This window comes from Xenopus laevis, chromosome 5L (assembly GCF_017654675.1).
Source record: "Xenopus laevis strain J_2021 chromosome 5L, Xenopus_laevis_v10.1, whole genome shotgun sequence".
Taxonomy (NCBI): domain Eukaryota; kingdom Metazoa; phylum Chordata; class Amphibia; order Anura; family Pipidae; genus Xenopus; species Xenopus laevis.
In genome coordinates, this window is record NC_054379.1 from 31,073,687 (window position 1) to 31,217,865 (window position 144,179).

The following is a 144,179-nucleotide window of genomic DNA, read 5'->3' on the forward strand; positions in this document are numbered from 1 at the left end:
GGTGTCTTTGGAAGAGATCATGTTAATGGTAGAACTACACGAGCGTCTTCAACGGGGTTCTGGTGGATCCGACGCGGTGCACCAAAACGCAGGCGTCAAGTCGGATGCAACGAAAAATAAGGTAAAAAATACAAATGACAGATGTTGCCGCAGTGTTCATAAAACACGACATGCAGTGTCTGCATCCAACAGTCGTGTTGTGTCGGATGAATACTGCGACACTATACAACATTGCTATTGTTTACCTTATTTACCATCGCATCCAACAGAATCGCGTTGAAGACGCTCATGTGGTTCTACCCTGATAAGCCATTGGTTTTTTTTCTCCAGTTCACGAGAGACAGAAAAGGGTCGTTTCCATCTTCCTTGGCTTTTTAAAGAGTCTGTAAACTGCGCTCTTCTAATCCATTGGACTGTGGATGATGTGGAATTGTTGTTGATACTTTAGCAAAAAATGTTGAATTCCTTGGAAGTAAACTGTGGAGCATTGTCTGACATGACAATTTCTGGAATCCCTTTCCTTGCAAATTGTGCTTTGAGGAGGTTAATGACTTTCACACTTCTACTGTCTTTATTTAACTACTCAACTTCAGTGTATTTTGAATAATAATCCACAATTAATAGGTATTCCTGTTGATTAAACAAGTCCACTCCTATGATACAGTATGTCCTGAGTGTCCCTGGTGCTTTAGAACTAATGTGGATGCGACTGGGCAGTAAGTCACCCCCTAAAATCCCGTCGCACTAGACCTGGGCCTTTCTGTAAATCCAGGCCTGGGGCCCGTAATGGGGGTTAGTTATCTCTATAGTAGCACTACAGCAAATATGCTGCATCTGTTTGCAGCAGGCAGGAGCACATGTGTGCACTGGTCCCGTCCTAATGTTTTTTTGCAGAGGGGGCAGGCACACTGCAGTTACACCCCTGGGTGCAGGTTGAGTTTATTTCATGATGTGTCATTGTGCCACAAATATTTAGGGGCAAATTTAGCGGCAAAAATTTGCCAGCGACGGCTTCACGGGCAGCTCAATAGTTCGCCAGGCGAGAATTCGCTCAGACAATGCTAATTCACTAACATCGAAGTTGCGTCCAGGGTGCCAAACATTGGCGAAGTTACGCTAGCATTAATTCGGCAAGCAGAGCGAAGTTGCGCTAGCATTGGCTAATTTGTATACGGCGTGCAGTTAACGTACAATTGACATATATGTTGCAGCAAATACATTACACTACACAAGCCCAGGAAACCTTAATAAAATAAAATAAAGTTATATTGCCCTACACATGAGCCCAGTGTATAGTTTATGTGCCATATGTTAGGAAATGTAGGGGGGAAGCCGGTTACCCCCAAAAAAATGTATGCTCTTTTGCAGCCTATCACCCTGAAAAAAGTTTTTTGAGACTTAGAAAAATTTCAAAATTTTGAGGAACTCCTCTCTACTCTATTGCACTTCGCCTGGTCTGAGGTGGCGCCAGCGTCAGTCTCTTTCGCTAGTGAAGTTACGCCTGCGCCGTTAGTAAATCGGCAAAGTACCAAAATGATGTCACGCTGGCGAAATTCACTTCGCCCTTTAGTAAATTTGCCCCTTGGTGTACAAAGGGTTTAATAAATCTACTGTACTTTTTTAACTACCCTTGGCATCCAAGACTTTTTGTGAGAGTGAATGCGTTGTGAGTTATAGTTGTACCTAGAGACCCCTCCTCTTATACTTCTGCAAGGGCCCAGCTAAGGTGAGGAGTCACATGTAGCAGTGCTTTGCCTTTCAGAGCAGATGGTACCACCAAGTTTCTGTAGCATGACAGCATGTTGCCATTCTCTGGGCTGTTACCAAATAGATTTCATTGATTCATATGCCTTTGTGTCGACTGACCCGAGGAGCTTGCAGCTTTTCTCTACTGTGAATTCAGAACAGAAAGGGAGAAGTGGTGCCTAATGCTCAGGGCACGTGTGTGAGAGACAGAGAGAGTCAGGCCCCTTACATTACTGGCCTGTTCATATGACAGTTCTATTTATAGCCATTCCTTGGGCTCGTTCTGTTGCTTTCACTTGCCGCAGCCAAGGACCGTTTTCTTTTTTTCCTTTTCGTTTCTATAAATAAGCACAACTGTTAGGAACAGGGCAGCTCAGAAATCATTTTGTGATGAAATTATCACGTGCACGGTACAATTTAACCGTCATTAACGAGCTATTTGTCCCTTATAGAAGGAACAGTGAGGCTGATTTAATAAATAAGGTGCTAAATTGCACCAGTGCCGTTACCCGCAGCAGCCAATCAGAAACTAGACCTTTGCTTAGACTACAAGTTAAAACCTAAAGACAGAAAGAAAAGAAAATTAAAAAATCTGACGTTGCTATGGGTAACCACACCAGTGCAATTTAGCAGCTCTCTTGCTCAGTGTTCCGTATCATTTCCACTGGGCCGTGCACACAGATATTATCTTTCATGAACACAATGTGGGTTTCATCACCTGGATGTTTTCCTACTCGGCAGGTGGGCGATAAAACTCGAGGCATTGCGACCATTGATTTCTATGGTAATTGCCTGTACCCTCCTGTGCACTCATGGGGCATGTGATTATGGGTAGAACGCCACAAGCGTTATTCGCCAGATGGAGACGCAGGCGTCAAGATTCTTAATGGACTGAATGAAAAGTCGCAGGTAAAAACTATATTACATCCAACGCGACTCGACTGTCGGATGTGGACGCAGAAAGCAGCGTCTTCATCTGACAGTCGGACTGTGTAGTTGTTACCTCCGACTTTTCATTCAGTCCAATTATATCTTTACGCGTGCGACTCCTTTTGACTTTGTTGCATGCGTTTTGTCGCCGGGTGTCGATCGGATGAAAAACGCTTGTGGAGTTCTACCCTATAGCTCAAAATGCAGGCGATTACCATAGGAAGGAATGGGAGTGTTTTGTTGCCCACCAAACACCAAGCACCAATAAGACCAGGGTCAAAACTAGGGGTAGACAGAAGGGGTAAAACCATAGGATGTTTAAAATCTAGTGCAGGGGTCAGCAACCTTTACTATCAAAAGAGCCATATTGCCCCCTCTTCCACTGGAGCCGCAAAACATAACACCACTTATAAACTTTTAAAAGTTTTAACCTTTTTTTAACTGTAACTGTTACAACAACAGAATACAACAAACAGAAGTGCAGTGTGTATGTGTAGGCCTTCTTTAAAATAAATGAAACACTGAATAGCCCTATTAAATGCCAGTGTTCTCATCTGTTTAATGTGACTTCTGTTTCTGAAGCTCCATGCTGGTCTTCCCTCTCTTGTCTTGAGTGTGTGACCACGGTAAGGACCATGATGAATCATCTTGCTGCGGCTCAGTCTTGCCTGTCACTCCTGGGATGTCTATACAGCCCTCGCACATGCTGGCTGCTTCCTCAGTGAGCGACCACAGTAAGCTAACCGTCGCACACTCAAGAAGCCGCCAGCAAGTGCGAGGGCTGTATAGAAGACTGTGCCGCAGCAATTAGGATGAAGAGCCCCATGAGGCTCCGGAGCCGCGGGTTTCCTACCCCTAATCTAGTGTGTGCATCCATAATTGCATAGTTAAAGGGGTTGTTCACCTTTGAGTTAACTTTTAGTATGATGTACAGAGTGCAATTCTGAGGCAATTTGCAATTGGTCTTGGAGTTTCTCCAGCTGTCTGGTTGATAGTGTCTGAACAGGACAGGGTCTGAATAGAAAAATAAGTTATAACCATTAACAATAATTGTGGCCTCGAAGTTTTTTGACCGCTGGGCAGGGCCATATTTATATTAAGGCACCCGAGGGTCTGTGCCTAGGGTGGCAGGTTTTGGGGGGGTGCTTATAAATAACTTTTTTGAAATTATTCGTGGTAAAGTACGAATCTGAAAGTCCGGCATCTCAGACCTGTCGAGGTTGTATATAAGTCAACGGGAGAAGTCCAAATTATTTTTTTGATGTGCGATGGGTTTCATGCAATACGGGTGAAAATTCCAAAAAAAATTGTGAAAATCTGATGAGAACTCCGAAAAAATCGTGAAAATCTGTTTTTTTCCTGCAAAGCAAATTTTCGGGTAAAATTTACTAATAAATAAGCGTTAAAAACCTGAGCGGATTTGATCGGCGTTTGTATCAGAAAATATTGAGATGAATTAGGACTTTGATAAATAACCCCCTACGGGTACACAAGTCCTTTGACTTGTCTAAAAAAAAAACTCATTGTATTATGAGTAAGCATTTGGAAAGCCAACAGGCAAACTGCAGGAATGAGTTGTTTGCCGCACAATTTGCCAGAAAATACTGATTGCCAGCCCATACACTGTCTTACAGATACAGTCCCCTGATACCATCTTGTCTTTCTTTATACAGTATCCCACAAGGCATTAGATGGAATGATGTACCAATTTGGGGATAATACTGTGAAGCCCAGCCACTGGTATGTTCACACAACATGTATCCCCTCCCGTCCCCCGTCCCTACCTTTACCGACAAAGCTCTTGATCTTGATGGGTTTCAGGTGCAAATATCAAATAAATGATCCTGCCACCTACATGGGATCCCTGTTGCCTTTGTTTTATGCCCACCCCCCAAACACACTTGTATGCAGGGGGTAAGTGACTCCCATTTAAATACTGGAAAAAGGCAAATAATTCAAAAACTATTAGGGATGCACAGAATCCAGAATTCGGTTCGGGATTCGACCAGGATTCGGATTCGGCTGAATCCTTCTGCCCGGCCGAACCGAATCCGAATCCTAATTTGCATATGCAAATTAGGGGTGTGGAGGGAAATTGCGTGACTTTTTGTCAGAAAACACGGAAGTTAAAAATGTTTTCCCCTTCCCACCCATAATTTGCATATGCAAATGATTCAGTTCTGTATTCGGCCAAATCTTTCGTGAAGGATTTGGGGGTTCGGCCGAATCCAAAAAAGTGGATTCGGTGCATCCCTAAAAACTATACCAAATAAAAAAAGACCTAATGAAAATTTGCTAAGAATCAGCCATTCTATAACATACTAAAATTAATGTGAAGGTGAAATACCCCATTAAAAGATCCATGGGGGCAGATTCACTAAAGGACGAAGTGGCTAACGCTAGCGACAATTAGCCAGCATGCCACCCACAGGGACACCGCTAATTCACCTACAGGCGCAGGCGCCAATTCGCTAGCGAAAGAGACCTACACTAGCCTTCATTCTCACTCTATCGCTAGACGACTTTTCACTCTGGTGAACGGTTGTTACTCTGCAAATTCAGTAAAGTGCAGATTTTACTGAACATTACCTCTTTTGATAGAGTTGACTTCACCACCTCAGACCAAGAGAAGTGCTAAATAGCAGCTAGATCTTCCTCAATCTTCTGTCGCTTACATCATATCCTGTGAGCCGCAAATGCATTAAAGTTACAAAAACGCTGGCGACTTTTTCTTTTCTGAAGCGGGATTGGCTGCAAAAGTCCAACAAACTTTTTTTGGGGAACCGGTTTTCTGTAGGGCATTATATTAACTCTCTTGTCTTTATTAAGGTTCCCTGGACATTTGTAATAAAAAGTGGTAACTTCAAGCATTTGCACCAACATTTATAATAAAGACGTCCATACAACTTTAAATTACCCGCCGTATGCAAATTGACCTAATCGCAAGATCACTTGTGAATTTTCACTAGGCAAAGACAAACGCTATATCGCATCTTCGCTATGAAATGCTCGCACTGCCGAAGTAACATTAGCATTCGGTGCCCAGGGTGCTTCGCATATTAGTGAAGTGGTGCAATGTATGCGAAGCGGTTGATGGCGACAATTTGCCCTTTAGTGAATCTGCCCCAGGGAATCCAGAGAAATCTCTGTACACAAGGGACAAGGCCAAACGCCAATACTGAATGGCAATGATCTTCAGGCCATAGATGGTACCACAAATGCAAGGTACCTCCATGCAAAGAAGAACATATATATATAAAGATGATCCAGAGGGTTTCAGGGATTCGGGATAATAGGACAATACAGACTGCATTGCACATATTCTTGCAATAGTGACGTGGAAGAACGTTATTTACTAAAATTTTAATTAATCTAATTTTTTTTAGTAAAACAAAATTGACCAAACTCCCATCCACGAATTTAACTCATTTATCAATAATTCTTATCGAAAAAACGACGCAACAAAATCATGCGTCAATTTGAATCGTCCAATTGACTCTCCGAAAACTCAACTTTAATGAATTGTCCACAACTCGAAATTATCGGATTATCGGACTAAAACCGGCCTAGATCACGTTGACAAGAAACAACTTCAGGAACATCTGCCATTGACTTCCACGTGACCTCAACAGGTTTGAGATGGGGTATTTTCGCATTCTGATTTTTAGAAGCTTTGAGTTGAATGTTCCAGCTCTGCATTTCCCTTCTGCAATCTGTTAATTTCTTTACATTTTTTGTATTATAATTTATTCCTCCCCTCGCAATTTCTTTATAATGACTCATTACGAACTTCTATAAATCCTTTGAGTTTCTCTGTACATGTTGAACATAAACCTTTTTAACAACCCCTTTTTCAGAACTTTCTTCTGAAAAGAGAAAACCTGCTTCCCACCTGTAGTTTCTTCACTTCTTCCCCAGCTGATTTCTACTCGTATTTCCAGAATAGGGGCTAGTAATTCATGAGCAATGATAATAATATCAATACGGGCAGATAGTAATGACACTGTGTGCTTGGGGTCTGATACAGTTAGGGGCCCATTCATTAAGTTCGAGTGAAGGAATAGAAGAAAAAATACTTCGAATTTCGAAGTGTTTTTTTGGCTACTTCGACCATCGAATGGGCTACTTCGACCTTCGACTTCGAATCGAAGGATTCGAACTAAAAATCGTTCGACTATTCGACCATTCGATAGTCGAAGTACTGTCTCTTTAAGAAAAAACTTCGACCCCATAGTTCGCCACCTAAAAGCTACCGAAGTCAATGTTAGCCCATGGGGAAGGTCCCCATAGGCTTGGCTATCTTTCTTTGGTCGAAGGATAATCCTTCGATCGTTGGATTAAAATCCTTCGAAGCGTTAGATTCGAAGGATTTAATTGTTCGATCGAACGATTATTCCTTCGATCGCTCGATCGAACTATTTGCGCAAAATCCTTTGACTTCGATATTCAAAGTCGAAGGATTTTCATTCCCCAGTCAAATATCGAGGGTTAATTAACCCTCGATATTCGACCCTTGATACATTTGCCCCTAGGTCTCTGCCGGCACATGCACTGCAATTTGATTGAATAATATTGATATTAGATAGGAAATAGGGCAAATGATTAAAAAAATTTTTATAGTACCCCAGTGAGCCAATCAGCCCATCCCAACAGAACACAAATTAGCATTACCCGAAGCAACAAAATAGCCATATTTAACACATGGAGCCACTACCCATTGAAGGGCCAAGTCAGCCAGTATGCCCCCATGGAGAACAAAGAAAGCCACAAGGAGCAGCTATTGATCTTCCTCTCTGGCCTAAAAGTGGCCATAGATGTTACAATTATGATCTTCCCTGGAAAGATCATTCATTTCAATAAAAACGTGCAGGGCTGGAACTAGGGGTAGGCAGAAGAGGCATGTGCTTAGGGCGCAAAGCTTGGCGTGCGCCAGGCACGTACCTCACAAGCAGCCTACTAGTCCAGCAAGTATTACCTCAGTGAAAAGTGGGTGCGCTCTCTGAAGTCAAAGTGCTTTGCGTACAACTGCACTCGGTGGCCGGCTGGCCTGGCCCGGAGCTGCAGACGTGTTCTGAATCTGAGCTGAATCGTCAGTGCTGAATCATCAGATGTACAGAAAAAAAACAATAGAATTCTACCTGTATCTGATAATTCAGCACTAACAAAGGCCGATGTTCAGATGCCTCCAAAGGCGCCCGATCAAAATTTTCTGATAGACAAGCTCCCACCATACACGCACCGTATATCACAGGGGCGTAACTACAGAGGAAGCAGACCCTGCAGTAGCAGGGGGGCCCAGGAGGTACAGGGGGCCCCATGAGGCTCTCATTGATGAGCAATTTCAACATATATTGTTAAAACAGGACAAACACTGGATATGTTGGGTGCCCTACAATTAATTTGCTGTGGGGCCCAGCAACATCTAGTTACGCCACTGGTATATCATATGAAAATTTGTTTCATACAATATTATCGCTGAGTCTATGGCCAAGACTGTGTGAGCACAACTTTCCCTTTTTTGTTTTAATCCGAGTTTTTTTTGCCAGAAGACCAGCTAATGTTATGGAGGTCAATGAGCAGTCTATCAGTGGATGAAACCAAGGCTGTGTATGAAAAGTCCAGAAAGAATCTTGCTTCCCATATACATATATTCTGATTAAACTTCTCTAACTCTATCTAATGTGTTTTTTTCTATCTACTGTTGCTTATCTATATTTCTCTTTTTTAATCAGTACAATTAAACAGCTTACTTGCATATGTATGTACTATACGTGGCCTCAGTGATAGTTATCCATAGTAAGTTATTGGATGGAACTTTCCAAGTGCCAAGATGGTGTTTTCCCTGGAGTGGGAGTCTTAGGACAGTGGAAGGATATAGTCATGAGTGTGTGGTAGTAGGCCTCAGAAAAAGCTTACATTGGACCACCAGAACCCTGTGAACTAGGACTAGATAGAATGAGGGATTATGTTCATGTCATCAATAAATACAAGGTGGTTAGGGCAAGTTTGTGAGCATCCTGTGGCTCCTACAAAAAATATGAATGGAGTTAGTAACCTGTTGGGTAGGAGTGATTCCTGGGAGTGGAGATGCTCTGTAAAGGCTGTTGTTGGAGCTTGAATGTGCCTACAGGAACTGTAATGTGAAATGTGTTCCTGCTAAACTTTGATTATTGACTCTACCTCAGTTTGCCGTGTTCCTATTCAATAAATCATTATCAGCTGTAAGGATTAATTATATCTTAGTTGGGATCAAGTACAAGCTACTGTTTTATTATTACAGAGAAAAAGGAAATCATTTTCGATTATTTGGATAATATTGAGTCTATGGAAGACTGTCTTTCCATAATTCAGAGCTTTCTGGATAACGGGTCCCATACCTGTATATCCCCTTACATCAACCCTCCCCCTTTCTACTCTGAACCCTTCTATTTCATGTAATTACACATTACCATTACCAGTTACTATCCTCGTCCTTATTTCTGTCTCCTGCCCTTTGTTCCCTCTGCGTTTCGTTCCTCTCATTTCAACATCAATGTAAAACATCAACATTTTAAATGTTAGAGGAAAGAATAAGGACATTAATTACAAGAGTCCCCGTAGTACATAGATATATTTTTAGAATAGGTCTATAACAGCACATCATATGGCTGCTGGTACAGTCACGTAGGTAAATCTATATTTTGCACACATGTAAGACCTGGCATAACACATGAAAGTCAGTGAGACTAAATAAGGAGTCAAAGAAAAAGTAGTGTAAAAAGTAAACACTTTTGTTCTTGTCATAATGTTATACATAGTGCAAAGTACCATAGTACATGTATGGGACCTAGAATGCTCGGGACCTGGGGTTTTCTTGATAATGGATTTTTCTGTAATTTGTATCTTCATACCTTAAGTCTACTAGAAAATCATGTAAACATTAAATAAACCCAATAGGCTGCTTTTGCTTCCAATAAGGATTAATTATATCTTAGTTTGGATCAAGTACAAGCTACTGTTTTATTATTACAGAGAAAAAGGAAATCATTTTTAAAAATTTGGATTATTTGGATAAAATAAGGGCTATGGGAGACAACCTTTGTGTAATTTGGAGCTTTCTGGATAACAGGTTTCCGGTTAATGGATCCTTTACCTGTAATTTAGGTTAAAAATACACAAGACACAAGAGACACAGCTTTAGAAAATGTCTTTTTTTTATGCCCAAGTTTTGGTATTTTGCTAAAAAAATGTGTGAATTTAGCAATACATTTGTAATAGAAAAAAAGAAATTCTGTTCCTGCCTTAATGGGCTTTTTACGCATTTACCTCTCCTCTTTTATTTCTGCCGAATACATTAATTCTAACAGTATTCTATTTCTAATGAGTTGAAAGCTGATTTAGAACATAGTTGGAACGACTTGGGATTCTCTTATGCCTCCCGCCCCTCCTTATAAAGTGGAAAAAGCGTAAAAGCCGCTCTTTTGTTGGAGATAACTGATACTGGATAAAGGCATTTGGAATCAGTGTAATCATTTAATAAGGAGGTTGGGGGTTAGGGTTAAGGATGCACTAGATGCATGATTTGGTTCAGGGTTAGTCTGAATCTCGTCACTCACTTCTCATCACAAAAATCCGGGAAGGCCTATTTATTAGAATTTGAATTTGTGTAATGTTAGAGGTTTTTTTTCTTTGGATACTCTTATTTATTAAAAAGTTGATGTAACTTCCATTTGCAAATTTACCTAATTTATGAAGAAATCAGTTAGAAAAAGTCGTTGCAGGAAAAATTTGCAACAAAATCATGTGACAATTCGACAATTCAACTCTAAAACTTTTTCAAATGATCCAGCCCAGATTACGATGTCAAGAAACATCTTAAAGTGGTGTAGTTTTCATTCAACCAAAATTTCATTCCTGAACCAGCAAATGTATTTTTTTTATTTGTATTATTGGTGTGTAGGTACATCTCAGCAGGGCCGCTTCTGCCATGAAGCAAGGTGAAACCCTTGCCTCAGGCGGCAGCGAGCAGCCAGTTACAAGGGGCGTCAAAAAGCCGCCTCTTGTAACTTTAAGAGCCGAACTTCCAGGTTTTAACCCGGAAATTTGGCTCCGCTAGTGCAAAGAGTGATATTGCGCTCAATGCACTAGCGATACTGCCCCCTGAAACCCGCTCCGGCGCTAATTTTTAAGTGCGGAGCGGGAGAGGAGGGGGGCAGTAGCCCCAGAATCGGCGCTGCATCTAAGGTCATTTTGCCTGGTCATGTGCTTTCAGAAAGAGTCAGCACTTTAGGTTGGAACTTCTTTCTGGCAGGCTGTTGTTTCTCCTACTTAATGTAACTGAATGTGTCACAGTGGGACCTGGATTTTACTAGTGAGTACCAGGCAGCTGTTATCTTGTGTTAGGGAGCTGCTATCTGGTTACCTTCCCATTGTTCTGTTGTTGGGGTGATATCCAGGCATGGATTTGTGAAAAGGCCACCAAGGCCTGGGCCTAGGGCGGCAGGATTATAAGGGGCGGCATGTTGCCCAACCACACCCACATTGGTTCAGAAACACTGGGGATGTGTAGGAGATAAAACTGTTTTTAAATTTCCTGTGCGTCAATCCCCATTGCTCCCATCCAGTTGCTGAGTAACTGATGCCTTTCAAAAAAAAACATTTTTTCCCATGACAGTATCCCTTTAAGGGACATCTACCATTGACTTCTACATGACCTCAACAGGTTTTAGCTGGAGTATTTTCAGATTTTTAGGGTATCATAAATCTCTAAAAATTCAAGTTTTTTTATCTCTAAAAATTCAAGTTTTCGAGTTGAAAAACTTAACCAGAAAAAATCGAGGCTTCATAAATAGGCCCCTTAATATTTATCATAGACAGCACCAACAGACTCTAACATGAACTCGGCAGCTTTTAGATGACAAAGTTTTACATTCTTTTCTTTGTGCTTAAAGGGGTGTTCACCTTTAAAGGGGACCCGTCACCCAAAAAAATGATTACAAATCCTATTTTATCACATTAGTTAAGCAAAATTAACTTTAATTATACTATATAAATTATTTGAATCTTACTTTCTTCAGTCTGGGATTTCAAAATTATAGCAAGCAGGCAGCAGCCATTTTGTGGACACTGTTATTAAGGCAAACCTTGTATCATCTCAGAATCTTGTTTTGTGCACCAGAATGGGGGACCTGATGTCCATCCCCATGTCCTGGCTACACAATTAAATGTTGAAGAGAAAGGGGGAATGTGGGGAGAGCAGAGACATCTAGGAAGTGCTGAATGGAAAGTGAAAGTAATTGTCTGTCCCGCCTCCCAGGTCATAGAGGAGGGGCAGACAATATTTGATTGACAGCTGAGATTTTTAAATGAGTTTACAACAGCTATGAATGCTTTAATAAAAAATAGAAATTGTATTTAATGTTTAATTTGAAAAGGACTTTTATTATACAGATTTTTGTGTCTGGGTGACAGGTCCACTTTAAGTTAACTTTTAATATGTTATAGGATGGCAAATTCTAATCATCTTTTCAATTAATCTTCATTATTTATTTTTTTTATAGTTTTTGAATTATTGGCCGTCTTCTTCTGACTCTCTCCAGCTTTTAAATGGGGGTCACTAACCCCTTGTAAAGACAAATGCTCTGTTAGGCTACACAATTATTGTAAGTGCTACTTTTTATTACTCATCTTTCCATTCAAACACTCTCCTATTCATATTTCAGTCGCTTATTCAAATCAACGCATGGTTGCTAGGGTAAATTGGATCCTAGCAACCAGATTGCTGAAATTGCAAAGTGGAGAGCTGCTGAATAATAAGCTATATAACAAAAACTACAAATAAAAAAAGAAAACCAATTGCAAATTGTCTCAGAATATCACTCTCTAAATCATACTAAAGTTATTTCAAAGGTGAACAATGCCTTTAATATACAACGTACATTCTAGATTCAACTACTACCGCATCAATGGCTTAACTAGATATTACTGGGCCCCACAGCAAATTATTTTTCAGGCTCCTAAAATGTCTACAGGTTGACTTGTTTTACCAATATTTATTGAAACTGTATATGAATTAGGGCCTCATGGGCCCCTATACCATCTGCTGTAGTTACACCCTTGACCCCATGAATAGAGTTTCACTTGGTTCAGCAGAGGTGTTTAGAGCTTCTGCTCTTGTTTAGGCCTCTGAAGATTAGATTGCAATCATTGCAGTCAATTACTACCCAGGTCTAAGGTCTCTGTAGGCCATAAAGGAACCCATTCTGTGAACCTACATGCAGGAACATTTCCTCTCTGCAGCAGCAGCAACAACATCCTCCAAGGAGCTTCTGGACACCCTGTAGTTCAAAGTGCAGCATATTCAGGGGTCCTATGAATAACTGGGAACATGATGTTGTTACATTACAATGGCTTAAAAGACATTAATTTGGAAGGCAGGTATATTCTATATGTATGTACAAGTGACCAATCATTTTCTATACGGATATAGAACAAGGCTTAAAATTCTCTTTGCAAACTGTAACATTTTTCTTAACTATCTGGATGATTCCTTTTCCACATTGTATATGTGGAAAAAAAAAAAAGTACATCATTCCTTGCGAACGTATTTTGCCTGCCTATGTGGCATTGGTTTAAACAACAGAAACCATGTATATATTACAGATCCTTCCGTGAGTGTTGTTGTAATATTTATATCTCGGATTCCACTCGTGGCACATACCAGATCTGCTGTTGTCTGACAAGAAGTAGGTCAAGGCAGTACCTTTCCCTTCCCAGGCAGGAACAGAGAGAAAATACTACTTTATTACAACAGAAGTAAATGAAAAGGGAAAATATGAAAGGATAGTGGTTAAGGCACTGGACTCCTCTATCAGCTCCATAAAGCCATGGGCAAGTCATTTAAAGGAAAACTATACACCAGAATGAATACTTAACTAACCGTTTATATCATATTAAAGGGCATGTAAAGGCAAAAAAATAAAATCCCATATGTACTTTCTTTAATGAAAAAGAAACCTATCTCCAATATACTTTAATTAAAAAATGTGTACCGTTTTTATAAGAAACCTGACTGTATGCAGTGAAATTCTCCCTTCATTTTCTGCTGTGGATAGGAATTGTCAGACGGTCCCTAACTGCTGAGCAGGGAAACAATCATACTTATGAACAGCAGGGGGAGCCCCGCCTTATTTCCCAGCCATGCAGAACTCAAGCAGCTTTGTTTATGACGATCCCTAAGCAGCCCAGACCACACTGAGCATGTGCACAGTCTTAGTCTTGCAAAGATGTTTTACAAAGTTACAATATGGTGACCCCCTGTAGCCAACTTTGAAAGCATAAATTATTTGTTTGATTAGGCTTGTGGTGCAGTAAGTTCATGTTTATGTTTAGTATACAAAATACAGCATTTCTAGCCTTATTCTATTTTAGACTTTACATGCCCTTTAAGTGGCCTATTAAAGAATCTTTGCAAACTGGAATATAGATATCAATAAATATTGCCCTTTTACATATTTTTCCTTGAACCGCCATTTTATTATAATCTCTGTGTTCCCTCAGAGATCACCTGACCAGAAATACTGCAGCTCTAACTGTAACAGGAAGAAGTGTGGGAGCAAAAGACAGAACTCTGTCCATTAATTGGCTCATGTGACCTTACATGCACGTGTGCCCTTGGTTTGTTTGTGTGCACCGTGAATTGTAAGATCCCAGGGGCGACCTTTTGAGTTTAAAATCTTTTTAGGATTACCCATTGGCACATACTACTATATTTTTATGAAAATGGTTGATTTAGATGAAGCGGAGTTTTACAGTATATATATGTTTGATGCAATATATTTTTAAAGAAACCTACATTGTTCCCGGGTATGAAGAAACCACACCCATCTATGACGGGTAATAGTCTGTATAAAGGGACTAATGATATAATATAAATGGCACCCCCAAATTCCTTAATACGGAAAGACTGACCTAAGCCAGATGGGTGTCGTAGGGAACGTTTAATTGTGGATCATGTCATATAAAACTGCTTACATAATGCCAAGGCCCTGATACCAGAGGATCAAAGGGTTAACTTGAGTAAGGCACAAGGTAGGACTGTAGCTACAGAATTGCACGTACACCCTTTCTACAGTTGGTAGCATTAGACCACAAGGCTTGCAACAGGGCACAGGAAACCGCTATCTTGAGCCACATGTTTTCCACAAATGCTCCAATGAAAAGAGGGTTTCGACCATGTATGGCAATTCCATGTACCCCTCCTCCTTACGATAAATTCCCTGTAAAAGGTATAAAAACTTGTAACAATAGGTGTGTCTTTGGAAGCCCTTGTGTCAGTGCTACACTGCTGTGTTATTGCGATGATAATACTGCACTGAAAAGGCTCATTTACTCATTGCAGAGTGCTACTTCATAATTCCAGTGGCATAAACTCCCGGTGGGCCCAGGTGTCAGTGGGCGTCTTGCTTCTAACCATTTAGCCTATTTCATGGTCATTCCCTATTTCTTTATGGGAACAAAGAATCTTAATAATGGAACAATAGAGTATGGTATTTAGAAAAAAGAGACTAGGAGAATAAAGAGGTTGAGTGAGGAGAGGAGGAATAACAGATTGGAAAGTGGGCCCTCAGTCTAAGGTTTTCTGGTGGGCCCTGGCATCCCAGTCCGACACTGCTGATTAGCACATTAGGTTAAAACGGTGAAAAGATATGTGAATTTCTCTCCAATTTGTCTAACAAATGTTACAAATGTTTCTAATTTTAAAACGGATCCCAAACCTGGACAGGTATGGGATCCGTTATCCAGAAACCCATTACCCAGAAAGCTCAAAATTACGAAAAGGCCATCTCCCATAGACTGCACTTTAATCCAATAATTTAATTTTTTTTTAAATGATTTCCTTTTTCTCTATAATAATAAAACAGTAGCTTGTTCTAGATCCAAACTAAGATATAATTAATCCTTATTGAAGGCATAACAATCCTATTGAGTTTAATTAATGTTTTAATGACTTGTTAGTAGACTTAAGGTATGCAGATGCAAATTATGGAAAGATCCCTTATCTGGAAAACCCCAGGTCCCGAGTATTCCGATAACAGGTCCCACACCTGTACAAATATTAGTACCAGTCTCCTTATACACTCCCACTTTTTGGAAACTATGCATTGTTTCTGCCAGTTAGGGTTGCCAGTGCCACCTTTTATTTCTGGCTTTGCTGGCTGATCACTGTCGTCGGGGATAGAGAAGAGGGGTGCAGAGCTGTGCCCTACACCCTACATAGACTCCCCTCCCTCCTCCCCCCAGCCTAAGTGTTACCCCGGGCAAATGCCCTAACCTTTTACTTACTCCTCGGTGCAGATTCAGGCATTGGAGTTCACGGGCGCCATCTTCAGCCGCTTTGGTAAACTTCGGAATGAGACCGGCGCTTCAGCAATTTTCGTGAGTTTTGGCGCATGCGCAGTTGTTGCGAAGCAGAAAATTGCTCCAACTGCGCATGCGCCGCCACGCTGGTCTCATTGAGAAGAAGATGGTGCTTGTGAACTCCAATACCTGAATCTGCACGGAGGGGTAAGTAAAACATTAGGGGCATTTGCCCGGGGTAACACTTAGGCTGGGGGGAGGGGGTCTATGTAGGGTAGGGTTTTTTTTTAACTTTAGGGTTGAATTCTCCTGTAAGCACTTGTGGAGAATTCTGCATTCTGGTACCATTATTGGTTCCTGCCTTTTGACTGGGCCAAATGCCCCCAAAACAAGTGTTTACAGGGGATTATTGCTTGGAAATTGAGCAATGGAAAAAGAAGAATTACCCTCGCACACCCTGGCCGTCCTATAATTGAAAATCCCCGGTGCCCGAAACGTTGCATCCGCAGTAAACGAGCAAGGGTTCTCCCTGCTAGTATTACCCACGTTGTGCCAGTGATTTTCTTGGAAATTGAGCAGCCAGTGCTTCAAATAAACAATCACCTGCACAAGGGCTTTCAGCCTTTTGCCATAGAGAAGAAATGGGGGGACAATTTTGGATGTTTTAGCCCCACATTAGCCTTTATATCACTATTAGTAACAGGTGCAGAAACACCTGAAACGTCTCAATGCCTTTAGCTTGGTGTATATTATTGCCTTTATATTTGTACGAGCATGTGTTATAATTACATGGTTATGTTGGGTTGAAAAAAAGTCCATCAGGTTCAGCCTCTCCGAATGAAACCCGACATCCATACATACACTCACATAAACTATACACACCAATACTAATGGGCAGATTTATCGAAGGTTGAATTTTGAATTGATGTGAATTTTTGTTTTTTTTTACTCTAATAGATTCAAATTCGAATGGGAGGTTATTTGTGAAAAAACAAATAGTCCCGACCTGAAAAATTAGAATCGTGGGAATCGAGTTGAATGTCAGGAAGGCAATTAACATATTCAAATGGTTCAACTGACCTCTGCCATTGACTTGTAAATTAACAGGAAAAAGATTGCACACTCAATTTGCAAAAAAAAATTATAATATATTTATTACATAAAGAAAGAAAAACTCACAAAAAAATACAAAAATCAAAAGTAAGCCCGACGCGTTTCGACCATATTGGTCTTCCTCAGGGGCATAAATCACAAAAAAAATTTTTTTGGATTTATGCCCCTGACGAAGACCAATATGGTCAAAACGCATTGGGCTTACTTTTGATTTTTGTATTTTTGGTGAGTTTTTCTTTCTTTATGTAATAAATATATTAGGTTTTTTTTTGCAAATTGAGTTTGCAACCCGTTTCCTGTTTATTTACATGTTAGATTTGGAGACCCACATGGGGAGCCTCCCTATGGATTAGCACCTCGCATTATAATTGTAAGGGTGTGTGCCCTCTTCTCTGATTTTTAATTGACTTGTGAATTAAAGGGCATGTAAAGTCTAAAATAGAATAAGGCTAGAAATGCTGTATTTTGTATACTAAATATAAACATGCACTTACTGTTCCACAAGCCTAATCAAACAAATGATTTATGCTTTCAAAGTTGGCTACAGGGGGTCACCATCTTGTAACTTTGTTAAACATCTTTGCAAGACTAAGACTGTGCACATGCTCAGTGTGGTCTGGGCTGCTTAGGGATCGTCATAAACAAAGCTGCTTGAGTTCTGCATGGCTGGGAAGTAAGGCGGGGGCTCCCCTGTTCAAGTATGATTGTTTCCCTGCTCAGCAGTTAGGGACCGTCTGACAATTCCTATCCACAGCAGTAAATGAAGGGAGAATTTCACTGCATACAGTCAGGTTTCTTATAAAACGATACACATTTTTTAATTAAAGTATATTGGAGATAGGTTTCTTTTTCATTAAAGAAAGTAAAAATGGGATTTTATTTTTTTGCCTTTACATGCCCTTTAACTCAGCAGGTTTTAGGTGGCGAATATTCGAATCAGAACTGTTTGCATGGTCGAGGTGTGATAAATCTTATTCAAATTTGATTTGGCGTTGTTAAATTTGAATTGGTGAGTTTTCACACAAAAAACTATTCGAAAATTCGAATTAGAATTTACAATTCGACCCTTAATAAATCTGCCCCTAATTGTAAATTGTATTACGTTCCAACTTAGCAGTATATATTCAGGCTGTAACAAAAAGTGAAACAGTGGTATAAAGTATAATACTTGTGCTTGATCCCCATTACTGGTGCAGCTACTATTAAGGGAACTACATACAAATCTACCCTTCTTGATGATATTTCAGCAGTCATGAGAAGTCCCTGGTGGCGAATCTATGCAATAACTTGTCATTGGCACAGATTCATCCATATCCTGAGATGTATTAGCATATAACCCAGTGCATGCCAGTGTGACACAATGTCGTGGGCAGAGTAAGACAAAACACACAGAGCCCTGAGAAACAAAAGGCTGGTAATTGTGCTGCACAATCAGAGTGGGTAGCTGCTATGAAATGAAACAAGCTGTGAGCCTATTGCTAATTAGAGGTGTGATGTGATTTATGGTCGTCTCAACCACCTTCCCTACAGCATAATTCATTGTATCTTATACTAGAAAAAGTCATAAATACGTTTATGAATCAAGTCCGAGTCCTTCTTATGTTGGCTGAACGCTGCCGATGCTCAGTGTTTTACACGTCTTTTATATAGAACTATAAAATGTTGTTTATATAGTCTCCCACTTATAGATTATAGTAGTGGCACAATCATTTCAGCAAATTAAGGAGAAGTGCCACTGGTTTCAGTCAGGGCTGCCAAACTCCCAGCAAGCCTTGCCTGAGAGCTGGAGTCTTCAGTCCCGTAGGGCCGCAAGTTGACAGCTAATGAATCCTGCCATTGCAGCTCTTGCAGCAGTGAAATTCAGTGTGCTGACACCATGCAGAAATATTATTCATTATGGAGAAACAGTGGTGGAAATTCCATTATCTGCATTGTCAGGTGATAACGGGTTAAATTAGCTGGATATTTGCTGACATGAATAAATAATGTACACACACAACTCTCTGTTTCTCTCTCATTCCTACCCATTCCTCACCAGCATTTTATCAACTGCAAAATCAGATGTAAGGATATTCTGTAACTAAAAAATATGTAAAGGGGTTCTAAAGTCAAAAAATGATTTTCAGGTTCTCAAAAAGAAATCTGAAGTCTCTCTATACTTTCCATTGTGCTCAGATTCTCTGGAAAGCAGAGGGACTTCAAGTGCCAGAATTCATCGCTTTACAGAGGAGCAAGGTGAGGTTGGGGTTGAATCACTCTGTGGTTCTTGTGAGTGTTCAGAAACAGATTATCTCGACTTCCTTTCGATCTGTGTAAAAAAATAAAATCCATAAGCCCAACTAAATGAACTCATGTCAAAAAAGGGGGGTGGGTATATTTTCCATTTAGGTTGATCCCTGTGTGCAGGTCAGGAAAAACTCAACCCACACCCGACCATAACCTGCAAAATGTTGCCATTGTAGAACCCGCACCCGCGTTTCCTCGTTCTCTATGCTACTTCTATCCGCACCTCTTGTTCCAAGACATGGAATCTTCGAGAGCAGTGGAGGAGTGTACTCAGTGTCAGACTGGGCCGACGGGTCATGAAGAAAATCTTATGGCGCAACGGCGTTCGCACATCTGCGCGACGGAAGTTCAGAAGTCGGGAGGGGGCAGAGTTGCAGCCCCAGTAGACCCCCAATGCTCCAGTCCGACCCCGAGTGTACTTCCCTAGTCTGACACACACCCAATCCTAACCAGCAATGGTTGGTCAAATTTCAACCCAAAGCTACAAGTCACCGTGGGTTTCGGGTCAACCCACACATCACTACAATCTGCGCCACTCACCCCCCCAGCCCTACAGACCTGGAAGCTCTGACGTAGATCAGTTACAATTCTTATAACAATGACAAGTAAAGAATCCAATGGAATAAAACCACAGTGCAGCTCCTGCACGTGAGCCAATCATACAAGTAGGGGCCCCTGTCTTGTGCAAATAATTTCTCGCATGTAGAACATCTGTCCAATTACCAGACTCCCATTAAATGTTATGAGAGGTATAAAACGCCCACTCTGATCAAATCAGGTTCCTTTCTGGCAGAGGAACAAGCTGGGCTTCAGCTCTGTGACACTTTGTACCGCTGTTATCAGCTGAAATTGTGCAGTCCATGTGCTTTAGGGGGCATCTAGCAGGTCTGGACTGAGAATTAAAATAGGCCCTGGTATTTCAGGTACACAGAGGCACAAACAGCCCCCCAGCAGACTACTAAATATTGACTTTCTATGGCACCTTATAGCAGCCCCTCTGGCATTTGCCAGAACCCAGTGCAGGCCTGGCATCTACCACGTCTGTCTGGCTACTGAACATGGAGGAGCAGATTCTGTAGCATCCCATAAAGTCAATGTGCACTTTATTAATATTCAAAGGAAGGAAGGCAAATCAGTGGCTCTTCAGAAGCTGCAAATCTCCCAACATCTGAGAGCTGCAGTTCAACAACTTCTGGGAGAGACTCAATCCTGCTTTAAATAATACTAAATTATATCAGTCATATTATTATTTTGCTTTCTGCTGTGTTTCAATGATCTTCTCTTCATTATGAGTGGCAGTGATTTTGCCTTCTTAAGGGGTTTAAATGTAGCCACAAGGGAACAAGAGTTCATGGATAGGAAAGCCAAGATTTAAACATGAGCAAAGGAAGGGGTTCTGTGCTAAACATATACAAGTCCTTGCCTGTGTAGTGGGTAATGTGTGATTCAGCAGACACAATAAAGGAGAACATGGGTTGTAGCTGCACAGGGAGTCCAGGGATAAGATCTAAATATGGTTATTGATCCAGGGAGAAATTTGATATCTACCATATGGAAGGAGGAAGGAATATTCTCTTCCTCATTGTGGTTTCGCTGGTTAATACTTCATCCGGAGTCTTCTGATTGGAGGTGATTGATACTTGTAAGACAGGAGTACAGGAAAGCTGAAGGCAATTAGATTATCAGATGTTTCAGGTCACAAACCTCAGGCTGATATTAGAATTCCTCAATTGGGTTTCTGTGCATCAGCGACTCCAAGGTCGCAAGAAGTGATAAATGACAGGGTAGTGCAGCTCTCTGATATTCAGGTAGGTTTATATGCAGAACATGTGCGAGTGGACACACTGTCGTTAGTAGCGTCATGTTTGTAAAACTGACCAACTGCACAGACGTTTATCTGCACAAATACAACTGAAAATAATCTAGTAACAGTGTATCACGTGTTGGGTCACCTTAGGGCAAGTGTAGTAGCATGTGCTTAGCAGTGCCCTGTGATGTCACTCATATGTGTCATTCATGAAGTTGCTCACACATCTTTGAGAGAACAGGTTCCTTGAGTTGCATCTTAGTTCAAACTAGAGGTCGTATCACCACCTAGTGGCCAAACTCAGTAAAATCTACCGTTTTCCAGGTCTCGGCTCTAAAATGTCTGTGCCTGACAGCAGTGACACGGATATGCTCATAGGTTTAAAAAAGTGCTTGAACAATAATCTCACTACAAATCCTAATAGCATAGAAATCCAGATTTCATCACAATTGGGATAGACTGTCCCTTAGGGGTTGCCCATTCCCTCAAGAATAACAGAGAGCATAACATACTGTATATCTGATGGATACGATATACCCTGCCTAAAGAAGGTATTCAATATTTGGAAGATATTGGAAGATATACAATTTCCCCTAATGGTGGAGAATTCACTTTTTTCTAAATAAATAATTTACATATCTTTTTGATAATCACAAGCGTATGGCTATGAGCATTAGCTCTTGCTGCTGATCTGATAGGACTTTTTTCAAATTTCTGTTTAGTTTGGCTTTATGATTTCTTTTATGTCGTTTTGTTTTTTATTCGTTGATTTCATAAATCTCAGGCTTATCATATTTTATGTCATTTCCTTCTGATAAAGGAAGCACGAGATTATGTTGAATCCATAATGTTTAACCAGTTAATAATTATTGCAAATTGTGGAACTTTTTGTATGCATCATACATTGTTTTTTGAAAAAAAAATTCAAAACCAAATAAACACAAAGTTACGAAAAAAAAAAAGAAATCCAGATTTCATCAAGCATCAGTGCAAAAAAAAAAACAATGTCTTTGCCAAATAATTTCTTTAAGGATTCAGATCTGATACTTGATTTTAAAACAGAGTTGTGTGTGTATCATGGGGCACAGAGAGTTTTCAGAAAGCTTTTACTGTACTTAATACACAGTGGATAGATTTTTGGCTCCTTTAAGGGCCCACCTCAACTTAATCTTCCTGCTTCTTTGGGATACTTAATTAAATAATAAAGAAATATATAACTTTGCTTCTAATGAAATCCAAGAAAATTCAGATTAACATTTCTTGATAAAATTCTTGTGTAATATTAGCTGAAATTTTTTTTCTGGTCTACATGGTGGAGGGACGATAATGGAAGCCAGTGTTATCCACTTCCTATTCTTTTAGACCACACCCACTTTAAACCACACCCATGTCCACATTAATAGCACACCAAAAAACCAAATGGTTGGTGCTCACTGCAGGGATATCATTCATATGTGAAAAAAGTTGTCATATTAAGACATACCCTTAAATACATATACCTCCTCCTCCCCTATGGATAACACAGCAACCCCCCAGCACATGATTAAACACCTATGGGGCCCCTAACAATAATTTTTAAATCCTAACAAATCCCCAGAACAAATACAGGCAGAGCAGGGCACACACAGGGAGCACAAGGAAGGCAGAGTATTGCAGATACTGGCAGAGTATGGCGCAGAAAGGAGTATGGAACACACAGGGAGCATAGGGCAGGCAGAGTATGGCACAAACAGGGAGCATAGGGCAGGCAGAGTATGGCACACACAGGGAGCATAGGGCAGGCAGAGTATGGCACACACAGGGAGCAAACAGCAGGCAGAGTATGGCACACACAGGGAGCATATGGCAGGCAGAGTATGGAACACAGGGAGCATAGGGAAGGCAGAACAGAGCAAGAGACAGGGAAACCCATCAGAATCACTCACAGATGTACTACTGCCAGTGACCTCCCTTCAACATAGAGTAATCTTTGGGCTGATTGTGGCAATGCTCGTGGGGGCCCCAGCACAACATTTCCTATTCTGTTGAACAATACAAGATGGTAGGTGGGGATGGGAGGGGTTGACTGATAAGGTTCAGAGTACAAGGCGATTCCCATGCTGACTTTTTTTTAGGGGTAAGCATATATTTAGGGGTCTTTAGCCTTTGTTAAACAGGATTTTTTCAACTGGTCATATCTAACAGCAGGACTTAACATATTACATCTGCTGAGTGTGCATGGTCTTGTCCTGTCCCTGCATTATGCTGTCCTGTCTTGCAGGAGTTGCATATTTTTGCACTTGCACTTTTTGTCTGTTATCCGGTACTTCTATGTTGTGTGTAGCACCATGGTCCTAGAGGAATGTTGTTTTGTTTCACTGTGTACTGTACAAACGTATATGGATTAAATGACAAACTCACTCTTGACTCTTGGACTTCTCTTCCAGACAGCTGAGCCAAGTTTCCAGTACAAGAGGTCTGGGAGAAGTCTGAAAGACAATAGAAACCGAAACCGCAAAAGAAAACTGGAAAAAAAAAAATGAAATGTGAATGTAAAAATGACAGCGAGCAGAAGAATCCTGTGTGCAAATGAAGGACAGATGCCGTTTGTCATCCCAAGAAGCCACACAAAGTTCTGATGGTTTTAAAATAATTTTATTTGAGTGTAAGCTAAAAGAAAATGTACACGCTTACATTTGAAAAGAACCTGGGCATGTGCTTAGACCTTGTTCTTACAGATCCAAATATTTTTTTCCATAGGAATATTCCCCTGACATACACATCCCAAATTCTTCCGTACGTATATGTACAGTCTAAAACCATAGCGACCTATGATTATGCTTCTTTACATTGTGCAAATCAGAAAGATAGTGGTACAACAGACACAAAACAGGAGTATTCCTCGCAAAGACATTCATGTTATTTTGGTCCCTCTTCACCCAAAATCAAGCTGGCTATATACCCAGAATCAGTTGAGAACCCCCAATCGATCTTTATAAGGATCTTAACTAATTGTAACATAGAAACAAAACAAGACAGAGACACAGGGGTGCGGGGGGGATAAGATATGCTCAGAATCATAAAATACAGCAGCGAAAGAAACAAAACATATGCAAATGTCATACCCACAATGCCCTCTGCTGCTCCCATAATGCACTAGTATTCAATGCAAGGCATTTCCCTTTTGCAGTGGGAGGGTCTCACATGTCAGACCCCTCTGCTCCATTCCTGTTCCACTGACACACAAAACACATTGCAAATGTAGCACAACATTCACATCAATAGGGTCGGGGACATACGGCACAGGCAGTGAATGTATGGGTGTCTAGCTTCACATTTTATCTGTTTTTCATTTTATAAGAAAGAATCAATCAGTGTATTTACCTAACATCAAAAAAAAAAAAAAAAAGTTCACCCGTTGCCATTATATACAAATTCTCTCTTTTTTGTGGTTTGATTTCGTATAGAAACGTAGAATTCAGTGTTTACTTATACATGAAAATGTATATACCCTTTAGTGCTGCTCGCCCACATTTCCTCGGAATTATTTCACTTTTAGGAAAAAAAAAAAGCAACAACACTTTTTTATTTATTCATTTTAAATCTTTTAAAAAGCTTGGATATAAAACATCCAAATGATTCTGGAAAATTTCTCTCCCACCGACGTTCTCCTTATCTCACTCAGCCTTGTCCGGAGCACTTGTGGAAGGTGTTAGTGTGGCTGGGAACATTAACACCTTGGCATGCATGAATGATAAATCAGGGAGGCTGGCGATGACCTTAGTGGCCTCTTCACTTAGGTTCTCATCCCGCCTGGGCTTCCTGCAGGGGGAACAAGAGAAACCAATATGGCGTCACTCCTCAGAAACAGGACACAACCATGGTAAAGAGGAAAACAAGCTCAAGAGCAATGGTGTAAATTGATTTCCTAGGATTATTAGTATACAGGGTCGGACTGGGGGGGGGGGGGTCATGGTCGGACCCGAGGGCTGGGGCCCACCGGATTTTTTCCTGGTGTCCAGTCCGATGCTGATGGTACATGGGGGGCCAAGCCAATCCAATCTCAATGTTATATGGATATCGATTGGCTTGGGAACCTGATAGGTTAGACGCAAAAAGTTTCCATACACTACAGATTCAATCCTGTTTGATGTTTTACTTGTAGTAAAGGGTGAATTTATTTGGCAGGCATGGATTCGTTATGAATTTCCGGATTGCACCGACGACAGATGTTTTCGCGAAACTGCAGCGAAAATTCGCTGCAACAAAAAAATTGTTGCTCGTCAAAATTGTTGCACATCAAAATTATTCGGACGCCCACTGACTTTAATGCATTTAGACAAAAGAGTCACGCATTTAAAAATTGGCGCTCCGTTAAAATTGACACGTGTCAAAATAATTTTGCGCCCATTGATTTCAATGCGTTTCGCTAAATTTTGCGCAGTTTCACAAATTTTTCCAGAGTTTCGCTTATTTTTATGGAATTTCTCTGCGAAGCGAAACAGGACTGATTTGCCCATCACTAGTTACTTGTCAGTGGATATGTTTATTATAATACAGGAAAACGATTCTGATTCTACATGAAAAGCACGAGCTTCCTCCTTTATGTACCACTGGAGTAATGGGAGCATTTAACAGAAGTCAATTTGGGGGTAGGAGAGTTCCGAATGGCTGCTGAAAGCAAAGGTACAGCTTAATGTAGGAACTTTATAACCCAAACAACAGAATTGTATAACATTAAAATCTGGGCAAGACTTTAAATGAAGTTTACAAATTGGATGAGCTTTAATTCAGCTGTAAACTGCAGTGTTGTCTGTAAGAATGGAAATTATTATTGCTTGCCAATAGAGAGAACGGTAATAACACTAGATGCGGTGGGATAGTGTTCCGGCAATCTAACAGCTCTGCAAAAAAATGTAACTTTACTCATATACAGACAGTGGTTTCAATAGGGGCTCAATCTGAAGATTTCCATTGCCTACAGTACAAAGGGATCCCAGATAATGCCGTTCCAGAGGAAATCTATAGAGTAAAACAAAGGGCAATTCCTTGGTGTGAGATTTAAAGGTGGCCATACACGGAGAGATCCGCTCGTTTGTCGATGTCACCAAACCAGCGGATCTCTCCCCGATATGCCGACCTTGAGGTGGGCAATATCGGGCTGATCCGATCGTGGGCCCTAGGGCCCAACGATCGGATCCTAACGAATAGTAATGGGCGGTCGGATCGCAGGACCGCATCAACGAATAGATGCGGCCGCGATCCGACGGGATGTTTAGTCCCATCCGATCGATATCTGGCCGACTTTCGGCCAGATCTCGATCGGGGAAGCCCGCAGAGGGCCCCATACACGGGCCAATAAGCTGCCGACTCGGTCTGTCGGCAGCTTTTATCGGCCCATGTATGGCCACCATTAGGCAGGGGATGCCCACATTTATCCCTGTGAGACATGGATGTCAGGATGGTATACAGCATAAGGGCAACGTTTCATAATTGATTTTATAGGCTCGGATAGATTGATAAGGAGGGGGGATACAGCATTTGAAAATGTTCTAGTTCCATAAGCAGGTGTATGAAGCACCACAAAGCCAAGCAGGTGTATGAATAAGGGTCAGTAGGGTGAAATGAATCAGGTAGGTACAGTATAATAAGTGCATTGAGATGCGAGGCCTGAGTATTGCTGATACTGTTACAAAACATTTACCTTGCCGATGTGCTTGTGGTCTCTGCAGTGGACATGAGCCGTGCAAATGCATCTGTCACTTTGTTACTAGCGCCAACACTTTCCAGCTTTGATGTTGTCAATTCATACAACTCTGGATCCACACCTTATGGCATAAATTGACATATCAGTAACAGGCCAGCGCCAAGTTGTTATTATTACACACATCACAGGTAAGCACAACACACACTTCTTTAAACATCCGAGACATTTAGGTGGGCTGCCAACTTGGCCAGCACATTGAGATTGGTGATTCATTCTTTAAAGGGACACTGATCACATCTGGTTCTTTCATGGATTATAATTGAACTTAACGCATTTAAACGCTTTTCACTATCCACTAATATTAGTATTTGTTGTGTCACAAAGAAAGGATGGGGGTGGGTGGAAAAGAGGTTCCTACTAAATATTGGGAAGGGGGTTGTTAGTGAGAGCTGTGAAGATGTGGAATTCTTTCCCTGAATCAGTGGTACTGGCTGATACATTAGATAGCTTTAAGAAGGGGTTGGGTGGCTTTTTAGCAAGTGAGGGAATACAGGGTTATGGGAGATAGCTCATAGTACAAGTTGATCCAGGGACTAGACCGATTGCCATTTTGGAGTCAAGAAGGAATTTTCCCCCCTTTGAGGCAAATTGGAGAGGCTTCAGATGGATTTTTTGCCTTCCTATTGATCAACTGGCAGTTAGGCAGGTTAAAAAAAAGTTAAAAGGTTGAACTTGATGGATGTGTGTCTTTTTTCAACCTAACTTACTATGTTAAATGTTTAAGTGGTGCTCCCATGTGTTGTAGTAATAGGGATGGGGCCTAATTTCACCCACTATACATACGTCACAACACGTGTGAGCTGCAGAAAGACAGCAGAGGGTGCCCCCTTGCAACTCAACTTACCATTAACAGACTTTTGATTCAGAGACCCATTTTAATGAAATTTATTCTGGCCTCACTTAGCTTATTACAAGAGATTTCATTCATGGTGGGACCCTTTAGTGGGGCTAGTCTCACAGGAGCTACAAATCTTGGTTGGATCAGTAGGTGGAAGTGTGGCCCATAAAATTGAGGATTGGAAAGTGATCCCCAAATATGTACTGAATTGAGTCATCTGTCTTTGTGGTTTAATTTAAGTGCCTGTGAGATTTATATCAGACTAACCTCCATGTATCAAAGTGAGCCTGAATAATGGACTCTCCCAGTCTGCTTTAGCTCTATGATCCAAGCTAGAAAGTTTCCTGCAACTTCATGGCAGAAGGAGCAGCAATAAAAAGCTGGAAACTGCCGGCAGCCTGTGATATTCATTCTAACATGGAGCAAAGCATTTTCTGACAATAGACCTATTCCATCAGTTACTGTAAAGGTGGCTATACACGAAGAGATTCGCTCGTTTAGCGATGTCGCCAAACTTGCGGATCTCTCCCCGATATGCCCACCTTGAGGTGGACAATATCGGGCTGATCCGCATCAACGAATAGATGCGGCCGCGATCCGACGGGATTTTTCGTCCCATCCAATCGAGATCTGCCCGACTTTCGGCCAGATCTCGATCGGTGAAGCCCCCCATACACGAGCCAATAAGATGCCGACACGGTCTGTAGGTAGCTTTTATCGGCCCGTGTATGGCCACCTTAAGAGCACAGTACCATAGTCAATGGAAACGGAACAATAGTGATTGATTCCCAGTCTTCTTATAAGAAATACTACAGCAGAAGAAGGAGCTTAATGATAACGGTCGACCAAATAAAAACAAAAAAACTATTTCCTGCCCACATTTTATGTTCTTAACAAAAAGAGCCAGTAGGCTTGAGACACGTTATGTGGAGAATAAACACTTTTTGAGCAGATTTTCTGCCTCACAGCCCAATTCTTGTTACTCTATTATGGACTCTACACAGATGCCCATGGCTCAAACTGTAACCAGTACATGTCTAATACATCAAAAAGTGCAAGCGCCATCTGCATACCAACTGCCATCTTTGAAACTCTTTCTGTTTGAATAATCTACCGCTGTCTGGTGTAACACAAGACTAATAAAAAAAAAAAAAGAAGTCATTTGATTACAGGGTCCCTTTAAGGAATATCTACGTGAAATTAATTTGCATTTGTTTTAAAACTCATGGTTAAGAGAGACTTTAGAAGTGTACTCAAATAAATGGTGTAGGATTTGCTATAGACATAGATAGCAGAAAAAGTCAGTAGAAAAAACTTTTAAGAGGATTAATCTTATTTACTGATGTACTATGACTCTGATAATTAAAGAAATATCAAACTCTCCGCAAAGTCCCGCACACACATACGCACATCACTTTCAATTAACACTTACACAATTAACCATGCACATCATGCTAACACAGCCAACACATGACAAACACATCCCCATCACTTCCTTAGCATTATCTTACCGTTATCTGGAAAGAATCGTGTTATCATTGTTATCTTAAAAAGCAGTACTATAATGTATTTTAACTGAATCATGTGGAGATGTGCAACTGCACCACAGCGAGGGGAAAGGAGGCTCAGCTTGTATTCATTATTGTGCTGATGGACCAAGCTTCATTTCTTACAATTGTCTTACCTTGCATTTTGCTAAAGGGGACATAAATGATCTAGAGAGAACCACACAACATTGCAGTATCCATTAAGGAATAAAAATAAAACATTTTAAAGAGTTTTTCCCTTAATAACAGCAATTTGGAGGCCTGTGCAGCTTATTTCCCAAAGAAAATGGGCAGGGAGCATAATCAATATTGCCCCAATCTACTCTCCAGCTAACTTATGTTCCTAAATTTCTGCTCTGCCGTTTGCAGCCCCATAATGGATCACTCCCTTTGACTTACTATCACATTCCAGAAATCTCGTTGGAGCATCTGTTCTGTACATGCACATCTGACTGCTCATTACACAGAATCATGTGGCCTTCAGCAAACGTTTAGCCAAAGCGATTCTGTGTAAGAAGTGATCAAGGCAGGCGGCTTGTAAGCAGCACAGAAAGATGTTGATCTCAGCCGGTCAGTAAACCAACAACAACGAGCATGTGATAAACAGCAAGAGATATGGCAACCTGGAAGGTGATATGTAAAAAATAAACCCCAAGTATTAGGGGAAGCAAATTATAAGAAAAGTACTTAGTTAAATAAATCATTTTTAAAAAAATTATTTTTATGGAAGCTGAAGTGGGTTTTATGTCTAGTGCCATTATGTCCCCTTTATGATGCGCGACACCAGTTAACAAAAAGATAATGCACATCTTGCTGAGTAAAATAATGCTTTGATTAAAAGTTCTTCATTTATGAAATACAAGCATTCAATAAATTATTTCTGAAAACCTGGTCAACAGGGGTCGTGGTTGAGGTTAATATCTCATAAAAACAATCATGTCTGATCCTACAAATATGAATGAGGAGCTCACTGTTTAAATTATATTCTTCCAATCTCGATAGTTTGTAGAATGATTTATTGGGAGTAATGTAATAAAAGTAGCAAAGTTCTAGGTACCTAAATCAATCAGTCAGCAAGCAGCATTCATTGGTCACAAGGCCAATCATCTGGTTGCTATGGATTAATAAACCTGGCGCAAGCTTCACTACATAACCCCAGTTGGATGCAAAGCCTACTATAGACCATATTTCCTATAAACTGAATATGTTATGTTTCCTATAGGTCACCACTTCCTATGTTGGTATCCCTGCTCTGCTTATATGTCTATACGTTTATATAGTGAATAAAGTACCCCCTCTTGTAAATTATAAGGATATTATAAGTTACCGAGGCGTTCCATGACCATATGAAAACACGAGGCCGAACAACTACAAGATGACTTCGAACATCTTCATATTTTGCAACAGGGGAACTTTATTTATTATAATACACACGTTTGTCATGTGACAGAAATAACATCACAGAGCTTCAATATAATAATAATAACCGATGCCATCACTAAGCACCGTTTATAACGATATAATTTAAAGCATATTCATGGCTCTTCTGTATTTTATAATTTCCCAGCAATAATGACCTTTTCAGATACAAATAGTAATAATGCAATTATTAGAAGTCTTTCGAAGAAGTCCCATCACCAAAGATGTCAAAGGTTTATTAATTTATTATTAAGTTAAAGGGATACTGTCATCATAATGAAACTGTTTTTTAAGCATAAAAGTAATGCTTAACATTGAATGAATGTAGTCTTGACAAGAGTGCATTTATATTGATAGTTAATTCCCTTTCCCTCAGCAGGCAGCATAGACATTAGAGAGGCTTGTCCCCTTAGGTAGGATTAGCAAAGCCTAGTTCAAGAGTGTTTTACTATATAAAAGCCCTACTCTCTTCCAAACATCAGTATAGTAGCAAGCAATAAAGAGACCAACACACCGATTCCAAAACATTTAATATCGAGCAAGAAAGATTAAGGGTGGGAATTAATTGGGCCTCAGGCAGCACAGGTAAGAGCATTTAGAAAACAATATAACTAGGGTGGGTTTAAACTAAAGCAGACATTAGAGCCACCTTCATGAAAGCCAGATGTCCAATTTCTAGTCTGCAGTGTTTAGCAAAATTATTGGCCACGTAGCCATTGTCAGCCCAGGAGGTCAAATCTGGTTAAATGAGCTTGGAATCCTTTGGTATATTTTCCCTGCCACTTGATATGCCGTTAAATCCACCTGCCTAGTATCTTCCAGATGGCTTTCCATTTATTATTACTGCAAACAGTGTTTGGGGGGGGGGGGGTTAGTTTTGTCCTGAAGAAGTGCTGTGTAGGTACATATCCCTCCATATAGTAAATTTAGCTACAAATTAGTATTTTTATGTATTGTGTTGTGTAGGCCATTAATAGGCACTCAGCCTGACACTGCATGAAAAACAATTAAATTGTATGGCTCAGTACACTACAAGCAGAAAATGTACAACAGGGAAAGAATACTCCTAAACTGCCTTGCAAAGGGCTGCATATTAAGATCTTACAGTTACAATAAGCATATGTGTACCCAAAGTGTGGGATTCTATGAAGTAAAGGTAGCCATACACGGGCAGATTAAAGCTGCCGATAACGGTCCTTTGGAGCGATTCGGCAGCTTATCTGCCCATGTGTGGGGGCTCCCAACGGCTCCTCCTGATCAATATCAGGCCAAAAATCGGCCAGATATCGATCGGTCAAGTTAAATTTTTTTGTACGATCCAGGACCGCATCGGCTAGTTGATGCGGCCCTGTGACCCGTTGGAGCCCATTCGTAGTATTGTAATCCGAACGTTCGGCCCAGCCGTTAGTGGGCATATCAGGTTAAGATCCGCTCGCAAACGAGCAGATCTTATAGAATATGGCCACCTTTACCCATGTGTCAATCTAGAAAAAATGCTTAGCATTCCCCATACAGGTCTGACATCAGATGGAGATTTAGATTGCTTTCCACCATCAGCTATGAGAGATACCTTCCTTTAGAAAATTCTGAGCATTACCATAGAGATTTATATCTCTTCATCTTCTAAAATCACGAAGATGAAAATGTTTCGTTTTTGTTTTATGTTTTGCGGATGACTCCCATCCATTTCAACAGACTTCTTAATCATGGGCCAATAAGCTTTTTTTTTTTTTGTAATGAAGAAGACTTAGCTAGTCCATCATAGGCTAGAGATGCCTCTGTGAGAAAATCTGTTGCAAGGTTAAGGTTCAGCAAAAAAGTTTCTAGATATCAATGCACCTTGCCAGTCCAACACAGCTACAGCTGGTTTAAAGTCTATTGTGGCTGCTATGTAGGGCTTTTCCTTAGGCTAGTCCATCTTTCTATAAATTGGATCCTTTCATCCTAAGTCGATTTTAAGTGGCAGCGTATGCATCACAGGAGGAACGAATTCTGGATCTTTAGATTCAAATAGAAACAGGATTCCAAACATTTTTCGGTGTTTGCTTGATTCATTCAAGAGAAGGACAGCCTTTTTGTTTACAATACACAAGAAAGTTTACTGGTCTTCTTAAATGGTTCACAGTCATGATTCCTTGTGGGTTCTCTTACAGCCTGAAGAAATTATGGTGGATTCTCTGTCCATGCCTGAGGAAATTCTAAGCCTGGAAGATATCTTGCCACCAACACCCGCATTTTCTCAAATGGTTTCTACCCTATAACAGCAGACTGTATGGGGCATAATTTGCCTGCTTTAAGTACTCAAAGACCTGTAATAAAACCCCTTCAATCAGGTAAACAAATTTTAAGGCGGCTATAGACACACCAATAATATCGTTAAAAATTAATTTTCCTCCGATATTCGGTGTATATATGGCGGAAGACAAGCCGACAAGTATCAGCAGAAGACTTGGATATCGGTCGGCTTGCTGAAAAATTTTGTTTGGGTACCTTTGAAGGCACCTAAAAATTGCCCACTGAAGGTTAACAAATGGCAACCTAGTGTATCCTCCTTTGTATAGGCATATTTATGCACAAAACAAGGTAGCCATACATGCACCAATACTGTTCGTACAAAACTTTTTGTCCAATATTTGGTACGTGTATGGTGGGAGACAAGTCTACCCATATTGGCAGAAGGCTAGGATATTAGTCGGCTCATTGATCGGGCTGGTTGTAAAATTTTTATGCACCTGAACACTGCCCATGGTTAGTGCTGAATCGTCAGATACAGGTAAAATTATATTGTTTCTACCCAGGGGCGTAACTATAGAGGAAGCAGACCCTGCGACAGCAGGGGGGCCCAGGAGGTATAGGGGCCCCGTGAGGCCCTAATTCATATACAATTTCAATAAATATTGGAGAAACAAGTCAACCTCTAAACATTTTGGGGGCCTGAAAAATAATTTGCTGTGGGGCCCAGAAATATCTAGTTACGCCACTGTTTCTACCTGTATATTTGATGATTCAGCTCTACATTTGCGTATTGAAACAAAAATCTTTCAGGAAAGATCGTAATTGTAACGTCTATGGCCACGTTTATAGTCCTTGAAACAGGAAGACAGTTTAGGCAGTTTTAGTCAAAATACTACTCTATTCTGGGGTTAAGATTACAGTGTCATTTTATCCTTGGAGTTAAGAGCTCAGTGGGTCACAGTGTCATTTAATGCTGGGAGTTGCGCTAATCATCATGTCCACCAAACACTCCTGAAGCATGTGGAAAAACACTGCAGCAAAAAAATTAACTACCCAGTGCAACCTCAAGGGGTATAGTCACTTATATGGTGCCCTTCAGTCAAAGCTTTCCCATGGGCAAGCAAAGTGAAACAGATAAACATGGTGCTGCATTCCACAGCAGGTCAGAAACACACAGCTACATGGAAGGAGTATGAGGGTTCTATAGGGTACGGTTCTCTTTATGGCTATGATATACAGTGCTACTTGTAGCTAGCTACTTGCCTTGACGACAAAACGCCAGAAAATACCCTGTCATAGACAATACTGAGAATTTTCTCTGCTTAAACACACGGTGTCTTAGCAGAGACATTTATCAGTATTGTCTATTTTGTAGCCGCAACAACTATCTGGCTACAAGCAGCTCTGTGTGCAATTGTCCTTAGCTGGAATTGGATAATTTAACTACAGGGTGGAAGCATATGTTGTCTGTGCTGTCCATAGGCATGTAAGGCAAAAAGATCTATTTCAATTTGAAAAAAGGTCTAAAGATGTGCTTCTAAGGATAAGGAAACCTCCATCAGTCTATTTCTTTCCAAATCCTCTTTCCCTTTAAAAAAAGAAGTATAGAAAATGTAGAAGTATAGAAAATGTATAAAGTATAGTATAGAAAATGAATAAATGATTAAAAACCAAATGTCGTTTATAATACTAAAGAAACAGCGTAAACTCTGGTGACAGTATCCCTTTAAGGTAATATGTTAGCTACCAATCATTTTTACACAAGTAATCAAACCCACAACCACATGATCAGCGAACTGACAAATAGATGACTTTCCTAAAAACAAGTACCTTGTTTAAAAAATGAGTAAACCTGTGAATGTGAGTTACTTTGTGCCTTTTAATCCTGACAAGACATAGTGACATGGCAACACACAATCCACACAGTGGATTCATTCAGCATGGGGGATGTCATTTTGGTTACTTTCAATCTTTAAAGGGAAGGATTAAGAAAATAAATCAGTTAACTATTTTTATGTGTCTATAGGACGTTTTGAAGGGAAAAAAACAAAGTCTTTTTGCCTACGCTATACTTTGTGTATGTTGAATGAACATTACTTTAAACTGTCTTGACTTCAGTAACAAATAAATGGGTGGGAAATGCAGCTTTATTTAAATATTTGTTTACTGGATAATATTTTGACATTGCTTCCATTACCACTCCCTGTGATGTTGCTACATCGTACTTGTATCGCAATTGTAGACAACTGAATAATTAGTGTCACACCAGTAAAAATTACAGTATAGCATTGATGGTGCACTTCTTAGCATGGTTTATTGTTCAATAAAAATATATTATTTGGAACAGATGGAATGCATTTGGCAAAACATTTCTGTAAACAATTATTGCTCGCCATTGCATACATTTTACAGCAAAAGCATCTACTTTTAACAAAGTAGAAAAAACAAACAACATTGGGCAAGACAATAAAGAGCTAAGGATATAGCATTTCATGCAGCTCTGGTATTCTGAGTTTTTTTTTTTTTTTTGGAGATGTCTAAAAGTCCTTAAAACATTATTGATTTACATTAGTATTACAAACAAAGAGACAGTCTTACTTAAAAGTGCCTCACAGCAAAGTTGCTTGTTTATAGGAAAGCCATAAATGAAGTGTCCGTGCCTTCTAAGCAAACCATTACACACTCAGCTACCTGGGATTGTGGTGGTGGCATTAGAACCACTGTCATCCACGGGCCCAAAGAAATCGAGGTTTAGCACAGCAGAACCTCCACTAGCTTGAAATTCAGTGACCATGTTGGAAATCAGTCGAAAGAAGGTTAGCCAAAAGGAGGAGTTTGTGTGCAAAAAGGGAGTAAGACACACGCTTAAACATGCATGTTTTTCAAGTAGTATACACAGCAGAGTTAGAAAATACTCAATAGCATAAAACACTCTAAGTTTGAAAGGTTAAACAAATGCAAAGGTATATAAAGTTAATAAGTATAGCAAATATATCCCCGTAGTTAGTAATGTACATTTGCCAACGGGTTATGGAGAAGAAACAGTCGTACTATTAATGGGAAACAGTTGAAAGTAAGAAGGTAAACTAAAACTTTTGTAAGTGGCAGCCTATAAAATTTGAATTGAGTGCTGCTACATTTAAAAATGCAATAGAAAAAGGCATCTTGTATGACTCCCAAACATATATGGCAAAATCTCCATAGCCAAGATATTTCCATCTTTTTTGTGCCATTTTAGTCTCTGCTACATCCATTAATCGGACTGGTCATATGAATAAAAATCTTTTAATGTGGGAAGGGGCTTTCCAGGGCATAGCCAACTGTCTAGGATCTAGGTCTCTATATGCATTCTCTTGTTTTGGCTGGTCCTGTTGCTTAGAGGCATTCTTCTTAATTAAGGGTAACGGCACAACAAGACTGATTTTAATGCAAGTCTATGGGCAGTAGTTTCAGGGCTTGCAAAACTGTGATGGCGCCCTAGACCTTAGGCAGCCGGTATCTGCTACATTTACAGTGCTCTCTACTGAGGGGCTTCTCCTCTCTAAAGTCCAAGCACTAGCTCCCGAGTGGCACACATTGGGATACAGGCACATTTTGTTTTCATCCCTCATCCAGATGTTTCCCTATTCTACTCAGGGCTTATCTGCCTGTACTATTTCCAGGCAGCGAAAAAAAAATGACAGCACATACATGTTCTGGGGATGCCCGTGTGGGATGCTCCACAAACTGTGGAAGGATGAAAATGAAGAAGGTTATACTTTAATCAAAGCTGGGGAGTTGGTTTCAATACGGTCTCTTAAGAGTGTTTCCATAACTAAAAGTGCTTCTACCAAGTGGTAGAAATATAGTAGTAACAATAATACATATAAAATATTTCTTTTATATACATAAATGAAATGGTGTTTGTAGCACAGATCACATATAGGTGAATACATAATACCGAACTGTTCCCCATTAAGAAAAGCAAGCGCAGTTCAGAAGCGAGAGGGACTGGCTGAAGGAGCACATCATCAGACAACAAATAAAATTGTCCAGGCTTTCCTTGATCCTACATATGCATCGATATGTTTGTGGCTTCTAATTAAACTTTCATGATGATGTTGGTATGCAAGATAAGCCAAAGACAGTAATTACATGTTCATTAACTGGATGGGGGGATAATCCAGAGGCTCACTGCATTTCAATATGTGTTACACCTGCAGGCAGCGTTAAAGGGATTCTGTCATGATTTTATGATATTGTTTTTATTTCTAAATTACACAGTTTACACTGCAAGTAATTCACTCTACAATATAAGTGTATGCAAATGTATTTTTTTAGTTGTAATATTGGTGTGTAGGTGTCATCTCAGGTCACTTTGCCTGGTCATGTGCTTTCAGAAAGAGCCAGCAGTTTAGGATGGAACTGCTTTCTGGCAGGCTGTTGTTTCTCCTACTCATTGTAACTGAATGTGTCACAGTGGGACCTGGATTTTACTATTGAGTGCTGTTCTTATATCTACCAGGCAGCTGTTATCTTGTGTTAGGGAGCTGCTATCTGGTTACCTTCCCATTGTTCTGTTATTAGGCTGCTGGGGGGAGGGATGAGGTATGCGATATCACTCCAACTTGCAGTACAGCAGTAAAGAGTGACTGAAGTTTATCAGAGCACAAGTCACATGAATGGAGGCAGCTGGGAATCTGACAATATGTTTAGCCCCATGTCAGATTTCAAAATTAAATATAAAAAAAATCTGTTTGCTCTTTTGAGAAACGGATTTCAGTGCTGAATTCTGCTGGAACAGCACTATTAACTGATGTGTTTTGGAAAAAAACATGGTTTCCCATGACAGTATCCCTTTAATGTAAAATGTGAATAGAAAGGGCCAATATAATGACCTAGTGCAAGAAGAAAAATAACCCTTCAAAGTTAACACTGGGGAAAAAGAAAAAACAAACAAACTTGTACCTACCTGGCTCTGGATTGGATGAATTAAAAAAATATATAACCAAAACAAAAGTGTTGAACATATAATACTGACCAAAACACATATCAAATGTCAAGTGTGTCATTTTTGATTTTGAAGGTGCCAAAGCAAAAAGCATTAAAATGTACTAAAAAAAAAAAAACAAAACAAAACACCGTACACATCATAACCGAAATACTCTGCCAACCTTAATATAAATAAACTGGTTAATAATGGTGAACAAGTGCTTAAAATCAGATTACTGGAGCATCTTAAATGTTTTGTTGGATTTGACTTTTTCCTGTTTTAGGCTTATGGCACACGGTGTGTTTTCTCTGCCGGAGTAAAAGTGCTGGCAGAGTGAAGGCCAATTACACTCACCTGGAGAAATTCCACAATGTGCCATAAGCCTAAATCAGAAGAAAATCGGAGGAGCCAACAAATCGTTTTAATTTGCCTATTTAATGTCAATATGAGCTCATAAATAGAAATGTGTGCTTTTATGTGAACTCAGATATAGGATCCATTATTATACATTATTTCCTTTTTCTTTGTAATAATAAAACAGCACGTAGCACATACAGACTTCATCTTTTTTTTAGTAGATCTAACTAAAAAAAACTCTTATCCAGAAAATCCCAGGTCCCAAGAATTCGGCATCTTCATACTTTAAATCTGCTAAAAAAATCATTTAAATATTAAATAAACCCAATAGACTGGTTTTGCTTCCAATAAGGATTAATTATATCTTAGTGGGGATCAAGTACAAGATACTGGTTTAGTATTAATGAGAAAAAGGAAATCATTTGAAAATTTTAATTTGTAATTATTTGATTAAAATGGAATTGCCTGGGAGATGGCCTTCTCACAATTCCAAGCTTTCTGGATAATGTTTTTATGGATAAAGGATCCCTTACCTGTATTAATTTGTGCACAATCTTACTGTATTGTGTTGTTACACTACCGTGACTGCAGACATAGTGAGGTAGGAAAGAGGGGCTGGTTTAATAACAGCTTCCCTTTAAGAGCAAGAAGGGTCAGTGAGCATAATACTGTTGAGTCAAACCTCTGTGTTGCCATTACTCCCAGACACAGCAAATAAAGTGTTTTCCATAATACTGTATAATAAAACGGTTGTTTCCCACCCACAGATGGTGGTGCTATTAAAGTGACTGTTGTGAAAATTGTGAAAAAGTGCACATTATTGGCGAGATCCATTTAATGAGCTCATAGCGAACATAGGTACGTGCTGCCTCTTTAATAAGATGTACTGTGCCAGAAAGGAAAGCAGAAAAAAAGCCTGCAGTTTCAAAGGTAACGCTAAAAAGATAAAGGAAAGGTCAGCAAACAGATGTTTGTTTGAACTCTGGCGGTTTCTTATGTCTATCTCTGGTGTTAGCGGGTCTACGAAGAGACGTACCATCTAGAGGGTTGGTAAGGCCACTGCTACTCCAGTCAAACTGGACAGGTGGGAGGGATTCCTACAAAAGACAAGGGAAAAAACAGTTGTTACACCTCTAATATATGAAAGCAGTGTTCAGTACTTTGGTTCAGTCTCCGAATACAAAAATGAGATCAGCGCCTATGGCAACAGAAATTAGAAACTATATGGTGTAATATATTCAAATATATGAGGGCCACCCAGTGTTCGACAGAATTATATCAGGAGTGTCCACTATATACCTTTAAAAGTCACAATAGGTAAAGTTTTAAGATTTGTGCTGACAATTAAACATTTTCGACACGGACACAGAGACTTCTTGGGCAGTGGAGAGACTATAAGGAGATCGGCAAGAAATAAAACCTAACGGACTAACTTTCCTTATTTTTCCAAGTACTTTGGTTTAGTCCCCACTGGTTGTAAAATGCCCCAAACTTTCCATGCAGTTTATCATTAAGTTCAACAGGAACAGTCAGGCACTGTTAGTACAGGAGGTTGTTAGCCAGAAAATGCTCTAATGTTTGCCTGCCTGTACAAGCGTTGCCAGACAGTTTACACTCAAGTCAGTGGAACTGGCAGGCAGTTCTTCAATGGCAGAGAAAACATTTAGGGGCATATTTATTATGTGGTATAGAAAACAGCCGAATAATTTGCCACACATCGCTGTTGAAAAAAATGTTCTACAAGAGCAACTGCCGAACTTACTTTCAAAGGTCTGAAGCAGTGTAATATAATGGCAGAAACAGGGGCGTTATAGGACCAATTACATGAAGCATTGCTGGTTACAGGGGGACTTCCAAGTCTAAAATGTTTAATTGAAACATCATAGCTCCATAAAGCCAAGTCTTTAAACTTTACATTTTTGGCTTACATGCCCTTAACATTTGTACAATCATTACTTAAATGCAAAACTTGCTTTTAAATCAGGTATATTTTCCTTTCTCTGACCATTTCTGGGCGACATTTGAGCTGAAGTAGCACTGTATGTTTTGCTGCTGGCAATTCTCATTGTTGTTTATCCAGAGACAAAATGAACGACTTGTTGCCAAAATGCTTTTTAATAACAGCTGCGACATATCTCTCTGTTGGCCATTACCCTTACCTGCATTTGATCAGTAGTACAGATTATTTCTTCTGGAGGAACAGGAGAAGATTGCCCTATTGATGCGATCTTTTCAGCAGCAGATAAAGGCTTTGTTGGTTCTAGCATACCCTGAGAAACAACACCACAACTCTGTTAGAATAATGACTTTAAATGCTCTGACACACAAGGGGGGCCTTTCAGTTAAAAAACATTAAAAAATTGGTTATTTACTAAAAACGACATCCTTTTTTTATGGTAACGGCAAGTTCACCTGTAAATATTATTATTAGGGATGCACTATTTTGGGATCTGGCCGAAGCCCAAATCTTTCATAAAGGATTCGGTTGAATCTTGAACCAAATCGGAGACCTAATTTGCATTTGTCAAAATATCTGTCAGGGGTAAATAAAGCTACTAACCGGTTATCTTAACCATAAGATGCTGTCCACATACTCACCAACTGATCACTACTCTGAAAATAAGCAGTGGGAGACATATGTAATACAACATGATATATTATATTCTGAAAACTGAACTACTTCCCATGATTTTCTAAACTGCACTTAAGACCTACTCGCTGCGCTTATGAGCTCAGTAAGAAGTGACTCATGGTGATTACAGGCATATAAATGGATTTACATGAAAGATGGTTCCTTGCAAATTGCATGTTAAGTTTAAATATAAAAATACATCCACCCTAAATATTCTACAGAGAACTTACCAGGCTGGCTGCATACATGGGTACAATGACTGGCTGTTTTTTGTTGCCTGTAAAAAGCTATAGAGAGAACAATTACTTATATGCACAGTAGCACATTCACTTGCATTTTATATGCCAAAATTACTACATATGCAAACCCTTTTTTTTTTTTTTTTTTTTTTTGCTCCAAATCTTTTTCCTTTAAAGGACATGTAAAGCCTACATTTTGCTACCATGTGTATAAATTGGGCATATCTTCCCCACCAAGCCACAGCATATGCCCCCTCCAGTTGCCAGAGCCATCACATTTTCCTAAAACAAATAGCAGCTTTCACCCGGCAGCCATTTTCCCTCTGACACATCATCGATAACATTGAAACATATATGTTGAAAAGTTCATACAATGCAAAATGCATCTTTACAAAGACACAAATTGATAAAAAGTTCTGCTGGGGTTGAGCATTGTAATGGTTAAGCTGAGCTCAGGAGAGGTGGTTAGGAGAAAACAATAGGATCAGACAGCTAGAGTTTCTATGGGAACTAGAAATTTATCTCTTCATTGGCTGGTGTGTTTATTAATCTGAGCTGAGAAGAACTGAGCCTTCTCATGAGTCAAAAGCCAAAGTAAATTTCTGAGGGAGTTGGTTAGAGGAGGAGAAGGAATTCTAAGTGATTAAGGGTTGCTGCAGCCTTACTGTTAACCTTTTAACAACCAGAGTGGCAGGTATCTAAAGATTTCAAAGAGACTGTTCACGGATTACATTTTTGTGGGGAGGATACATGTCTTTTAAAAACCCTTCTTGATAACCAACCTCAATTTAACACATCTTTATAAATATGTCCCATAGACATGCTCTTGTGCTGCAGATATAATGATGATTACTGTCAGAGGGTTAATGTTAAATAGAAGAAGGTAATCACACTCTAGTTGTCTTACGCTGCAAATGATTTACCAGTAACGGCTCAGTAGTATGCTCCATTGCTTGGTATTTCGTATTTAAGCAGAACTGAGCAATACATTTTGCTGGTCAGCAGGGTAGCCGTATCCTAAGGCAGTGCTGATAGATTAAATGGCACAGAGCAGTGTGCAGAGAAAAAAACTCCACAATTGGCCATTTTTTTTGCACATTGTTTCAGAACACAGAGAGCTGCTGCTGCTTGTCCCTAGAATACAGTGATGACGAAGTTTTGAGTTAGTCAGAGCTGTACTGGTGGTGGGGAGGAAGGCAGGTAGGCGTCCCCTCATCCGCCTCCAAATTCAGATGTGCAAGCTAGGGAGCAGCAAAGATTCCCTGCTCATCAATTTTGTCTTAAAGGGGTTGAGTTAAATTCTGGTATGATGTGAGAGTGATATACTAAAACAATTTGCAATTGGTTTTAATTTTTTATTATTTGCAGTTTTTGAGTTATTTGACTTTTTATTTAGCAGCTCTCCAGTTTGCAATGTTTAGCAATATGGTTGCTAGGGTGTAAAAAAAAATGACTTACAATGTTCCTTGTATCAATTCCAAGGGAGCTGAGGAGTTTCTTGTTGCTGTGAGAGCCACCCCACTGGTACTTTAGTCCATAAGCATCAGGGATCTTTTGCAGCTCAGGCCAGATGTCCAGCACTTCTCTGCTTGGGACAGAGAAACGTTAAGCAGACGCTCTAGAAAGATTTACTTCTCTACACACTCAATATAATAATCAGGCTGTGTTTTTACTCAACCACTTCCAACAGTGCAGTCATAAAAACAGTAGTGCGTTTTCTTACCTTATGCTAGACATGGGTTTTGCAGCTTCTTCACTTGCCTCTGCTTTAAGCCAGTGATCCAAGCACAATATATTTTCTTCTACTTGAAAAACAGGATGAAGAGGAAAAGACACCTGGATGACTCGCTCAAGACGGCTCTGTAACGACTGCTACAAAGGTAAACAAACATTAATAAGGATTTTCAAATCAGTATCTGCATGGAGACAGAATTTAATAGTTTATCTTTTCAAACCAATGCCTACTCTATCTATCTATCTATCTATCTATCTATATCTATCTCTATATATATCTATATATCTCGATATATATATCGATTTCTATCTATAACTATATAAGCAAGTCCAGTCTGGTGCACTCAAAAAAATTCTAAGTTGGCCTGGGTGCCGGTCAAAACCAATATTCATAGTGCACAATAAATAACCGCACTCACAGCTCTTGCTCAAAAATATACAAAAAATGTATTCAATGTTTCAGCCCTTAGAATCAAGCTGTCTTCATGAACTTCCTGAAGATGGCTCAATTCTAAGTGCCGAAACGCAGAATGTATTTTTTTGTATAGTTTTGAGCAAGACTTGTGAGTATATATATATACATGCCTGCATCACAGTATTACTACATCCAGACACAAATTGAGCTAGTAAGGATATATTTGATAATTTAATGACACCGTTGCTCAGACTGGACACTATTGTGTCTCTGTGTGTGTGTGTTTGTCCAATAAGTACACATGGGTGCAATCATTTAACAGATTTCAGTGGGCCTAGATTCTGTCTAGAAAGATTATGCAGCCAAAAACCATTTCTCTTAAGGCATTTAATGATAAACATGATTTTTCAAGTTACCATTTAGTGCAGCATAAAATACATTTGTATTACCTGAAAGGCATCTGTTGATTGATCGCTGACAGAAGATAGACCAGACTCCTGAAATACGGGTAAAGTGAGATCTTCTGTTTTTACGTCCCGGTCTCCAGAGCTAGATGGTACGTGTGTCCTAAATGAAGGCCAGGTCTCAGAGTCTGGAGGTGAAGGGTCCTTTTCATCAACAAACACTGCCCATGAAGGCCCTTCTGAATGGTCATCTTCAAAAGCATTCCAGTCTGAATGAGGTTTAAAATTGCTGGCAGAGTTAAAGTCTGCAAAATCATCGAAGTCTTGTGAATTTTTTGACTCGTCATCTTTTGCAAGTGAACCAAAATCTCCAAACTCGCTGAACTCTTCCTCCTCTTTATCTGCCTCAGAACATTTAACACTAAGGCCTGAAAATGTCAACTGTTCGTCAACGGCTGGTTTGATCTCCTCTTGGAAAGGGCTTACATTGGTCTCATTAAAATCCCCAAAATCATCACTCAGGTCATTTTCTTTATCATCCCACATTCCATTAGAGGTGTTATTGGAGTCACTTGAGTCCGTAAGACATGGAAGTGAATTTGCACAAGGAGCTTCAGACACACTACTACTGTCAATTGTCAAACTATGCTCACCGTTATCTAGGTTGCTCTTGGATATATGTTTAACATTCTCTGTGCCCTCTGCTGCATTATCATGAGGAGTAAAACCATTGTCATCAGTGGTTTCTAAAACTTCTTTCTGCACTTCCCCGTCTGCAAGTTTGCCAATGGTTTCCTCAGTGGCTGCTAATGGTACAGGAACTTTTTCAGCAGTATTGATGTCTGTCGCAATCACAACATTGTCATGGGGTACAACATTGTCAAGGGGTACAACATTAGCTATGATTAGGCCTGTTGCTGAAGTGCAATTTGAAAGAGCTAAGGTATTAATTTCATCCCCGTTTTCAGAGATATGTGTAACTACTTCCTTTATTTGGGAGCTACCATTCTCTACACTACATAATTGACTACTACTTGTAATACTTAAAGCTTGCCCTTCATATATACCATTATGTGACTTGAGCTCTGTGCCCCCTAAATGTATAGAGTCTTTTTTTGGAAATGTGGAAAAATCTGCAAAGTCCACTGCTTTACTGGTTACAAAGTTACTGCTTGGGTCAGCACTATGCGTAGCAATGGTGTTATATCCCTTAGAATCATCAATGCTGTCCTGATCTTCTATTCCCTGAGGACTGACAGAATCACTCGCTGCAAAGCCATTTGTAAGGTTCTCTTCACAGTGCACCTTCTCACCATTACAAGTTACATCGAGTGGATCAAGGCTTCTGCTTATGAACTCTGTACTGTCACCAGAAGACACAGGACTTACAAAGTTTGAATACAAATCAGCCTTTTTTATTTTCTCTCCTGAGTTTTCTTTATTATCAAATGCAGCAACATTAAACAGATTTGATTCATAACTTGCATGTGTGTCTACTTCTCCGTGTTGTCCTTTTTGAGAACCAATCTCCAAGATGTTGCCGGTGTCTTTGACAGAAGTAAGGCTAGCGAAGTTGTTCAAACTGTCAGAGTAATCTTGAATAGGCAAAACGTGTTTAGCTGGAATATACTCCTCTTGGGATTTGGAATAATTAACAGTTTCAAATTCAGCAAAACCCATTCCAGAGTTACCGACTCCAGAGAAGCCCCCAAATTCGCCAAACTCATCCTCGTCATCATCGTCAGCCACACAGTCAAGAGGAGGAGGGGAAGACGAATACATTCGGATGATTTCAGGCTCCATAGTGTAATGGCTTCCTTAGAGAAAACAGTTTACACCTACGAAAAAAAAAGACCAGGTTTATAATGATGCAAACAAATAACATACATAAAGTCAAGGGTTTGTTTTGTACTGTTTTGACAACCTATTTATCTAATTTCCAGATACAAAGGTCCTGCAAATTATGCACATAACAGCATAACAACATTAAATTAATTTAATTTTATTAAATATAATTGTACCATATTCCCGATAGCTTTGAGAGGTTTATGAATAGCTGAATTTTGTGAATAAGGAAATACAGCTTTTTAAAGAAATAAAGAGGAGGAAGAAACAACAGTGCACAACTAAAACTGCTCTACATGAGAGAGAAGTGATTGGTTTAGGTGCATCTGTTGAGGTAAAGGCCAGTGGATGGGAGAACATTTGGCTACACAAAGGACAAGCCCAAACTGTCATATAAAACATTTAATACATTTAAAATGTTGTACAGTCAATAACTAGGACCAAGGTCTTTATTTTTAAAATACATGTAGACGAATCGCTCAAATTAATCGAGTTTTCGAGCCAAACCCACAGAAAAAAACCCAAACATCATGAAGGCTATTAACATCTTCAATTGACTCCATTGATTCTTACATGACCTAGACAGTTTTAAGTTGGTGTTTTTTTGCATTCAAGCTATTTCCAGCTTCGGGGTATAATAAATTTCAAAAAAAAAATCAAATTTTTTTCTTTTATCTGAACATTTTTAATATTTTGAACCCATAAATTCGAGTTTTGACTAAAAAACACCCCCAAAGTGTCTGGGTTCCCAGATTACAACATCATCTCATCCTAAAAATACATAATGAACAGATTAGCTGGCTTTAACCTATAACTGTGATAAAGAAAGAATGTCAGTATCCCTGGCAGCTCACGTCTGTGGAACAGGAACTAGCTCACCTTTCTAAAATCCTGAAGGCTTCCGTACTATGGAGTGTTAAAATCTCCCCCCATCACCTCACTTCTGCAATGTGCCACTTTATCACTATAACACCCTGGCTTTTCCCTCCATCAAATAATTAATAGCTCACCCTCCTCAGCACCTATCACCTCAGCAGAACACAAAATGCTTACACTTCTCCCACAATCACTTTTCTTCAGTAAAATACATTGGCTTTATGCTCATATTCTCTTCGTCTTAACTCTTCACCCACTCATTAAACCAACTCAAAAAGCTCTGCGTTACAAGAATCTACTACTCTATCCATGCTTCAACCACTTGTAAAACAGACTTTTCCCCCATTGTGACCTACCCTAGAAAACAAAGGGATGGATAATGTTTCTCTATTCTAACAGAGCTGCAACGAGTAATAGTATTTGCTCTAAGGAAAAGGAGCTTACAACATTCATACCAAAATCACAACCAGGTTTTTGACAAGGTCCTCAATAATTCTAATATAGTAACATTTTATTGTGGAGGGACATATTACCCATGAGTCTTTGAAATGCCATGTCTGAATTCTACCTTAGCCAAGATTAATACCCCTTGCCTTTCAATGCACGTAAACAGAACATTTATGCCAGGACAATTGCACAATTCCTTCTGTGGATATGTTCTTCCATTAACAAACATACTGCCTTTAACCTTTTAAGTGCCATCAGGATTTTGCATTTCATTTGTCCTATGTTTTGCGCTCTCTCATTTATGAGGTATTTCCTATAAATAGTTTTTTTTGGGAAGAACCTGATCTTTCTAAATCTGCCTGAGTTTTTGTGTATTTCCCCTTCTGGAACGAAAAAAAAAATAAAATTTGCCAATTTTCACAATATAGGGATTTATACTAGAAAAATATTTTATTTTATGCGCAAATATTCAACTGATTTGTAAAGTCTCAAGTGTCTCAAACGTACCAGATATGTATAGTTTTAGAAAGATTTCTGACTTCTATAGAACAAAAACTCCCAGCAGTAAAGTACTGAATTTCAAAGCACTACAGTAGAATAGGGTGTACTTTGAAATCCAAAGCCAATAAATCCTGGAACAATAGGTTTACCCCCAGGAAACCATATATTTTTGAAAAGTACAGGCTCTGTTGAATCCAAATGGGTAACCATGTCTTTCTACTCCTAATTACCAAACATCAAAGCTTTTCTGAACTGAAAATGCCAGGGGTCCACTGAACAATTGCCCATTGTGCCTAGGATTACCCAAGTATCTGGTGTTAAGAGATCCCAAAATGAAGTTCATGCATGCAAATTTTCCTGGAGGCCAGTTTAAAAATCACCACATTTACTACATTTTTTACTTCTTAGTAGATGCCATATAAATTGCCCAGTGTCCTCCAATACCTACCACACAAATTGCCTAGCCTGTTTTAGCCGCACCTGTTTCACGGACCCCTCACAAACCTAGGGTCTGCTTTAGTGGAAGCATGCCACTGCTTTTTAGGCATTCAACACCATCTTCACATTGCGTTAAAATGAACTAATGGATTCTGGGAAGTGAAGTCCTTTTCTATGGTGGGTGCCGCACAGATTCATAGGGCCACATATGTTAAACTGCAAGTTTATCTTGCATGAATGAAAGAGTTAAAATGTTTATATATTTAACCTACAATCTAATAATGCATGTATTGTTTTGCAGGAAACTGAAGCTGCCATTGTCCTTTGTATATTGATTTCTTTTGCATTTAGTGGTTAATCTGAAGTTTACCTGGCCAATTTTTTTTTTTTAATAATTACACTGTAGATAAAAACCATTGTGCTCAGAGCTTATTACCATGTCCAATCACATGGCTCCAGACAACAGAGACTCTGCCTTTAATGCCAACTACAAGGTCATGTGTAAAAACATTTATAAGAAGTGGACAAAGAATATGATCCTGAGGCCCTGCACTTACAGATAGAAAAAAAAATCTCCATTGATTCTTCAGGTGCCAGCAGAATGTGCATATATGTCATAAATGCAATGCTTTGAACAGTCTAAAATGAGATGGGGCTTAATAACTCATTAACAGAGGCTCTAGAAATGAGAATTGGTCATGAAATTTGAAATACCCAAACCCATTTGCAAGTATTTTAGAGTATAGTTAAGCTTCTACTTCTAGCAGATTTTTGTTTTGCTATGGGCTGCTGCACTGGAGCAAATCTGCACACAAGGTACAAATGATTCACTTGTAATTTTTTTGAATTGTTTACATAAAGTGACATTTTTAGGCTTTGCAGTTCTGCAAAAATTGTGATCCAACCATGCATACTTGTTACTGGAACAGGAAGGAGGAGATTAAAATAGCCTGGTGTGTGGTGATATTACAGCACATTAGATAGAAACACTACCGGGCTGAAACCAGTGAAAATCACCAGTATATGAGAAAGTAAGTAGGGTAGAAATGGTCCATTGCAGCAGTTTGTCAAAACCAAAAAACTATTTGAATGAGTAATATTTGTGCAACAAGAAAAATGTGCCAGAAAATTGAATAAACAACAAGTTTTCTGCAAAAAAATGTAGCATTAGCATCGAGATATTGTTCACAGGCCTGGATTTGTGGTAAGGCCATAAAGGCCCCCGGCCTAGGGCAGCAGAAATTCAGGGGCGGGATGCAGCCCAGACACCTGAGCACTGGAGACATGCAGCAGATTTGCAAATCCAGTCTCCAGTGCTGTGCCGGACGTTCAGGAAGAGGACAAGGAATGGGAGGGAGACGGAGATAGGGAAGGGGAGGGAGATAGGGAAGGGGAGGGAGATAGGGAAGGGGAGGGAGATAGGGAAGGGGAGGGAGATAGGGAAGGGGAGGGAGATAGGGAAGGGGGACAGAAAGGGTGAGGAGATGGGGAAGGGGTGGGCGAGGCAACCAGCAGAGCCGGCGTAGTGGTGCCCGGCATGTAAAGTCGTGTGATTGTTCAACATTTCCTGCTACTTACAGCCACTGTTGACATTTATATGACCCACATACAGTAGGCCAAGTTTAGGCACATTCCCCACCTTATTTTTCAGCAGTCAAGGAGGCTTGGCAAAGATGCCTGAAATCAGTCACGTAGCATTCCATGAGAAATGCCTGCAAGCACTAGTTCAGGATTTGTGAGGCTTTAGAGCCATTTTGGGTTATTAAAAAAATGGTGTGCTAAAGCAACAATTTCAGCATTTCTGAGTGACCACTGCCAAACCCATGAGTACACATTGAAGGTTGTGGTCCTGTTTATCTGACAGACGATTACAGTTCACATATCAGTTTACTTGGCAGGAAAAGGAAGACCTCCATACAGGGGTCTTGTCATTATAGAACTTTAGGAGTGGTTCATTAGGAGAAGGGGGTATTTTATCTTTCACTGACCACCACTGGATGCTGCAGCAGAAAAAAATGTGTAAAAAGAAAACGGATCCGCACACACACCGATTAGTGCAGTCGGGGATTATCCCCTTTTATTCAGCCACCAAACATCAAGGTTTCGGGGGGGGGGGGGGGAACACCCACCCTTCATCCCCCCCGAAACCTTGATGTTTGGTGGCTAAATAAAAGGGGATAATCCCCGACTGCACTAATCGGTGTGTGTGCGGATCCGTTTTCTTTTACACATTGGTTGCTAAGGGACCCGGCCGGGTCAACGGAAGGAACGCACCACCAGCTTGCAGGAGTGGTGAACTACAGGTGTGCGGTAGGAGAATTACATTGTAATCAAGTTTTGGCAGCAGAAAAAAAAACACCCCTATTTAAAGTTTCCACCCACCCACTCATGTTTCCAATAAGCAGTTTAGCAAGGGGGCTGATTCTGACGATTCTGCTCCTACCGGGCAACGGCGGGCATGCTTTCACCTGAGCCATATTAAAGACAACTGTTACAATTGATACCTACAAATGATACCTGGCATTTTACTGAAACTGTATGCACTAATGCAACAAATTGTTACAAGTTAAGGAGTCCTTAAAGGAACAGTAACATCAAAAAATAAAATTGTTTTAAAGTAATAAAAATATAATGCAGTGTTGCCCTGCACTGGTAAAACTGCTGTGTTTGCTTCACAAACACTACTATTGTTTATATAAATAAGCTGCTGTGTAGCAATGGGGGCAGCCATTCAAAGGAGAAAAGTTACACAGTAGATAGCAGATAAGCTCTGTATAACATAATGGTGCTGTTATCCACTATTTAACCTGTGCCATATAAACGTTTTCAATTTCCGCCATTGCTACACATCAGCTTGTTTATATGAACTAGAATAGTGTTTCTGCAGAAAACAGATCAGTTTTACCTTTAGTGCAGGGCAACAGTACATTATATTTTCATTACTTTAAAACACGTTCATTATTGGGTGTTACTGTTCCTTTAACTTACCTTATCGAGTTGCTATTGTGAAACTCCACTATGCTGAAAAAGTAAGGCAATTTTTTTTTTTTAAATTAAAAAAAAAAATACATATTAAAAAAAGAAAACAGCTAGAAAAAAAAAAAGTAATTATTTCTGGTACCATTAAAGCTGGAGTGGAAAAATACGATTTGAAAGCTGAATTAGACCTTTCAATGTACTTATGCCCCCCCCCATATTAATCAAATAAAAAACAAATTTTCTCCCTTAACTATGTAAACATAAAACGGTACCTGTTCTTGATGAAAAGTAAGTTTTGTTTTTTTAGTGTGTGGATTCAAATTACAGACAAACCCCTTTAAATCCCAGGTCCCAAGCTTCATTGTTACACTACTAAATTCAATTCAAGAAATGGAAAGAAAAAGATTATTTCATCTAGACGGTTTCCAAAATAGAAATCGAACACCAGTGCAGTGTAAGCCTACAGGGAGACCTTCCTTCCCTCTTTTTAATTAGGCAACGGTTTCTGCAAAATCATGTAAAAAAAAAAACTGTAATGAAATATAAAATCACCTGACAAAGAAAGAGCTTCTTCTGAACTGACAATCTATAAAAGTAACATTCTTCTTGTAACCGAGGGTGCACAGTAAGCAGTTATGGGTCTCTGCCCAAAGCGTCCATCAGAGTGGAGCTGCAAGTAGACGTGAGACAACGAGGCTAGCAAGCACAGTGATATGAATAAGGCATGTGGAAAACAGAAGCTCATATTGCAAGCTATCTGACAGCAGAGTTTTGCAGTTATTCTATTGGGGGCTCTAAATATCCCCTTTAATATTCATTTGACCATATTTCTGATCTACATTATTAATACACTTCATTGATTTGTTTTTGCTTTGCTTAATACCCTGCCAGAGAGACTTCAGCTGCATCAAACTGGCAAACATGAAGGTTTTGGGCAAACTAAATCACCACCTGCCATCTGTTCTGTAATTTCATGTCCCCATTTTGTTGGGAATAAAATTAAATTAAATTTCAACTGTTCAAATGATAGACCTGTACAAGACATATTCCGATCAGCAGTTAAATGTTTATACACTGGAGTGCACTGCATAGCGACTGTATAAGCAATCACTCATTGGTATTACGTGTAACAGGGGCACTTGGATTTTAAAGGAGAGCAAAATCCTAAAAATTAATATGGTTAAAATGTCATATTTTATATACTTAACTTATTGCACCAGCCTAAAGTTTCAGCTTGTCAATAGCAGTAATGATCCAGGACTTCAAACTTGTCACAGGGGGTCACCATCTTGGAAAGTGTGTGACAGTCACATGCTCAGTGGGCTCTGAGCAGCTGTTGAGAAGCTAAGCTGATGCTACAGGACTGATTATTAAATTGATGCTAGTTGCACTGGTTTCTGTGCTGCCATGTAGTAAGTATCTGTATTAATTGCTAATCAGCCTTATATGGTAACATGTATATCCTATGTTTACTGTATCTTGTGTATGGGTCCCTAAGCTCAGTAAGTGCCAGCAGCACAGAGCATGTGCAGTGAATCAGCAGAAAAGAATATGGGAAGCTACTGGGGCATCTTTGGAGGCACATATCTTCCCTGCTAAAGGGCTGTGGTTGCATTGGGCTGGTACAGAAGCCCAAAACATAATGTAACATAACATTTCTAGCTACTTCTTTAGTTAGGTTTTAGTTCTCCTTTAAGGTTTGTGTGTATTCACTGGACGTTGTGCGTATTGCTTATTTATATAGCGCTGACATATTCAGTATGACCTTAAAGAGACTGCTCATAATTCACAGTTGGGAATGATGAATGAATCCATGAATCTCCGTTTGCTGAAATGTAAGCCACAAATATTGCTTTTAACTTGTCCACAAAGCACTATCTTGGTCTTGCCTGACCACATAAGCTTTTCCTACTGCAACTGGGTCACTCATGCTTAGTGTCAAAACCCAGACATGCTCTTCTGACTAATGGCTTCTTTTGTGCCAGCATCCCATACACGGCAGTAGTATGCACAGCTTGTACCGATAACCCATTCCTACAGTGAAATGTGGTGCCTGTTGGGGTGTATAGTTATCATCCACAGTGACTGGAACATGCAGTCATTTCTCTGGCATTTAAAAAAATGCGGAACAATCTGTAGATGTGTCCTGTGCCGCCTCAGGATATGCACGCAGCATTATTCGGCCAAAAACCACCCATGTGCTCAGTGACAGGCAGACTGCATTTCTGTGTCTGCACACGAGGAATTTTACTGCAAGGAGCTATGAAAAAAACTATGTTCACAACAAGCCAATTAAATAAGACTCACAACTGGTCTACTTGTGGGGATGTCAGTTTTGGGTAAATATTTGAACAAAAGATAAAGCCCATTCCAAACTTTGTCTCAGCGCCTATAGCTCTCTAATTACACCACTGTAGAGGAGTTAAAGGGCACCTATCACAGCCAAAATCAACACACATATTAACAATCTGACCAGTACAACCTAAACACATTTAATCAAACTACATATATAGTTTTTTGAAAAAAACTGCAAGTTTTAAAAAAAATCCCTTAAATGGAAGGGAGTCCATACTGAGACTATAACATGCAAATTTCAGGAGCATGCTCAGATTGTAGCATTGCCTTGAGTATTCTACCCAGAATGCCTTGTTTTAGTAAACTCCTCCACTAGAAGTATCATGAGATTTCCTTATCTTGTCCACTGCTGGTGATGTTATTATGTAAATGAAGGGCACTCACTAACTTCCAGAAGGTGGCAGAACTACTGAACACAGAGGTTTGGCTAATTTCAAAATAGCTTACAAGGGTTGCTAAGCAACCAAGGAATTTCAACTGAGCGTGTGCGAGATTTCAGAGCTGTTGTTGGCTTTGAAGATATAGGTAGGAGGAGCCAGTGAAATCCAAGATGCCTGCCTCAGCTAGAACTGCAGTGGAGATAGGGGAGATCTTGCAGAAGGTATAGTGAGTTGATTGTTTACATTATACAAACAATTCTAACTGTTTTAACTATCGTCCGGACATTTATAATAAACCCAATAGAGTTGCCACCAGTATGGATTCATGCAGCTTAATTACCATCAAGGTAATATTGTATTATTACATAGAAAAAGGAAAACATTTAAAAAAAAATTAAATTATTTATTAATAACGGACTCTATTGCAGATGGCTTCCTGTAATTTGGAGCTTTCTGCATAATGGGTTTCTGGATAAGGGTTTCTATACCTGTACATTTTTCCTTTTGGGTTAACTTTCAAAGCTGAGCCGCTTTATTTAAATATTTAAATGAATGTTTCGGGGTTTTATCAGCTTTCATAAGAATTCAGTCCTTTTGTTTTAAAAGTTGCAGAGTTGCTCAGCTATTACCTGAACAAAATAGTCCAATGAGATGAAACATCAGGTATGAGAATAACTATGCAACATCAGCAGAATGTAACTAAAAGACAGAGATGGGTGTTCTGCATTTGCCATCCATTGTGGATATTCTTATTATGATGAATATGGGGCTGCAGGTAGAACACAGAACACTGGTTTCTGTCCTAACCATAAACTAAAGGCATGACAATACACCAAGACTTATTAACCGGGAGTTAACAAATAAATTGGCTGATGCATAAAATCCCAGTCATAATATCTGCCTCCATGCTGGTGTGACATTGAAGAAATTAAGTGTTCAGGCAATAAAAACAATAATCTGAAGAATGTATGTTACAAACCTACAGTAATTTTGAATGAAATACAGAGGGGACTATTGTTAATTCTAGTGCATCAGTCTCTTGTACAGAAACTGTAGTTTTCCAGAGAGAAAGACGATGAAGAGCAAATACAGTTCCTACTGAAAAATTCATGGTGAAAGCTCAGTTACCACCTGCAACTCTCCACCTGATTAAAGAAAGCTCTCAAACAAAAAAATGTGAAGGATAATATATATCAACCTTTTAACAGGCCTGTGTGAAATAAACTAGATAAAGAAAATCTGCAACAATACAAGTACAAAAGCCAAATGTTCACCTAGAACAGTGATCCCCAACCAGTGGCTCGTGAGCAACATGTTGCTCTCTGACTCCTTGAATGTTGCTCCCCGTGGCCTAAAAGCAGGTGCTTATTTTTTAATTACTGGCTTGTAGGCAAGTCTTGGTTGCATAAAAAACAGGTGTACTACCAAATTGAGCCTCCTGTTGTTATGCCAGTCCATATAGGGGCTACCAAATAGCCAATCACAGCCCTTATTCAGCACCCCCAGGAACATTTTACATGCTTATGTTGCTCCACAATTCCTTTTAAATTTGAATGTTGCTCACTGGTAAAAAAAGGTTGGGGACCCCTGACCTAGAAGAAGAGCGTCAAACACAGGAGAAGAACAATGAATATTATTCACACTCATTGGTGGTAAAGGTATGTGACCTGTTATCCGGAATGCTCGGGACTTGGGGCTTTCTGGATAATGGTTTTCCGTATAACGGATCCCATACCTGTACAAGAATAAAGGAAAACAAAAATAATTCACTATTCAATGCTACTACCAGGACCTGGTCAATTTCTGGCATGTTCACAAAACACTGTTAAAGGATAAATAAACCTTAAAAATAAGTGAATGTATAACTGACAAGGGGACTATTCTAAGAAGTTTTGTAATTTATATTCATTATTTATTTATTTTTAATTCCAAGATATTAAGGGATACGTGTACTTTTAATATGAATGAATTTTGTTACAACAGCGACACCTGCTGGTCATTTTCTGACCAGTCTGGCCACCAAGTAGTCAAGGAAGTTGGGAAAATCATCCGCAGGTGGCGCTGTTGTAACAAAATGCATTCATATTAACAGTACATGTATCCCTTAATATCTTGGAATAAAAAGAAAATAAATAATGAATGTACATTGCAAAAGTTCTTAAAATAGCCCCCTCACCAGTTTTACATTCACTTATTTTAAAGGTTTACTTATCCTTTAAGGAGCCTGTGACTGTAAATAAGATGGCCAAGAACAGTTGCCAAAAAACATTGGACAAGAAGCACAGGGGACTAGTGGGCTAGTTGACTTTTACCGGAATGCATCTGACTGATTTAAAGGGGTGGTTTACCTTTCAGTTGGTCTTCATTTTTATTTTCTATATTTTTTTATTAATTTGCCGTCTTCTTCTTCTGACTCTTTCCAGCTTTCTAATGGGGGTCACTGACCTCATTGAAAAACAAATGCTCTGTAAGGCTACAAATGTATTATTATTGCTACTTTTAATTACTCATCTTTCTATCCAGACCCTCTTCTATTCATATTCCAGTCTTTTAATCAAATCAGTGCATGGTTGCTATGGTAATTCAAACCCCAGCAACCAGATTGCTGAAATTGCAAACTGGAGAGCTGCAGAATAAAAAGCTAAATAACTCAAAAACCACAAATAAAAAAAAAAAACAATTGCAGATTGTCTCAGAATATCACTCTCTACGACATACTAAAAGTTAATTTAAAGGTGAACAACCCCTTTAGCAATGAGGGTGACAGAGAAAAGCAGGGCTTAGCGGAGGCAAAGTAAACAGATGCATTGAAACTGTATAAGTATATGAAATCTGAAGCTCAATTGTGCCAGCAGTTAAAATAACACTTTTGATGCTTATGTAACAATATGTAAACTATGAGTGATATACAATATTGAAACCATGCATATGTGTGGAATAAAGGTCAAAAACACAGAACTATGCTGCACACTTTACATGTTTAAAGGAACAGTAACACCAAAAAATAAAAAAAAGTGTTCTAAAGTAATTAAAATGTAATGTACTGTTGCCCTGCATTGCTAAAACTGGTGTGTTTGTGTAGTTTTTATAAACAAGCTGCTGAGTAGCCATGGGGGGCAGCCATTTAAACTGAAAAAGGAGAAAAGGCACAGGATACACATCAGATAACAGATAAGCTATAGAAAACAATGGGATTTACAGTGTATATCTGCTATGTAACCTGAGCCTTACATGGCTGCCCCAATAGCTACACAGCAACTTGTTTATATAAACTATAGTAGCATTTCTGAACCGAACACACGTTTTACTAGTGCAGGTCAACAGTACATTATATTTTAATTACTTTAAAGGAAAAGTAACATCAAAAAATGAAAGTGCTTTAAAGTAAAAAAAATATATGCCCTGCACTGGTAAAACTGGTGTGTTTGCTTCAGAATCACTACTATTGGTTATATAAATAAGTTGCTGTGTAGCAATAGTTACACAAGTTACACAGCAGATAAGCTCTGTAGAACATAATGGTGTTATCTGTTATCCATTATTTAACCTGTGCCATATAGAATTTTTCAATCTCCGCCATGGCTACACATCAGCTTGTTTATATGAACTATAGTAGTGTTGCTGAAGCAAACAGATCAGCTTTACCAGTGCAGGGTAACAATACATGATATGTTCATTACTTTAAAACACTTTCATTTTTGTTACTGTTGCTTCTATACTCTTTAATGGTTTGGTGTTACTGTTCCTTTAATGAAACAACATGTTTCAAGCTGTGCACTTTGTAATTCCTAATTCCCCTAAAACTGCTCCATCCCATTGCAACCTATGAACTCAGTTTACAGCCTTGCTCACAGCACTTGTCTAGTCGAAAAAAAAAAAACAACTAAATATATGGAACACTATTGCTAGCACTGTTAAAAATAACATGGGTTATTAGGCTGGTTAATCAACATCTGGAGAACAGAATATTTATATAAAAGTTATTTTTAGTCTCTGGCTCCTAAAATGTGTAGACTGTAGCTCCTAACTTTGTCACAAATTTGTGTTCCCTTAAAGGCTGCCTGCGGCCTAAAGTAATGGCATTCTCAGACAAACTCAAATTCTGTTCTGTCTTGTGATGTGATTAAAAGAACATTATATTGACTAATAATGGATTTGAAGTAGGGATGCACCAAATCCAGGATTCGGTTCGGGATTCTTCCAGGATTCTGCCTTTTTCAGGAGGATTTGGCTGAACCCTTGGCCAAGCCAAATCCAAATAATAATTTGCATATGTAAATTAGGAGCGGGGAGGGAAATCACGTGATTTTCATCACAAAAGAAGAGCTTTTTTTCCACTCTTTCCTTTCCTGCCCCTAATTTGCATATGTAAATCAGGATTCAGATTCAGTTCGGTATTCAGCCAATCTTTCACCAAGGTTTTTTAAGTTTCGGCCGAATCCTAAATAGTGGATTCGGTGCATTCCTAATTTAAAGAAACAAAACCAACTGTGCTGCCAAGTAAAATTACTAAACATGGAGGATGTGTGTGACACACTATTAGGTTATATACATTAAGTCGGTTTCTTTACATGGTGTCACAGTGTAGTGTAAGAGTGTTTGCATGGCTTTACAGAAGGTAGCAAGCATAAATTTGGAGAATAAGTTACAGAAATCCAAAAATGTACAATGTCAACACAACACAGAGCAAAAGCTTATTCACACGAGTGTCTTTTAAACAAACACTTTGTTGTCAAGTAGAAGAACATTTTAAATTGTGTCCATACTAATTAGTTCTATACTAATACAGGTAAGGGATCCGTTATCTGGAAACCTGATATCCAGAAAGTTATGAATTACGGAAAGGTCATCTCCCATAAAATACATTTTATCCATAATCCATGTTTTTTAAAATGATTTCCTTTTTTTCTGTAATAATAAAACAGTAGCTTATACTTGATCCCAACTAAATATAATGAATCCTTATTGGAAGTAAACCCAGTCTATTGGGTTTATTTAATATTTAATATTTACATGACTTAAGGTATGAAAAATTACAGAAAGATTCATTATCCAGAATGCTCCAGGTCCCGAGCATTCTGGATAACAGATCCCATACCTGTACATCTTTTTAGGAGAGGCTAGGCAATGCCTTGTGTAATATTGCAACTTCTGATGTATATTATGTACGGGTATGAAAATATGTCAAGTGAAAGGATATTTTGGTGAGTAGGATTAAAGGATCAGTAACACAAGGTAATGTTTAAAACCTCAAAGCAATTTTAACATGTTTATCATAATTTTGGATGGTTTATATCTATATCTGAATGAATGAATGAATGAATGAATGCCTGCAGTTTTTTTGGTAGAACCTTTTGGGGGCAGTCAATATATATTTATTATCTAATGCCCCGTTAAACACAACAGACCAGGGGTTTTGACAACACAAAAGATGGCAGAACACAATAGCTCTGACGTGGTATTTTTGCTTAAAAAAAAATATGCAAGCAAGGACAAGACAGCGATAAGCAGAATGTAGAAAGTAATCCAGCAGCACACTGATTTTTGGTGTGATAAGTGGTAATTTGTTTATTTAGCCCACATACATACAAGGTAAGGGCAACGTTTCGGGGTTCGAAACGTTGCCCTTACCTTGTATGTATGTGGGCTAAATAAACAAATTACCACTTATCACAGCAAAAAGTGTGCTGCTGGATTACTTTCTACATTGTATGCTGGACCCGGTGGGCAGGAAAGGGTCAAACAGACTAAGCACCTAATACCCTGCACAGGGTTTTCTTGAAGGGTCGAGCACTCTGAACTTTCCAAATAGCGATAAGCAGAATGTCATTTCAAATTAATCATTTTTCAATTTGGTGTTACTGATGCTTTGGTGTTACGTCGCCCAAAAAAATTATTCAAACTCCTATTTTATCACATTAGTCAAGCAAAATGAACTTTAATTACACTATATAAATTATTTGAATCTTGTTTCCTTCAGTCTGGGATTTATAAGTTATAGCAAGCAGGAAGCAGCCATTTTGTGGATTTAAGGCAAGCCTTGTATCATCTCAGAATCTTGTTTGTGCACCAGAATGGGGGACCAGATGTTCATCCCATGCCCTGGCTACACAATTAAACGGTAAAGAGAACAGGGGAATGTGTGGAGAGCAGTGATATCTAGGAAGTGCTGAATGGAAAGTGAAAGTAATTGTCTGCCCCGCCTCTATGCCCAGGGCATAGAGGAGGGGCAGACAATATTTGATTGACAGCTGAGTTGTTTAAATGAGTTTACAACAGCTATGAATGCTTTAATAAAAGATAGAAATTGGATTTCATGTTTAATTTGAAAAGGACTTTTACTATACAGTTTTTTGTGTCTGGGTGACAGATCCACTTTAATGCTTCCTCTATATACGTATATGTCAGAACACTTCCAAATGGCAGAGTCCAGTAAAAGGACCATGTGAAGAAACACCTTGTGGGAAAACCGACAGCTTGAGTCGTTCAGTCTCAAATTCACTAGAAAGTTCAAGCCCTGTGCTGTCAAATGTCGAGGGGTAAGGCATTAGACCCACAGAGTATTTTGGGAGGAAGCTAGAGATTGCAAAATGCAACTCCTGACAAACTGCTCACCAAACAGATATATTCTTTAAATGATGTCCCTCGCTACTTGATCACTGGTTCCATTCCTAGGCACCAGCTATAAGCAAGCTAGTTACCATTCAGAAAGCAGCTTTTGACACTAATGTTTTTTTAAGGCATAGGGCTGGTATACAGTTGAGTAACTCTATGCAGAAAACGTTATGCAGAATCTCAATGCACATGCACATATACAAGTCCAATAAAATACATGGCATCACTCAGGATAGAGATCAGACTATAACCCCCACATGTAATAAAAGTCACTAAGTTTGCCCTGGAGCAGTAACCCATAAATACAAATAAGATGTTTGCTTTCATACAGGTGACCAGTTAATGCTACCTGCTGATTGGTTGCTACGGGTTACTGCTCATGGTCAAACTTAGTGACTTTTATTACATAACCCCTTAAAGGAACAGTTCAGTGAACAAATAAAAACTGGGTAAATAGATTGTATGTGCAATATAAAAAATGTTTCTAATATAGTTAGTTAGGCAAAAATGTAATGTATAAAGGCTGGAGTGACTGGATGTCTAACAGAACATAACAGAAGACTACTTTTTCAACTCTCTAACTCTGAGTTAAGGTGGCCATACACGGGCCGATAAAAGCTGCCGACAGACCGTGTCGGCAGCTTATTGGCCCGTGTATGGGGCCCCCCGACGGGCTTCACCGATCGAGATCTGGCCGAAAGTCGGCCAGATCTCGATCGGATGGGACAGAAAATCCCGTCGGATCGCGGCCGCATCTATTCGTTGATGCGGTCCCGCGATCCGACCGCCCTAGGGCCCACGATCGGATCAGCCCGATATTGCCCACCTCAAGGTGGGCATATCGGAGGGAGATCCGCACGTTTGGCGACATCGCCAAATGAGCGGATCTCTCCATGTATGGCCACCTTTAGTCAGCGACTTGAAGGGGAGCCACATGGGACATAACTGTTCAGTGAGTTTGTAATTGATCCTCAGCATTCAGCTCAGATTCAAAAGCAAACAGTTATGGCCCATGTGCCCCCCTCAAGTCATTGATTGGTTACTGCCTGGTAATCAGTGGAAACCAGAGAGCTGCAAAGCAGGAAGTAATGTTCTGTTCTCTTAGACATCCAGTCACTTCAGCCTTTATACATTACATTTTTGGCTAACTAACCATTTTAGAAATATTTTTTATTTTGCACAGCCTATTTACAAAGTTTTTATTTTTTTGTAAAAAAAAAGCGCTAAAATGTGCCCTGGATTTTGCCGAATTGCTACAAACAAGTCTAATCCAGTGGGCATACTGCTTCCTTATCCAAAAACCCATTATCTATAAAGCTCCACATTGCGGGAAGGCAATTATAAGCAAAGTATTCTTTATTTTAAAAATAAAACAGAGCCTTGTAACTACGCTGCATGAAACTATCCTATTATGCTTAATGTATTTTTTAAGCAAAGACAAATTACAGAAAGATCCCTTATCCACATATAGATCCTCTACCTGTATATAAAAAACTTAACACATAGAAACATTAGTGGAAAATAATATGGAAATAATGACTTTTTCCAATTACTTTCTATTTTCTACGTGTGACCATGTTTCTATTATTGAAGTGTTATGTGTTATGTTTCACCTTCTAAAGCAGCTCTGGAAGGGGGGGGTCGCCGACCCTGTAAACTGTTCTAAATTTATACATTTATTTGATACATTTCTTATCTTTGTCCCTGCTGAGCAGAATCTGTGGGTTTCATTACAGGCACCTGTTAGAATTGATACAATAGTTACTAATACTCCAGAGATGCTGCTGAGAAATGTATCTACTAAATGTAGTAGCAAATTGTAACAGTTTAGAGTCTGTACCTGAATTACTGACTCAAACACCAGAAACAGGAACACTAAACTTTTTAGATTTTGAAAAACCGGTAAAAAATAAATAATGGGGAGTATTTGAAAAAAAAAAAAAAAGTCTATTTCTGGGGAGCAAATCTGAAAACAATTGAAATTTAAAGTGTTTGGAAGGTGAACAAGCCCTTTAAAGGTGATCAAGCCCTTTAAAGGTGAACCACCCCTTTAAGAAAGTTGTGCTTGTCCCAAAAGGCTAATTCCCTTTTATGCTTCACTAGATGTAAAAGGCAAATTTTGATAAAAACAATCCATTATAATATAAGCATTCAATGCAAATCTTTAGCATTCAGCCTCTCAGTTTCCTTGTGAGGCAACTTCGGGCGACTTTGGAAGACGAAGCGCACCGAGTGCCATCCAGCCGGCGATTTACAGTCTAGCCGGTGGGAAGGCAGTAAATAATTCAAAAACTATAAAAAAGAAAAAATGAAAACCAATTGAAATGTTGCTTAGAATTAACCATTCCAGAACATTCTAAAAATTAACTTAAAGGTGAACCACCCCTTTAATTGTCAGGGCACACAGGCAGATACAGGGAGATTAGTCACCCAGAGACAAATCTCCTCTTCTTCGGGGCTACTAATCTCCCAGAACTGACTCCCCTGCATTTTTGCCGGCTAAAATGTAAATCGTCGGCTTGATTCATTTTCCGAAGTCGCCCAAAGTTTCCTTGTGAGGCAACTTCGGAAAATTAATCACATCGAATGCCAACACGCCGGCGATTTACATTTTTGCCGGCGGGAAGGCAGGGGAGACAGTTTTGGGGAGATTAGTCGCCCGAAGAAGAGAAGATTCGTCACCAGGCGACTAATCTCCCAGAATCTGCCTGTGTGACCCTAAGAAAGTTGTGCTTGTCCCAAAAGGCTGGTCCCCTTTTATGATTAACTAGATGTAAAAGGCAAAATGTAATAAAATCAATCAATTACAATATAAACATTCAATGCAAATAATTAGCATTCAGCCTCTCAGTTTCCTTGTTAGGCAACTTCGGGTGACTTCGGAAAATGAAGCGTTCCGAGTGCCATCCTGCTGGCGATTTACATTCTAGCCGGCGGGAAGGCAGGGGAGGCAGTTTCAGGGAGATTAGTCGCCCCGAAGAAGAGAAGATTTGTCACCAGGCAACTAATCTTCCCAAATCTGCCTGTGTGACCCTAAAACAGTTGTGCTTGTCCCCAAAGGCTAGTCCCCTTTCATGCTTCACTAGATGTAAAAGGCATAATGTAATAAAATCAATCCATTATAATATAATATAAGACAAATCTCCCCAAATCTGAGCATGTGTCACTGCCCTTAGTGTTACTTTTGCTACAGCCGGATGAGAGAATTCTCGCTTGCGTTGCATTAATTCTCCATATTAGAATTAGGAATAAAAGGCCAACACATCCAGATTAATAGCTACTAATTATCTAATATTTCTCTGCACCCCCAAATATCTGCATGTGTGTGTGGCCCCGAGTGTGTGTGTGTGTGTCCAAATCGTGTGTCCCCCAAATAAGTGCATGGAGAAATGTACAGAGGCTGTAAAATGCTAAAAATACAGAAATATGATTTTGTTTATGATGTTTGAACAAATGGAGGTCAATGTTTACATTCTTAGGAATGAGAACATTTCAAGTCCAATTTGGGATTTTATTTCTAAACACATGGAAATGTAAAAGACGGGTGTAATATCTATGGTCCGTGAAGTAAGATGCCTGTGGCAATGATATAGACACCTGGGTGTGTTCCAGGGCCTCAGGTGCCATAGTCACTTCAGCTATGTGGAATCACCTGTCACTGTACAGCCAAGTGTGACAGTCTGACTGCAACTGGTGAGGTACTGCGCCTTTAATTACCCCTGTGACAGCTGTGAGGGGCTGCTGGGAGTTGTAGTTATTGAACAGCTGGTAACACACAGTTTGACGGTCTCCGATGGACTCGCAGAACACCCACGTCACACCGCCTCCCACTTACCATGTCGCCTTCTCCGGGGCCGCAGAGCTCGGTGGTGCAGCCCATGGGCAGTCCCACCTCCGCCACCAGCTCAGGTGATGTCTCCGTTCGTATAAAGCAGCTTCAGCACAAGAACCTAGCTACCCCCCCTCTGGCTCCCCTCAAGCTTCTACCGGTTTGAGGAAGCACCGAGATACACACAAACACTGTAACCTCCCCCTCCTTGGATCCGCCTTCCCGACATACACCGCGACCAGCAGCAAGAGCAGTAAGAAACTTCTGCGCAAGCGGTAGCGGAAGTGCACAGCACAAGAGGGCAGAAGAACGTGTATCTGTCAGGTGTGTTTGCCAGGTTATACGTAAACTGCGCTAGGCTCAATACGTCAAAATCAGACCAATGAAGCAGCTCTCAGAACCGCGACTTATATATAAAGCATACTTATTGTGTCAATACTACAAGTCTCAGTATGCCACAGACACTGTCACATCTCGTTAAAAAAAGTGAACTATCACAATGTAACATGCTTAGTAGTGGAGTCGATTGTGGAAGCTACAACCGCTGTGACTTCTTATCGCTCACAGGGGTCTGTGTGTCATAAGAGACTTTACACGCGCTCAATGTGTACAAGGGTGACGTGGGGGTAGTCATTGCTGACGTAATTTCCGGTGCGTGTATTGCTTCAGGCCTTACACCGGAAGTGTTGTCATCCCTAAGCCTCTGTGATGGCGAAGATAGCCGAGTGGAGACGCTAGTCTGGACATGGTAATTTACTCGGTTCTGAAGCTCCCGTGGAGAGTCGTTACAATGCGGTGAGTCCTCACTTCTCATTCAGTCCATTAGTATTAGTTGTCAGTAAGTGACAGTTTCAGGATTGTGGTGGGAGGCGGGTTGTGGCTCAGCAACAGGTTACAGATTCCACTTGTACAGTTTATTGTCACATTGTCCTAGTGTTACGTTCTCTCAGGTGACACGTGACAGCAGCTGGATCATTTCAGGTAGGGATGCTCAGTGCAGACCCCCAGGCTGGAATTGGCCTCTAAAGGGTTTTATCCCTCCGTTTGGTTTTCAACTGACTGTACTTGTTCTAATTGGTCGACAAGTTGGCCAACATTGAGTTAAATGGCTGAGTAGACCGTACTAGTGTTCTATCACAAATTGCCATTGGTCTTCACCCCCTACGTTTTTTAAATTGGTTTTTGTTCTATATCTCTTGGTCTTGGAATTAAGTAGCTACCCGGTTGCTAAGGCTTATCCCCCTAGCAGCGAGGCAACAATTTGGGAGTTCTAACGTAAAATAAAATAATGGAGCGCTTGAATGGAAAACTGAGAGAGAGAGAACAATGTATATACATCTTCCTCCATTGAATGAACCCCCCCCCCTATAAATGCAGTACAGGTATGGGGCCTGTTACCCAGAACGCTTGGGGCCGGTTACCCAGAACGCTTGGGGCCGGTTACCCAGAACGCTTGGGGCCGGTTACCCAGAACGCTTGGGGCCTGTTACCCAGAACGCTTGGGGCCTGTTACCCAGAACGCTTGGGGCCGGTTACCCAGAACGCTTGGGGCCTGTTATTTCCGGTAATTTGGATGTTTACACCTTAAAGGGGTTGTTCACCTTTGAGTTAACTTTTAGAATGATGTAGAGCGTGATATTGTGAGACAATTTGCAATTGGTTTTCATTTTTTATTACTTGTGGTTTTTGAGTTATTTGCCTTTTTATTCAGCAGCTCTCCAGTTTGCAATTTCAGCTGTCTGGTTGCTAGGGCCAAAATTACCCTAGCAACCATGACTGATTTGAATAAGAGACTGGAATATGAATAGGAGAGGCCTGAAGATGATTAAAAGTAGAAATAACAATGAATTTTTAGCCTTACAAAGCATTTTTTTTTTTAGATGGGGTCAGTGACCCCATTTGAAAGCTGGAAAAAGTCAGAAGGCAACTAATTTTAAAACTATAAAAAAAAATTAAAAAAAGACCAACTAAAAAGTTACTTATAACTGGTCATTCTATAACATACTAAAAGTTAACTTAAAGGTGAACCACCCCTTTAAGTCTACTAGAAAATCAGTTTGGATCAAGTTTTATTATAACAGCGAAAAAGGAATTCATTTTTTAAAATTTGGATAAATTGAAGTCTGTGGGAGGCGACCTCTCTATAATTCTAAGCTTTTTGGTTAATTTGTTTCCGGGTAACTGATTCCATACCTTTTATAATATGGCTTTATTTTGTACATGTGCTATTCATTGGTATGCGTTAAACATGTTTGTTTTTCTTTTTCAGGGTTGCAATACTTTTAAGGAAATGCTGATATTCTGAGGTAATAAGTGAATGTATTCCGCTGATACTATGAGACCTGTAACATAAGGTTCACCTTCAAACAACCAGTTGTTTTGCGATAAATCACCAGAAATCACGACTTTTTCCAATTACTTACTTTATTTTCTATGTCACCATTTTTCTAATATGGAAGTTTTAAGTGTCTTTTTTCACCTTCTAAATCAGCGCGGGGGGTCGCCGACCCTGTAAACGAAATTGATACATTTAGTTGATACATTTCTTATCTTTGTCCCTGCTGAGCAAAATCTCTGCGTTTCATTACAGGCAGCTGTTAGACTTGATACAATAGTTACTAATACTCCAGAGATGCTGCTGAGAAATGGATCAACTACATTTTACAGAATTGTAACAGTTTAGAGTCTGCACCCGAATTACTGAGCTGCCAGACTCAAACACCAGAGGCAGGAACATTCAACTTTAAACTTAGATTTTGAAAAAACAGTAAAAAATAAACAATGGAAAGTAATTGAAAAAAGTCTTTATTTCTTGGGAACAATCTGAAAACAACTGAACTGAAAAAAGTGTTTCAGATGCTGAATCAAGGTCCCTGTGTTCCATCCAAGGGCCCCTTAATTTTAAAAATGTTCCTGAATATGATGGAGGAAACTTGGGAATTTATCGTTCATTTTGATCCAGTCCACTTTCTGTTTAAATAGTTTGATTAAGATCTCCAGGCTTCAACAATCATTTTTCAGAAAGATAATAGTGAGTAGTTTATGCTGAGAATTTTTATACTCTATACATTTACAGTCTTAAACAGCATGTACTGAATCATTTCTGATATCAAAGGGGTTGTTCACTTTTGAACAATTTTTTCAATTCAGTTGTTTTTAGATTTTTCCCCAGAAATAAAGACTTTTTTCAATTACTTTCTATCATTTATTTTTTACTGTTTTCCCAAAATCTAAGTTTAAAGTTGAATGTCCCTGTCTCTGGTGTTTGTCTGGCAGCTCAGTAATTCAGGTGCAGACTCTGAACTGTTACAGTTTTGCAACATTTAGTTGATACATTTCTTAGCAGCATCTCTGGAGTATTAGCAACTATTGTATCAATTCTAACAGCTGCCTGTAATGAAACCCAGAGATTCTGCTCAGCAGGGACAAAGATAAGAACTGAATCCACTAAATGTATCCATTTAGAACAGTTTATGGGGTCGGCGACCCCCCCTCCCAGAGCTGCTTCAGAAGGTGAAAAATGACACTTTACACTTCAATATTAGAAAAATGGTCACACATAGAAAATAGAAAGTCATTGGAAAAAGTCGTTATTTCTGGTGATCTATCTGAAAACAACTAGTTGTTTGAAGGTGAACCATCCCTTTAATCTAAATACAGAAATGACGACATTTTACAATCAAATTCAGAATCTGTTGTAAACAGGACATGCCCACCATATACACAGAGCCTCTAGGACAGGCTTCACAGTCTCAGTATGATTAGCTTTCCTTTATTAGTTAAAGGGGACCTGTCGCCCTAAGAAATAATTCCAAATCTTGTTCTTTGATGTTAGTCAAGCAACTTACACTATATTAATTATTTCCATCTTGTTTCTTTGAGTCTTGGAATTCACAATTGAATCAAACAGGAGCTGCCATGTTTTGGACACTGTTATTTAGGCAATCATGCAAAAATCTTGTTTATACACCAAAATGTAGCACCTGAGGCCCATCCACTGGCTACACACTTAGATGTTGAAGACCGTAACATAGTTAATTTATTATGTTTGTCCAAAAAATCATCCAAGCCACTGTTAAAGGCATTAACAGAACCAGCATCACAACATCACCCGGCAGTGCATTCCACAACCTCACTGTCCTGACTGTGAAGAACCCCCTACGTTGCTTCAAATGAAAGTTCTTTTCTTCTAGTCTAAAGGGGTGGCCTCTGGTACGGTGATCCACTTTATGGGTAAAAAGGTCCCCTGCCATTTGTCTATAATGTCCTCTAATGTACTTGTAAAGTGTAATCATGTCCCCTCGCAAGCACCTTTTTTCCAGAGAAAACAACCCCAACCTTGACAGTCTACCCTCATAATTTAAAAGAGGAAAGGGAAATGTCTGGAGTTCAGTGAAATCTAAGAAGTGCAGAATGCAAAGCCTAAGGCGTAGAGGAGGGACAGGCAATATATGATTGATACATTTTAGAGTTTTAAATACATGTATAACTGGTATAGATGTTTAAAAAAAAATTGGGGTTTCATGTTTAAAAAGAACATTTTTATTAATCCGCATTTTATGTCTGAGTGACCACTACCCTTTAAAAGAACCACGTTAATAAACCCTTACACAAAGCTTCCAATAAGATTGTGTTAAGATGGCTATAGACGTGCAGAGGTACCTGCAATATCGGACATCCCAATCTCCCGACCTGCCACTAATCTTCAGATTAAATAAAGAAGTAAAAGAAGAGATCAGTCGATGTTCTGCCCCTGACAGCAATCTTACAAAAGTTATGTCTGACAAAAGCTGGTGACAGTCTCCCACTGATATTGTCAGATCAGCAATATATGCAGAGATATCTGCACATCTATGGCCAGTTTTCTTGTTAACCAGATATGGGAATCTACAGTTACTTTCCCAGGCTTCCTATATAAATGATGGTCTTGAACACTTCTCAATTTAAATTGGTTGCTGGCCAGACTAGAATATTTTTTTTTTTTTATTATAAATAGGTGGAATCCGAAACACACCACACACACACCACACACACACACACACACCACACACACACCACACACACACCCCCCTCAATACATGGTCTGAACATGGAGTCTTACTATCTGCCTATTAGTATTTATAGTCAAATATATATGTGTGTGATCACAGACTATTGTGCTTACTAATAGATGCCTCTCTTTTTCTCACCCTCAGAAACTCTCCTGCGAACAAGTTTCAGTGCGTTTGTGTGCACATTAAAGATGGCTGGACAGTTCCGAAGCTACATATGGGATCCAGTACTTATCGTCTGCCAGATTTTGTTAATGCAGTTAATCTACTATAGCTGCTTAGGACTGTGGATTGCAGCGCTGGACTTGGTCGTTCACTACAGCCCTTCCCTTGATCAGATATTTAATTATGAGGTTTTGGGATTTTCATCAGTTCCCGGGCGTGTCTCAATGATGGCTTTTATCCTGAATTCATTGACATGTGCTTTGGGCCTATTGTACTTTATCCGCAGAGGAAAGCAATGCTTGGACTTTACTATCACAGTCCACCTGTTCCACCTGTTTGGTTGTTGGATTTATACCTCCCACCTCCCCTATACATTTACCTGGTGGCTCCTTAACCTTGTCTGCATTGCTTTAATGGCAGTGATAGGGGAGTATTTGTGCATGAGAACTGAACTTCGTGAGATTCCTCTCAATTCAGCTCCCAAATCCAATGTGTAGACTTTTTAATCCACTGGACGTTTACATCATACCTCTCCAAAACTTCTAATTCTTCAGTATTCTTACATTTTCCATTGGTTGACATGCCAACAGCTTTTTAGACTGGTATCTGGACCTTCTCAGCTCTAGATTTGCAGAAAGGGTTGCTAAAGATGGCTCCCCAATGGGCATAGCAGTACGGCACATGTTTCCGAGTGTCCCCTGCTTACTCTGAACACACACACGGTTACAGATTTTGTTTCTGTATGTTTTACCAGCTATTCACAGAAATCTTCATTTTGGTCAATATATTTCCTTGAAAGATTGATATGTTTCTGTTTACGCTAATTTATGGAACTAACAAATTTCATATCTGACAATGACCAAAATAAAGATAAGTCAATGCGCACCTAATTTGCAGGGATTTTAGAAATATAAATAAAGCAGAATCAGGATGGAGAAAGAGAACTGAATTTGTACCCATGTGGGAATAATTGGGAGGTGAGGGTGGAAGCTTAACATTTATTTATACATCTTGCACTTTGAACCATTTTGGAAAATGATATATTTTGTTTGTGTGTATGTGTAGCTACGTATGTGTATGAACCCCCAAACTGTGGCTTTACAGTTAGCCCTAAACTACATCTTACAATGTCATTATCCAGGGATTGCCCTGACCTTTGGAAAATACTTGTCTGGCCTTCCTTGCTAAGTAAAACAATAAGACTCTCCTGTCTGTCCTCTCCTGAGGGTTGTGCCATTTTATTCTTATGGATTCATTAAAGGGGTTGTTCACCTTTAAACAACTAGTTGTTTTCAGATAGATCACCAGAAATAATGACTTTTTCCAATTATTTTCTGTCACCGTTTTTCTAATATTGAAGTGTAAAGTGTCATTTTTCATCTTCTAAAGCAGCTTCAGGAGGGGGGGTCGCCGACCCTGTAAACATTTCTTATCTTTGTCCCTGCTGAGCAGAATCCCTGACTTTCATTACAGGCAGCTGTTAGAATTGATACAATAGTTACTAATACTCCTGAGATGCTGCTGAGAAATGTATCAACTCAATGTTGCAAAATTTGAACAGTTCAGAGTCTGCACCTGAATTACTGAGCTGTCAGACTCAAACACCAGAGACTTTAACGGCAAGGCCAGACGCGGCGTTTTTGCGGCGTTTTACGTTGCAAGCACAGCCAGGCGTAAATACGCTACTGAAACCACATGCGACCGTCGACATGTGTTTTTCAGCACGTAGGATTCTTTTCCCAACATGCGCTTCTCATTGAATTTGGACGCCATATTTAAAATACGGTAAGTGTGGTTTCAAACGTGCAGATCCCATAGAGTCTATGGATTTGGTAGTTTCTTGACGTATTGGCGTTTCTGCTAAAAAACTTCAATACTGGCGTCCTGTGGCGGATTTCAGCTTGCAAGCGCCCTGTGTGAATTGCCATAGTGCGTTTTCCATTCGTTTCAGTGGTAGTGCAGTTTATGCGTATTTACGCCTGGCTGTTCTTTTTTAAAAACGCAAGGGGTTGTTCACCTTCCAAACACTTTTTTAAGTTTAGTTTTTTTTTTTTTTTCAGATTGTTCCCCCAGAAATAAAGACTTTTTTTTCCAACCACTTTCCGTTATTTTTTTTTACAGTTTTTCCAAAATCTAAGTTTAAAGTTGAATGTTTCTATCTCAGTTCTTGTAGTTTGAAAATCCTACTCCGTTATTGACCAAAAAGTCCTGCTTTAGAACACACTTGTTACAGGCTAAACAGTGGTGGCACCTGTCTGGCATGATCAGTTTGCATATACTGCAGTATCAGATGTTTCCTTTCTTTGTCACCATGAATATAGGCAGCTCTTTAGCAATGAACTGGAGAATGTCCTGATGAAAGTCTTGCTTCTCCTGCCTTACAAATTGGTCCTGCTCATTATGCAATAAGTCAAACTCCTTAGATGGAGTAGCAGAATGCTTGAACACGTTCATTCCACATGATTATGAATAAGATGTGATAAAACACCATGTAGATCACTCTCAGCAAGTGATGTCACTGTAAAAACACACAGCTCCACCAAGTAGGCAATATAAATGCTAACTAAAAGAGAAACGGCATCATATACTATGAACCAGCCCGGGCAGAAACGCACAGAATTTACAAACGTGATGTAAAGCCATGATCTTGCTTTTTCGAAAAATATTAATGATTGTTCTTCTAAAGTGAAGCCTTCTGAAATCCAAAGGTATTTACTTATCTCATGCCATACACACAGCACTGCCTATATAACAAAAATGAGAGTTTTAATTCTCCCATAAGGCATCATGGGTGGAGACATGCAAATCACTCATTTGGACAACTATGCATCTAGATCCGCTGGTTTTATAGCACAGATACAGCCTAATGGTTCAGAGCCATATATCCAAACTTGCAGACAGCCTGTTTCAATCTTGTTAGATCTCATCAGTGCAAGATATTGGAACATGGGGGTAGGACTTGGAGAGTAGCGAAATGGAAAACCAAACTTGGTTTATGGTGAGAAGGACTAAATTAGCCAAAAAGCCCTTCCCAAGCAATTACATGCATAGTGAAACCTTCTGAAAGGTTGCTGCCTGGTGAGTGACTTTGCTGGGGGTGTTACTGTTGTTAGCCTGGGAAAGAGAACTCAGTGTTCCACAGTCCTGCTACTACAAGGTAAGCTGGGGAGAAAAAAGACGGGATCGTTAATGCATTTTCCGTGCCTTTCGCTATTTTATTCAGAGAGGAATGTGAACTCTGAGCTCTGGCAACTCTGAGCTGTCAGTAGTCTCCCCGTCGCCGCTGCCACAGCTGTATCGCTTATAACTTCCAGTTTTGGCAGAAGTTGGGTTTGGGGGAAGATGAGGAGCGCATCCTGCAGAGTGAGTCGCCCTATCGCCGTTTTTCAGTAGATAGTGTTTTCTCACAGTATTTTTTTTAATAAAGAATTGAAATAAATAAACTTTATGCAGGTTAGATCTATTATTACTAAGGTTTCCACCTTTTCTGGAATAAAATACCGGCCTTCCTATATATTTATCTTTTTTCCCTATTAATAACATTGGGATCAACCATAATTATTACTGTGGGTAGAATGGATTTTTAATAAAAAAATGGTTATTGTTACAGTTACTTTTAAGGAGAGCAAAACACACCCATGACCCTTTTTTTAAACATGCCCCCCCCCCCCCACTCCTGCTCTGGATATCAATAGACCTAGACACAGAAAATCTGACAGAATCTTAAGGCCTCATCTCCAATCACAGAAACATTTGTAAATCCCCCAGCAGTGATACTATTTATATTGTTTAACTTAACTTACTTTTTTGGTTAAGATAGCCTTTAAAGGGTAGCAATCACCCAAAAACTCCTCTACCAGAGGTGCTGGCTAATAGAGCCTGTTGCGTGGTCAGGAGAAACAATTGTTTTCCCCCAAATCATACCCCTGCCCTGAGTACTAGGCCACCCACACAGAGAGGGAACGCCTGCTGTGGGTGGCCATGCTTTTTTGCTATCTATGTGCATGTGTTACGTGATAGTAGGAGATCTCAACAGCTCAACTGGAGGAAACAATTTTTGCTTGACAGGTGTCCTTTAAGGATGGGCACAAAAAAGGTTTCAGTAACTAATCCTGTAATATATATACATCTAAATGTTATTCTTGATAGCTGCACAATACTCTTTCCTAATAAATAAATGCTTTTTACAGTACAACGCCTGCAGTGTCTATAGACACAGTGGATTTACTAAAATGATGGAGATTCTGGTTTATAATTTGTCCGACAAATTTATTGTCCCTCACATTTCTCTTTATTACATGCAATGAATAGAAAGCAAAAATGGAATCTCAAAAATTATGCAAAGCTTAACACTACCCAAAACGGACCACTAGATGTCACTCTTACAGCTCAGTATTAATCATAAGTATATGATTTATACTCCCCCCTGCAATGAATAGGGCTTGAAGCCTATTATGTACGAATATTTATGTTTTTATATTTTCTCACTAATCGAAAACTGAAAGTAAAGCACTGCTTCCGTTAACATCAGCTCTAAACATCTCCTTGAATAGCAAGTGAGAAACACGCCTATTTCCAAACTGCACCCCAAGCAAAGACCACCAGTTAAGGACATATGTATAAATAAGAGGGCCCCCGCTGTATATAATATATATACAGCCAAAGTGACAGCTTTTGGAGGGGAAATTCGGGTTGGATGCACAACGTTGGATGCAAAAATGATGATTGAATAAAAGTTCACAAATTCAAGAAATTTGAGGTCCATGTTGGAAATTTACATAAATTATCATTTGACAAAGTACCCAAAGTCTGTAAGTGAGAAGAGTGCAGACGCTTTCTGGACGATTATATATATATATTTGTAAGTACAGTGGTCCCCACATTTCTGTAGGTTTAAGTGAGATCTCCTCTCCCATTCTCTTGAGCCTTTCTCTTATTTTCTTCCGGGTCCTGTTGTCCCCCCCCGAATGTGAGTGTCGGTAGGAGGGGCAGTAATCAACACAGTTGGAATATTGGATCCCCATAAAACTTTATGGAGTTGCATGAAATACAGAAAATGGCTTCCTACTGATTTGCACAAAAATGAACGTGATTTGTAGTTTCATAAAAATTCAGTAGCACTGCATCAGGTCCAAACTGAGATTCAAAATAGACCCTGGCCCTGGGATGTCAAGTATACGAGGCCCAGACAGCCACCCACCAGCCCAATAAACAGTGACAGTCTTTGGCATCTTACAGCAGCCCCTCTGGCATCTGCCACAATCCACAGATTCAGTCCAGGGCCTGACTGGAATAGATACAAGTCTGTACCGAGGTCTCTTAGCATTGAAAGATTTGTTAGTGCTTCATTATTCCTACAGTGGGTGCTGCTTCCTTAATTATTAAATCAGACCACAAACACAACAAGGATATCTTGAAGTCTCTTACGCGGCCAAAAAAGAAAGGACACTTTTATATATATTTGAAACTGTCTAACCAGGTAAAATAAGTCACAGACAGAAGAAGATATTATAATCTGGTAGTTCTGCTCTGTATTTGGCTGTATTTATCTGATGGGTGTTTTTAGGGGGCGCTTATCTCCACCTGTCACCCATGACCTTCATTAGGCATTAACCAAATGCAGACGCACACCCTGGCCCTCCTGGAGAAATGAATCCCTGGTGCTCAGCAAATAGGGTATCTGCAACCCATCAACAATACAGAGCAAAAAAGTTCACTGGCACACAGGTAATGCTGGCAGGGTGAAACCCTTGCTTTACATTTATTTTAGTGCGGCAGGCAACGTTTCGGGGACAACCCCTTTATCAAGTATACTGGAACAGAATGCACAAAGTCATTTATAGCAATTTAAAGCAACCTAATCCAAGTAGGGGTTCTATGGCAGAGGGGGTCTCAAGAGAAGTGAATGGTGGGTTCACAGGTCAAAAAATGTATACACTTGTGGGCGGGGTTAGTACAGATTATTTGCAGGGTTGTGGCATAAAGGAGTGGATTGGAATACAGTTTAGTTTGTTTGCATTGTTTTGTTTGAGTCCCATTCTACTTATCTAGCAGGGCCTGAAATATTCCATTATGAGGATCAGTATCCAAGAGTGAGCAGTGGCAGCAGGTAATATTGGGCATTCAAGTATGACACCTGCAAAGCACCCCGTGTGTGCCACCTCACATTCTGGTACTTATGATTCCCAACACCTTAATTAAGAGAAATCTCCTGTTCTAGCCGATATATGCAGACCTAAAGCATCCGAAAGCAGCCCAATTCACTAGCACGGCTCTTGTGCAAGTACTTGTCAGCCATGGTGGCCTTCAATGTATTTCTCATTACTCCTCAACCCACCCCCCACCATCAGCATGTGCAGGGGGGTTCTGCCTTGGACTGGCACTACTGAGTAGGGTCACACTGTGTTGTACTACTGTATTGAGCAGCTTTGTAATTATTAGTGCTATACTGAGTAGTGCCACACTGTGCTGCTGTATTGAGTAGTGTCACATTGTGTAGTGACGTTGTATTGAGTAGTGTCACACTGTGTAGTGATGTTGTACCGAGTAGTGACACATTGTGTAGTGCTGCTGTATTGAGTAGTGCCACATTGTGTAGTGATGCTGTGCTTGTATTGAGTAGTGCAACATTGTGTATTGCTGCTGTATTGCGTAGTGTCACATTGTGTAGTGCTGCTGTATTGAGTAGTGCCACATTGTGTAGTGATGCTGTACTTGTATTGAGTAGTGCAACGTTGTGTATTGCTGCTGTATTGAGTAGTGCCACATTGTGTAGTGATGCTGTACTTGTATTTAGTCCAACGTTGTGTATTGCTGCTGTATTGCGTAGTGTCACATTGTGTAGTGCTGCTGTATTGCGTAGTGTCACACTGTGTAGTGCTGCTGTATTGAGTAGTGCACATTGTGTAGTGTTGCTGTACTGTGTAATGCCACATTGTGTAGTGCTGCTGTACTTAGTGCCACATTGTATAGTGCTGCTGCACTGAGTAGTGACACACTGTGTAGTGCTGCTGTATTGAGTAGTGCCACACTGTGTAGTGATCTTGTACTGAGTAGTGCACATTGTGTAGTGTTGCTGTATTGTTTGGTGCACATTGTGTATTGCTGCTGTACTGAGTAGTGACACACTGTGTAGTAAATTGTATAATGCTGTAAGACAGCGCTTTAATTATGGGGGTTAGCCTCACATTTTTGTGATCCAAAATTGATACATGCAGCAATACAACAACAAATGAAGGCAGTGTGCAAGGTACAAGGCCCGTTGTGGCTGTAAATAACCCCTTTTGTGCATCCACTACTTCAAATCATTAAACTACACTGCACAACCAGGACCCTGTCATGGAGCTGGACTTTGTCCTGAGCAAATTATTTATTTATTAAATTAAGCCATATTGCCTTAAGTTGCTTATCAACGCCTACCTTCTCCTTTCCCTTTGCTGATGTGCAGTTATTCTCTATATGCACTTTGTATTATTAAATACTATTCTGAGCTACCATACTTGTTTTGCTTAGCCTTCTATGCAAGAGATGGCCCATCAGGGTTATGAGAGCAAGGCCAGCTAAGCTGTTAGGGAAGGGGGTTCTATTTCCTAAACAAATGGAGTAAATGGATTGCCACCTGATGCAGAAATATTCCATGGGGCTGTAGTGACAAATCCGGTGATAATTCTGTTCACATTCAACAGCCACCAATTCACCTCCCTGATTCCCATACCCAGCATCACATCTACACCTCCATCATTCTCTTCACCATCTTTGTTTTTCAATGTTTTTATTCTCAGAATAGATCTTTTCTTTTTTTTGGAATCACGGTCTGAGTTCTTAACAAATTACAAAAAATGGCAGAATCATCTTAATACTTGTGAGTCGTTACAAAAAAATGTAAAAAGCATGAAAAACCACATTCATTACCCAAAATCATCCTGTCATATAGTCCAAACACCTACATTAAATACCTTGAGTTCATGAGATGTGACATGGATGAACGGTGACCCAAAAGCACATTCGTACATTCATAATGGTTACAGACTTTTATCTCAGTGGCGGAGAATAATGCGGATTGTTCCATTGCTATGTACAATAGATAAATAAAACTACCATCAAAGCGCTATAAGTGTCGACAATACACAGAAACATACTCTACATTCTATGCAAATACCCTGACTAAATGTAAATATATTATTGTGCTAGGCTAGTACACTTCAGTGCAGAAACAATGTTTTTACAAATAAAAGGTTTTTTTTATGTTTGTTTGAATGTTGTTACTTTAGAACTTTGTTTAAAATGATTATACAGGTATGAGCTCCATTATCCAAAAAGCTCTGAATTACGGAAAGGCCGCCAATAGACTCCATTTTATCCAAATAATCCAGATTTATAAAATCGATCTCCTTTTTCTCTGTAATAATAAAACAGCAGCTTGTAATTGATCCCAAATAAGATACAATTAATCCTTATTGGAAGCAAAACCAGCCTATTGGGTTTATTTTAGGGATGCACCAAATCCACTATTTTGGATTTGGCCAAACCCCCGAATCCTTCACGAAAGATTTGGCCAAATACTGAACCAAATCCTAGTTTGCATATGCAAATTAGGGGTGGAGAGGGGAAACCATTTTTTACTTCCTTGTTTTGTGACAAAAACTCACACGACTTCCCTCCCCTAATTTTCATATGCAAATTAGGATTCGGTTCGACCGAATCCCAATCCTGCTGAAAAAGGCCAAATCCTGGCCGAATCCCGAACTGAATCCTGGATTTGGTGCATCCCTAGTTTATTTAGAGGTCCATTTATCAAAGGTCGAATTTCGAATTCATGTCAGTTTTTTAAAACTCCCATAAACTCAAATCAAATTTGAATCTAAATTCAATTTGAGTTTTAAGAATGTCAGGAAGGCTGCAAACAGCTCTAAATTGATCCGGGGAAGTCTCCCATTGACTTAAACAGTAATTCAGCAGGTTTTAGGTGGCAAATAGTCACATTTGAGTTCTTAAAGAGTATCATAAATCTCGAGAATCAAATTAGATTTTTTTTTTAAATTTTGACATTTTTGACCATAAAAAAACTCTAAATTTGAATTTTCACCTTGATAAATCTGCCCATTAATGTTTACATGATTTTCTACTAGATTTAAGGTATGAAGATCCAAATTACGAAAAGATACATAATCTGGAAAAGCCTAGGTCCCCGGCATTCTGGATAACAGGTTCCATACCTGTATATCAATTTTTTTTTGCCACACTTCAGGCTCACTATTCCCAAGAGCAAAATGTAAGGGGCTTCTGGTATGATATAATTAAAGCAGCAGTCTTTTCCCCATTGCCAAAAAATATATTTACTGGCTGCATGCGAATGCTAAAAAAAAATTAAATTACAAAAAAAAAGAATAAAATGAAAATGTAATGATAGCCAATCAATGAAAGGCATACAATTAAAATCCCTTTCATTTATTGGCTACATGGTGTAAGTGGCATATACATGGCAGATGTATTCCAGAACACACCAAAAAGGCTAAAAAAGAAGAATCACAAGTCATGTGACTTGCTGTTTCCAGTTTATTGTAGTCCAGGCCAAAAAAAAAGGTTAAGTGTAGGTAATATACATGGCAGCCACCTGTATAAGTACCGCACGGTCCATTAAAACAATGAAACAAAACTGGCTCTCTGTAACTATTGTCCCTGGGCCTGGTGTTTCTGGCACAATGAACTGCGCTGCTTGGCAACCTTGCGTGTTTGCAACTAGTCCACCGGTGGAGTGGGAACATCGGCAGTCGTCAACCAAGTTTGGTAAGTTGTAGGTCGCCGTTGATTTTAATCGTGTTAATGGCTGAAAGGCTCTCGACGCGATGATAAAAGTCAAACAGCTGATGTCCATCCACAAATATCCTGAACCGAGGGTGCTCACAGTGTATCTCTACCTGCAACAAAAATACAAAAAAAAGGGAAAATCAGATCATTAATTTGGTTACCATGCTGTATGTTTCTTATGATGCACAATGTTGCAGATGAACAAGCAGCATGTACAGATGATAGCAATTATAGATCTTGTGTTAAACTTGGAATCCACAGTAAGATCCCCTTGTTTGGCAAGGTTGTAAAATGAGGAAACGTTGCCCAATTTGGCCACCCACACACTGAGCCAAATCGGAATGATTTGATCATATGACCCCCAGGCTCATGGTCGCATTATACCTTGGGCCTATGGAGAACATTTAGGAGAAGATAATGTATCAAAGTAGATAGAGAGATAGATAGATAGATAGATAGATGATAAATAGATAGATAGATGATAGATAAAATCCTAATAATCCCTCCCTTTTCTTCCACTTCCTGCTCCCTGAATTCCCGGGCTGTGCAGGGTAGCCATTGAATGGGCCATTGAGCTGACAATTAGGCCCACAGAGAGAATGAAAATCAGTTTATGTAGGGCTGGCCTATTGTGATCTCTGTATAGCTTATTTGTATCACTATAAGGCTAATGGTACATGGGCTACTGATGTCAAGGAGCAGTGACAGGGGGACCTTTGCTTGTCACAAGTCAGTGTGCATTAGCCGGGGGGCTGGATGGCAGTAGCAGACAAAATGCCCCGTGTGCTACTAGCATGACAGTGCATCACGGAAATATAGAATGGACAAAGGGTTCTACTGAAAAAGCTGAAATACAGGATTGTATTAGTAATATAGCTAGCACAAAGTAAACAAAAGTAGGGATCAGCAAATGAGCGGTAGTGGGTTTCTAGTAAATATTATGTACAAAGCACACAGAGGAAATGAAGGAAATATAGTAAGCATGTATGAATACACTTGTGTGGCAAAGTCAGTCTTGCTGAACAATAGTGTTTCAGTGAGATTAACATGTTGAATCAAAGCCATTAATAAATCTGTGCTATTTAAAACACTGTGACTTGCTCTTTTGTTATGGGAGAATTCATTAACCTTCACTGGTAAAGCGGGACAGTCAGGCCATTTAGTGGTACAAGGAACATTAACAAATGAAAAACTTTTTTTTTTTTCGGGTGCCCCCCCAATCCAGACCAGCACTTTCTCATGAAGTTTAATTCATTTTAAGTTCATTTTAAGTTCATTTACACTGCTATCCTCAACTAGTACCCCCAGCTTTTGCTGCCAATTATACTTAACAACTCTTAGCTTTCTCACCAATTAATTTTAGGCTCCTTCCTCTGCTGCTGGCTTTCTCACCCACTAATCTTGGGTCCCTTATCCACTGCTACCAGATTCCTGCACTTTCCTCCCAGTTGTTTTCCATCTTCTCTCAGGTTCACCCAATAATCTTAAAGGGATCCTGTCATTGGAAAACATGTTTTTTTTCAAAAAGCACCAGTTAAGAGTGCTACTCCGGCAGAATTCTGCACTGAATCCATTTCTCAAAAGAGCAAACAGATTTTTTTATATTCAATTTTGAAATCTGACATGGGGCTAGACATTTTGTCAATTTCCCAGCTGCCCCTGGTCATGTGACGTGTGCCTGCACGTTAGGAGAGAAATGCTTTCTGGCAGGCTGCTGTTTTTCCTTCTCAATGTAACTGAATGTGTCTCAGTGGGACATGGGTTTTTACTATTGAGTGTTGTTTTTATATCTACCAGGCATCTTGTGCCTGGTATCTTGTGTTAGGGAGCTGCTATCTTGTTACCTTCCCATTGTTCTTTTGTTTGGCTGCTGGGGGAAAAAAGGGAGGGGGTGATATCACTCCAACTTGCAGTATAGCAGTAAAGAGTGATTGAAGTTTATTAGAGCACAAGTCACATGACTTGGGGCAGCTGGGAAATTGACAATATATCTAGCTCCATGTCGGATTTCAAAATATAATATAAAAAAAAATCTGTTTGCTCTTTTAAGAAATGGATTTCAGTGCAGAATTCTGCTGGATCAGCACTATTAACTGATTCATTTTTAAATATTTTTTCCCATGACAGTATCCCTTTAAGTTAATTATCCACCAGTTCCCTGCCTTTTACAGCCAGCTTTCTCCTCTTATGCTCTTAGCTTTCCACCACCTAATCGTAGGTTTCTTATTTACGGCTACCAGTTTCTTGCCCTCTGCTACCAGCTCTCTAGAAGAAGTGTTGGTACAACTATTAAACCAGTGCCACACTATGCAGATCTCGACCTGCGTTTCTCCTCTGCTGCTGCTCTGCCTGCACCCAGAAACATTGCCTCTGCTCGGCTGCAGACAGAAACAGCAGGTTTTGTTGTAAAATGCATTATTGTGTTTCAGCAACAAAATCTGCTGCATCAGCCTGCACCCAAGATTAGCTAATGTTTCTGGGTTGCAGGCACATTGATCAGCACAGGAGCAGTGGAGGAGCGGATTCTCAAACTGCGTTTCTCCACAACCTGAGATCCGCATAGTGTGGCAATAGCCTTAGGATAATTGACTGAGAAGCACTTTATTCTAAATTATCAGTCCACTTTAGTAGAAAAGTGATAAGCAGATAAGATTAATAGTGCAGCTAATTACAGATAGTGTCACACAGGGCTGATCTCGGCCTGTGGAAGAGTGCAGGCCAAGAATCTTCCCCAAAGCTACAATCTGCCGCTTACCTTGCCTTCTCTGCACTTGAAACTATAGCATTGGCCTGGGTGCAGGCACACGTGGCTGATATTGGCAACAAAATGCAAACTCTAACATTTCAGAACTGAACCCAGACTGATTTGTTATTTGTTTTAGGAATGCGGCTAAATGAAAAAAAACATAAAGACGAATGTCCATGAGTGGCAGTGGAAAAGCAGCTCTGACTAACAGGAGAGCAGAAACGTGACACGACACTGAATCTGCTGAATCACAGTATAAGCAGTTATAACAATGGAAGCAAAACTGGATTTTCTTTCCTGCATTGTTATTAAGTATAATGCTGTGTGCTGTATATAATAAAGCAATGGAGGAGCTCCAGTTCATGTATGTGTGTGATTAGGAAGTCAGCTGGCTGAAATGAAACCGCTAATATGAACACAACAATGCGAGCATGGGGTGTGTGTGCTATGGAGCTATTATGTTCTCTGGTGAATTAGCTGGCTTGATCAGCAAGGTACAATATATAGTATAATTCTTCCTGGGTGCTGAAGAATTGAAGAATTTTGAAAAACAGGAGGAACCAGCCTGTATTTGAAGGTTAGCTATTGGGCTGCACATGTCAGAGAATTTGCTTTAAAGGAGAACTAAACCATACAAAAGAATATGGCTAAAATTATATTTTATATACTGAACTTATTGCACCAGCCTAAAGTTTCAGCTTGTCAATAGCAGCAATGATCCAGGACTTCAAAATTTTCACAGGGGGTCACCATCTTGGAAAGTGTCTGTGACATTCACATGCTCAGTGGGCTCTGAGCAGCTGTTGAGAAGCTAAGCTTAGGGCTCGTCACTAATTATCAAGCAGAAAATGAGGTTTGTCTTTAATATAAGCTGATGCTACAGGGCTGATTATTAAATTCTGATGCTAATTGCCCTGGTTTCTGAGCTGCCATGTAGTAATTATCTGTATTAATTACTAAGCAGCCTTATATTGTGACATTTATATTCTATATGTACTGTATATTGTGAGTGGGTCCCTAAGCTCAGTAAGTGACAGCAGCACAGAGCATGTGCAGTGAATCAACAGAAAAGAAGATGGGGAGCTACTGGGGCATCATTAGAGACACAGATCTTTACTGATAAAGGGCTGTGGTTGCCTTGGGCTGGTACAAAAGCCCAAAACATAATGTACAGCATTTCTAGCTACTTCTTTAGTTAAGCTTTAGTTCTCCTTTAAAAAGGCCTGGTGGCAAGCTTGTGATTAGATTCACTAGGGGTTCCCAAGAAATTGTTACCTTCTCCCTAATGATTTTACCTTTGTGTCTCTGATAATGCGCTCTTTATAAACAAACCCCTCCCTTCTCCCATTGTCAGGTTTTGTGATAATGAAAAGATTAAACAGAGGGCGTATCAGTGGTTACTTTTATTAACTACTTTATACTCCCACAGTTGCTTGGAAAACCACAGGCATTTAAAAAGACTTCAGTTTCAAGTTCAATATCTTTCCTAAACAAAGACCGGTGTGGTGCATATTACATAAAATATAAATATCTTTTAATAATATTTAGGGTATGATTACTAAAGTCTAGCGAACATTGAGATCTTAACTTTCCACCACCTAACCAGTATATGTTACCTGCTGCCTGGCACCTTACCTCTTCTGAGTCTTAAATTATTTGTACTGTTTTCACAGATAGTTGTGCTTTACTGTTGACTCAAGAGAACATATCTACCATGAACCATTACTGTGTGTTCCGACTTTTACTTACTCTGAAAGGCTGATCTGCTATGAAGGGGAAATAAGCTATTGACGACTCTTCTTCTCCCCACTTTCCGGATACACGTGCATTCCTTAAAAACTGTTTGTCAGAAAACTCTGCCCTCAGCTCAATGGCAATATCGGCTGCTGGATCTTCTGAATCCCCACATGTCAACCTGATGTCAAAACTGATGTGAAGAGTAAGAGGTTAGGAAAGGCTTTGGATTATGGCAAATTCAGTCAGGATTTTACTGAACTGGTAGAGAGAACGTTAATAAAGAACTTGAACTGACTGTAACAGAGAAACAGCTTGATACATTTTTCCAGGTGTCCCACGCTTATAATAGTCAAGACGTATTTGAAGCATTACTACTAAAATGAGGCTGGTCTTACAGTTATGGACAAATACAAGAGTCCTCTGCACTCAACCCATTATCAATAATTTAAGACAGAGACATTTTGTGCATACTGCTACTGAAAAATGTCTTACCCTTTAAACAAAACAGGGATTGTTTGTCCATATATTACAATATATTTAAGCTGGCCAACTACGTCAAAGTCATCCCATATCTGGCCAGTCCTACGCTCAATTTTCATCCGGTAATAGGTTGAGTGCAGGGGACTCTTGTATTTGTCTATATGTATTTTGTGGTCACAGCCTCATTGCAACCCTGCCTAATGGTTTTAAAAATTAGTGGTGAGCACAACTTTCCCTTGTTTATTACAGTTATGGAACCACTGGGAAAGAGAAGGATGCTCTTGCAGGCAAGATTTTCGAGTTACAAGGGGAGGTGCTGATATACAGTAAGTAAAGCTAAACTATCCCAACATATTTGCTATACTTGTAAGCATGCTAGGGAAGGAGTGCAGAAATTAGGGCAATTCATTTTTCCTCCACTACTATGGGAATAACCAGGATCGGACTGGGCCGGAAGGGCACCTGGAAAAAAACCCAGTGGGCTACGGCCCTCATGGGCCAACTCAGGACCACAGGACCTCCCTGCCGGCCAGGATCTGAGGGTCTCCCACATTCTCCTACTGGCCGGGATCTGCGGGTCTCCATACCCCCTGCTGGCCGGGAACTACAGACTCCCACAGCCCCCCCCCCAGCTGGGATATGCACGCCCACCCCTCACTGGCTGAAACCAGAGGGTCTAGAAGGTACACTGAGGGGGGACTGGTGTCCACAAAAAATATAATGGTGGTGGGCCCCAAACCCCCAGCTTGACACTGTGAATGAACATGAAAGTATAGAGAGGAATGGAATGTTTGTGTAACTATGAGTAAACATGAACTGAAATCAGGGAATTAGTTGTGAAGTTTTGCCTCCTCGTTGCATGGAAACATAATGAAACTAAAAGAGGCTGGAATGGCAGCGATGGCCCCACAGTATTTGCTTAGTTGGCACAAATAATGGAGAGGGTCTTGGTTACCACTTAAAGATGTTTTCAGGAATTGGAAATGAAAATCAAATTCACCCCAGTGAGATTGACAGCAAAACTGATAGTGGCAGACATTACTACATTGAATATTCCCTCTAAGCTGTGCGCTCGAACGTGATCATGGAAAAAATTTTTGCTCACTTAGCAGAGAAGGAATTTAGAGGGAACATTGGTCGCCTCTGCATCTCACTGAAAAGAAAATGGGATTTTTAGATAATGGGGTTAAATTTACTGTGCATGGTAAATTCTGGTGAAGGTATAGGCCTTATGTCGAGGATGGAGAGGGGCTATTTAGAACAAATGTTCTAACAGAAGGGTTTTAATCAAAATGTTGTGGCACTTGTGTTACAGAAACAAGGATGATTAGTCCTGGGACTGGGTGGTAACACTGGAAAGATATACCATCTTCATGAAGGGTAGGACTGATAGATATTGAGATTACTTTCAATATATTTTTTTTACAGCCAGCCTACATGGATAGGAAACTAGCTACAGAGGGCGGTTGTTAATGGTACATTCTCTACTTGGAGTAAGGTTCTTAGTGACGTCCTTCAGGGCTCGGTATTGGGTCCACTTTTATTTAACTTGTTCATTAATGACTTAGGGGAGGGTGTTGTAAGTAATGTATCAGTGTTTGCAGATGACACAAAACTACCCAGCCCAATTAATTCCATCTAGAATGTGGCATCCTTGCAACAGGATCTTGACACACTGGCAATCTGGGCAGCTAAATGGGAAATGAGATTCAATGTTGATAAATGTAAAGTCATGCACCTGGGATGTAAAAATATCCACTTATACCCTTAATGGGACTGCACTAGGCAAATCCATTATGGAAAAGGAGCTTGGAGTCCTTGTAGATGATAAACTTGGCTGTAGCAAGCAATGCCAGTCGGCAGCATCAAGGGCAAATAAGGTCTTGAGCTGTATTAAAGGGGGCAGGAAGCGGTCATTCTTCCACTGTATAGAGCACTGGTAAGGCCCCATCTAGAATATGTCGTACAGTTTTGGTCTCCATCACTCAAACAGGACATTATTGTATTAGAGAGGGTACAGAGAAGGGCAACTTAACTGGTAAAAGGTATTGAAAATCTTAGCTATGAGGAAAGACTGGCCAAATTGGCTTTTTTTACGCTGGAGAAGAAGCGCTTAAGGGGTAATCTGATAACCATGTATAAATATATATAAGGGGATCATATAATATCGCTCTAATGATTTATTTACTAGCTGACACAAGGTCACCCATTCCGTTAGAAGAAAAGAGGTTCCGCCTAAATATTTTGAAGGGGTTTTTTTACAGTTAGAGCTGTGAAGATGTGGAATTCTCTCCCTGAACCAGTGGTATAGGCAGATACATTAGATAGCTTTAAGAAGGGGTTGGGTGGCTTTTTAGCAAGTGAGGGAATACAGGGTTATGGGAAATAGCTCATAGTACAAGTTGATCCAGGGACTAGTCCGATTGCCATTTTGGAGTCAGGAATGTTTTCCCCCTCTATATATACTGTGGTGAGGTCTCCACTAGGATACCTGGGAAAGTCCAGAACGGAGCTTATTTATGCCCCAGGTTCCGGGACTGTTAGTCCAGCCCGGTGTTTTGTGTTTTCCGGATGCCTCTCAGGTGGATAATTAAAAAAGGCAGCACAAGCTCCAGTCTGGGAAAAGACACAGAAAAGCTGCATGTGTAAGCTCAATGAGAAGACTGAAATCACCACGAGGTTTTGGTTTTTCATGAATGTTCTCTGTGTTGGGGAGACAGGCCTCCTCCTGCTTAGTTAGGAAAACGGACCTGTGTTAGTTAGAAGCCCATTAAGTGGCAAGGATTTTATTTTGTACTGTTTATTTTGTTTATGTGCTGCCACAAAGAGACTACACTCTCCTGAGTTGTGATTGTGCCGTGAGCTGCTATACCCCCAGAAAGCTAATCCCAGCTACCCAACCCCTTACAATACATATATATATATATATATATATATATATATATATATATATATATATATATATATATATATATATATATATATATATATATATATACACAGGTATGGGACTTGTTATCCAGAATGCTGAGGATCTGGGGTTGTCCAGATAGCTGATCTTTCTGTAATTTGGATCTTCATACCTTACATCTACTAGAAAATCATGTAAACATTAAACAAACCCAATAGGCTGGTTCTGCTTCCAATAAAGATTAATTGTATCTTAGTTTGGATCAAGCACAAGGTACTGTTTTATTATTACAGAGAAAAGGGAAATCAAAATCTGGATTATATGATTATAATGGAGTCTATGGGTGACAGCCTTCCTGTAATTCAGAGCTTTCTGGATAACGGGTTTCTGGTTAACGGATCCCATATACATATACTCGCAGACAGAGACATGTTTTAAGATCTAGTTCTATAACCAAGCAAACTGGTTAGGTAAGTGGTGGCACTGACAGATTGCACTTGTGTTAATATGCTCTGGATTAGATTATGGGATTAAGAAATCTATGGCAACAAAAGGATTAAGGGGGAAAAGGAAAAATCTGTTTTGGTTTGCTGAGATATCGTAAGGATTTAAGGCTGATAAGAGAATCGACCATGCTATTTGTACAATGCCAACCTCATGTGTTTTTATTTTTACGGCAACCCTGCACAGTAACACATGTTAACACAAATTATAGGGGCAAAACAAATCAATAGGACATTTACAACAGTGTGTTCTTACTTCTTTGGCTCCAGGTTAACAATTCCCATGATAAGGATTTTCTTTCCCGGTCTCAGGCCTCCTTTTATATGACCACAGAATGGAACTGTCTGAAATAAAACACAAGTTTTGGTTATATCCAACAAAGAAACATATACCAGACATGTACAATGGTATTAACGTGTGCAAAGCAAAGAATCCATTTGTGTGTGTTTGTGCAATCAAATAAATTTCAATGGGCAGCAAGTTTAGTCTGTCTAGTAGTGTCAAAGCATTACCTTTGGTGTAGCATATTGTATACTTTTCATCAAGAATGGTGCCGTATCATACCTCCCAACATTTGAAAAATAGAAAGAGCGCCAAAAAGATGGCAACATTTTTGACCACACCCCCTAAATACCACATCCATTTGATACAATTTGGCAGGTAATGGAAAGTTTGAACACATTTCTGGAGGTTTTAGGGTCAGGTTTTATGTTATTACAGTTTTGCTAGTGAAGCTGCAAGTTGCCCCAAGAGATCTGTTTTTCTTAAATACTTGTATCTAACTGAAGCTGCTGAGTATTTTGGGCTCTCTGCCAAAATGTAATTGCATTTCATAAACTTTGTATCTTTTTCTAGCTGTTCAGTGCAGGAGATCAAAGAGAAACTTGGGACATTTCAGTAACAATCTGGGACTGCGAGCTCAACTGTCAAAATCGGGACTGTCCAGAGAAAAACAGGTCAGTTGGGAGGTATGCTGTTTATTGAAATAAATGTACAAACAAATGCATGGCTTACACTTGTAAACACAAAAAGGATCATTTCATTTGCAAACGCAGAGCAGTGTGGGATTTTTGGAAGCACATCACCATGTTTTTCCCCCCACAATGCAACATTTTCCCCACAATTCTAGAATACCGGTAATTGCTGCCAAGTAGCTAGTTGTATCTGGCTTTATAAAGGGGTCCTGACTGAATTGCTGGCTTGTAAGTTAAAAGCTTGTTAAATAAAGGAGTGTGACCTTTGTTTGTGGTTTTGCAACATTCAGGCTGCATCAGGTCTTCATCATTTATTTATATAATATTGGCAAATCTTGTTCTATCACATAATATCCAATAATTCTTTGAGCTATGCAATGTCATAGTAAAATATAACACAGAAATTAGTTGGTCCAATAAGTTCAGCCAATGAAATGCTCGATTCTGCTTAAAATTGCTTTGTATCTATCCAATATTTGAATTTCTTGACTAAGTATTCTTCACCAGAAGTATATAGAGGAGGCCCAGGAGGCTTTTCAGAGAGAAGGCTATTGTGTGTGTGTGTGTGTTTTTGTTTCAGTCTTGTACCCTTAAAACTCCCTGATGTTTCGGGTTCTAGCCAGGTTTAACTGCTGAGTGATTCTCTCCTGTTCCTGTTTATTCCCCTGATAGATTTAAAAGTTTCAACACTCTCTGTTCTCCATTGTACATTTATATCTTCAAAGCTTTTCTAGTATGCTTTATTATTTAGTCCATGAATTATTTTAGCTGCCATGAACTTGTCATCTTTTATTTATACTGTATATACAGTATCTGTAGATTGAGCCAAATATTACCGTAAATGCAATAATCAAGGTCAGGTCTCAGTGGCCTACCTCTTTCTGTTTCTTATATATATCTTCCTATATTGTATATTGTTAAATCTGCCACCCCTACTACATTACTACATTGCTTTCTTAGAAATCATGGCAGCCGTTATAGGGTACTATTTATGTGGGTTTAATACAGCATGCCGTGGCCAGGATGGTGCTCCTACAGGAGTTCCCCCAGTGCAGGTTTCAGCAAACTGAAGTAGCGCCTGGCGTCTCAGGTAATAGATTATAATTACTGGCTGGGTGTCTAACCAATTGGCAAGTTTTGGTTGTATATAAACCAGGTGTACTGCCAAACAGAGTCTCCTGTAGGCTGACAATCCACATAGGGGCTACCAAATGGCCAATCACAGCCATTATTTGGCACCCCAAGAACATTTTTCATGCTAGTGTTGCTCCCCAACTCCTTTTACTTCTGAATGTTGCTCATGGGTTTAAAAAGTTGGGGATCCCTCTCTAGTACAAGATAGAAAATGAAGATAAGATTTGTTGCTGTGGGTAACAGATAGAAGGTATAGTAACCGCTGTATTTGGAGGAACTCTTCTAAAATGACTTAAATCATTAGCATTGATTTTTGAGGGATCAACAATATTGTGCAGAATTCAAAGGCTCTGATTGTGAATGTTGTATTCTGGAACTAGCATAGTGGGCCACAGAACACAAGCTGGTCTATGAAAAAGTGCCTAATGACATATGAATAGCACACACGGTCCCTTGACTTTACTAACAGTTTGAAAGAATGAAAATAAAGTGTAGCATTAGCTGTAGTCAAGGCTGGTTTTCTGTGTATGTGTATACATTTGTGTGTGTTTAATGAGGCACAGAGTGGGTGGGAGTGGTGGAAAGCTATAGGATTTGCTGGGTTTGGGCAGCGTAGTGGAAAACGTGGCCTACCTCTCACTGTTGGGTGAAGAATGTCATTCGGTTTATGACTGTTTGGGGATTTATTTATTTTTATCATCCATATGGACAGCAGATTTATTTTAATGAATACAATGTGTCCATCAGTATATTCTTCTTCTTCAGTAGAGAAAGTATCATGCTGATGATATTAGCAAGGAATCTGTTTTTTCATTTATAAACATATATACAGTGACCTTAAAGGAACAGTAACATCAAAACTTTAAAGTGTTTTAAAGTAATAAATATATAATGCAGTGTTGCCCTTCAATGGTAATACTGTGTTTGCTTCAGAAACACTACTATTATTTATATAAATAAGCTGCTGTGTAGCAATGGGGGCAGCCGTTCAAAGGAGAAAAGACTCCGGTTACACAGCAGATAAGCTCTGTAGAACATAATGGTGTTATCTGTTATCTACTATTTAACTTGTGCCCTATAGCTTTTTTTCAATTTCCACCATTGCTACACATCAGCTTGTTCATATGAACTATAGTAGGGTTTCTGAAGCAAACACATCAGTTTCACCAGTGCAGGGCAACAGTACATGAGCTTTTCATTACTTTAAAACACTTTAATTTTTTGCTGTAACTGTTCGTTTAACAGAAGGAGACAGGAGAGCACAAACATACATCAGCTAAGCTGACATTTATGGTTATTATGTTAATAACTAGGTGGCATTAACCCCTTAGCTGTGGGTGGCAAGTTGAAATCATTGGATCAAAAAGAGCTCAGATTTGCCATGGGTGCATGGTAGATATGACCAATGATACCCATATTTCACTTTTGTTAACATTTTGTTTCATATTATTGCACTAGCTCAAGCACATTTCTATTGCACTTTATTTCCTTGGATAGTTTTGCCCCATTGCCAATAGAGCATGCACACAAAATTGCAATGTGTTCAGGCAACAATTGGTGCCGATCAACTGTTATCTGTATTAAGCTGGCCATAAATGTAAAGATTTTTAAAAGATCTTTTCGTTATTGTTAGACCAAGCTTATCTTGAAACGATCGTTTAAATGTACGATTTGTCCATCAACTAAAAAGACCATTTCAAGCAATGTTGTCTAGTTGAAGCCGGAAAACTGAGGGTAAGCTGACTGCTTGGCCCTGCAAACAATTGGACAATGGATACATTTCACTGTGACTGATAAAAATTTTCTAACCTGACCAATCAATTTTCTGACCAACGTCAGACGAAAAAATCATTAGATGAGCAATTGTTCCATTCCTACTAAGCTCAAGATAATTTGACAGATTGCACTAAAACGGTCGTTCATCAAAGAAAAATCTTTGCGTCTACGGGGACCTTTAGTTGCAAAATTATTCTTCATGCATCTAACAGGGCACATTTTGTTAAATTTCAACAGAATTCTCGTCAAAATATATTGAAATCATACACCAGCCTGGTTCACCTGTCCAGTCCTTGGCTCAGCACCAAAATTGTTCATGTTGGTTCTTCTATGTAATTTGGCCCCTAATCCACACAAAAAGCTTGGTAAAAAAAAAAAATTACTTACCAGCCGTGGAAAATAAACCTCAGCCTGTACAGGTGACGTTAAGGGACTGCTCAAACGTTTAACGCCCATCTGCTAAAAGAGAAAATATACAACTCAATGAGTGCGGATGTCAAATGTAAGTTTATCCCCTGCATATGCTGCACCTTTACAAGTGAGTGGCATTTGACGTAGCGTTTGCCATTGATGCGAAATTTAGCATAGACACAAACAGAAACAAAAACCACTGCAGTTTCTGCAACGTTATTTATTATGTGAGGTAACCAGGGCAAATCCTGTGCATGACCAGAAAATAAATGGCGGTAAAACCTTGACAACAGCTATAACACATCAACCGGTCTTTAAACTGAGATTATTTTTCATTTAAAACTAGTCAAAATGCAGTTCATATGATGCTAACGCTGCCTGTAATGTGAGGAATGAAATACAGGAAAACATTGCCAGCCCCTTTATATGTGGAAAAGGGTGGAGTGAGTTGAATTCCTGTGGTAACAGGAAGTAGAATGAGAGAAACCACTTGTTCAGTCAAGGGCAAGAAATCATGACAATTCCTGACTTGTTATGTTAAACAATCTATAATGTTTCTTCATTTAAACATTTGGTTGCATTTTCTGGATTAATATAAGAAGTGAGGAGATATTTCGTATAAAATCTCATATTAATGGTTATACACAATTCTCAATGCTCTGTTGAGGAATAAGCATAGTGGGGGGGTAAGGTTTAATTTTAAAGAACAATCGCCTGATATAGCTAAGCTTGTGTTGGCAAAGGAATTGTTTATAAGAACAGTGTAATATGGCAGATCAAATACAATGTGTAGGCAGCAAACACGGAATCAGCAGTCAGGTGACACTGATAATTGGCAAATTCCTGTATCTGCAGGAAAAAAAATGTTGCATCAGGGATAAATGGCAAGGATCCAGCCACTGAAAAATCTAGGATACTGTAAAATAACACTTTCTGTAATTAAACTAATTAGATAGTTAGATAGATAGCTAGATAGATAGCTAGATAGATAGCTAGATAGATAGCTAGATAGATAGATATATTTATATATCAGATTTACGTCAGAGACACGCGCTCAGATTAAAGGAGATTAAGGGAGATTAGTCGCCCGGCGACAAATCTCCTCTTCTGCGGGGCCACTAATCATCCCAAACTGCCTCCCCTGCCTTTCTGCCAGCTACAATGTAAATCGCCGGTGGGATGGCACTCGAAGTGCTTCATTTTCCAAAATTGCCCAACGTTGCCACACGGGGAAACTTCGGGCGATTTAGGAAACCAAATCACTCAGAGTGCCATCCCACCGGCATTTACATTCTAGCCAGTGGGAAGATTAGTCGCCCCGAAGAAGAGGCAGGCGACTAATCTCCCCGAATCTGAGTGTGTGTCTCTGCCCTAAGGGCCAGTTTCAGTTCAGAGCGAAACAGTTATCTTGTGGTTTATCACATGAAAACTCATGGACGAGATTAAATTCACGGAGAAAAAACTTTTCTCCAAATTCAGTTCCAGTTTTTTCCCCATAGACTTCAATAGAGTTTTTACGTGATAAACATTGAGATACGTTTTTCAGAATTGAATTGTCAAATTGAATCTCGTCCTTCAGTTTTCACGTGATAAACCTTTTTCTTACTGAATTGAATCGGCACTTAAATGTGGAAACCACAGAAAGGCATTGATCAAATTACCCTATTATTCAGAGTCTCCTCGCACTGCACTGGCTTCATTGAGATTTTAGAATTATAGAGCTATGCGCTTCTGAAACGCATGAAAGTTCTCAATATGAACAATTAGAAATTGGCATCAATGCTGGAAAACAATCATTTATTTTGAGTTGCAGAAATGTAAAAACAGATGTTTCCCACAGCTGGAAAATACCATTTTTTCCACAAAGCTTGGGACACAAATGCTAAGTCTGTGGGCTTAAAAAGGAGAAATGAAATGCAAAAGCATATTTTTTTTTAATTGTATGCAGAAGAGCCACAGTGGTTTTTAAGTATTTAAATAACACTGTCTCAGGAAAAAACTGTGATTGGAGGATTTAGAATATCATTCCTAGCACTGAAAAACCACAGCTACAACAAGATATACAGTGTTATATCTGCAAGTCGTTTTGTATTGGGGAGAGCAGATTTCCTAAAGTCAGAGATTAACAATGGGCTGGACTAAATAACAAAGATGGCAGCCTACCGTACTAAGTGCAGCTGGATGGTTTCATAACTTTAGAATCAAAACAAAACATTGGTTTGCAATTTTAAAACAGAAGAATTTATACAATAATCCTAGAGATCTTGTCCATCTGAAAAAAGGATAACTGAGTGCAACTGTATTTCATTTTCTGCCAAAAGAATCATCTATCAGCATTAATTTATATACTGTTTAGAAATAGTAGAGGATCATTACCACACACAGTTTCTAAATATTATTTAGTATCTTAAACTCAATCTTATTCTAAAGACTGAATGTTATCATGACATTTTCCAAAGTCATCTGAAGGTGCCTCACAAGGAAACTCCGGGTGATTTCGGAAAACGAATCCCGAATGCCAGCCCGCCGACGATTTTGAATCTAGCCGACAGGAAGACAGTTCGGGCTGATTAATCGCCTGAAGAAGAGGCGATTTGTCGCCAGGCAATTCAATCTCCCCAAATCTCCACTTGTGTCTCTGCCCTTAAAGGGGTTGTTTACCTTTTAATGAACTTTTAGTATGAAGTAGAGAGTGATATTCGGAGACAATTTGCAACTTGTTTTCATTTTTTATTATTTGTGGTTTTTGGAATTATTTAGCTTTTTATTTAGCAGCTCTCCAGTTTGCAACCGCAATCTGGTTGCTAGAACCCAAATTACCCTAGCAGCCATTAATTGATTTAAATGAGAGACTGGAATATAAATAAGAGTAGCAAATAACTATAAAGATGTAGCCTTACAGAGCACTTGTTCATAGATGAGGTCAATTGCCCCTATTTGAAAGCTGGAAAGAGTCAGACGGCAAATCATTCATTCAAAAAAATTAAAGGAAAAATTAAGGCCAAAGGAAATGCTGCTTAGAATTATAATATACTAATTAAAGGAGAATCACCTCTTTAAGGCTCATTTACCACCACAGCTACAATAGTGGCAGAAGATAAATGGACAAAGCTATTGCATGTATGGAAGCCATTCATTAAAAGTACTTGTGTCCAAAGATGCCCCTTGCACTTCCCTATAGGTTGATGACAGTACTGTTCCAAATCACACACAAGTGAACCTATTGACACAAGAGAATCCAGGAGCTACTACAACCTTCAATCATCTCATATGGGCACTGATTACAAACCATATAGAGTTGAGTTTCTCTGTACAGGTACTAATGTATTTCAAGATAAAGGGGTATATTTATCAGAGTGTTAGAGATCTCCACAGTCCGCAGAGTGAAATACCACCTCTCTCCATTCATTTCTATGGGATTTTTAAAGGCATATTTATTAGGGATGCACCAAATCCAGGATTCGGTTTGGGATTCGGCCTTTTTCAGCAGGATTCGGATTCGGCCGAATCCTTCTTCCCGGCCAAACGGAAACCGAATCCTAATTTGCATATGCAAATAAGGGGTGGGGAGGGAAATCGTATGACTTTTATGACAAAAAAAGGAAGTAAAAATGGTTTCCCCCTTCTCACCCCTAATTTGCATATACAAATTAGGATTTGGTTCTCGACTAATCTTTCTCGAAAGATTCGGAGGTTCGGCCGAATCCAAAATAGTGGTTTAGGTGCATCCCTAATATTTATCAAAGGGTGACAATGAAAGTTCACCATTTGATAAATACGCCTTTAAAAATCCCATAAGAATGAATGGAGAGAGGCATTATTTCACTCTGCGGACTGTGAAGATCTCTAACTTCACTCTTTGATAAATATAGCCCACAGCCTCTTGACAATGAGTTAAGTTCAGCCTTAATTTAAATATTCTTAGCAACGAGAAGGTAAATAAAGTGGAATGTTTTATAAAACACATATCTTAAATTCCTTTAATTAACCAAATTCCTATAACATGTTCCCTAGGGCACAAATTGTCATGTAGGAGTAGCTTCCAACCAAAGTTCTATGTGCGCCTGACATGAATTAACCATACATGAACCACAAGCCAAGAAATGAAAGGCTATGGTATATGCAACAACATTCCAAGATGTCCTACTTTGCACTGCTGCCAGTTTATGCTGTACTCCACTACTTCTGAAGTTGGTGTAAATCACGTGGCATGCCATGTGGTGACTGCAAGCGGATTACTATAAATACTGGGACGAGACATAGCATACTCAGCATATGCATTAGCGCTAATACACTCTCAAGCCCTTCATACTGGCACTTTCTCAGACACGTTCCCTTTAAGAATGCAGCTTCCTTATAGCATAGAGAAATATACACCTTCTCTCAGGAGTGAGTCGCAAGTGATAGCCATTCGCTGTTTGAACCCATACATCCATGATAAGATATGCCCTTTATATAAGCAGTGTTTAGGCTTGTATTATTATTTTGTAAATACTCAGTACAATACACAGGCATAGGTTATTTTCCCAGTGAGTCTTATTTATCTGCATATTTGCGTTTCTTTATATGAAGGAAAAGAGCGACATCTCGCTTTATCAAGGGTCGTATTTCGAAGTGAAAAAAACTTTAAAATTCGACCATCGAATAGGCTAATCCGACAATCGAAGTCGAAGGATTTTTAAGATCGTACTTTGAATCGAACAATTTAATCGTACGATCATACGATTTTACAAAAAAATCCTTTGACTTCTCAAAACTTAGCCAAATACTGCCTATAGGTTCTAAGTTTTTGAATATTGACTTCGAATTCACTTCGACCATTAGTAAATGTGCCCCCTTGTGTCTCATTCCCTTCCCCTTTAGATAGTAAGCTCTTTTACACAGGACCTTCCTCACCTTTTGTACCAGTACTGGTCGTTATGTATGTATCTCTGTATGCTCTATGTATGTAATTCGTATGATTTCTTTGTATAAGCACATTTACTTTACAAAGCTGCACAATATGTCGGTGCTCTAAAAATACAGGTTACTAATAATAATTCTGGTTAACTGGACAAGATTACATTAAAAAGGACACTGTGGTTCAGAGTAAAAATTGTTTATCATTGTAAAAGCAAAGTGCTGCTGTACTGCTTCCCATGGCAAACAGCCAATTTGCTTCTTAAAATTGATTTAAAAAACAAACATTGATGTACACTCATTCAAGGTGGTCCTAAGAGCGCAATTTATATTAATGCTGTATCTGTATTGGTTTCTCAGATAATAGGAACATTAGACTGCTAATACCAGGCTTCCAGCCCTCTTTGAAGGTTACGGTGTCGGCGAACTTAATTTACTGTATTCAGTTAACCCTAGAGCTGCTGACTCTCAGCTGAGTCAAAAGCCTGGCATTAGCAGTCTAAAAATCTCAGAAATGGCTTAAAAACTAATCTAAATTGCAAAATGAGAGAACCACTCAGACTAAGTTTTCATCAAGTCATATTTTTGGTTTAGATCCTCTTTATGTTTTAGCACCTCTAGAAAGTTACACAGGGTGGCAAATTTATCAAGGGTCGAATTTCGAATTCATGTGAGTTTTTTCTGCGAGTGGCATCCTGGCAGCTATATACATTCTAGTCGGTGGGAAGACAGTTCGGGGAGATTAGTAGCCAGAAGAAATGATGTCGATGGATGGGCGACTAATCTCTGGAAATAGCAGCGTGCGTCTCTGCCCTAAAGTGGCATCACAGGTTCTGGGGGCCATGATCGGTCCATGGATGTAATAGAAGAAACAACTGCAACATCTTGGACCCAACAGTACACAAACGGGAGAGAGTTTTCCATGTCTGTACAGTATTCATTTAAGATTCAGGGGTGCCCAACAGAGGTTGCAGTGGGTACTGTACGTTCTAGGTTGCAGGACAGGTCAGTCTAGGAGAGGGCCCCAGACACACAACGATTCATTTGATTTTCCCAAAATTGTGTTGAATCAGTTATGTGTAAATAATGGTAAACAGGTTCCCCCCCCCCCCAATGGAATAATCCAGCACTGTGGGTTTCTGTCACTTCGCAGCCATCCTGTAAACAAACCTGATAGGCTGCTAGTGTGTGCATAGGAATGTATTGCCTCAATTTACCCTAGAATGTGTTCCCTATTCATCGCAGTAACAGGGATTTTTGCCCGTAGTTAGCAATATGGAACATTCCACTGGTGATGAATAGAGGGTGCTTCTTTCTTCCACACATCGAGACATTATGCAGCAGATTTGTTCCAGTTGTGTTCCCATACATATGGTGCTAGTGTAGTGATCAGAGCACGCTACAATATCTGTCACCCCGCATGGATACTGTATCTCTGCCGGCTCCCCCAGCTAACACGGCGGTGAGGTCGGGCAGTGCCTATGGATATGTGCGGGCACCAGTAAGGTGGCACAGCCGCCCCCTCCCTCTCACTTGGTTACTCCCGATGCTTTATGAAGCAGCAATAGTGTCGGCATGCCATAGGACTTACCAGTGCTTCGCTTTCAACCAAAGATCCCGCCATCTTGCACAGAAGCCTCGCTCGGATAAGCAAAGGCAGCAGGGGCACCGGATCAGCTGGAGCCCGGGAGGGAGAAGGAGGTGTCAGGAGCAGCAGGGGATGGGAGGTCTGAGTCCAGCGCAGGGAACAGAAGGAATCCGGGGCTGACCTGCCACTGCTAAACCTTCCCAGCAGCCGGGGAGAGGGGGAGGTGACGATGGAGGAGGAGTTGCGATTTGTTTCTGTAGTGGAGACAGGAGACAAGCTCGGGGCTGCTAGTGTAGGTGTGTGATCAGCTCTGGCTTCTGTAATCACAATGGACTGCTATGGTGTATGGACCCTTTAATCCTACTGTTCCCCAAACCACTTCTGGCTGCCGCTTTCCAGATGTCAATGGACTACACTTGCCAGATCCCAAACAAGAGTAGTACTAGTGCAACAACAGGTTATTGTTACTCCACCTCTATACACCGTCCCACAGTAGCAGCCGCTTTACCTGACACAATCTCACCATAGTATAACCCAATATCCTTTCCTTGACACCATCTCACCATACTATAACCCAGTATCCTTTCCCTGACACCATCTCACCATACTATAACCCAATATCCTTTCCTTGACACCATCTCACCATACTATAACCCAATATCCTTTCCCTGACACCATCTTGCCATACTATAACCAAATATCCTTTCCCTGAAAACATCTTGCCATACTATAACCCAATATCCTTTCCCTGACACCATCTTGCCATACTATAACCAAATATCCTTTCCCTGAAAACATCTTGCCATACTATAACCCAATATCCTTTCCCTGACACCATCTTGCCATACTATAACCCAATATCCCACACAGCTGCATCCCTTTTTCTTGACACCAGTTTGTCGTACTATAATCTAATATCCCACAGTTACAGCCCTTTCCTACACCATCTTGCCATGCTCTAACCCCATACAGCCCCTTTCCTACACCATCTTACCATACTATATCCCACAGTCCCTCTCCGACACCATCTTGCCATGCTTTAAACCCATATCCCCCTTTTCAACACCATTTTGCCATGCTGTAACCCCTCGTCCTAGCTAGGGTTGCCACCTTTTCTTGAAAAAAATACCGGCCTTCCTATATATTTATCTTTTTTCCCTATTAATAACATTAGGATCAACCATTATTTTTACCGGCCAGGCCAGTCAAATACCGGCTAGGTGGCAACCCTAGTCCTAGCATCTCCTTTCTTTTACACCATCTTGGTGTACTATAATGCAATATCCCATGATTGCAGCCTCTTTCATTGACACCATCCTGCCATGCTATAACCCAATATCCCACAGCCGCAGCCCCTTTCCTACACCATCTTGCCATACTATATAGTGAATAAAATACCCCCTATTGTAAAATATAAGGATATTATAAATCACAGAGGAGTTTCATGACCATATAAAAACACGAGGCCGAAGGTCATGAAACTCCGAGGTGACTTCTAATGTCCTCATAATTTGCAACTGGGGGTACTTTTATTTATTATAATACACAACTTTCAGTGAGTCATGAGACAGAAATTACATCAGAACTCACCATTTATAACCTATGACATCAGAACTCACTGTTTTTAAGGATATAATTTACAAGATATTCATGGCATTTGTGTATTATAACCGTATATCCCACATAGCTGCAACCTTTTTCTTGACACCATTTTGTCGTACTATAACCGTACATCCCACAGTTGCAGCCCCTTTCCTACACCATCTTGCCATACTATAACTGTATATCCCACAGCTGCATCCCTTTTTCTTGACACCATTTTGTCCGACTATAACCGCTCATCCCACAGTTGCATCCCCATTCCCTGACACCAGTTTGATTACAATCAATTACCTGATATGTACATTTTACGCTGCTAATACCAGGCTTTTGAGTCAACAACCCTAGGGTTATTGACATTCAAAGTGAGCTGAAAGCCTAAAGACAAATGCTCAGGGGTAATAAGGGCAAAAGAGGAATTACTAGACCTGGGCAGTAACACCAAGAGAAGGGACCGGCAAGAACTGGATATGGAGTATAAGGAGCAGATAACAAGTAGCAGACAGGCACACCATACAGGACTAGGCAGAATAACAAGAGATACAAGAAAGTAGCAGCAAACAAGGCCGGGAGCATTTTCCCAATGATCCGATCACTAAGGTGAGAAGAGACTGAGATGTGAAGGCCCTTATTCATACATTGTGCCATAAATCTTGTACTGGTAGGTGTGTGTGTGGAAAAAAACTGGCAGGAACTTGTCTGAGGGCTTAATAAAAATCATAAACATAAAAATTCAGGTTAGAATATAAATATTAACACTGTGCTTTCAGCATGCAACAGTTAATAATAGTAATAATAATAATTAACCATTTTCACAGGTACTGAACCAATTAAACATGTACAAGTAAAGACATAATAGGTTGGGACTGTGTAAGAATCATTTTTCCCATACGTGAAGTATATATTATTTTCCGTAATGTATTTTAAAAGGGAATGAAAGGCTTTTTTTTTTTTAAAAAAAAAAAGAAAAGTTCTTCTGTGAGTACTATGCATTTTTTTACATGAGCCTTTTTTGAGAACATGAGACTTTAAAGGGATACTGTCATGGGAAAAAAGTTTTTTTTCAAAATGAATCAGTTAATAGTGCTGCTCCAGCAGAATTCTGCACTGAAATCCATTTCTCAAAAGAGCAAACAGATTTTTTTATATTCAATTTTGAAATCTGACATGGGGCTAGACATATTGTCAATTTCCCAGGTGCCCTCTACAAAGATTCCTGGTAACTAGAGGTGCGCACAGAAGTAGTGTATAGAGCCAGAAGATGCAGGTACGGTTGGCTGCGGGTTCTACAATGGCAACATTTTGCAGATTATGGTGGGGTGAGGGCAGGGCCGCCATCAGGGGGGCACAGGGGATACTGTTGTACTGGGCCTAAATGGGGGCCCTGCTGTGCTCCACTTTTCGAAATAGCTGGGCCCCCCTTAACAGTGCCGAAGTCATGCCAAACCACTGAAGTTCTGAAGAGCCGAAGTCCCAAAGAGCCAAAGTCTTGAAATGCTGAAGCTGAACCCACGAACAGAGCCGATGCTGTGAAAAGAACCGAAGTTGAAGGCCTGAAGCCGCAAAAAGCCCCAAAAGGAGCCAAAGTCGAAGACCTGAAGCAGCGAAAGGAGCCGAGGTTAAAGTCCTGAAGCCGTGAAAAGACCTGAAGCCACGAAAGAAGCCAAAGCTAAAGACCCACGAGTTCAGTTCTACTTATTAACACCAATGATTTTTTTTATTTTATTAAACCCCTGCCAACCAATGTATTATTTTAATACTCTATAGGCCCCTGCCACCAATGAAGATTCTATGCATTTCAATGGAGTGGGTATGTTAAGTTTGAGGTGAAAATTACTAATAGTGGGAAATGGAACTCTTACTGTGGTTGAGGAGCTTACATTTGGGGAAGTTGACATGTGAGGCAATTTCTAGTTTTCTGCCCCCCTCCGACTCCTGGTGTTCCATACACTTAAGAGCAATGCACTGGTCTCAGGGATGCTGCTCTCTGCCTCCATACTCTGATGACAGTATTGAGGCTTCAGATTGGTGTGGCCTTCTGCCTGGTGTATTAAACTCTTGGCAACTAGTGAGAATTGTTGCAAGAGGTAGCAGAGATAAACATGCTTGACATGCTTGATAAAGGGGGTTACCCCGAAACGTTGCATGCTGCAAACTATTGAATAAAATAGCAAGGGTTTACCCTGCTAGTATTACCTGTGTGCCAGTGAATTTCCTTTTGATTCGTCATTTCAAGGTGGGACGCCGATTCTACCATTGCTGTGCACCAGGGACTTCTATCCAAGGCCAGGGTGTGTGAGTGCAATTTGCTAATCATGTCATCAGAAAACATCTTTTTTTCAAAAGGCATCAGTTAATAGTGCTGCTCCAGCAGACTTCTTCTTTGTAGAACCCGCAGCCAACCGTACCTGCATCTTCTTGCTTTATACACTACTTCTGTGCGCATCTCTAGTTACCAAGAATCTTTGGGAGCTGAGGAGGAGCTTACTTCCCCAATCTGACCGCACCCAACCCTAACCCATAATTTCAACCTAAACTCGCCTAACTGGTGGTCAACCCAAGGGTCATCATAGGTTTTGGGGTCAACCCGCACATCACTATAAGGTACATCTTTATTCCAGGTATTGTGTCCCTGTAATATCGCTTACTCTAGAAAATGTTATTTTATTGCATTTGGAACATGTTGATGATTATTACTTGGGGAACCTTCACATCAGGATATATATTTAACACTGTATTCAAATGAAACAGTTTGTGTATATAACATTGCACTCAGCAGTCACCTGTTGTTACCTTGTGCTTACTTGGCAGGAATAGCAAATTCCAACCACAAACAAATCAATGCAGCAAACTCAGTCTGTGCCAAAACAAGGTTTTTTTGCAAATGAGAAATTCTGGGTGTATTGGACTTTGCTTCAAAATTTTAAAGGGTTACAGTTTTGTAATGGAACATAAAAGTGATGTAAAGCCGGCACCTTTATTGAGTAAGATGATAATCACAGTAAGTTTTTAGAACATTCCAGTTCCTCTCTCAAGCTTGAGATGCTCTGAAGGCTTACCGTGAGTGTATTATGTGTTACCAATAGAGCAGAAAGAAGGGAAACAAGTTGCCACTTTAGAAAAACACACAATCTGCAGCCAGCAGAACTAACAATAGGCTGGGTACAATTAATGGCTAATGAGGCCTGTCAAAGTAAAATAATTAAGTTATTCTAAATATTAAGAACTGTCAATGAAGGGTGGCATTTATAAAGGTGGCCATACACTGGCTGATAAAAGGTGTCAATTCAGACCTTCCAGACCAAGTTGACAGCTTAATGTCCTGTGTATAGGGCCCTTACTCACTGACAGGGTCATACTGGGCCAATGGGCTATGGCCTTCATGGGCCCCACCCACCCAGACCCACACCTGTCTATGGCCCATGCTACTCCCTGATCTTGCCCCCGATCACGGGCGCAATTACAGAACAGGTATAAGCCAGGGCAGGATAGGGGTGGGGGCCTGTAGGGTGGTTGCAGTATAGGGGGTGGGGGACCCTGTGGCGGAAGACCCGGTGGGCCTCCAACCCTCCAGTCAAACACTCCTCACTAATATCTGACTGAAAATGGGGCAGATATTGATCAGGCAAGTTTAAAGATTCCATCGTACCAAGGACCACATTGGCTCCTTGATGCGGTCATCATACTGATGGCCTGCATGTACTGTTGTTGTGATTTGATTACTCAAACAATAAGATCAGCCCGATTAGGGAAGTGAAAGAGTTGATTAGGTTTATAACATCAGCATAGGTGGCTTTATATGTGGAGTAGAGGTGCCCATATACAAGGAGATATTAGTAGCTGATTCTCTTGTCTGGTATATTTGCAGGCACCCCAACTATCCCTTTTTCTTTAGGAATGAGCCTGTCCCGCAGGTCTGACAAAATAGGCCCTGGCATCTCAGGTATCCAGAGGCCCAATCAGCACACAGAGAGGCCAAATAGCCCCACCAGCCCACAAAATAGTGACTTTCTATGGCATCTTATAGCAGCCCCTCTGCCATTTGCCAGAACCCACAGATTGCCAGTCTGGGCCTGCCAATGTTAATACTCTCCAACACCCTGATTTTTCAGGGGAACTGTTTGATCTATGGTTTCTGTTACCTGTTATTATTTGAAAATAAAGGCGTCCATGAAGAATAAGACACTCAATTTCTGTTGGCAACACTATGAGCCAGATTCAATTCAATGAGAAAAGGGTTTAGCACTTGAAAAGTCATGGACGAAATCTGCAATTCAATTCAGAAACACTTATCTCACGGTTTATCACGTGAAAACTATATTTAAGTCTATTGGGAAAAAAACTGGAACTGAATTTGGAGTAAAGGTTTTTCACCTCTAATTGAATCTCGTCAATGACCATGAGATAACTTTTTCTCACTCAATTGAGAGAAGTCAGCAGAAGAAGGAAAATAATTAAAAAACTATAAAAAAAGAAGACAAAAAGTTGTTTAGAATTGGCCATTCTATAATATTATAAAAGTTAACCACCCCCTTTAATTTTTAATATTAGTCATGTTTATGTTCTCCCACTTACATGTAACTAACCACACTTGGCAAACTACATTTCTATAACAAGCCACCTTTGATGTTGCAATATTACAACTCCCAGGAATTGTCCAGTAGTTATTATTTTTATTATTATTATGCAATAATAATGGCTGGCAATTGGTGGGTTCTGGCAAATGCCAGAGGGACTGCTATCAGGTGCCATAGAAAGTCACTATGTAGTGGGCTGCTGGGACCTGTTTGGGCCTCATTGTACTTGAATGCCAGGGCCTATTTTGACTCCCAGTCCAGACCCAAAGAGCACACAGGCAAAAGGTGGTACATTGATTTAAATACTGTTTCTGTATTAACTGCAGTTTTCACTACATCATGTGAACTTGTTTTACTGGCATTTTCCACAAAGACGCTGATATAACAGGAACGTCAAGCAAACACCTTCCTTATGTTCCCACCCAGCTGCTAATTAACTGTGAATAAACCTTAATGATGATATATTTAGGCTATCTCCTGTGGGCAGGGAGGGGCAGATGTCTCCAAAAGCCTGCATTGCTTTCACCTGAAGCTAAAGAGTTAATAATGCTATATATGTGTGTTTGAGTATCACTGGCTATATACAGTATAGTTCCCAGGTATTTTTACCACTCCCTAGGCTGATCCTTTGCTTGGCAAGAAGGGAAACACTCTGGTATGACATAGTAGTTATGTAGTGTCATTGTGTCATTTGTTTAACCAAGTCATCAACCCACACTTTACAAGTACCATTCATAACATATTAGGCATCAATTATTTCTCGTTTTTTTTACAGGTATGGGACCTGTTATCCAGAATGCTCAGGCCCTGGGGTTTTCAGGATAACGGATCTTTCTGTAAATTGGATCTTCATACCTTAAGTCTACTAGAAAATCATGTAAACATTAAATAAACCAAATAGGCTGGTTGTGCCTCCAATAAGGATGAATTATATTTTAGTTGGGGTCAAGTACAAGGCACTTTTATTATTACAGAGAAAAAGAAAATCAGTTTTAAACATTTGGATAAAATGGAGTCTATGGGAGATGGCCTTTCCATAATTCGGAATTCTGGATAACAAGTTTCCGGATAACAGATCCCATACCTGTACTATATCTGTATAAAATTTGAGGTGGAAAATATTTCTAGTCCAGCCAGGTAAGGCATAATAACCAGCAGCACTGCATACAATGCTTAAAACATATTTATATTTATGCCTCAGTACAAGACAGTTTGCTTGTATTGACATGAGTTCCATTATTCAGAAACTCCTTACCTAGAATGCTCATGCCAATACCTCCTACATTGTTTTATTGAAATCAACATTTTCATTGTTCCCCTCTAATCATTGGATAACACCTAATTCAGGACCCAACACCACTATTTAAAGAAAGCCCTATATGTGAGTAGGATCCTGTCTATGGTGTAAGCATTCCTATTACCTCCCTGGTCCCAGATATTGATGGGCCAAGTGGAAAATTCAGTTAGTTGAGGTAGTTATATTACTTTAGACTGTGTATTTGATCCATGGGTGGTTCACCCTTTTATTATGTTATATAATGGCTAATTCTAAGCATCATTTCAATAGGCATTCAGTATTTTGTTTTTATAGTTTTTGAAATATTTTCCTTCTTCTTTTGACTCTTTCCAGCTTTCAAATGGGGGCCACTGACTCCATCTAAAAAACAAATGCTCTGTAAGGCAACAAATGTATTGTTATTGCTTCTTTTTATTACTCATCTTTCTATGCAGTCCCCTTCCTATTCATATTCCAGTCTCTTATTCTAATCAATGCACAGGGTAAATTGGACCCTAGCATCCAGACTGCTGAAAGAGTAAACTGGAGAGCTGCTGAATAAAAAACTAAATAACTCATGGATCACAAATAATAAAAAATGTAAACCAGTGTCGGACTGGCACACCGGGATACCAGGAAAAGTCCCGGTGGGCCAGGGTGTCAGTGGGCCCTCATGCTGCTAAACTTTTGGCCTATTTCATGGCCATTCCCTATTTATATGAGAACAAAGAGGCTAAATAGGTGGAATAATAGATTATAGTATGTAATCTAGACTAGGAGAATAGAGGTTGAGTGACGAGAGGAAGAATAATAGTACTGCGGGTGGGCCCCTGGTCTAAGGTTTTTTGGTGGGCCCCTGGTGTCCCAGTCCGACACTGATGTAAACCAGTAGCAAATTGTCTCAGAATATCACTCACTATGTTCTGTTTCAACCCACTGTAGTGTATATAACACACTACATAAAACTAAAACATATTTTAAAGGTGAACAACCCCTTTAAGGAAATATGTTTAGATCAGTTGGATTTGGTCCATTGCATTGGTAATCCAAACAATCCAGTAGCTTGTTTGGATCACCATTGTAAGGGAATGGTTCTACTCACAGGCAGGACTGTCAATCTGTACCAGGGCCGCCATAAGGAGGGCACAAGGGGTAATCCTGTACCAAGCCTAAAGGAGGGCCCAGCTGTGCTGGTTTTTCAAAATAGCCAGGCCCCCCTTGACAGTGCCGTCTCTTCCGAAGTCCTAAACCACAGAAAAGTCGAAGTCATGAACAGCCAAAGTCCGAAGCCACGAAACGAGCTGAAGTTGAAGTCCCGAAGCCATAAAAATATAGCAGAAGTCCTGAAAAGAACCGAACTTGAAGTCCCGAAGCCGCGAAAAGACCTGAAGCCACAAAAAGAGCCAAAGTTGACCCCCTGAATGGTGCAAATATCAGTCAGTAGGGGGCATGGGGGCCTGCAGATCTTGGCCAGAAAGGGTATAGGGGCCTGCAGAGCCCAGTTAGCTGGGGTATATAGGGCCTTGCAGATCTCGGACAGCAGGGAGGAAAGGCAGCTGTCCTGGGTTGGGGGGGTCCTCCGGGTTTTTTACTGGTGCCTTGACAGCCCAGCCCAACCCTGGACAGCAGCCCTGAAGTGGCTGCTCTGGAGTCTGAAAGGTGGGCAATTTCAATATAACTTTGTGCATTGTCATCTTCTTAAGGTTTATGGAAGATTTAAAATGATTATGCAATTAATCCGGTTAACATGGTTACACTGCTGGATATCTGTGCCTTTTAAAATCATTAGTGGCTGGCTTAGAAAAGAAAGAATGTCCGCAAAGAATCTTGCCAAACAGAACTGCATGCAAGAGCTAGGTATGCATCACTTAATCCATTAAATAAAGTGGACTAATTTAATAGGGTACACCGTCAAACTGTACTCACTTTGATGAAGACATTAGAAAGCATGATAGCCAATTAATTCTCTTTAATTGTAAAACCAGTTGTGAGAAACGAAACCTTATGCAACTATTATATTTAATGCAAGAAATGCACAGCCCTAAATGACGATATAATTTTTTTATTAATAAAATGACTTAATTTTGAATTGCACTAGAAACAGGTTTTTTTTAAAGTATATTTTCTTATTTGCTACTGCATTGGGCTGATGGCACACATTACAATTAAACTCATTTAGTCCAAAGAGTAAATAAATGCTTCTGAACAATAATGTGGCTAAAATATTTGATATTGCTGATCCCTGGGAATTGTGTTAAACCACCACCAACACTGCTGACTTTCAAATGACACGCAAATCCTTTGCAACAGTAGAAAGCTGATCCAGGACACTGCATTTTGAGCAATGAATACCATGCAGGCAGAAAGCAATAGCACTGTTTGTGCCATGGGCCTAAATACATTTCTATATGAATGGGAAGCTTCTAATTGTCTTTATTTTATTTGTTCTTCCCTTGGAGATAAGTTTAGATACCGGTAAAACCACTAGATTTTGATGTTTTGCTGTTCAGTATCAATTAGGGATGTACCAAATCCACTATTTTGTAATGTAACCATATCCCAACCCCTAATTTACATATTTAAATACAGATGTAAATTAGGACCAGCAACGGTAGAGGAGAACCACAGGCAGCACACCGTTAAATTTTTTTTACTTGTTTGTGGGACGAAAAGTCATGTGATTTTAACTTGGACACTTGGATTTCTGCTTCAATAAGGGAGAATCCTGGCCGAATCCTGGATTAATGTCTCTCTAGTATCAACCTGTCAAAGACCTTGCTTCCCCTAAAACTTTCTACTGTCAATGTTGCTTCAAGTCAACAAGGAGACACCAACCCTGAATGCAGGGAAAAGTTCTTGATCTATTTGAATATATTCAGCCTTGACGTCCACTCATATAGGTATAGTTCTGCTGCCCATATACAGGCTACTCCAGAGAGTATTGGCTCATATATGGAGGTTTTTACACCAGGTAAGTTTACTGTCTAGTTAAGACCTCAGTGGCCCCTTGATGTGGTCCTATAACAATGGTCTTGCGTGAGCTGCACATCGGTGGCCAAATCCATTTGTTGGGCAACCTTGCCAAATGACTGGTTCTTTTATGACTAACTACATCCATGGCTGTGAGGATGAACACATACAACTGCAGGCCATACGACATCTGTCAACACTTTTTGGGAAACAGCCTATTATCTACAGCAGCCTTCATATACTGTGGAACTGAAATATAATTGTTTAATTTGCAGGTAATGTATTCTGAATGACTTAATGAATGAATAAGTAAATGCGGGTGTATTGTAATGTCTTTATTCCTGTTCCTATTTTGGCCTGATGAGAGGCACTTTAATTGCAATTTTGGGTGTGCATGCCAAAGCCATATTACTGAAAGGGTTGGCCAACTTTCATTTTGGTATAATTACTCCACCCATCTGATGTGTCTTCATAATGATGTCTCATAACTATAAAGTCTTCTTCAAATTGGAAACTTATTGTGGCGATTATATTCAGAGGGAATATATGGCTGCCCCACCCAGCTCACATCTAGGAGAAGTAAGCAGGTGCTAAGGCTTTGGAGTCCCTAGGAGGCAGAGAACATGGACAGACCAGCAGGAAATACACGCCAAGTGCCGATGGTGTAACTGGAGTTAGTTTCCCACTCAGCAACTAATTGAGCAATCTTTTACACAACAATACGCATTTTTGTGTGTAACAGCCAATAGCTGCTAGAATAACAAAGCAGGCCACAAACTAACTGGTTGATACAGATAACGGAATAAGCCTTGGCTATGTTACAGTGTATAGCCTCTGTGTTTAATAGCAGGTCATTAATATATAATTTTCAGGGACAGAAAATAATATAAACCCATAACTGGAATAACTCGGAAACCTACTGATATGGAATAATATACTTTGATTAATCTAAAAAGCACATTTTATTGTGTCCTGTAGCCCCACAGTTAAATGTGAGCATATATCCTTCATTCTGGAATCTGTAGGAGTAAAAACCATCTACATTTTTGGAGGTACATTAGAATTTTAGACCTGTCTTCATCATGTGACATTGTCAAACTGTCACTTGTTGGCTTCACCTTCCAAAACACAGCTTGCTACAGATGTAATTATATCTTTATTTCTATCTTTAGATCTAGGTATGTGTTGAAGGATTAGCATTCATCAAACAAGTATGATCTCTAAATGTCATATGCTCTGCCAGTCATCCGTAAGTGGTATCTTCTACAGAAGAAACTGTTCTTCATCTCTACTGGCTGTGTTTCTACCTCCTCAAAGATAATGATTGGCTGAGGAACCCAGAATATTACTAGGGTTGCCACCTTTTCTGGAAAAAAATACCGGCCTTCCTATATATTTATCTTTTTTCCCTATTAATAACATTGGGATCAACCAAATTTTTACCGGCCAGGTGGCAACCCTAAATATTACTAAATAGGGGTTACTAAATAGGGTTTTTTTTACAGTGAGAGCTGTGAAGGTGTGGAATTTTTTCCCTGAATCAGTCGTACAGGCTGATACATTAGATAGCTTTAAGAAGGGGTTGGATGGATTTTTAGCAAGTGAGGGAATGCAGAGTTATAGAAGATAGCTCATAGTACAAGTTAATCCGGGGACTAGTCTGATTGCTGTTCTGAAGTCAGGAAGGAATATTTTACCCATATGGAGTTATTTGCCTTCTTCTGGATCAACTAGCAGCTAGGCAGGTTATATATAGATATAAAAGGTTGAACTTGATGGATGTGTGTTCAACCTAACTTACTATGTTACAGATTCCTGTCCTGAGTGACTGGCAGAGCATATGCCGCATCTCATACATGACTGCCAATAGAATTTCCACTTGTCTCCTATTATTTTCCAAGCCATTTACATTGCAGTCAAACTGGATTGCCATTACACACCAAAGTATAATATTTAGGGCTATTGCACACACATACTGTAGCAATTATTTGCCATTACCTGCTCGAACATGGTGTAAAAGTACCCAGGGCCGTATCTACCATATAAACACTAGTGGGCCCATGCCTAGGGCAGTAACATTTTTTGGAGGGGGGGGGCAACAATGCCTATATGGTAAATAAAAATATTGCAAACAAAAAAATCCCCCGGTTTGCAGAAAGATACTTGGGGTTAAATTGTGCAGCTGAGGGGGGTGGTACCTGTTTTCCCAGAAATAAGTGTATATGCAAAACAGATGAGGCATCTGTGTATGTGCCGGCCACAGTAGAATGGAGTGGGCTAAGGTCCAGTAACACCAGACCTGATACGGTCCTGAAAACCACCCAAACTAATGTAAATAACAGTATCATGTGACAATGGCTGCTTATTCACAGAAGTCTTACCTGATATACTATTTTGAACAGGGGTGCTCAACCTTTTTTTTTACCCGTGAGCTACATTCAAAAAAGTTGAAGAGCAACACAAGCATTAAAGAAGTTCCTGGAGGTGCCTAATACAGGCCGTTATTGACTACTGTTGGACTGGAAACCTACAGGAAACTCTGTACATTTGATTTTATACAACCAAAACTTGCCTCCAAGCCAGGAATCCAAAAATAAGCACCTGCTTTGAGGCCACTGGGAGCAACATCCAAGAGGTCAGAGAGCAACATGTTGCTTATAAGCAACTGGTTAGGGATCACTGATTTAGAAGATCCCCTCTCGTCATCATGTCAAAACAGAAGGGCCTTCATCATGAAATTCTGGTGATATATTTAAGTTATAGTTTAACAACTAGTAGCATGAAAGGCAAAATACAGCATGTGAAAGTGAATATTCTAGTCCATGACTGGTCTTGCAGTTTGGGAGTGAGCTCAAGCAAATACACGTCTAAGAATGTATAACGCTAATTTATTGTACACATCACTTAAATTCCCCATCCAACCAAAAGAAAAAAAAAGAAACAATAAAAATATGCCACTTAATTATAGGGAAAGCAGTCTAAGACATAATCCTTTTATATGTATGTATCATATTTATGCAATAAATTCCTGCAGTGCTATGGTACATTGTATTTGTAATGAAAAGCATCTATGGAGGTTGATGTTGGTCAGGGAGAGGATGAAGGGAAAAGATTAATAACTAGTCTGATTACTAAAATCTCATGAATAATCATTGCCTCATCATGTAATGATTTTTGGGTCTTCCCTTGGGAAATCTGTGTAGGGGGCTTCAAAGCTTTTCTTCTAGTATCTAGCTAAAGGCAACATTTTTCACAGTTTGCCAAGATTGCTCAATCCTGCATATGAAAGATTGCTGTATTAAATAGTGACACCAAATGAAAGTATTTTAAAGTAATTAAAATATAATGTAGTGTTGTCCTGCACTGGTAAAACTGATGTTTTTGCTCCAGAAACACTACTATTGTTTATATAAACAAGCTGCTGTATAGCTATGGGGGCAGCCATTCAATTAAATAAGGAGAAAAGGCTCAGGTAACACAGCAGATAGGCTCTGTTGAATGCAATGGATTTAGATCTTACACATCCCATCTCACACAAGGGACAGAAAACCCAGAAGAGCTATTGCAGCAAGTGCTCCCTGTCATTGTACAAAAGGAGTGTATTCCTTCTCTATGCTCCACTCCACCTATGATTCCAAATTAGAAAAAATACCTATAATTATAATGTCTATAACTATTAACTATATATACGTTTATAAATAAGGGTTATATTGTAATTTCAGTATTTTTTAAGTGTCATATTTAATTGGGTGCCCATGCTTACTGCCGTTACAGTTGCAAAAGACAAAAATATCAATACCCTTTATTATGTCATTATCAATGGATTATAAGCATACGCACCCTGTCCTGGTGATGAATGTATTGAATATTTTGGCGCTAGACTTGCCGAACAACTTACAAAGAATGAATGTAATAATAGGGTAATATATTTGCACCAAAAGTCGACAGACAGGGACGTGATAGAAGTTTAGTAAATCATCTGTGGCAGTGATCCCCAACTAGTGGCTCACGAGCAACATGTTGCTCACTAACCCCTTGGAGGTTGCTCCCAGCGGCAGGTGCTTATTTTTGGAATTTCTGGTTTGGAGGTAAGTTTTAGTTGCATAAAACCAGGTGTAGCTGCTAGTCCACATAGAGGCTATGAAATGGCCAATCACAGCACTTATTTTATGCCATCCAAGAACATTTTTATGCTTGTGTAGCTCCACAACTCTTTTTACATCTGAATGTGGCTCACGGATTAAAAAAAAAATGGGGACACCTGCTCTATGGCATTATTTTTATCGCAGGTCATTATTTTACTGTACTGTAGCTAAGCAAAACAACACTGAAGCTTATTGGGATTTCTCAGAGTAGCATTACCAGGGCTGGATTTGATGGTGTGGTATCCCTAGGACTCCCCACCTCACACCACAGCCCATCACCATTCACACTTCCCCACTCTGAACTTACACCTCACCATCCTTTCACAGCTTGCACCCCCGTTCTCGCACCTGAATTAGTAGTAGTGAAGACAGGCTGCCCCCTACTGCCCTAGACCAGGGCCTTTGTGACCTTCTTAAAAACCTGGGCCAGAGTATTACTCAGCAACAGAAACCCTGAACTTAACCCATTTTTAGCCAAAAGTATCCAGACACTCCACCTAAAATGATATTTTGTCAGTTAGAACCCTCATTCCTCAATTCATACTTGTCTTTGTAAGCAATGTCACAACAATAACTGTTCATAGGGAGTGTAGGATTGTTATTGGTGATGAGCAGCATTCAAGCCTGATGTCACCATTCATAGGGGTATATTTATCAAAGAGTGAAGTTAATAATGAAGTTCCGCCACTAGAGTGAAATTCCGCCACTTTCCATTCATTTCTATGGGATTTTTAAAGGCGTATTTATCAAAGGGTGAACTTTCACTTTCACCCATTGATAAATATGCCTTTCAAAATCCCATAGAAATGAATTGTGAGCTGCGGAATCTCACTCTAGTGGCGGAACTTCACTCTTTGATAAATTTACCCCATAGTGCTAATCCTTTGCTGGAGTGGTCTAAATCTGGATTCGTGGAAAGGCATTTTCTAGGCGGATAAATAATTTTTCAATATCTGGAGGTCTAACAGAAATGTCTTGATTTTGCAGATGCTAAGAGAACTCTACCTGCAATGGCAATGCTAAAGTTTGATGGAGGAAAAATAAAGATCTGTATCTGTTATCCATATTTTGGGAGAGGACTGATTTATGTGAACCCAACATTAAGGATACATTGCACAATGACATTTTGGGGAAGCCCAATAACGTTCAAGCTAAATACAAGGTCCATACACTACAGAATGGGTTTGTTGAGATAGGAGTGGAAGAAATTTCCTGGCCTGTACAGAGCCCTGCCCTTTACACAGCTGAACTGGTGTTGTTGACTAAAAAACAGACCTTATCCACAAATCGAGTGTCCAACTCTCTGGCTGTGTGGAAGTAACAGAAGCATAGAGGCTACAGCAAAGTGAGTCCCAAATGCCAATCATTTATTGTATGCATTTTGAACGTTTGTTGGTTTGTTTGTACCGTGCACCTTAGTCAGACTTATTAGTGACTTCCACACTCATAGTTTAGTTATATAAATGCCTCTTCAAGCAGAAATGTTGTAAATGTAAACTGATTTATCAGATAAAAGGACATGTCCCGTGGCCCTGCTGAAGTAAGTTCCACACCACCCTGCAAGGAAAATGAACTATTTTATTAACTGAACAAGTGTCCATTCTATTACAAATATTTTTCAATCAGACAGAAATGAAGTTGACAGAGAAATGAAACGTGAAGCTACGAATTAAGGAGAAAAACTCCATAATTAAAAATGGTATGTCATCTTTTCAACAGCACCATAGCAAGCAGTCACATGGCAAACTGGTAATACTGGATTTTTGACCTTACACCTAAACCTGAGACACGATATCAATAATGTTTTTATGTACTGGGGTTAGACTGCGTCTTTATCTTTCTCTACAAATACCAAGGGATATCTTGCCAAAGAGAGAGAAAAAGATCAGAAATTCTGCCTTAGTGTTGTTTTCAAAGCTTGACCTTAAAGGATTTTTTCAGTGTAAAAATAAAAACTTGGTAAATAGATTGGCTGTGCAAAATAAAAAATATTTCTAATATAGTTAGTTAGCCAAAAATGTAATGTATAAAGGCTGGAGTGATTTGATGTATAACATGTCAGTCAGAACACTACTTCCTACTTTTCAGCTCTCTTGGTTTACACTGACTGGTTACCCTGGCTACCAGGCAGTAACCAATCAGAGACTTGAGGGGGGGGGCACATGGGTCATATCTGTTGCTTTTGAATCTGAGCTGAATGCTGAGGATCAATTACAAACTCACTGAACAGAAATGTACCATGTGGCCCCCCTTCAAGTCGCTGACTAACTCAGAGTTATAGAGCTGAAAAGCAGGAAGTTGGATTCTGGCTGTTTTATTAGACATCTGTTCACTCCAGCCTTTATACATTACATTTTTGCCTAACTAACTATATTAGAAACATTTTTTATTTTGCACAGCCTATCTATTTACACCGTTTTTATTTTCACACTGAACTATTCCTTTAAAATGACACGTGTGAAAAAACAACTTAATTTAGCAGTATTCAAATGTATCCAGTGTTATTTCAAGCCATTCTTGTAAGAATAAATCCTTTACTTCCTTCTGTTGATTTTCTGTCTTGTGTCACATAAGGATAGAAAAGGCTGTGTTAGTGCCGTAGTCATGTATTTACCATTTACACCAAACTAGGGGTCACGATCTTGGAAAGTGTCTGCGTCAGTCACAAGATCAGTGGGCTCTGAGCAGCTGTTGAGAAGCTAAGCTTAGGGGTTGTTGCAAATTATCAAGCAGAAAATGAGGCTGGCCTGTCATATAAACTGATGCTACAAAGCTGATTATTACATTTCTTATTAACTGACCTCAGCACAGAGCATGTGCTGTAAATCAGCAGAAAATGGGGAGCTACTGGGGCATCTTTTGAGACATAGATCTTCACAGCTAAAGGGCTGTGGTCAGGCCCGGACTGGCAATCTGTGGGTTCTGGCAAATGCCAGAGGGGCTGCTATAAGGTGCCATAGAAAGTCAGTATTTAGTGGGCTGTTTGGGCCTCTGTGTGGGCTGGTTGGGCCTCTGTGTTTCTGAAATGCCAGGGCCTATTTTAATTCTCAGTCTGGATCTGGCTGTGGTTGCCTTGGGCTGGTAGAGAAGCCCAAAACATAATGTACAACATTTCTAGCTACTTCTTTAGTTAAGCTTTAGTTCCTTCTTTAAGAACAAACCCCACTTCTTTCACAACAGTCTGGTTGATCATCATTGACCCGGCCCCTGGCAGGAGTCCTGTATGTGCTTCCCCTCTGATGGTGGTCCTGCTTAGGGTAGTAGAAGACAGTAAAAATTTCAGCATTTTTTTACAGTTTATCTGTTCTATGTATAGACTACCAAGAAACGTTGTAGTTACTAACGTCCAAGGCACTGAGCACTATCTTTGGTGTTTAGCACCAAACCCTTAAGGCCCCCCATACATGAGCAGATATAAACTGCAGACAGATTTAGTTGGCAGTTTATTGGGCAGTGTATGGGGCCCTCCAACGGGCTTCCCAGATTGTTATCTGGCCGAAAGTTGGATGGAGGAATTCATTTGTTCATTGATGCGGTTCTCGATCTGACCTCCCCTTATTCTCCTAATTGTGATCTGATCGTTGGGGCCCTTAAGCCCACGATCAGATCAGCCCAATATTGCCCACAAGGTGGGCATATCAAGGAGAGATCCGCCGTTAGATGACCTCGCCAAACGAGCGGATCCCCATATGTATGGGAAGCTTTAATGAACGACATAGCTTCACACCTCCAGTTTTCAGTTAGATGCTGGGTGGTAAAGCATCTGGAAATTACAGTTTTGTCAGGGATGTTGCCAGCTTCAGAGAAATTGGGTTTTTATGTTGTTTTTATTGAAAACTTTACAAAAAATATTAAAATAACAAAATAATAAGAAAAAAAATAATAAGACCAAAATGCCGGCCAATGATGCCAAACTTATGGATAACAAAAATTCTACCCCCAGTCCACTGGCCAAATGTCCTGATAAAAAAACTGAACAAAGGGCAATAGGGCACTAGAAAAGAGTGACTGGTTGAACTGTGTCATTTAAAGCAATGTCACAGACAGCATGTGTCCTTTATTTGCCACTGGCCTTTACAGAAAAAAAAGTATGGCACCAAACATAAAAATATAGCAAAAACTAAAAGGGTTTTATATTTGGCACAATATCAGATAGTTATCCTGGTCTTGTAAACTGTGTGTTTGCTTGAGAAGCCCTAATACCATTTAGATAAATACACTGCATTTTAGAAGTGGACACAATTACACTGGATTACATGGGTGGTAAACATGCTAAACTTGGCCTAATTTTACATTCCTTTAGTACAGAGAGAGAAAAACTTGAGACGGAAAACATGCAGGACAAAATATATTTTTTTGGGCCACTGTACTACTTACTGCTTTTTCCTGATGTACCTTTTATTGCTGGAGAACTCTAGCATTTAGTGCCAGTCACTTTATGCTGGGGGTACAGTGAGATGCTTCATGCTGGTGGTCACTGCATGCAGAAACCATCTGTGAGTGTGGTATATAAAACTGGGAATGGCCTATGCATATTTTTAGAGGTTTAAAGGACAAGAAAAGCGTTATTTTCCAGTCTATCATTTAAATATTTGCATTCCCTGCTCCAAGATCGCTACCATATTTTTTTTGGAAATAAATGTCTACCAGTTGTTTTTTCATTAGCAGGTAGCATGCACCATCTTTGCGTCACCATGCGCACCCTTGCCTTGCTGTGCATTTGCAAACGTTCTCCGTTCGTCCATTATGCTGGTTCATGACAGCCACCTCTACGGGACAAAAGCACGCTCGCAAAAGATAAGATGTGCGCATGTGCCGAAACTACAGAATACCTAGGGGCAGATTTATCAAAGGTCGAGGTGAATTTTCGAATGAAAAAAAAATCAAATTTCAAGCTATTTTTTGTGTACTTCGACTAGGGAATAGTCCAAATTCGATTTGAATTTGAAAAAAAATATAAATTTATCGTGTACTGTCTCTTTAAAAATTAGACTCTCGACCATTCGCCATCTAAAACCTGCCGAATTGCTGTTTTAGCCTATGGGGGACCTCCTAGAACCTATTTGTAGTCAATTGGTGGACTTTGAAAAATCTAATTTTTTTTGGGGAAAAACTTCAAATCGAATTCGATCGAGTGCGCTATTCCTTCGATTCGTACAATTCTAATTCGCCCGAATACGGACCCATTCGATTGAAAACGGACCTATTCGACCAAAAAAACTTAATTTCGGTTAGTCTTTTTGAATTCGAAGTTTTTTTCAATTCAAAATTCGACCGTTGATAAATATGCCCCCTAGTGCGCGTGTGTGGTAGTTTTGGTCTTGAGACCAGCATGATAATTTTTGGGTAAATTTATTGGTATACTTAGAGGTTTTTTGCAACTAAGTGGCTAAGGCTCTTTTAAAAGACTCCACTGTTAGCCTGCAATTTGGTACACACATACCTCCCAACTGTCCCATTTTTTAGAGGGACAGCCTCTCTTTTGACAACTCAACCTGCAGTCCCTCATTTGTACTGGAAAGTCCTGTTTTCTCTGTACTGAACAGCCAGAAAAAGAAACAAAGTTTCTAACTTAATTGGCTTTTGGCAGAGAGCCCAGAACAGCCACAACAGAAGATAAGATACATTTGTAACAATTCAAATGTATCTAGAAAAGCAAAAAAAGTAATTGTAAAAATACAAGATAACACGTCCCTTGGGAAAAGTTTAGACTCACAGCTTAAAGGGCAATTCACCTTCATTAGCAAAACTGTAATCACTGAAAAAACACAGAAATATGATCAAACTTTTATAACCTGCAAAATTTTGTAAAATGAACGTGGTAATATGGGGATGTCGCCACAAAAATGGACGTGGCCAAAGCATTTTCACCACGCTATACGCAACAACTTTTTTGACCCTCTTTTTATTTCCAAAATGTTGGGATGTATGACTCCTTATTGTTTTTAGCTTATCCTTGTCCTTAAGCTTGCACGTTTTGTGCCCATATTGAGGAATATGGTGCAAGTTAAATCCTAGTATGCTCATCTACAACAAAATGCTGGAGGAAAAATTAGGTATATGACAAATTTGAGATTATATTTTTGTACATTGAAAGCAGCAATAGCTTAGTAAATGAGTCCTATACTGTAGTCACCTCTGTGGCCAGCAGTGATCTGCGGACCCGAGCTGTGGATATCGGGCCGTCTTGATAAAGGGCCCGAGATTAGGCCTGAAACATTGTATGTACCAGTTCAGAAGCCATATGTTTCGATAAAGGCTTTTTAATCTAAATTTCCATGTGAGGGGTGCTGTGTCATACACTGGATTGATATCAGGCCGACTTCCACATACATTTTACAGGTCACAGGCGGTTTGGGTTAAGCTTTTCTTCCAGTCCTTGCCTGCGACCTTACTCTGCTGGTTTTCGGATGCAGACAATCTCCATTTACAGGCACATGCCTGCCCTGCTCCCTTTCATGATGTCAGAGATGGGCAGATTGGGCACGGATCTATAAATGGAGGAGCTGGCCAGGTTCAAGTTGGGAGAAAGCGAGTTAGGGTCAAATTTTTGTGGACCCGCTTTCTGGACAGTGGGGGGGCAGTAGATGTGATCTATTTGGATTTTGCCAAAGCGTTTTATACTGTGCCCCACAAACGACTGCTTTCTAAACTAAGGTCTGTTGGGCATAATGAAGTCGTTTGCACATGGATAGGAAACTGGCTACAGGATCGGGTACAGAGGGTGGTTGTTAATGGGACATTCTCTACTTGGAGTAAGGTTCTTAGTGGGGTCCCCCAGGGCTCAGTATTGGGTCCACTTTTATTTAACTTGTTCATTAATGACATAGGGGAGGGTGTTGTAAGTAATGTATCAGGGTTTGCAGATGACACAAAATTATCCAGCCCAATTAATTCCATCCAGGATGTGGCATCCTTGCAACATGATCTTGACAAACTGGCAATCTGGGCAGCTAAGTGGCAAATGAGATTCAATGTTGATAAATGTAAAGTCATGCACCTGGGATGTAAAAATATCCACTTATACCCTTAATGGGACTGCACTAGGCAAATCCATTATGGAAAAGGACCTTGGATTCCTTGTAGATGATAAACTTGGCTGTGGCAAGCAATGCCAGTCTGCAGCATCAAGGGCAAATAAGGTCTTGAGCTGTATTAAAAGGGGGATAGAGTCAAGGGAGGAGGGGGTCATTCTTCCACTGTATAGAGCACTTGTAAGGCCCCATCTAGAATATGCCGTACAGTTTTGGTCTCCATCACTCAAACAGGACATTATTGTATTAGAGAGGGTACAGACAAGGGCAACTAAGCTGGTAAAAGGCATTGAAAATCTTAGCTATGAGGAAAGACTGGCCAAATTGGGGATGTTCACGCTGGAGAAGAGGCGCTTAAGGGGTGATATGATAACTATGTATAAATATATAAGGGGATCATATAATAATCTCTCTAATGATTTATTTACCAGTAGGTCTTTCCAGCTGACAGGAGGTCACCCATTCCGATTAGAAAAAAAGAGGTTCCGCCTAAATATTCGGAAGGGGTTTTTTTACAGTGAGAGCCGTGAAGATGTGGAATTGTCTCCCTGAATCAGTTGTACAGGCTGATACATTAGATTTAAGAAGGGGTTGGATGGCTTTTTAACAAGTGAGGGAATACAGGGTTATGGGAGATAGCTCATAGTACAAGTTGATCCAGGGACTAGTCCGATTGCCATTTTGGAGTCAGGAAGGAATTTTTCCCCCTCTGAGGCAAATTGGAGAGGCTTCAGATGGGGTTTTTTTTGCCTTCCTCTGGATCAACTGGCAGATAGGTAGTTAATAAAAAGAAAAAAGTTTGAACTCGATGGACATGTGTCTTTTTTCCACCTTACTTACTATGTTACTATGTTACTATGTTACTAGTGCACTGCCCTTTTGTTCCATAGTCTGCTCACCCCTTCCGTCATTAGGCAAGGACAGACAGATATAAAACTTGTGCACCCAGGCTACTTACACCCCTGCTCCCCCCCTGCTTACACACTACTGACAAAAATCCGGGTCTGCCTTTATGGTCTCTGTTCTACTCAGAAAGAATAAGCATTATGTGCCTTCATTTGAAGCATTGCAGCCTTCTGAGGGTATTTGCCCATTAACCCATGTCAGCGAAAGAGCCCTTGTCATAACAAAAACACCATACACTATGCAATAAGTAATTCCCTATATGTAATAAGAATTCCCATTAGAGATTAAACTTGTTGTCTTCCAGCTATTGACAAACTGCACCAACAAGAATTTCCACTGACACCATAACGTACGTAAAAAAGGCAGATATGATTGCCCTTTAAAGCCTCCACTTTAATCCACTGAGCCACGCTATGCACTTTCCCTGTTGCCTTGCTCCAATCAATAAACACAGCCAATCACCCATAGAAAGAATGTGGCTCCATAACTAATGGGGAAACACATGAAATGTTATTCCCATAGAAACAAAAGAACTGTGCATGAGTGCATAATGACGCCGACTGGTCTAGCAGGGTGAGGCAAAATGGAGAGAAACACTTACAGACAAAACAAGCATTAGTGCAGACTCCACCTAATGACTACTTAATATGGGATGGTTTGTGAGGTGCGGTGTCCCTGAATTAGGGAGTGTACACACACTTTTTTAACTTTGATGTTAAGTGGGTTAGAAAAGTGAGCAAGGCAATGGGCAGCCATCACCCAAACTACTTTATCATAATAAAATGTGATATAAATCAACTTTTCTATATGTGCTAATTAAAACTTTTCAGTGGTTTGTATGGATATTTGTAGATGTAAATGAAATGCAAAGGCAACTAAAAGCAGTCTTCTTTTCTTGGTTCTGACTCTTTAAACAAAGGGCCAGATTCAATTCAGTGGTTTACCGCTAGAAAACCTGTCATTTAATACACCCTTCCAGGGTACAATAAGTCTATAGTATTTAAATGGAGACCATCACTAGACAGCTCCAAACACAAATATGTATTAGCAGCCTATCATCGTCAGTCACTAACAAATATAGCATGTAGTAAAATAACACAAGAGAACGGTGTACTCACTAATACAGATACGCAGTTTTCAGACTATTACTACCTGAGTGGCAGTTAATGAAAACTACTATGAATTATAAATATATTCACACTGTAACTTTTGGAAAGAAGCACCACCTTGTGGCTGTCATTAGTAATAGGTTTAAATAACACTCCCACTACTGATCTTGAGATAGCACTACTGACACTTACATCATACTGTTTGTGTCTCAATTCTGTGATTCATGTAATACATGTACTCAGTGACCCCTCTATCCATCCCCAGTATTAAAATCCCCCCTCAAGCTGTAAGATTGCTGCAACCTCTACATTCTGTAACTCAGGTTCCAAAAGGAACACCCACCTTTATTTCTCAACTGATTGCACCCTGGAACTGCATCTCAAGAATGGCTTACAAGATGTGACAAGATATACACTACTCGGCACCAGTATGTCCACTAATACTTGTCCTGAGACCAATTGTATACTGTTGTACAGGTATGGTACCTGGTATCCGGAATGCTCGGGACCTGGGGTTTTCCTGATAACTTTCCATAATTTGGATCTTCATACCGTAAGGGCACACACTGCTATTTTGGGAGATTAGTCGCACAGAGACAAATGAATTCTTCTTCGGGCGCCTAATATCCCCGAACTGCCTTCCCGCCGGCTAGAATCTAAATCGCCGGCGGGATGGCACTTGGAGCCTTTAATTTTCCAAAGTCGCAGAAGTTGCCTCACAAGGAAACTTTGGAAAGCCAAAGCGAACCGACTGCCATCCCGCTGGCGATTTACATTCAAGCCGGCGGGAAGGCCGTTTAGGGAGATTAGTCGCCTGAAGAAGAATCGATTTGTCACTGGGCGACTAATCTCCCGAAATAGCAGCGTGTGCCCTGGCCCTAGGTCTACTAGAAAATCATGTAAACATTAAATAAACCCAATAGGCTGGTTTTACTTCCAATAAGGATTAATTATATTTTAGTTTGGATCAAGTACAATGTACTGATTTATTATTACAGAGAAAAAGGAAATCATTTTTATCATTAAAAAAATGATTTGGATAAAATGGAGTCTATGGGAGATGACCTTTCCGTAATCCAGAGCTTTCTGGATAACGGGTTTTCGTATAACGTATCCCGTACCTGTACCAGCAAAACAAATTTTGGATCCTTGCAACTGGGTCTGGACAAACTGGCAATACTGGTAGCTACATGGCTGATCAGATTCAGTGTTGATAAATGTAAGGACCTTGAGGTTCCTATGGACAATAACCTTAGCTGTAGCAAGCAAGGCCAAGCAGTCAGTGCTGCAGTCAAGGTGGGTCTGCAGGTCTCTGCACTCCTAAAGGGATTTGAGAGACCTTTGGTCATTTGAACATAGCAGAATGCAGTGCAATTTGCACAGCAATACTCCAGGCCCTCCTTGGCCATTTGTCAAGTTACTTCAATCTGACAATTTATAGCCTACAACATGCCGACCTCTAGTGGTTAAATTGTAAACATTCAAAAACATTACATTCAAAATAATGGCATGAGGCAATTGCCAGTGTTTGCCCACCAACATGATTTCTAAATTATTTGCTGGCAACAAAATGCTCGTAATTACCCCTTCCTTGACCTGAACTGGCTGTGTTGGTAAACTCATGGGTCAGCTGATAACTGCTTGCATGAAATATAGTAATACATAGACAGATTTTTTTTTTTTATTAAAGACAATGACATCATTTAGTAGCTTTATGCACAAAATGTCTAAATGTCCTTAATATTTTGATATTGGTGCATGCAGACGATTTCTTTTTCTGTATGCATTATGTGGTCACAACTCTATTGCACCCTGCTTTATGGATTATATATAAATTATATTTAGTGGTGAGCACCAGGCCCAGGGGGGGGGGGATGGAACGCACAGTAGGGGTACAAGGGTCCAGACCAGGGGTAGAGGTACGTGCTTGGCGTCCCCACTCTCGTTGCGCCCTAGCCACGTTCTTCTTCTGCCTACCCCTAGTTCCGGCCCTGGTGAGCAGAAGCCTGCTAAAACTGAGGTTAGCATCACCATAGCATTTTGGGTAGAAAACCATCTTACATTTCAACATGTTTCCCACTGAAGTAACTGGGAGGAGTGGAAAGGCTGTGACAGCCATGTCTATGCCAGTGATGAAGCCCCCATGTGTTTGTAGTTAGCACTCTTACCCTTATCTTTAGCTGCAAAAAGTTGCTTAGCATAATAGTTATAATAAGGAATTGAGTCCTGATTACACCCCGATAAAGGAGACTTCCTTATGGGAGAATTATGTACACTTTGGTACAGTAGATTCCATTTGCACAGTAGTTTAAATAGATATTTATTTAATGTTCTAAAATGCTTCTTTCCTAAGTTTAGTTTGGATTTCTCCAGTTCATTTTGTTCCATTAAGGGAGAAGGAAATATAAAATCACTGGGGGATGCCAAGCTGTTAAGCAATTCTGGTCACTTACCAGTTCCCCCAGGCTGGAGCTACTCTTTTTACAAAGAGCAACCTGAGTTATTGCTTGCTGACCACCTTGCTGCCATCTTTTTAGTCTTCCAAGTGTCTGCTGTTAGGCTTAGGGGGTGTGTGTATAGTACGGAACTTTTTCCAAGATGTTTGTACTGCACTTGCACCCTACTAGAATTACCCAAGGGGCACCAGAGGAAAACAAAATAAAATTAATTGAATAATATGAATGTACTTGCCAGATTTAATGATGATTCAAAAGACCAGACCATGCCCATTTAATATTATTATTTATATCTTTCCATTATTTTTTTTAGTTTATTAGTTGGACCTATTCTATGTCATATGATAGTAGTTTATTATATCATGCAATCATGTCTCTCATATGCACTTGTGTAAAACACTGACTTCATAAAGATGTACCTAATGCAGTATTTCAATACACCACCTTGGGTGTACAGTAAATGGAGTGAATATTTACAGAAAGTGAATGCAATATGACAGGATTGAAGGCACAGATGTGTTGGCACACTCAAATATCACAGCCGGTATTGTTTCCCAGCTGCACCTGTAATTTCTCCTTTGCCATTTGTGAATAAGCCCTCAGTGTAACATGCATATAAGATAGACCTAATGCAATAAAATGGTCACAACATACCTCACAGACTTTCAGGGAAGAGAAAGACAGATTAGTATCGTTCTTTGAAGGGGTTGCTCACCTTTAAATTATCTTTTAGCATGGTGTAAAAAGTGAAATTCTGATACAATTTGCAATTGGTGTCCTTTTATTATTTGTGGATTTTGAGTTATTTAGCTTCTTATTCAGCAGCTCTCCAGTGTGCAGTTTCAGCAATCTGGTTGCTAGGGTTCAAATTACTCTGGCAACCATTCACTGAGACTGGAATATGAATAGGAAGGAGCATGAATACAAAAATGAGTAATACAAAGTAGCAAAAACAATACATTTGTAGCCTCAAAGAGCATTTGTTTTTAGATGGGAGTCAGTGACCCCCATTTGAAAGCTGGAAAGAATCAGAAGGCAAATAATTAAAAAGATATAAAAAAGAAATGACGGTCAATTGAAAAGTTGCTTATAATTAGCGATTCTATAATAAACTAAAAGTTGTACCACCCATTTAACCGTTTTGCCCAAAGTCTATGCAAATTAATTCTTAAAGGGCAACTATAAATTAAAAATTTCCTGTAGAATTGTCTATGGGTAATATTTCAGCTAACAGGGTCATATTTAATGCTCAGTGCTACACCTATGGATAGCTATTTCAGACCACTATTGTGTGGCGATGCCCTACAATTATATCAGCAGGCCCATAGGCCATGCCATTGAGACTAAGCTAACCTGAAAGCTGAGCCAAAGAATTTTGCAGTGTGGGCAAAAAGACATATGTAAAGAACACTACGTTCATGCTCTGTCTAAATGCAAATGAAATATAATATCCCCTTATAGAAGCATGCTCAATAGGCTTTCTAAATAAAACTACCACATTCAGGCAGACTGAATTGTTCCTCGGAAACCGAAAACTGCTTTCATGTGAACTTGATCTGCACTGTTACTCAACTGACACGTCATTTCTGAATAACTCAAACATGTACGTGTCTTATGTAAAATAGATTACATAAATTCTGTTTCACATAACACACGAACACACATATATATAATATATATGTGTGTGTGTGATTTAAAACAGAGTTAACTATCTATCTATTTATCTGTCTGCCTATGTATGTATGTATATATGTATGTATGTATCTATCATATATCTATCTATAGGGATGCACCGAATCCAGGATTTGGTTCGGGATTCGGCCTTTTTCAGCAGGATTTGGATTCGGCCAAACCGAATCCTAATCCTAATTTGCATATGCAAATTAGGGGTGGAGAGGGAAATCTCGTGATTTTTGTCACAAAACAAGGAAGTAAAAATGTTTTTCCCTTCCCACCCCTAATTTGCATATGCAAATTAGGATTCGGTTCGGTATTCGGCCTAATCCTTCGTGAAGGATTCGGGGGTTCGGCCGAATCCAGAATAGTGGATTCATTTTATCTATCTATCTATCTATCTTAGACACCTTCCACCCCTCCTCTATTACTTGCTGCCGAATGAAGGAACTTCCACATACTCCATCTAGAAATGCAAACATCTGGGCATCAAGGAGCAACAATCTGATTGTATTTGGGCCATACTTCAAAAAACTACTTTTTACACCCTTTTTCCTCCCCTTTTTTTTGCACTTTGTACTGTATTCATAAAGGAGATTTATTGTGTATTCTTAAAGTGATGCAAAATTGCGTGCATTTGTCAGCTCTCCTCTCCTATTCATATTCCAGTCTCTAATTCAAATAAATGCATGGTTGCTAGGGTAATTCAGACGCTAGCAACCAGATTGCTGAAACTGCTAAATGGGGAGCTGCTGAATAAAAAGATAAATAACTGAAAAACCCAAATCATAAAAATGAAAAACAATTACAAATTGTCTCCGAATATCACGCTCTACTTCATACTAAAAGTTTATTTAAAGGTGAACGACCCCTTAAGTCTGCTAAAACTCATGTTATATGAAATAAACCCAATAGGATTGTTTTGATACCAGTATGAATTTATGCAGCTTAGTTGCTATCAAATACAATGCACAATTTTGAATTATTTGCACAAAATTTACTCAAAATGGTCCTGGTTTTCACAAATTGTAATTGCAAGGGGTGCAACTGAGTCCTCTGCACTAGAAAAAACAAAAATGCAGAAAATTTTAATTTTGTATTTCAGCTCTTAAATTTACCAGGAGTAGCATTTGCCACCCCTGGAAAATTGTGGGATGCAGTCACCTGTACCAAGTTTCTCAACTCATCTCATGGCAGCAGCGCCCCTGCATCTATTGATTATCATCTTAAAATCATAAAACCTCCATAAATGCCTTCTGCGAATGTGTGCGCATTCTTGAAAACACAGAATTAAAGGAAAACAATACCCCTCAAACAATGTAGGTCTCCATAACAATATATTGCATGAAACAGCTCATATGTAAAACCCTGCTTCATGTAAATAAACCTTTTTTTATAAAATATACTTTTTTAGTAGTATGTGCCATTGGGTGATCATAAATAGAAAACTGTAATTTTAAAAAATAAGGACAGCCCCCTGGGATCGTATGATTCACTGTGCACACAAACAAACCATACTTGTTAGGTCACATGAGCCAATTAACAGACAAAGTTCTGTCTTTTGCTTCCACGCTTCTTCCTGTTACAGTTGAAGTATTTCTGGTCAGGTGATCTCTGAGGCAGCACACGGACCATCACAAAATGGTGGTTCAAGGTGAGAGGTGTAAAAAGGCAATATTTACTTAAATATATATTCCAGTTTGATAAGATTCTTTAACATGCCACTTAATTTGATATAAACTATCTGTTGCTCAAGTATTCTTTTGGGGGGGTTTAATTTTTCTTTAAAGTGGACCCATCACCCAGACATAAAAATCTGTATAATAAAAGTCCTTTTTAAATTAAATATGAAATCCAATTTCTTTTTTTTATTAAAGCATTCATAGCTGTTGTAAACTCATTTAAAATATCAGCTGTCAATCAAATATTGCCTACCCCACCTCTATGGCTAGGCATAGAGGCGGGGCAAACAATTACTTTCACTTTCCATTCAGCACTTCCTAGATGTCACTGCTCTCCCTGCATTCCCCCAGCTCTCTTAACGATTTAATTGTGTGACCAGTGCATGGAGATGGACATTGGGTCCCCCATTCTGATGCACAAACAAGATTCTGAGATGATACAAGGCTTGTCTTAATAACAGTGTCCACAAAATGGCTGCTGCCTGCTTGCTACCATTTTAAATTCCCAGACTGAAGTAAACAAGATTCAAATAATTTATACAGTGTAATTAAAGTTCATTTTGCTTGACTAACATGATAAAATAGGATTTGGAATAATTTTGTTTGGGTGACGGGTCCCCTTTAAAATACACAAGCTCCTGATACAGCATGTCACTTCCCCCCAGACAGAAAGAGGGTTTATGCGCATGTGAAAATGAATATTGGAACGACCTGCACTGTGTCTACAAATAGCTGTGTTTGCTGTACTGTCACAGCTGCCATAATGTACCTCAAAGAATGCAAATTAGATTCTTATTCACCTGAAAGCCACATAAAGGTAATTCTGTGACATTTAATAACAATAATTCAAATGCCAAGTGCTGACAGAGCTATGACTAGAGTGGGACAGGTTACGGTGTTCTGGAACAGCTTGTATAACAAGTTCTGCAGCCTCTATTCAATGTGTGTAACCTCTTTGTGTCAGGGTGAAGGGTACTAGAATAAGCTTAGCATGGCTAAGAGTAAAATGGCAACCAGTGTGTGTCCCAACATCCCATGACAACTCCTGACATTGGAACGGATCAGACAGATACAGTATATTCTGTATAGATATGAGGTTGAATCCAAAATACAATCACCAAAGAATAGACTAGCAATATAAATGTGTGGCTGACATTGCTCATTGGGGACCAAATATCCATAATAAGACCTTAATCCAAACATCCGTAATAAGACCTTAATCATAGGCCAATCATAGCAGACCTGTTATTGGCCATCCTATCCCTGAAGCTGGTGATGGTGTTGTCCACATACACAAGGCCACAAGGGCATTTAATAATGTAAATGATGTACTTGGAAGAGCAGGACACCTTAGGGCAGATTTATGAAGGGTCCAATTTCAAAGTTTAAAATACTTCGAAATTCGACCATCGAATTGAAATATTTCGACTTCGAATATCGAAGTCAAAGATTTTTTCATCGAATTTGGGTATCCTGCAACGAACGATTCGAAGGATTTCAGCGATCGATTGAACGATTTTACTTTGACTTCCAAAAACGTAGAAAAATGCTCTAGAACAGGGCTGTCCAACTGGCGGCCCGCGACCCCCCCCTTCGTGGGCCCCCCAGATGCTGTGTCTGTTTACCATATGTAAAATTTAAAAGGTATCACTGTAGAGATAAACTGCACCCTGCATTGTTTAAACCTCAAATTCAGACTCTAATCCCCTGTATTGTTAACACTTGTGACACCTCTATTGTTTATATCTTAAAAGCCTGTACTGTTCACAACTGAGATCCAGACTGAAACTGCCCACATTGTTCACCTGTTCACACCTTATTCAAAATGCTAATGGTGCCCCAGCACTGTGTCACTGTATGTAGTACATATTAGACTGAGAGCTTTACTTGTGTCCTGCTGTTCTGCCTTCCCTCTCTGCAGGGCTGGAACTAGGGGCAGGCAGAGTAGGCGCCCACCTAGGGCGCAATCATGGGGGGGCACACTTTTAAGGGGAATTTCCTTTCTTTCTTTTTTAAACCCTGATTTGCTTGGCCTTTAATAGTTTTTCAACTTTATAAACCCCCTTTTCCAGACAGAATCACTCCCAGCTCCCTTTTGGCAGCTGCTGGCACAGGTACATATTTGTGGGCAATATCTTGGCTGCTACTTGCACAGGTAAACAGATGATATGATGGATATTTGGCTGCTGCTGGCACAAGTACATACAGTATATGGAGGCAATAGTGTGTATTTTTTGGCTGATGCTGGCACAGGTACAGATTGGGGGCAATATAAGGGATTGGCTGCTGCTGGCTCAGGTACATGGGGCAATATGGTGGCTGCTGGCACAGGTACACAGATGTTTGAGGGCAATATGATGGATTCTTTTGGTTCCCGCTGGCATAGGTACAGATTGGGGGTAAAACTATGATGGATGTTTTGGTTTATGCTGGCACAGGTAGATTGGGGCCTGGGGGCAATCTGAGGGATTGACTGCCATTGGTATAGGTACAAATGGAGGCAATATGATAGGTGCTGGCACAGGTACAGGGGGCTATATGACTGGTAAGGTGGGAAATGGTAATGCAGGACTGGGTGGGGGGGCACTGATTGAAGCCTTTGTCTAGGGTGCAAAAATACCTTGGCCCGGCCCTGCCTCCCTGTGTGTGCCATTCTCTGCTTGCCCAGTGTTGCTTGCCCTACCCTACCTGTGGGATGTAAGCCTGTTAGGGGTTTGTTAGCATTTGGAAATTGTTGTTAAGGGCCCCATAGGTGTTTAATCATGTGTTGGGGGGGTTGTTGTATTATCCACAGGGGAGGATGAGGCATATGGATTTAAGGGTGTGTTTTTAACATGCAGGTTTAATTTGGCGAAGTATTGAAGTCGAAGTTTTTTTAAAGAGACCATACTTCGATTATCGAATGGTCGAATATTCTAACAATTTTACTTTGAATCGAATTCAAAGTCGTAGTATCCTATTCGATGGTCGAAAAAATTACTTTGAGTATCGAATTTTTTTACTTCGAAAATTCACTCAAATTCACTTCAACCCTTGATAAATCTGCCCCCTTGTGTTTGATGGCAATGGGTTTACCCGAATGTGGATGTGGGAAAGTAGGGCCCGTAAATAATTGTCTGCATGTGGTGCAGTCCATACAGCGGTAACAACCGGTCCTGGTATTGGGTAGCCATGTAGATGTTGTAGATAGAGGATTGGTAGCAGGACCAGTGTTTACTAGCAGGTCTCGTACCCTTTTGTAGGCTACTCAGGGGGGGTGTCTTAAAGGGGGGTGTAAGCATACGGTCCCTTTGTATATAGTATATATACATAGTATATATAGTGGATAATGTACCCCCTACTGTAATTTATAAAGATATTCTGTTACCGAGGAGTTATGTGACCATATAAAAGCACGAGGCCGCAGGCTTTTATACAGGTCACATAACTCCGAGGTGACTATTAATATCTTTATAAATTTTAAGTAGGGGGTACATTATTCATTATAATCTAAAGTTTCTGAGTTCAGTTTTTACTTCCTGAAGATCTCTGTATTTGCTGTTTACATAATGCCAACTAGTCTATTTTGCTGGTGTCTCTGCTTGTTAATTTTTATCGTTCCCTGCAGCTGTTTTAGGAGTCTAGGTACCTGTATTTTTTCTTCAGGTTGTTTTGAAGTAGCCCTCTCTGTGTGACATCATTGTCTTCCACTGCATCAGAGATGGCTGAAGGCAAGGGAAGGAGGGGGAAGTTTCAGTGGCTGAACTAATGTGGCATCCCTCAGAGGAAAAGATTTTTTACCTCATGAGGGAAAACAGCTGTTGTACAAAATAAAATTACCCTACACTAATTTTTCTTCTCATCTGTCCTTCTACAACAGAATTTTCCAGAATGTAGTGGCAGCTTCCATAAAGGAGGGTGCATGGGGAGCTCAATCTGACTAGAACTGGGTAGGCAGTTAAGAGCAGGGCCCATTGACTTCAGGCTTTGGATTGTTTATGCTTGTTCTGTTTTTCTGATGTTTACTTGTTTCTGGTACATTTTGACTGGTATTGCAATATAGTTATACGCTTAAAAATAGAAAGAAAATCCCATGTGGTGAAAATTGAAGTTCAGCAAAAACTAATGCAGCCCTTTACTGCTCAAAGCAAGTTGCTGTTGCTGTACTATTGGTCAATATCTAATGCTCATTCAATTATGAACTTACAGGCTTACAGCTATAAGAAAACATGGGACATTATACCCAGCTGCATCCAAGGTTTATATGCCCCAGAAATCATGTTGCATGAGCCACACAGTTTAGGAGCACATGTTGTAAAACACGCAGCACGTGCAATCTACTTGTTTTGTATAAGAACACTTAGACGACTTTACCTCAGTACAGGTGTCCACCAATTGATCTTATCCAGCTGGTCGCAAGCCACACCCACGTGATTAGCCATTGGCTTACCTGCCTGTAAATATCCATAATTGCCCCGCCCTTACAAGCACAACGTATGTAACTAAGGGATGTCGCTGTTTTGTTAGAGCTAAGATCACGGGCTGCAGCATATGTCATTTTTGACAGGTTTTATTTTCAAGTGTGTGGGAGAGGCAGAGGGAGTGGTTGGAGGGGGAGCGGAAGAGGGAGAGACGTCACGCAGACTGAGCGAGATCAGAGGTGGAGGGGGGGAACAGAAGAGGGAGAGAGACGCTGAGGATGGAAACAGCAGAGGGAGAGAAAGGACGTGGGGAAGTGACAAGTGAGACGGACAGGCAGGAAGATAAGCTGCAGGTAGCGTGCGTCAGTGACCACTGCTGACGCATTAAGTTATAAACAGCGCGTTCTGACACCAGAATGCGCCGTTTATAAGGTTATAATTTACAGTCTGGTCCCATAGTGAATAAAGTACCCCTCTTGTAAAATATAAGGATATTATAAGTCACGAGGAGTTTCATGACCATATCAAAACATGAGGCCGAAGGCTGAGTGTTTTTATACAGGTCATGGAACTCCGAGGTAACTTCTAATATCCTCATATTTTACAACTGGGCGTACTTTATTTATTATAATACACAAGTTTCAATGAGTCATTTGACAGAAATTACATCAGAACTCACCGTTTATAACTGATGACATCAGAACTCACCTCTTGTAGTTGACTATATGTATTTTGTGGTCACATCCTCATTGCACCCCCGCCTAATGGTTTTAAAAAATAGTGGTGAGCACAACTTTCCCTTGATATATATATATATATTTATATATAAATATATATATAAATATTTATATATACACCCTAGTGTAGTAGTTTTTTCACCAATTTTTACAATACCTTTCTGTGTTCCACTTTATCTTAATTGGTCACATGTGAAAACGACTCCCTCATTCACCAATAGTCTTTTAATGCGACTGTGAACTGGGGCTAGCTTTACCTTCAAACTTTCTCAAACAATGTTTTTTGTTTTGTTTTATTTTTAAACCGAACCATTCCTTTAAAGGAACAGTAACACCAAAAAATAAGTGTTTTGTGTAATGAAAATATCATGTAGTGTTGCTGTGCACTGGTAAAACTGATGAGTTTGCTTCAGAAACACTACAATTGTTTATATAAATAAGCTGCTGTGTAGTAATGGAAATTGACTGATTTGGAAAGCCTTATGTCTCTCGAACGTGCCAATACCAGATATGTATAGTTTTAGGGAGATTTAGGATTTCTGTACAGCAAAAACTCCCGGCAGTATATTACCGAATTTTGAAAGCACTAAGGCAGAAAACGGCATGCTTTAGATTCCAAGGCAAAAAATCCTGAAACCGTAGGTTTACCCCAGAAAACCATACATTTTTGAAAAGTACACATTCTGCCGATTACAAAATGGGTAACTATGTCTCTCTACTCCCAACTACCAAACATAAAAGCTTGTCTGAAAATAGCGGTTTTTCAAAAAAAAATTCAAAATTCTGAAAAATCATTTCAAAGGTTTTATTTTGCTGCTCCGCATATCCCAAACTATATTAGGTACCAAGAAAAAGCACCTGAAATATGATTGCCAGGGGTCCACTGAACAGTTTGATACCCATTATGCATAGGTTTACCAAAGTATCTGGCATTTAGAGACACCAATATGAAGTTAGCACATCCAAATTGATCAGGACTTTACTTCAGCTACTGAGAAATCAACACATTGACTGCATTTTTTGTGGGGTAAAAACACAGAAATATATGTTTACCCCCCAAACCCATATATTTTTGGAAAGTACACATTCTACTGAATCTAAAATGGGTACCCATGCCTTTCTGCTCCAAACTACTGAGTCGCAAGGCTTTCCCAAAATTGTCGGTTTTGGTGAAATATCTGAAAATTGCCTCAAACCTTCAACTTCCCAGCACCATATCGCCCATGTATCATTACGTACTAAGAAAAAGCACCCTAAATATGATTGCCAGGGTTCCTCTGAACATTTTGGTGGTCATTGTTCATAAGTTTACCAAAGTATCTGGCATTTAGAGGCCCCAAAATGAAGTTAGCGCATACAAATAGTCCCGTGGGTAACTTCAGCTAATGAAAGATCAACACATTGACTGCATTTTTGTGGGGTAAAAACACAGAAATATATGTTTACCCCCCAAAACCCATATATTTTTGGAAAGTACACATTCTACCGAATCTAAAATGGGTACCCATGCCTTTCTGCTCCAAACTACTGAGTCGCAAGGCTTTCCCAAAATTGTCGGTTTTGGTGAAATATCTGAAAATTGCCTCAAACCTTCAACTTCCCAGCACCATATCACCCATGTATCGTTACGCACCAAAAAAAAGCACCCTAAATATGATTGCCAGGGTTCCTCCAAACAATTTGGTGGCCATTGTTCATAAGTTTACCAAAGTGTCTGGCATTTAGAGGCCCCAAAATGAAGTTAGCGCATACAAACAGTCCCGTGGGTAACTTCATCTAATGAAAAATCAACACATTGACTGCATTTTTGTGGGGTAAAAACACAGAAATATATGTTTATCCCCCAAACCCATATATTTTTGGAAAGTACACATTCTACTGAATCTAAAATGGGTACCCATGCCTTTCTGCTCCAAACCACTGAGTCGCAAGGCTTTCCCAAAGTTGTCGGTTTTGGTGAAATATCTGAAAATTGCCTCAAAGCTTCAACTTCCCAGCACCATATCACCCATGTGTCATTACGTACTAAGAAAAAGCACCCTAAATATGATTGCCAGGGTTCCTCTGAACATTTTGGTGGCCATTGTTCATAAGTTTACCAAAGTATCTGGCATTTAGAGGCCCCAAAATGAAGTTAGCGCATACAAACAGTCCCGTGGGTAACTTCAGCTAATGAAAAATCAACACATTGACTGCATTTTTGTGGGGTAAAAACACAGAAATATATGTTTACCCCCCAAAACCCATATATTTTTGGAAAGTACACATTCTACAGAATCTAAAATGGGTACCCATGCCTTTCTGCTCCAAACTACTGAGTCGCAAGGCTTTGCCACAATTGTCGGTTTTGGTGAAATATCTGAAAATTGCCTCAAAGCTTCAACTTCTCAGCACCATATCACCCATGTATCGTTATGCACCAAGAAAAAGCACCCTAAATATGATTGCCAGGGTTCCTCCGAACAGTTTGGTGGCCATTGTTCATAGGTTTACCAAAGTATCTGGCATTTAGAGGCCCCAAAATGAAGTTAGTGCATACAAATAGTCCTGTGGGTAACTTCAGCTAATGAAATATCAACACATTGACTGCATTTTTGTGGGGTAAAAACACAGAAATATATGTTTACCCCCCAAACCCATACATTTTTGGAAAGTACACATTCTACAGAATCTAAAATGGGTACCCATGCCTTATTGCTCCAAACTACTGAGTCGCCAGGCTTTCCCAAAGTTGTCGGTTTTGGTGAAATATCTGAAAATTGCCTCAAAGCTTCAATTTCCCAGTACCATATCACCCATGTGTCATTACGTACTAAGAAGAAGCACCCTAAATATGATTGCCAGGGTTCCTCTGAACATTTTGGTGGCCATTGTTCATAAGTTTACCAAAGTATCTGGCATTTAGAGGCCCCAAAATGAAGTTAGCGCATACAAACAGTCCCGTGGGTAACTTCAGCTAATGAAAAAACAACACATTGACTGCATTTTTGTGGGGTAAAAACACAGAAATATATGTTTACCCCCCAAAACCCATATATTTTTGGAAAGTACACATTCTACAGAATCTAAAATGGGTACCCATGCCTTTCTGCTCCAAACTACTGAGTCGCAAGGCTTTGCCACAATTGTCGGTTTTGGTGAAATATCTGAAAATTGCCTCAAAGCTTCAACTTCTCAGCACCATATCACCCATGTATCGTTATGCACCAAGAAAAAGCACCCTAAATATGATTGCCAGGGTTCCTCCGAACAGTTTGGTGGCCATTGTTCATAGGTTTACCAAAGTATCTGGCATTTAGAGGCCCCAAAATGAAGTTAGTGCATACAAATAGTCCTGTGGGTAACTTCAGCTAATGAAAGATCAACACATTGACTGCATTTTTGTGGGGTAAAAACACAGAAATATATGTTTACCCCCCAAACCCATACATTTTTGGAAAGTACACATTCTACAGAATCTAAAATGGGTACCCATGCCTTATTGCTCCAAACTACCGAGTCGCAAGGCTTTCCCAAAGTTGCCGGTTTTGGTGAAATATCTGAAAATTGCCTCAAAGCTTCAACTTCCCAGCACCATATCACCCATGTGTCATTACGTACTAAGAAAAAACACCCTAAATATGATTGCCAGGGTTCCTCTGAACATTTTGGTGGCCATTGTTCATAAGTTTACCAAAGTATCTGGCATTTAGAGGCCCCAAAATGAAGTTAGCGCATACAAACAGTCCCGTGGGTAACTTCAGCTAATGAAAAATCAACACATTGACTGCATTTTTGTGGGGTAAAAACACAGAAATATATGTTTACCCCCCAAACCCATATATTTTTGGAAAGTACACATTCTACGGAATCTAAAATGGGTACCCATGCCTTTCTGCTCCAAACTACTGAGTCACAAGGCTTTGCCAAATTTGGCGGTTTTGGTGAAATATCTGGAAATTGCCTCAAAGCTTCAACTTTCCAGCATCGTATTGTCCATGTATCATTACCAGCATAAAGCATCCTAAATATAAACATAGGGGTCTACTAAACAGTTTGATGCCCAATATGCATAGATATACCAAACTATGTGGCGCACAGAGACCCCCAAATGACAATATGTATAGACATTTTCACGGCTGACGCGCTGGCTGCTGCAATATAACCACTCGGTGTGTGTATTATGCGACATTAGACCACCTAACAGTACAGAGACCCCAGAAAACCATATATTTTCAGAAAGTACACATTCTGACGAATCCAATATGGGTAAATATGTGTTCCTACTGCAAACTGCCAAACTGCAAAGCAATGCTGAACGTAACGGTTTTTATCAAATTTCTGAAAATCGTCACAAAGCTTCAATTTTACCCCATTATATGCCCCACATTTCGTAACTTTTCAGCATAAAACATCCTAAATATGAACGCCAGGGGTCTACTGAACACTTTGATGCCCAGTATGCATAGATATACCAAACTATGTGGCGCACAGAGACCCCCAAATGACAATAGTGTATATACATTTTCACGGCTGACGCACTGGCAGCTGCAATATAAGCACCTGGTGTGTGTATTATGCAACATTAGACCCCCCTAACAGTACAGAGACCCCAGAAAACCATATATTTTCAGAAAGTACACATTCTGACGAATCCAATATGGGTAAATATGTGTTCCTACTGCAAACTGCCAAACTGCAAAGCAATGCTGAACGTAACGGTTTTTATCAAATTTCTGAAAATCGTCACAAAGCTTGAATTTTACCCCATTATATGCCCCACATTTCGTAACTTTTCAGCATAAAACATCCTAAATATGAACGCCAGGGGTCTACTGAACACTTTGATGCCCAGTATGCATAGATATACCAAACTATGTGGCGCACAGAGACCCCCAAATGACAATAGTGTATATACATTTTCACGGCTGACGCACTGGCAGCTGCAATATAAGCACCTAGTGTGTGTATTATGCAACATTAGACCCCCCTAACAGTACAGAGACCCCAGAAAACCATATATTTTCAGAAAGTACACATTCTGACGAATCCAATATGGGTAAATAAGTGTTTCTACTGCAAACTGCCAAACTGCAAAGCAATGCTGAACATAACGGTTTTTATCAAATTTCTGAAAATTGTCAGAAAGCTTGAATTTTACTCCATTATATGCCACACATTTCGTAACGTATCAGCATAAAACATCCTAAATATGAACGCCAGGGGTCTACTGAACACTTTGATGCCCAATATGCATAGATATACTAAACTATGTGGCGCACAGAGACCCCCAAATGACAATAGTGTATATACATTTTCACGGCTGACGCGCTGGCTGCTGCAATATGAGCACCTGGTGTGTGTATTATGCGACATTAGACCCCCCTAAAAGTACAGAGACCCCAGAAAACCATATATTTTCAGAAAGTACACATTCTGACGAATCCAATATGGTTAAATAAGTGTTTCTACTGCAAACTGCCAGACTGCAAATCAATGCTGAACGTAACCGTTTTTATCAAATTTCTGAAAATCGTCACAAAGCTTGAATTTTACCCCATTATATGCCCCACATTTCGTAACTTATCAGCATAAAACATCCTAAATATGAACGCCAGGGGTCTACTGAACACTTTGATGCCCAATATGCATAGATATACCAAACTATGTGGCGCACAGAGACCCCCAAATGACAATAGTGTATATACATTTTCACGGCTGACGCGCTGCCTGCTGCAATATAAGCACCTGGTGTGTGTATTATGCGACATTAGACCCCCCTAACAGTACAGAGACCCCAGAAAACCATATATTTTCAGAAAGTACACATTCTGACGAATCCAATATGGGTAAATGTGTGTTTCTACTGCAAACTGCCAAACTGCAAAGCAATGCTGAACATAACGGTTTTTATCAAATTTTTGAAAATCGTCAGAAAGATTGAATTTTACCCCATTATATGCCCCACATTTCGTAACGTTTCAGCATAAAACATCCTAAATATGAACGCCAGGGGTCTACTGAACACTTTGATGCCCAATATGCATAGATATACCAAACTATGCGGCGCACAGAGACCACCAAATGACAATAGTGTATATACATTTTCACGGCTGACGCGCTGGCTGCTGCAATATAAGCACCTGGTGTGTGTAATATGCGACATTAGACCACCTAACAGTACAGAGACCCCAGAAAGCCATATATTTTCAGAAAGTACACATTCTGACGAATCCAATATGGGTAAATATGTGTTTCTACTGCAAACTGCCAAACTGCAAAGCAATGCTGAACATAACGGTTTTTATCAAATTTCTGAAAATTGTCAGAAAGATTGTATTTTACCCCATTATATGCCCCACATTTCGTAACGTATCAGCATAAAACATCCTAAATATGAACGCCAGAGGTCTACTGAACACTTTGATGCCCAATATGCATAGATATACCAAACTATGTGGCGCACAGAGACCCCCAAATGACAATAGTGTATATACATTTTCACAGCTGACGCGCTGGCCGCTGCAATATGAGCACCTGGTGTGTGTATTATGCGACATTAGACCCCCCTAACAGTACAGAGACCCCAGAAAACCATATATTTTCAGAAAGTACACATTCTGACGAATCCAATATGGGTAAATAAGTGTTTCTACTGCAAACTGCCAAACTGCAAAGCAATGCTGAACATAACGGTTTTTATCAAATTTCTGAAAATTGTCAGAAAGCTTGAATTTTACCCCATTATATGCCCCACATTTCGTAACGTATCAGCATAAAACATCCTAAATATGAACGCCAGAGGTCTACTGAACACTTTGATGCCCAATATGCATAGATATACCAAACTATGTGGCGCACAGAGACCCCCAAATGGATATATAGTAGATAAAATTTACAAGGCAAAACAAAATAAGGCAGTAAAGGGTGAAATGCAAAAAAATCCAATACAACCACAAAAATCAATGTTTTTTTTCCAGACTAGTGTTATCGGCCGTCAGAATCACAGTTTGAATATTTTAGATGGGCCAAACAGGTTATACGGCTAGAAACAAGTGAACACAACATATGCAGAGCTGAAAATGCAATAAAATGGCTAAAAATTCAATAAAATGGCTAAAAATGCACCAAAATACCCAAAATTGCAATATAATCACCGAAATAACATACAAAAGGTATTGCACAGTACGGTTAGCGAATACGCTATGCGTAATGGCAATAAAACATTTTTTTCAGCCAAAAAAAGAAACGATGCGATAAGAAAAAAAAAAAAAAGCCACAATGCCATGTATGTGCGTGTGCGTGTGTACAAATGGTAAATTACATGTTATGTGCGCGTGTGTGCGTGTGCACATGTGTGTAAGTGCAGTGAGTGTAAGTGACCCCCCCAATCCCCAAAAATGTATGTGTAAGTGTGTGTAAGTGTGAATCTAAGTGTGTATTACTGTAATAAGTGTGTGTTGGTGTGTTTGTGTGTGTAATTGTTGCACTAACCTGAAAAAGTCGCTGGAGACTGTTGCAGGCGATCAGGAAGAGCCTCTGGAAGACATCTGCCTCGTGGTTCCTGTCTGTGTGCTGTGGGGGCGGAGATCGTCGATCCGGTGCAGGCTGCAGCAGCAGGACACGTAAGTAACACGTGCCTGCTGCTGTTTTTGGGCCCCTGGGCGATCGCGCCCCAGGGGCCACTCGATCCCCTGCTCTGCTCGTTGCCTAGGGGCAGGGGATCGAGCAGGAACGGAGCGAACGGCTCTAACAGCCGCTCCTCCGCTCCTGAACCAGGAAATGCTGCAGAACGTAGAATCTACGTTCTGTGGCATTTCAAGTACCTTTGCCACAGAACGTAGATTCTACGATCTGTGGCATTTAAAAGGTTAAGTTCTACAGAGCTTATCTGCTACCTGCTGTGTAACCTGAGCCTTTTCTCCTTTGAATGGCTGCCCCCATTGCTACACAGCAGCTTATTTATATAAACAATAGTAGTGTTTCTGAAGCAAACACACCAGTTTTATTAGCGCAGGGCAACACTGCATTATATTTGTATTACTTTAAAAAACTTTAATTTTTTGATGTTACTGTTCCTTTAAAGCAGTGATCCCCAACCAGTAGCTCGCGAGCAACATGTTGCTCTCGAACCCCTTGGATGTTGCTCCCAGTGGCCTCAAAGCAGGAGCTTATTTTTGAATTCCAGGCTTGGAGGCAAGTTTTGGTTGTATAAAAACCAGATGCACTACCAAACAGAGCCTCAATATAGGTTGACAATCCATATAGGGGTTACCAAATGACCAATCACAGCACTTATATGGCACCCCAAGAACATTTTTCATGCTAGCGTTGCTCCCCAAATCCTTTTACTTCTGAATGTTGCTCACGGGTTCAAAAGGTTGGGGATCTCTGCTTTAAAGACCTGATAAACTACAGACTAAAAAAGTACACCACCGTTATTTACAAAAAACATACAGTATGCTAATTCTGTACATTCATATATATTCACATACCATGCAGTACTTGCCCACATTCAGGGCTAATAGAATTCTCAGCAAGGAAGCCTGGCACCCATTCAGCATTAAATATGACAGAAAAGAAGGTTTCCAATGATATGAGTAAGATTTGTTATACTAAGTGGCAATTTTATATCCCTGGGCTAATACATGGGTCCCCCATATTGCACTGCTTTAAGCAACAGATTTATAATCCCTTTCATTTTGCACTGACTGACTGCATGTTGTGAAGATGAGGTTGTGTCCTGGTTGGATCATGTCCATGTGCCCAACTTCCACTTTGTTCCATAACAAATTTTTTACAGAGCGGAAGTTCGACTTGTACTGAGAAAAATTAGCCTTTTAACTATATCGTGGTCCGACAGGAGCCCAAACAGACTACGTGACCTTCCTGACCTCATCACCATTGTCATCGCTGGTAATTTTTGGGCCAGAGAATAACAAGGTGCCATGGCAAAAGAGTGAACAACTAAAGGAATAAAACACCTAGATCCCGAAATTATGTATGAAATGGACTAATATTTGGGTCAAAATTGCATTGTTTAAAGCAACAGGTTATTTTTTCTCTTTCATTTTGCATAGACTGCATTTAGTTTTTACTAACACTCACACTCAAGGCGCTTAATACTGAAGCACCTCCCTATTTTTCATCTCTGATCTACAAATACACTCCTTCATGAAACCTTCGCTCTGCTTCTGATCCTTGCCTCATTTGTCCTTGCATCACTTCTGCCCATTCTCGTCTACAAGACTCTCTGGGTCGAGTTGTCAGACTTTCTCCTTTCCAAACTTTCAAGCACTCCATAAAGACCCACCTGTTTGAAGAAGCTTATTCAATGTACCTTAATTAATCAATTATTGCTGTATCAAAAAATTGTTTCTAAAATCCTAATGTTTCAATTGTACCCTAACCTTTAGTTTGTAAACTCTAATTTGTAGGGCCATCTAATCCTATTGTATTCTATAACCCTTGTTTGTTATCCACCATTTATTACATTTGTTATAACTGCGTATCTTGTCGATGATGTTGTATGGCAGCTCTACCAAAGCAACAATAGCAATTCATGCTGCCAAGGTGTGTTTGGTGGGACATATTTGGGAGGGACTTGAAGGAAGAGAGCAAGGCTTGGGCAGATTTTGGGGGTGGCTTTTTGTGAAAGATGTGAATTTGTGTGTGGGTCATTGGGGTGCCATGCTACTGGTGGGCAGGGCTCTCCAACCAGGGGAACCAGGACAACAGCGTTTGTGTAGAATTTTCGGCTTTATTTTAATAAACACACAGGTAAGGGTGCAGAGGTGGGTGTACAGGGCTGACTTACACGTTTCTTGCCGGATCTTGCTACAGGGCTGATGAACGCTGTTGTCCTCACATGGTGTCCTGGATCAGCGCCGAGTATGCAAGAGTATCGTTTGTTCTACATTGATTACCGGCATGGAGTAGCTGGCGTCTCGCAAAGGCAGTGGCTGGGAAGACACAGCATTTCCGGGTGAGCTCCGACGCGAACCGCATCATTTTTGTTCATTTCTCCAACCAGGGGGCCCAGATGACTGTTGCATACACTCCTGAGCCCCCTGCAACCACAGGGTCTGCTTCCTCTGTAGTTATAGCCCTGACTGAGGAGCTCATCACCGTGGGCCCATACATAAGCTTGTTGGCTGCCAACTCTATCAAGGGATGCCAAGATTGCAGACATTGTTGGCCAGCGTATGGCCAGTTCTAGTCTCAGTGAGCTGGACTTAGAGAACCAGGCACCATATGCAGTGCATATGTCCAGTTTCAGGACAGAATTTAAGATGCAGCATTTATTCACCCCCCCCCCCAAGCTTATAAAAAGTTTACAGGTATACAGGTATACAGAAATATTTCTATATCAGTCATGTAAACACCTAAACCTTAGTTGGCATTCAAGAGTTGGAATATCTCAGAAAGCAACATGTATTTTTATAAATATTACCCAAACTGGCCCTAAGACTGGGCTGACTAGCAACTGCCTGCAGAGTCAGTGACACATTTTGGGAACAGCGCCAAAACTTTATTTTCTGCAACAAATATTACCCTTCCCCCTGCACACCACACCTACAAGTGCATAGATCAGAAGGCATGGGAGCAGACAAGAGGGAGGGTGTAGGAGTATGTAAGTCCTTACCTAGCCCCTCTTTCTACTGGACCCTCTGCTTCTATCTAGTTACACCACTAAAAAACTATATTATTAGAGGCTGGTAGCATATGAACACTACTTAACACAGCATCATTTTTCTGAGCTTACTGGTCCTTACACAATATTATATAATTAACAAATATTTAATTATGAGCACCAGAGCCACTTCCACTGCTTAATTTGCAACATCTAAGATTTTTCAGGAGCTATAAATCCAAGGAAATATAACTGGTCTACCTGACCCCCTAAATGATATTTGCAATGTGCTGCATTGCTGGTTTGAGTTCTTGTTTTTCTAGTTTAAAAATAGTGAATACCAAACAAATATCCATACTATTTGTAGGAGGGTTTATATGTGTCACGTTGCAATTTTGCACTTCAGGCAGTCCCAATAAGGGTTAAAGGAGACATTGTTGTGCAAAAACAAGAATCTGCCAGTAGAAATGTGCATGTGTTTTGGGTTATTTTATTAAAAAAAATATTTTAAAATTCCCCCTAAACCCTACTAGCCCTTCCCATCTCTTCCACTTCTTGCCTGCTGAATTCTCAGGTTGTGCAGAGGAGCTGGTGGTACACGGCACACTGAACTGTAGAATATGAACCAATCAGCAGCTTGGCTGACCTGAAAGGGAACGGAAGGCTGTTTTCGCCTGTGGGATTGCAGGGTGGTGATTTGCTTTCCACATTTTTCTCTGCTTCTGGCAGGGGCCATTAGGATATGCCCATCCTTCATTTTAAACAAGGACAGGGACCATAGCAGATCTATTAAGGA

The 144,179-nt window shown here is 39.9% G+C and overlaps 3 protein-coding genes across 9 annotated transcripts; 1 reads left to right on the forward strand and 2 right to left on the reverse strand.

The window, feature by feature from the left end:
* Nucleotides 1-23,838: 23,838 nt before the first annotated feature.
* On the reverse strand, nt 23,839-64,250 carry aftph.L (aftiphilin L homeolog). Of its 6 annotated transcripts, XM_041562317.1 has the most exons (11): nt 64,030-64,249; nt 51,397-51,514; nt 43,804-45,596; nt 42,929-43,077; nt 42,664-42,790; nt 41,197-41,253; nt 40,494-40,604; nt 39,371-39,431; nt 35,697-35,780; nt 26,904-27,027; nt 23,839-25,021 (listed from the first exon to the last, which is right to left on the reverse strand). In XM_041562317.1, exons 3-11 carry the CDS (start codon nt 45,559-45,561, stop codon nt 24,877-24,879), a joined length of 2,616 nt encoding a protein of 871 aa, XP_041418251.1. In that variant the 5' UTR covers nt 45,562-45,596; nt 51,397-51,514; nt 64,030-64,249; the 3' UTR covers nt 23,839-24,876.
* A 478-nt stretch (nt 64,251-64,728) lies between these two features.
* Nucleotides 64,729-71,334, forward strand: sys1.L (Sys1 golgi trafficking protein L homeolog). Its single transcript, NM_001085953.1, is given in 3 exon segments — nt 64,729-64,818; nt 66,293-66,329; nt 69,219-71,334. A coding segment is annotated over 1 exon segment (471 nt). The 5' UTR covers nt 64,729-64,818; nt 66,293-66,329; nt 69,219-69,265; the 3' UTR covers nt 69,737-71,334.
* Nucleotides 71,335-78,265: 6,931 nt separating this feature from the next.
* On the reverse strand, nt 78,266-102,187 carry lgalsl.L (lectin, galactoside-binding-like L homeolog). 2 transcript variants are annotated; one of them, NM_001093326.1, is given in 5 exon segments: nt 78,266-79,156; nt 83,542-83,719; nt 87,680-87,768; nt 91,696-91,767; nt 98,210-98,333. In NM_001093326.1, coding segments are annotated over 5 exon segments (516 nt in total). In that variant the 5' UTR covers nt 98,243-98,333; the 3' UTR covers nt 78,266-79,012.
* Nucleotides 102,188-144,179: the final 41,992 nt, after the last annotated feature.

Excerpts from the sequence above, each read along its gene's own strand:
- aftph.L (XM_041562317.1), bottom strand. The coding sequence starts at position 45,561 with ATGGAGCCTGAAATCATCCGAATGTATTCGTCTTCCCCTCCTCCTCTT. Across the intron at positions 43,078-43,803 it reads AATCAACAGATGCCTTTCAG|CAGTCGTTACAGAGCCGTCT; the intron begins GTAATACAAATG and ends TTACCTTTGTAG. Across the intron at positions 25,022-26,903 it reads ACCACAAGCACATCGGCAAG|GAAGCCCAGGCGGGATGAGA; the intron begins GTAAATGTTTTG and ends TTCCCCCTGCAG.
- lgalsl.L (XM_018261945.2), bottom strand. The coding sequence starts at position 91,764 with ATGGGCGTTAAACGTTTGAGCAGTCCCTTAACGTCACCTGTACAGGCT. Across the intron at positions 83,720-87,679 it reads GTTAACCTGGAGCCAAAGAA|TTTTGACATCAGGTTGACAT; the intron begins GTAAGAACACAC and ends TCTTCACATCAG. Across the intron at positions 79,157-83,541 it reads TAGCAGATCAGCCTTTCAGA|GTAGAGATACACTGTGAGCA; the intron begins GTAAGTAAAAGT and ends TTTTTGTTGCAG.